Here is a 116,493-nt window from a genome sequence, read left to right on the forward strand (position 1 = left end):
AACCAGACCAGAGGTTAACCGTTCTGTCCGGCTGCTGATGGCCGAGGGGAGGAGAAGCTGCTGCTGGTTTCTCCATGTGTTACACGATGGATGAGCACCCGTGGCTCCCCCTCGCTGGGGCGCGCCAGGGAGCAGCCCTGCTGGGTGTGGGTGACCGTAGCTGCTGGGGTGCTGCTCGCTCGGGAGTCCTGGTGCTGTGCATTTGGTGCTGGCAGAGGCCCGTAGCTGGGCTCGGAGCTGCTGCCTGCAGATGGCAGTGCCGGCACGGTGCAGAGCAGTGCCCAGAGCGGGAGAGACGAAGGGTATCCTCCCGAGGGCCTTGTTGCCATGCCTTGGCCTCCCCAAAGACCCACAGCCTCGCTGAGCCTGGGCTGCCTCTTCTTGAACCCAGGACGTGCCTGCGAGGGCTTCTGGACTGTGCCACACAAGGCCGTGGTGCCTGGCTTCATCCCGTCATGCCACTAGGATTCCATGACTGAGCTGGATGGGTGGTGGTGCTTCCAAGCAAGGCGTTCACTGCAGTCACCTCCTGCCCAACATCTATCTAATTTCTGTTCCTCAGCCTGCTCCTCAGGCTCCAGAGGCTCTTTGTCTACTGGGTTCTCCCACTGTGCTTCCCCTCAGCTCTTGTGCCTGGTCTGTTCAACCTGCAGAGCCCAATGGGTTTGTCCTAGCTTGGGCACATGCAGAGCAGTGGGGAAAGTAAGACCTGGGAGCGGTGCAAAGTCCTGACACCTCTGCCGCACCAGAGCCCCTGCACTGGGGGTTTAGGTGACAGAACTGGGCTCTCCCTGGCCCCATGGCATGCCCTTTGCACCTGGAGACCTCTGGTGTGGGGCACAGGCAGAGAACAGCAAGGTGCAAAAGAAAAGCAGATGGTGCAAGGTGCCCTGGGGCTGCTCTGTCACAAGAGTGATCATACAGAAGAGCTGTCGGTTCGGGCTGTGCTTGCTGCTGCTATGGCGCAGCTCATGTCTGGGCACCCCTGGCTGCTATTGGGGACAGTGCCTGCTGCGTGCGTGGCTGTGCTGGAGCGACCACAGGGCTGTGCTGGGTGGCTGGGTTTTCCCTCAGTGTCTGACAAGCACAGCAGCAAGAGCAGACAGGCAGAGCTGGTTCCCAGGTGCTGCCAAACCTGCCATGGGTGCGGCACGGCACTGCGGAGAGGACAAGCACAGCAGGGTGCTCCAGCCACCATGTCCAATGTAAACCAGGTCTTCGCTGGCACAGGCTGCAACTGTACTCTGCAGCACCACCACTTCTGGGAGCAGCTGTTGGGGCACTGCAGGGTTTTGGTTTCTGTGTTTACTTGGGCATCAGCTGCTTCCCCCACTTTGAACCAGCTCCTTGCGCTTCCAAACCCCTCTTCTGGGCAGGTTTCAAGAAAAACCCACTTTCAGCATCTTTCCCTCTGGGCCCCCAGGGGTGTTTGACTCCAGATGGTTTCTGGCAGCTGCTTTGACATGGGTGAATGTCCCAGCAGTGGAGAGGGCTGTGCCAGTATCCCTGCGGCAGCGCAAGTGCTTTCTGGGGCACCCAATGCCAGATAACTGCCTGGGCAGCAATGGCCAGGACAGCAGGGCTTGGAGTTCAGCCTTCAAGCATCCTAGTCCTTGTCTTTCCTTTCTCAGTGGCCACCGTGGGGCCATGGCAGCTTGTCCCTCTGGGGCGATCTCAGTCACACTGGGACAGGGAGGAAAGCCCCTCAGAGCCAGGCTGGGGTGCTCTGGAAGTTATCTTTCTGCCCTCTCCTCATGGTTTACTCTGCTGCATTGCTGCTGACCTTTTGAAAAGAAGGATGTCAATTTTCTGCTACCCAAAAATTAAGGCTTTTCAGATGAGAGAGTGCTCGGCTTGGTGGCTGGCTGTGGGCAACCAATTGCCAGGACCAGCACTCCCACATGGGCCTCAGTCAAGACCATGTCCTGTCACAGTGCACCCCTGAACCCTCCTGTTTCCTCAGACCTGGGTGATGCAGCTGGGCTGGTCCCCAGCCCCAAGCATTCAGCAAACTGCAAGGCAGGACTTGGGGCACCACTTGGTCCCTGGCAGCCTCCTTATTGTCCCTGTTGGCCTGAGTTTTTGGGGGGTTCCTGGAGTCTGGCTGCTCCTGAGCCCCTGCAGCCAGCACCCAGGAGAGGTGGGGTATGACCTCTCCACTGCAGATGCCTGTGCTTCCTCTGACCAGCTCCCCACAAATGTCCTTGGTTCTGCTTCCCCTCGGGTGGCCATACCACCTCCCCTCCTTCCTTATTCCTTGACTTGCGCAATGTTTGGATCCCCTGCAGGCACAGGGGTCCCTGGGATCTGCCTGGGGCTGTACCCGCAGCACTGAGCCTCACAGCATCTAACATAGCTGCTCCCAGCTGACTACAGTCACGCCTGAGCTCACAAACCTGCTGGGGGGGGGGGATAAAGCAGAAGTTGGGGAGTCCCCGCTCCCTCTGCCTACCCCGGCAGGCTGGCAGACCTCTGCCATGCGGCTTTCTCTGGCTGACAGCTGCATGGAGGTCATTTTGAATCATGGCTCAGAAACCCTCCTGTGGCTGAGGCCTAGCACTCTGCATAGAGATGATAAACCTGCTTTCTCTGCCACTGCTTTTCCTTTTCCTTCCCCCAGCATCGAACCAGCAGCACCACGGCCCTGCGGGTGCTCCCCGGTACGCTCCACTTCTTGGCATGCCGCCTGAGCTCACTGGAAGCGGGACTCCCCAGCCCTGTCGCAACACAGCACCCAGAGTGGAAAGTGCACCCTCCCTATTACCTGCGGCTACAGCCCCTGAAAATGGCAGCAGACACAGGATTTGCATAGAGGAGCATAACTAAATGTGCTTGCTGGAGTCATGGTGACCCCCAAGTTCCCACACCAGGACCTGCGTGGGTCCCCATGGGACTGGAGCCTGCAGGACCTGGTGTGTGTCTCCCCAGGACCTTTACTGGACCTACATGTCCCTCATGCACGGCCCTGACTACAGCTACGATGGCATCTTGACCCCAGCACCCGCTTCAGGAGTGGAGGGGACCATCAAGGTGAAAGGGGACGTGGGTGGCCTCTGACTGAGCATGGGATGGGAGCAGGTTGCACAGAGCAGCATGAGACTCCTGCCCGGTGCCAGAAGGGTTGTAACAGCACTGCCAGGGACTGAGGCTGCACTCTGGGTCCCATAGCAGTAGAAAGAAGCCTCTGTTTGGCTTTCCTGTGCCCCTGCCTGCGTAGGGATCACAGGTGATGGGGGCCATGCCTGGGTGGGCAGCCCATAGCAAGAAGTGCCCGGAGGGGTGGCTTGCATGAGCCATACATGAGCTAGGAGAGGAGTGGGGTGCTTGTCTGCTGCAAATCACCACTATAGCTCTCCCATGTCTGTTGGACAAGAGGGAGAGCTGCACGGTTTCATCTACGCAGCTGATAATGGCTATAGACCCAAAAAAGGCAGCTGAAGAATGGACCCAAGCAGTGCTGAGCAGCTGCCCCTTCCTTGAGTCGTGACCATACCACCATGCCAGCCATCACTACAGAACTGCTGCTACCTGAAAGGTGACCACAGATCCGTGAATTCTTGCTTCATCGCATGCCCAGAGCCAGAAGCATTCGGGAACTTCACAGCCACCCTGTACATCAGACCAACTTTAGTAAAAGCTGCACAGCTCTGTCTGCAATATAAATACTCAAGGGGCTGCTGAGAACTAGGGCAGCGGCAGGGAAGGCAGAGGGTATGAATTCCCCAGGCGATTAAGCAGGGCAACAGAGGCAGCTCAGGGCACCCAGCACATTCCTGCAGATCTTGATGCAGGAATGCCTTTGCACTTCTCTGCTTCTCTTTAAGAGGAGACTAGCTGTCAGGTAAGGTAATCGTGGTGTAAGCCAAGTCATGTGAATGTTAAGAGTTAGCGGATGAGCTACAGGACAAGCTATTTGTACTGCAAGCACAAGGCTGCCAGCCCTGAGGATTTTACTGGATGCCTCTCTCCCTCCTGTTTTTCTTAAGTCTCCTGGCTGCTGACATCCTGTGACTATGAAATACCCTCAGCTTCCATTTTAACAGCGTTCCAGCTCTCCTATTTGCAAAAGAAAAAGCTGGGATATATGACTCAAGTGTTTTCTAAGGGTGCGCAGACCATGGGCAGGTAAAAATGAGGCAACATTTAACTGGGTGTGTAAAATGCTAGGATGAAAGGCAAGCATTTGGGTGTGGGCTGAGCCTGAACCGTCAGCAATGTCACTGAATGGTTATTGCAAGAAAACACAATTTATTCTGAGAGAGCCAATGCAAAGCTCGTGAAAACAGCGGCTCCCCCAAGGTGAGGGACAGACGAGAAGTGCCGCACAGCCTGACCAGGTACAGACACCCAGCAAGCACCTCAGAGTGTTTAAATACATTTTGCTTTCTGTTAGAAGAGATGGGGAGACCACAGCAGAGCCCCGGGGCACGTCTCCGCCTGACAGCATCCTCCCGGTTGCAGAGCAATGAGGCACGTAGGGCGTGGGAAGGTGCCGTCCCTCCCTGAGCGCTGTGCTCGACACCCTCACCCCCTTTCACCACCGTCCGCAGAGATCAGCCACTCCGCATCACTCAGGGGGACCCTGCTGAATGGAGGGACCTGGACCCTGACGTCGCTGGTGACAGCTCAAGGGCTGGTTTTGAAGCAGCAGGGCAGGAAACCTGAAGAGCGCTGGGGCTGGAGAGCAGTCTGCACAGACTGCGATCAAAATGAGCATGCTACTGCTCTGCCGAGCAGGCAACCGAGATCATTGCAAGATGAGACTCCTACCATGAGAGGGCTTGATCTCCCTGCCTTTGTCAGTCAAAGTGCCAGGATTTGGCTAATTGCTGGGGCTGTTGTACTAGCAATGCTGTGGATATGGAGTCTGTTCAGCTTTCCTAATCCCACAACTGGCATCGCTTTCAGTGCCGGATCGCACCCAGCCCTCTGCCAGACATCAGCACCCTGCCCACCTTCCCTAGCCACTCCAGGCAGCCAGGGCTCGCATCCTGCCTCCGGGAAAGACACTCTGTAGGTAAAGTGGGCAAGGCATAGTGGAAACCAGATGGAAGCTACAGAGAACCTTGCCAGAGCCCTCCAGTTCCAGCACTGGCTGCTGGCCATCTCTTGGTGGGAAACTGGGGGTGAGATTGCAAGGTGTAGGGCTGGAGGGTCACTTCTGCTGGCAGGTGGCCAGCGTGTGAACACCTTTGCTTGTTTCTGTACAGTGGTGTTAATGGGACTGTAATGAGATGCATAAGATGAAGCAATGCTGAAGTGCATTTTTAACTCCTCTGCAAACAGCTTATTTCTTAATGACAGACCCATGGGAATGATGGGGAACTAACCGATGAGCCCCTGTCTCATTTCCACTCTGCTCTGCACGTTCTCTCCTTGCGTAGGCAACCTGCCTGGCCAGAGCAAGCTGGCCTGGCCTTCCCAGCTGCAAAATCTGCTTTGCCAGCCCAGGTCCAGCCTCAGCCAGCCTCTGTCACGTAGACGGCCTGCTGGTGTCTGCTCTCACATCTTTTCTCTGACAGAGCCGCTGTGGGATGCATTTCCTTGTGAGCAGCTGAGTCCATGTGTACCCACAAGAGCATGGTCCGAGTGGAGAGGTGGGAGCAATCAGCAGGTTCCCACAGGTTCCTGCAGGAACAAGGTGATACCTTCCCTCATTTGGACTGGATTCCCCTGATGAGCTTCATGTATCAGGTGGAGCTGGTTGGCCTCATCCCAGCTTCCAAGAGCTGCACTGGGGACCTCAGAGACTGTGGCTATGCTGGAAGTCAGTAACTTGTGCTCAGCTAAAGCAAAACACAGACAGTGGAGAACCAGCCACTTCAAGGGCAGGGACAATAAGTAATGTTCAGCACTGAGGAGAGCTGGGAATGGTAGCTTTTGGTGAAACAACAGAATCCCTCCTGAATTAGCTTCACTTAGGAGAGCACCCCCAAGTTCTCCTTGTTCCAGTCACATTCCTGCTTGTCCCTCAACTCCCAGCTTGGCTTCATGATCATTTTAACTCAAGTTTTGGTCACCACTACTCATCATTTTGTATGTGGAAAGCTTCGGGCATGTTGGGGGTCTGGCCTCCACCTCAGCAGGTGAGGATCTGCAGGGAGGGAGATGTGCCAAGAGCAGTGCCATGGGATGGCCATGTGGCTGTGAGGCATCAGCCTGCCCACAAGTGGCTGTAGGAGCAGCAATGGGAAGCTCTGGCAGCTGTGCAGAATGCCAAGGGATTTGTCACTCACGTTGCATTGGCATACCAGTAAAAATCATGGTGGTGGTAGGGCACTGACCATCCAGCTCCCTGCTTGAGAGGAGCTCTGGGATCTGGTGAACTACAGGGGGAAAACAGTGAGGTTTATTCATTGCCTCCTCCCTACCCCAAACCCAGCACAATCCTGCCTTCACGGGCCGGTCTGCCATGTCAGCACCGCACACAAAGGGCTCTTAGTCCGCGGGGAGCTGAAGCCAGGGCAGAAAGATTTTTAACACTTTAAAGGATGGCTGAGGACAAGGAGGGATCTTGAGGTTGAATTCAGCTGCTGCCCTTCCAAGACCTCTTCCGTAGGAACCCGTGTGTGGTCCTGGGCTCCGGCAGCATGGGGCAGAGAGGTGGGGTGTCAAGCTCCCACACCGCTTCCCGCGGGGAGAGACTTCCCCTGCCGATGCTGTTGTGTGGCTTCCCTTTCCACCGGTACCTGCCCTTGGGCAACGCTGAGGCCTGCACCCCAGCCTGAACACAGGGCGGGCAGCGCCCCGGCAGCACCTCAGGCGGAACACTCCGCTGTCCTCCCCGTGAGCACCCGCCGCCGCTATCAGCACCCTACAGGGGCGAGACATACTGCCCTTGCCCACCATCCCCCTCCCCGATACTCCTCGTCCTGGTTCCCTCTTTCCTCCGTCCCAAACCCTCGCCGCCGCATCCCCACACCGGTCCTGGCCCCGCCCCGCGTTCCCCGGGCGGGCGCCCCCTGGCGGCAGTCGGTTGGGGCGGGGCGCGGCGCGGCGGGGCGGAGGAAGCGGGGGACGTGCGCCTGAGACGTGTCCCTCCGCGCGGGCGGCCGTCGGCGCCATCGGTGGCCGGGCAGATCCTTCCGCGCCGTGCCAGTGGCGGCGTGAGCGGCCGTGGCCATGGCCCGTGGAGTGGGGCCAGTGCTCGCCGCTTTCCTTGGCCTGGTGCTGGCTGTGCTCAGCCGCGCCGAACCTGCGTCCGGTGAGTGGCGGGGCTTCGGCGAGGGGCTGTGGGGGCCTGTGGGGGCCTGTGGGGTCTGTGGGGCTAAGGCGGTGCGCGGGAGGCTGAGGGGCTGCCTGGAGCCGCCCGTTGCCCGGCCCGTTGCCTCGGGAAGCACCGGAGCTCCCTGCGGCGCGGGCAGGCCGGCGTTGGTGTCCCCTTCCTCGTGCCGCGAAGGGGGTGCGGGTTGATGCGGGGGGTCGACGGGGCCGCCGCAGGGTGTCATCGCGGGGGGTGGCCCCCCAGGGCCGCCGCAGCTTCCAGAGGAGCGGTGACCCCCGAGCCGCGCCGCGGGCCTGGGCAGGGGTTTGTGCGGGTCTGCCCACGAAGCCGGGGCTCGGGGGGGCTCTGTAGCTCCGTGCGGGGCAGCGGGGGCCGCTCTCCCATGGGAGCTCACGCGTAACGGAACGCTGAGGCGAAGTCAGCCGTCCGTCGCCGCAGTGCGTGGCAGTGATAGATGTGCTTTTGCAAAAATGGCTCGAGTGCTTGAGGGGTTTGGTTTCAAAATAAGAGGGAAATGGTTTACTGCTTTCCATCGCTCTGAATACCCATGCGTCGTGTTAGTTCCAGCCTCTTTGTTGAGGACATACCTGCACACACAGAAGGAATTTCTACATATCCTTCTGCTTTAACTGTTAATCGGTCCAGGCGTGAAGCCGTGTGTGCACCTCTGAGGAAACTGCTGCTTTTTGTCACTGTTCCCTGTTGCATGTTGGCATTCGCAGTGTGTTTTACAGCCAGGCTGGAGAACATGGTCCACAGCCTCAGCTGTTGGGTTCTGGTGGATTTCATGCCTCTCCCAACAGCAGCCCTGCTCCTAAAGCACTCGCGGCATTGCCGCACGTTAAAGCTCTCAAAGGCCAGCAGTTGTTGATTATTGTAGAATGATTTGGGTTGGAAGGGACCTCGAAGCTCATCGAGTTCCAAGCCCCTGCCATGGGCAGGGACGCCTTCCACCCGACCAGGCTGCTCAAAGCCCCATCCAACCTGGATTGCTTGCATGACTTATCATTCTTTCTTCCTTTTTCCTGCCAAGAGGATGGATTGCACTTCAGATGACTTGTGAAGAGTGCAGTAATAGAAGAAAGTGGTAGTGGAAGTTGTTTAGTGTGTGACTGAGCGAGACACTGATAATTTCTGCAATTTTACTCTGTGTTATGGTTAGGAGTAGAAACTGCTGTCTGCAGTTTTGACCACTACTGCTGTTTTGGATATAGCGTGAATCAGTCTATCTGTTTTGGCTTTGAAATGGTCAGTATTTGTCTCCCAAGAGAAGTGCTGTTGCTCTTTTCTTTTTATTTGCTGTAACTTCCTCTGAAATCTGACTGACTTGGTTTTGCTAATATGTTGCAAGAAGATGGTTGAAGTTAAAAAAACCTCAAAACCAAAAAACCAGCTATTGGCTCAGTGTCTTTTGGTCAGGTTTGCTCAAAAGGGACTGAGAGCATAAAAGGTCTTTCAAGGGTAGGTGCCTTAAAAGTTCAGAAATATGTTTTCGTGGTAGGGTAGAGGTGGTGGTGCATAGTAGGACTGTTATTTCTGGAAACAGCTTACACAGTCCGGTAAGACAACAAAATACCATTTTTTGCAAAGACTAAATGTCACGTCCACTTAGTTAACCTGTACTTTCATACCAGCATCTTATCAGCTTAACACTAGCCCTGCCAGTTCCTTCTCTGACAGGGCTGAGAGAAGAAGTAGCTGTGGTATCACTTGTTTGACTGGGTAGGGATACCTACCTGGCTGGTCAGGGTTCTCCCATGCTGCAGAAGGTTTTGGCATTGTGGGTGAAATCTCTTCCCAGTTCTAAACAAAGGGTGGTTGGGTGAAGTTTCTTCCCAGTACTAAACAAAGGCTGGTTGTCAGAGATGACATATCTAGACTGAAAGTGACTGGTTCTTCGTGAGATACTGACCTGCCTCTGGTTCTTGGGAGTGGGAGCTGTGGCTTCAGTTAATGGGAAAGATGAAGTCACCGAAAGGGTATTTTTCAGGTGCATATTCAACTGTCTTGATGCTCTTGTGCAAGAGAGGGCAGGTACCTGATGTCAGCCTTCTTGGTCAATAAATAGGAGGCTCCTGGATGCACTAAGCGCTATGGTTTGGACTACTCAACTCTGCCTCATCATGCAAGCCCAATGGTGTAGCAACTTGCTTTTCCAGTTGAGCCGTTTAGTTTTGCACAAGGCTGCAGTTGAAGGTGTAGTAAGCTGGGGTGGGGCAGCAACACCTGCACTTTTGGTGAGGATACTTCTGATAATTGCTGTGAACGTTTGCTCCTCTTCTCATCAGATAGCAGTGGGGGAAGCAGGAATCCTGGGTAGTAAAGCCCACCCTAATTACCTACTATCATGATTAACACTCTGGTTTCGCTAAGCCCAGCTTTGCCGGGCGGCTGTTGACTATCAGCCTATATTTCTAACGGATTCCAGTACATTTTTAATCTAGAGCAGCACAAAGGTATTGTGCTGATGTGGACTGCAGTGTGAGATCTTTAGTATTCAAAAAGCGAAACTTTTGAGGACTTTGGGTAAAGCTGACAGTGCTGGTCTGCTTGATACAGATTTGCTTAAGGAAGAGCAAGTTTTACTTGATCTTTTGAAGACTTTACTGCCTGTCAAATTTGTTCTTATCAAAGATGCTGATTTAGACTTTCAGAAGAGTGTGATGAGAATCTGGCTAACTTGCATCACTTCCTGCAGGGCATCACTTAGATTAGAAATACGTGAAGATCCTCTTGCTGATGTTCTCAGGACTTGAATCCTTGGGAAAAGAGAACTCGTGCCTCTGGTGGCATTTGGCATTTGAATCTCTTACAGTGGGTGGGTTTGGGTTTTGTCAGCTTCTACAGCTATTTCCCTTCCTCCCTTTTTTTAAGGTGTCTTGCTGCTGTTGCAATAGGTGGGTAATTCTCTTCAGTATGCTCTGGTCCTGTTCATCTTCTCCCATTTTCAGAAGTGGTCTCTGTGCTGTCAGAGGGGTCTGGTGGCTGGGGCTTGAACATGGGACAAGGAGTAGGTGAAAAGCAGCAGCGGGGTTCTGGCAGCCTGTGTCTTCTTAACAGCAAAAGCAGAGTCACAATTTGTAACTCCAGATGTAACATCATTTCCTTTAGGTTTGTACTCTTGGCTAATGGTTGTGAAGTGGAGGAATGATACAGTGATTAAGTCTCACCCCTCTTTTGGAACATATAAAGGGAGATGTCATCCATATTGGGGGAAAAAAAGAGCTTCCCTAAGCATCTGTGCTTAAAAAGTCCTTTTGTGGTTATTTTCTTAGTTTCGATGAATTCTGTCTGAAGTTATCTTGCCATCAGAAGTCAAGGGCTGTCAGTGCCCTTCTAGAAGAAACAGTGCTTATATCATTCTAAACACAGTCATCTGAGAGCTGCAGAAATAATTGTTCGTTCTGTTTAGAAAATAGTCTGTTCCTAGGGCACAAGTCCTTTTTTTAGCCTGCTATGAGGATGAGAAAAGAGCTTTGTATCTCAAAATGGCACAGCGTCTGCTGTTTGTTCCATGCAGCAAGCCTTCATCTCGTTCCTCTGACCTCCCCCTGGATGTCTGTGGAAGCACTGCTCAGCACAAGGAACGAGCTGGCGTTTCTGCACAGCAAATGCTTAGTGCTCAGATTAATAAAGATTTAGTGCTGGAGAATGACGGAAGGCTTGGGAGAAGACGCGAGCATGGCTCCCGTCTGCCAGATTGCCATGGAAACACCAATACCTCTTTGGCTCTTTAATTGCCTTCCCTACATTTTTTTGTGTTGAAAACTTTTTTTTTTTTTTTCTTTAACTAAATACTTTATGTGGCTGTTCTGGATTTCAGGGGTTTTGGCTTTGTTGGGAAAACTGAAAATAGGAGAAGGCGGGGAACAGTAGCTGTGTGAGGAAATGGAGAATATGGTGACTGACACTTTGGAACTCTATTACAAGTTCAGCAGGAATTCAATATGTATTATAACTTGAGCTTTTATCAGTAGTTTTTCAACAGGAACAGTGTCATGTGAACTGTATCTGCATCTGATAGAAATAACTGTCCTCCTGCAGCTTCCTGGGCCTAAGATCCTGAAGACAGAAGGACTTCAACTGTGCCTGTGAATTTGTACAGCAGTTCCCAGCTCTGTTCTTAGGAGGCCAACTAGTAGTTTTTGCTCATTCCTTCTTAGAAACAGATGATTGTGGGGCATGTAGTTTGTGTATCTCAGCTTAATGCAGTCAGATTTGTCGTTACCATTCTCAAATTCAGAAAAACTTGGTGAATTTCTAAAGCAAAGCTTCTCCTTCTTACAGACTTGTTCTTCTGAAATCCACTCTTTTTTATGCTGGTCTAGAGAAATTAGCATAGGAAACCAGTTTAGATATTGGGGTTTTCTTTCCTAAAAGGTACAGGATGTTGGCTGAGTGCCTTTACTCTCCTCTGAGCTCTGCTTAGCTTCTCATTTGGTGAGTTTTGCACTATCCAATTGATTTCAGGCTTTTGTGTGTAAAAACAGTGGAGATGTCTTCATAGTCTGATTAAAGCATTTTTACCTTACGGACTATTTCCATGCCTTGTCTACAAGCTTTGTCCTTAACTACTGCTGTCTGTCTGGTCAAGTTTGTTTAAATTCCCCAAATGTTAATGTTTTCTAAATATGAGCTGAATATAAGGCACTATCATTTTTTCACTGTAAGGATTTATATTAGTTTGCTTCCTCAACCCACTGTATGACTGCCATGGGGTGATCTGTTCTTCAGAAAAAAAGAAAAAGCTATTTTCATATTTTCAGCTAGCATTTATTTACTAGTGGGCTCTTCCCTGCTACATAATCTCACTGGAACCATAATCTGTTGAGGTTAGTGAATAGCGTAATTAGTCCTTTGTGGTTTCCCTCTGAATTTGATTATCTTCTCTCCATATGTGCAGTGCTTCTTATTCTTTACCAGCTTTTTCAGCAGCTATTTGTGTGCTGTGAGGTGCTGCTGCGGAAGGATTTTGTCACTTTCCACATATTGAGGACCTGCTGTTCTTCCTTCAGGATTGCACCACATGTTTTAGCATTTTCTCTTAGCTGTTTTTTTCATGCTCTGTTTTTCCTGAAGGGAATCAGAAGCTGTTTTTCACTCCCTTGGAATTTGAGACCCCTTGATTTGTAGTGTAGCATGGTGTTTCTGACCATGCTGATGATCGTCCTCTTCAGAGCTGATCCACCTTTGGCAAGCAGCCTGAGCTTGTGCAAGGATTCCCCATGCATCCTGTGTTGCTTCTGTTTGAGGGCTTTGAATCCTTTTTCCTCCTTTCTCTTCATGTAGAATGGGTAACACAGTTGAGATGACAGGCTGTTTCTCATTAATGTTAGTCAAGACAGAAAATCCACTGCCTACATAAAGGTTATTGAAACCTATTTTGTCCTTTAGTTTTCTTTCTAGTCTTTAAGGTATCTTGAGCCTGACTTTTCTTCTATGTTCAGGAAGGTTGTTTTCCACCCTCTCCCACAAGAAAGCTTTTGAACCTATGGAGAGGTTTCAGCCAGTGTCATAGAGGTCTGTGGTCTTGAAAGATACTGAGTTTTTATGGACTTAATGGAAAATCCATGGACAGAAAGAGAAGAGAGAGACCCATATAGTGTCCTCCCAAGAAGAAAGCTGCACCAGCAGCTTAGCAATGTTCTCTGCCAGGCTATTACTCTCCCCTTATATAAAGTAAAACTTTTGGTCAGACCCTGTGCCTTCTTAGATGCAGGATAATCAACCACAAAGCAACAGGAAACCAGCTTTGTAACGTCTCTTCCTCACAGCATTAATTGTTTTGGTATTCTGCATTTTTATTTCTGCTTGACTTTTTCTGAACTCGTGAGTGAGGAGTTTATTGCAATTACTTTTTCTTTTAGCATATATAACAAAGCCCTGTCAGATTTTCTCTGATTATGGTTTTGTTTCCCTGTAGCAGCCTTCTCCCCTAAAAGCTGAACTCTCACACATCTTCTAATCTTAATCCTTCACTATTTCTTTTAATTTTCTAACCTAGAAAGTATCTGAATATAGAGTGGGTAGGTGAAGTATAGAAACCAAATCACAACTTCCCCATGATCTTGGCATTCTGAAGAACAGTGGTGCAGAAACACAACTTTTCCTCTTAGATTTGCTTTAACTGTCTCTTTAGCCAAAAAAATAAGTGAAATTGTACTCCAGTTAAGCATGAGCTTTGGATTTGAATGTTGAGAACTGCAGCAGCTCCTATAGCGTTTCTATGAGTAACACTTTCTGCTTGTGCTCATTTTACAGCAGTGGTTACTTGTTTTCCCCTCTGGCTTTGGGAAATAGTCCTGGTAGGCTAGTTAAACGTCAGGTTAGTATTTGTGTCTAAATGAAGGCATGTGCAAGGATTTGTATAGACACTAGGTTAGGTAGTATAGCTAAAAACATTAATCTCACATGCACTTAGAGCCCTCATCCAGGAAGTTTTTCAAACTTGGCTACAACACATGCTAGAAATTGGGGCCACCACCTTCCGTAAGTGGTGGTCTGCCCACTTCATAAGAAGTCAGCCTTTTGATAATTGTGGGGTGTTTCCAAATATTCTCATATTCAGCCTAAAGGGACTGACAAAGATCGTGAGGCAGTTCAGCACATGAAAAAGCTGTGGGATTTCCCCTTGAAGACCTGCTGGCATACTGGAATGAGCCCTCCACTGCGTGAGAGTGCGAGGACTTGAAACATCGCTGTTCATGCTTGACGTGGGCTAACCCAGCTTCTGATAGTCTTGGTAGTTTTGGCAAGCTAGAGCAGGTTCAGAAAACAGCAAATAATTCCTCATTGCTCGTTTTTAAAACACAGAAGAAAACTGTTGAAAGCAGCCTGTTACTCAAAGCCTTGACGGTGTGCTGATGCTATCTATCTATATATGGCTTATAGAAAAGTGGCCTTATCTTTTCAAGACAAGGCTGTGTTCTCTCATGCTGTGCACACCAAAGTGTTTCCAGTTAACATAATGGAGGTAAAGAGACATACTTTTAATGGTGGCTGAGGTAGAAGGTAAAGTTTCTGATACTATTAACTCCTGAGCACAACATGGTAGGATAGCAGAAAAGTAGCTTTTGAAGTAATTCATGTTGAAATGCCTGAGTTTTGTATGCATTATGAAATTGTTAAAGATATCGTGAAATACTGGAAGACAGTGCTTTGTGCACAGAAATGCTAATTTTACTGTGAGAACTGTAGTCTTCAGTCTCCCTTGTGATTTCTTTCTTTGAAGAGAAGTGGTCATGTTACTTTTTAATATAAAATATGGTTACATTTGCATGCACTTCAGCTTTAGTTGCATTTCAATGTATTTCTATTCAGCCTGTTTTAGTCTTAAGCTGAAAAAGTACAAAAGAGTCATTTTGCTTTTGTTTTTTTCAGCTTCTTTCACTTGTAAATTACTATATGCAAAATATGTTTTTAGCTGCCTTCGTTGCCCCATTCACTGTGTGCCTCTGTTAATGAATTCTAAGGACTAGTAGTGGTTTAATGACTTGCTAAACAGCAGTTCAAGGCACGAATAATTTGTCAAAAACCAGGAGAAAATTAATCATTACTTTGCTAAAGCCTCTCTGCTCTCTCTGTGTTTGGCCTGTTGAGCTAAACAGGAATCACTGATTTGGATCCTTACTGTGACCCTGAAAGCCATCATCCTCTTGTTCCCCTCCATGCAGTTGTGCTGCATGTTTTTGGCCAAATGCTAGTTAAGCTTTTACTATGTGGGTTACAAAATCAACTGACTGCTCAGTTCTCACTGGGTACATGAGTACTTGAAGAGTTTACAGAATTGTGTTTGAAAGCATGGGCACAAAAGAAATAATCCTCTGAGTATTTGCTCCACTGGCTTGATTGGTGTGAAAAGAATGAGCATTCAAGGTAGTAAGATGAGAATACAAAATCTGCTTCCCCTCCTGGTTCTCTGAAGTGTGGTAAGGCTTGTTTTAACCTTCCTCCATTTCCCTGGGATAGCACAGGAGGTAAGAGCAGTCTGAATCGTTACAGGTTCTTTTGCAGTTTCTCTTGAACACACTGTAACTGAACCATGCTAACTGGAGTTAATCTCTGTTGTGAAAACAAGCTGCTGTAGTGTTAGACAGAAGCAGATGAAATTTGAAGTCGAAGTCTTGCAGATGTTGCCGTTAAATGGGGTGAAAATTCAGACAGGTGCAAATCAGTGTGTGTTTGACTGCTGTGGAAGGGAATGCCATGCAAAATCTGTGTTAATATTTCTGTCGCTTGGTAACCCTGACCTCAGGGGTTATCTGAAAGGGGCTCAGAGTGGAATTTTGTTCATTTCCTGAGAGCTCTGCAGAAGCAGTGCCATCCAAGTGCCCCCTTTTCAGAAATCGCATTAACAGAAACAGCTGTACTCATATTGTGGGAAATACTGATAATTTTCTTGGGCAACTGTGTTTAGTTTAACTGTATTCTGCGTAGGGATTGCAAGTGTGAAATGCTCCTAGAGTACCTTTATAGTGCACGTGACCTGTTTGCATGCTCCAGGGTTATTGAGAAATAACACTTCAAGCCCTACATAGCAGTAACTGGAGTCTGTTCCAAGTGGTCTAATTGCTGGACTAAATTTGGGCTGGTTTTGGGGAAAGCTTAGTGGAACTGATGAGTTAACTCTTCTGTTTCTGAGCCCTATTCCTTAGTTGCCAGTACATAAACTTTGGTGATGGTTTGGACGATTTTCTTCCCTGATGCCCCTTGCTGAATTTGTATTGAAAATTTAATACCTCTTGAGGAAAGGAAAGCCATCCTTAAAAACCAAAAAGGCTATCTGCCCTTCAGCAGCTGATACACAAGTAGGCAATTTAGGTGGTTGGATGTCATTGATGCCTCTAACTGCCTTTAAGACTGATTACGGATCCTATTTCCATAATGGCATAGAAGTGTGTGTGTTTGAGGGCCCAGAGATAGACCTGGAGACTGGGAAGAGCTTGTGATTTCTCAATACGTGTGTAAGTTTAGGATAGAGCCCAGATCTTCTGGTTCCGAGAGCTTTTATCTACTAGTTTGGTGTTACTCAAATGGCAGGCTGTGGTCTAGGACGGCTGGCTAAATTTTTGTGGTTCTAGAGTGCCTTCTGCTCCTGCAGCTTTTCCATAGTTCTCACCCTTCTGCTCACTTCAGAGATAGCTGTGGTGTGCTCCTTCAGGTCCCCATGAAGAGATGAACCACTTGTCAGAGCTGATCAGAAAGAGATCCCACCAGAGCTTCCAGTAGACTTGGATAAAAATTGACCAGCCTGAACTGTATCATACCTAATGCCTTTTTTAAAATGTAACACCAAAAATGTCAGTTTGAGCTACAGAATATCTCCTCTTCAGAAATAACAAATTCTTTGCTGAAAGTCTTTAACATCTCTGATGTTTTCACTCACTCCTAAATACAATATAGACTGAAATCAGAGTGCTGCAACAGTAATGATGTTGCAGCAAATTCTGGATTGCTAGAAATGTACAGTAGGTGAGATTGTGAGGGACAGATGCCCCTGTTTCAGTGCCAGGTGTCCCTAGAGGTGGTCGAAAAGAAGGGAAGATTTGAGACAAAGTATTTTTAAAGAAGGCTTAGGAGTAGTTGCCCCTTATTTTGGTGAATTTTGGTCTAGAATTTTGATCAGAAGGTAGTAATGGGTGACATTTAAGCCAAAATACACAGGTGCTGACACGAATGTAGAAACTACTGCGTGCTTTGCTTTGAAAATCTACCTGAAAGAAATTCTAAAACCATTTAGTTGCTTGATGAACAAATCTGTATTTGATTCTTCTTTCAGTCTGGCTGTTGTGATGCTGCCAGAGATTAAACTAAACTCTGCGATAATGTCTTTGTTTCTGTTCCAGACATACAAAATTTTCCACTATAAGATTTTAATTCCTCAAAATATGCTAATGAAGCTTTGACTTGACATGTATGGCTACTGATTTGACTGTCATTTCCTTTCAGCTTTGCAGTGTATGGATGATTCCAGGCCATGTGTTAATGAGGGAAAGTGCATTCCGTATCAGAATGGTACAGGATATTGCAAGTAAGTTGGTTTAATTTCTAATTTAATTGACAGTTGTTTCTCACTCAGGTCCTAGCTAGAAAGGAAATGTGAATTGTTAATATTTTCTTATCAGACACATTCAGTGCATTCGGGTTTAGCAGAATTGGTATTTCGTGATAACACATTAGTTTTTATGTGCTAGCTTTTCATAACGTCAGAAATCTGGATTCTTGTTCAGATTTTTGGGTTTGGATCTTGTCAGTTTGATTTATTTGCATTTGGTTAGGAAGAGAGGCCAAAGCCATCATAGAGGTAAACTCTATATGTTGCTTCCAGACCCACAAGTTAAGTTGGAACTTGCTCTCTATTTTATAAATTGCCTTGCTTTATAGAGCTTCAGACCCAATTTGAATAGTTTTATGAAGTTTTTCTTAACTACTCTGTACTCTGAAATGTGCCAGTTCCCTTCTACATGCTGAAGAGCAAGTAATATGTGGGAGTTGCAAAAACAAGCTAACAAAAACCCCCAAATAAACACCCACATTTGTCTTTATTGCGTAATTGATTTTGGTAAATGTTGACACCCTCTTCCGTGGTGCCTTTACTTTGCTGCCACATGGAAAGCTGATCAGCAGGAATTCTGGCGGTGTGTGGTATCTGGAGAATGATATAGCATCTATTTAAATGCAGTTCACCTTTCAAATTGCAGTGCTTAGATTATTTCTTTTTAAATAAAGTGGTATTTTGCGAGAAGATAAACCTTCCTTGTTTGGCAGCATTCATTTACTACATCTACAGTAAATAGATTATCTTCTAAACCTTGTTTAGTTCATCAGTGTAAATTGTGCTATTTTCTAGTGTGCTAAATCCCTCTTAATGCCAACGTTCTTTAAATATTTGTGAATTTTGTCCTCTTGATTTAGCTTGGCTAACACACAGCTTAGCTCTTCACCCTTCACACAGCCATCTTCCCTAGCCACAGCATTTAGATCTTTCTATTAACGTGTTACATAAAACTCAATATACTTGAATTGCACCTGTGGCACACAAAGGGGAAATCATAATCTAATTTGAAGTTCTTCTTAGTTTCAAATTGATACCTGATGTGCAGAAAGGCCATAGAAAGGCAAATATGTAACTTGTTATTCCCTGTTGGGTTTTCTAATTCAAATTTTTAACACTTTCTGCTTCCTAGTCTTTCCCTTCCCCTGTCTTTATACTGCTGTCAACAGAAACAAGCTGCCTTTCTGAAAAGAAAGCTGGAACTTTTCCTGCTTTTCACCTGTATTGTAAGACTGAAACAAGAAATGGTGTGATGTTAGTAGCCTTTCTGGCATATACTTAAGCATGTTAGTCTGGAGCCAAAGAATGTGGGTCACAATGGAGGTAATAAACAAGACTGGTATTGATGTTGCTGCCGCTTGTGCCTTCTTAAGGATGTGTTCTGCAACTTGCATGTTTCTCTTAACCATGTTTTAGATTGTTTAAAAAAAAAAAAAAATAAAAAAAAAATTAGTTGGTTCAGTGTTTGTTGTTCAGTCCAGATCTTGACACATTTCCCTTATCGCAGTCTCACCTTTGAGTGCGCTTATATTTTTTAAGCGCACAGAGTTATTTTTAATTCTAATGTTGCCTTCTTCCTTTTTGTGCAAAGACTTCTTGCAGGTCTTAAGCCAACCCCTCCTTCAAGTAACAGCTCAGCCCCTCTGCAGGTGCCAGAGTAATTGGAAAGGCTAATAGAGGCCTGTATACAGAGATTAGTCTGTGTCTGTTTTCTAGTTCTGGCTCAGGAACACTTTTTTGCAGAAAGGAAGGTAAAAATTGCAAAAAAAATCCCTCAGTTGTGGAGACCCTGCCTTTAGCAGGCTGATTCTTAGCATCCTGTTTTGGTTTTAACTTTTTTTTCCTTTCTTGCACTATGAGGAACTCTGAATAGGGGAACTTTTTATCTAGTGTGGTGACCTAAATGACTTTCTGAATTTTTGATGGCTTTAAGAGTAAAAATGTTTTGTTCAGTAAACTGAGCTTATTACTAAAGGAAGTGCCTTGGCTTCTAGCTTTGGAGGATCACTCACTGATTAGCTAAATCTCCACCCCTTCCACTTTTCTCAAGTTATCTGCAATACTTCCTCTGCTGGGCAATAAGTTGTTATAATAGGTTCTCTTCCTCTTGCTGTACCTCCTCTGGGCCAAGTTGTTTGTTCTAATGTGTGATCAGTCCATCTAGCTGATCTTGCTGTCTGTAAGAAACAGGTAAACAGGTGAGGGAGAGCCTGCATCAGAGATAATAAGATGTGATGCACAAAACATGAGTAACATAAGCACTGATAAGCAAAACATCTAGTCTAGATATTTGGCAAAGCAGCAAGTGACAGCTTAGCATCAAAACAGCTTTCTTTGTCAGAAAATCATGTAGCATCTACTCCAATGGAAGAGAGACCTTTATTATGGCGCATCTGGCCTCTGTTATGGGAACAGTGATTGTGACCCTTGTAAGGAAGTTGGATCTTTATCAGACTGCTCTTGCAAGCACCCTTTAAGTAGCTCCGTTCCTCTGGTGATGCTGGTGGCCCATGGCTGTAATTTTGTGCACTGTTTGATAGAATCACTGGCCTTCCTTGACCTTGATTTTATATTTGGAAAATTTCACATTCATGTGTTTGAGCCTTCCAAGGTCAGAATTTTTGTTTGAGATCTTTGTGCACGCATTCAGTGACTAGCATGGTGAGGACATACAGCCGTATTCCTCGGAATAAGGTCTGTCTGACCCATCTTTCTGGGTCCTGCTTTGACAAAAGGCAGTTTCAATTTGGGGTTAGGCTTTGTGTTGCACTGTGGTGGTGGTTTGTTGTTGTTATGTGTTCCTCCCCAGCATCTCTAGCCAGTATGTTGTGCATTGAGGTGTTAAGCATGGAGGAGTCTTCTTGCATGCTCTCATATCCAGCAGAGAAGCAGGGTAGCAGTTGCTTGTTGCTTAATGCTAACTGTGAGCATCACAGGAAAACCCTGTCTCATCTCCCTGTTGCTGGATGACTGAGAAAGTAGTAGCTTATAGAGTCTGGGGATTAGCACTGCTAACTTAGGGTAATTCTGCAGTCGCAGGCAGGCTAGGAAGGCATGGATAGAATCATAGAATCTATGGGTTAGGGTTGGAAAGGACCTTAAGATCATCTAGTTCCAACCTCCTGCCCTGGACAGGGACACCTCACACTAGACCATGTCACCCAAGGCTCTGTCCAGCCTGGCTTTGAACACTGCCAGGGAAGTAGCATTTACCACTTCTTTGGGCAACCTATTCCAGTGCCTCACCACCCTCGCAGTAAAGAACTTCTTCCTTATATCTAACCTGAACTTCCTGTATTTAAGTGTAAACCCATTACCCCTTGTCCTATCACTACAGTCCCTGATGAAGAGTCCCTCTCCAGCATCCTTGTAGACCCCCTTAACATACTGGAGGGCTGCTATGTTGTTTTAAGAACAGGTAGAGCATAGATTTTAGCAACACTGCTCACTGTTTTCTGAGCGCAAGAGTCTGCTGCAGATGGGTGCAGGATTCTCTCTGTGTTTGATGTGGGGCAGCAGGGCCCTGAAGCAGAGGCTTTCCCTATGTTTGGCAGCTGTGGCGTCTCCCAACTTCCCTCCAGTGCCCCAGTAACAGGGAACAGAAGCAAAACTGTGCCAGGGAGACAAGCAGAAATGAGAAGGGAGGGAGTTTGGGGTAGGGGTGTTCCGAGATTTAGGGAGGAAACTGAGCTTTGCTACTTCTCGTGCTTTGCAGGCTTTAAATATTGGATTTTTGACCTTAGCATTGTTGCTTATTTTTTTTTCCAGAAGGGATATCAGTACTTCTGTATGAACCAAAGTACTACTTTAACACCAGTGTCTTTTGTCTGGTCCTGATGATAAAAATAAAAAGGACAGTGGCAACCATGGCCTGTTTGCAGTTCCTAGTCAGATGAGGAGACTGCTGAAGTAAGCTGATGCCAAAAGGACAGTCTCCTTCAGCACATCCTTTCATGCCCAAAGTTGTCATGGTTTGTGCAGCTGTGTGTGTGCTTCTGTGCCTCTTCAGTCAGCAGCATTTTTATGACCATGTGCAGAAATCTCTGCACAATTTACATTGTATGATACAGTTACTATCTCTTATCTGTAGAATGGCAACATGAGGACCACAAAGCATGCTAAACTCCAAGCAGTAACAGCTTGACAGTAAGGTGTTCAATTTTAACCCCCTGTACCTCCAACCCCTTTGCCAGGTTTTTGACCTACCTTTCTTTCTAGCTGGATCTTTATAAATTAATTGTAATTTGGGTTTAAGAAGACTTCTGTGGCTGAAGGCAAGATCTTAGACTGCAGAACTGCTTCTGAGACTGCAGGCAAGTATCTTCTCAGGATCTCTCCTGGGACTAATCATTCCTAGACCAGTCTATGGGGAATACCCGTAGGAGACCTTATAGCAGGATGAGGCCTGAAGAGTTTTCCAGAAGAAGCTAAATGCAGAAGTTGTCCCTTTCTGAGAATGGGCTGCCCTTTCCTGTTTCCTTCTGTCTCCTTTCAGAAGTTAAAGGAGACCCTTGAGACAAGGCCAGAGGGGAAAGGGGAGAGTACACACACATTTAGCTTCAAATCTGGGAACAAAGTGGTGATCTGAGTTACTCAGTTAAAATTCTATTGTGCAGATCAAAAAGCTCTTCAGAGATCTGATGGTCAGAAAAAGCTGTACTGAACCTTCCCTGTTGAGACTTGGATAAGGGTACTGTGGAGTGGTACGTTGTAGAAGCACTTTCTGTAGACTGGAAACAATAGCTGTGTACTGCTTTAAATGCAGAACAGAGAGGCCGTCCCATCCCATAGTTTGCATTCAAAGTATGACGCATAAATGAGAGCCTTGAGACATGGGAAGGAGCGTTTGTAAAACTAACCAGAGAATCCTGTTCTCCCTCCTGAGAGGAGGTGTAGGTGTGGGAGTCAGAACCCGGGAGCCAGAGGGAAGTCTGGTTAAAATCTGTAGCGAAATAACTGAGACCCTTCTCACGTTAGTCATCAGACTGCATTTTTCCCCCAGCTCCGTTGAAGCATCTTCCAATCAAAGTGAAGGGAGTGTTGGGTTGAGAAGGGGGAGAGGCAAAACTACTAGGAAATTCTTCCCCTTGCTTTTTAAATTAAAACCATCTGCTTCCTTCTGTGCATCTCCAGATGATATCACTGGGCCTGAATAGGAAACTCCCATGAAAATCCAACATCTGGAAGACTGGTTAAAGCAGTCTATAAGGTGTATTTGAAGAGACTGTCCTATGAATGTGCCCAAGAAAATATAGCACAGCAGATGAGGAGGTTTTTCCAACAGACCAGACATTTTCTAGAGGTCTTTTGAAAGCAAGAGAGAACCAAGTATTGGGAGGTAACTTCAGTGTACTTTTGTGGCGGAAGAGCCAAAAGTGCAGCTTTTGTGAGTCTTCTACTTTCACTTTGTAGTGTTAGGTTGTTAGAGTGAATGTAGCTCTATGGATTTGTGGATACTTCAGCTTTGGATAAATACCTTTGTTTTGTTTTTGTCTCTTGTTTAGCTCCATGAGAGCCTGAGCTAAGGCAAATGCAGGCTGGAGACAAGAAGGAGGAGGGAAAAAAAAAAAAAAAGGCTGAGCTCAAAAGTATTTGTGCTGGAAAGTAGCCCAGAGAGAGTAAAGGAGAAGCTTTAATTAGAAGCAGCTGCATAGCTGATGCAGCCCACAGGACATTTTCCCATTTCAAACTCTCTAGCTTTCAGTGATCGTGATTTGAATTAAGTTGCATGTGAAATTTGTTCTTAAAAGATTAAATTCCTGTTGAAGTAGGTTAAGAGACCTCATATGCTTCTAGAAAGTGCCAGAACAAACTTCATCTTCCTGTTGCTGTTTGAGTGTTAGATGGAAAACTGAGGAGAAACAGTGGCTTTTATTTGGAAAAGATTGGATTTCCTGTTCTGAGCATGTCATTTGGAGCTGACACAAGCTGCTACAATTTTAAGCTGCTCTGTAGACAAGTGGCTTTTTTTTTTTTTTTTTTTTTTCCTTTCCCTTCTCCTAAAGAAAACTTGAAAGAGTAGGTTGGGATGAGAGCAGAGCAGGGGTGGTGGGAAGCTGGAGTTGCTGTTGAGGATAATTATATCCTTTAAAGAAGTCTGGACGTAGGCCCTGCTTTTTTCAGTGTTTGCCTCTATTTTTTAGAGACACAATGTGGTACCCAGCATGAATCAGGGGCAAATATTTGCAGTTTTATCTACACCAACATTTAGAACTAAATTACTAGTATTTGTGCCTAGAAATGTTGATGACAGGAGACATGGTTGAAAATTTGGACTGTAGGTTTTTTGTTCTTTAACATTCAGAAAGGATTGCACTGGATTGCTGGAGGGGAAAATGGCATAACTGTCTGACCAAGCACTTCTCCTGGAGGAGAACAAAATGGTGGATACCTGACCTACCATCTTTCCACATACAGTCATGTTCCCTCTGGCATATTCTGTAAGGCTTTGTCCTTCCAAATATAAAGAGCTAAAGCTGAAAGAGATTTTGCTGTTCCCTGTTGGAGTGCTCCCTCATGTTTTTCTGATTAGCCTCTGAAGATACCAGAACAAGCCTGGTCTTGGAGTGCTCTTCAACTTTGTACCAGAACATTTGTGTACAGACTGCTGGACCATGTGGGTGATGGTTGTGAGTTTTGTCTTAGAGCACAGGTCTCATCTTTCAAATCTTACCAGCTATACTCTTAATCAGTGTCTAGGCTCTGTCCTTGCAGTTACCTGGGAGCAAAAGTTAAATGTATCTTCCAATATCCCTGAATGTTGCAGGGGGAGAGGAGTGTATTTGGTGGTTTATTTGCTTGTGGACAGCACATGAGATGTTCCTCTACACTTTCTAGTTTGCTTTACAGCCTTTCAATGAAAAAGCACTTTAAGACTTATCTTTTATGTGTATTTTGGTTTATTTTGTATTTGTTGGAGTGGTGGATGGTGTTGGAAGGCCTCTTGTTTATCTGATGAGGTGCCCTCAGTGGGGTTCTGTGAAGTTCTTATTTGTTGCTCACTGTTTCATGATAGAGAGCTACAAGTGCATGGCCTGTGCCTGCTGCTGTTAGTCTGGGGAGCTTGGTGTACTGCTAACACTGAAGGCAGCTGAGCTGCCCAAAGACCCCCATCACTGGTGGTGGTGAAACTGGAAGAAATACCTATTACAAAGATCTTCAAAGCCTTCTGGGACTGAAGTTCAGTTTGACTCTGCACATTCATCAGCTGCATATAGATGTCCAGAAACATGATTTAATTGTAGTTAGCCAGACGGTCTCTGAGCAGAGCTAGGCAGTGCTCTGTGTGCAGGCTTGAATGCCGTGGGAGTTGAGCAGTTCTCCAGCTTCTGGCACAGCTGTCTTTGCTGGGTGCCAGATTTCTATGTGATTGAGCTCTACAAAGCTATGTAGCCTGCTGGTGTTTGGACCGATTTCTAACCCGTATCAAGGAGGGATTTGGGATGTTAAATGAAGCGTATAGAACTGACATGGTTTAGGCCCAGAATACCCGAAGATTGCCTCTTGTGTGATGTGGCAGCACCTCACACTGACAGCCTTCAGCTGTTACAATGAGGATGGCACAAAAGGTAGAGGACATTCTGAAAACGGTATTGTCTCAGGATTTGTTTTCTGTAACTTTATTAATCCTGCCTTGCCCTGGAAAAACTCTTTCATGTCTGTTCTTGGGTACAAAGTTGAAAGTATTAAGGTATGGTGAAAGGAGCCTAATTTGGGTGTGGAGAAAAGTAAATTATGATTATGCACATCTATTATATGACTTTCCTGCTTTAGACATGTGGCTAAAGCTAGTTAATAAATTTTAACATGAGAAAAAACAGTTGTGGTCATCTAGTAATGACCCCTTGCATAACTCGGATAATAATCTCTCTGAGTAGCTGTGTTTGAACTAGCGTGCATACACTTTCTGAGACAGCCAATCCTGGTGTTCTTTTAAATAAGCATGAGTGATGGAGAAATTCCACTGTGACCTTAAACACGTTGTTCCAGTTGTTTCGTTCTGCTGCTGAGAAACTGTGTATAGGTCTCTGTTTGAAGATAAAAATATTTCCCTATTTCTATTTTGGATTTGTCTAGTTTGAACTTCTTATGCTCAGTTCTGTTATCCCTGTACCTTCTAGATTGGGAATTATGGTTAAATCTGAGTTTTTGTGCATACTTGGAGCTTTTGATTAACTGTCTTCTTCCCTTTTCCCTTTGATGAATAGACTGAAACACCTGAGCTTTTTCATTGTGTCAAGAGTTCTCTATTAATCATTGCTGCTCACTTCTTGAAGTTTAGTAAAGCTCTTCCTTCTTAGAGAGCAGACACCAGAACTGATGTAATGGTTGTGCCAAGTGAAATATCAGATGTAGCATAATCTCGTTTACCTCCTACCTGATATTTGCTGTTTGTACATCTAAAATATTCCTGGCCTAACCATTATGCTAGGAATTCACATTCAGCTGACTGTTAGGAACCCCCAAAGCAAATCTGTCTTTCCCAGATCTTCCTCCTGTTTTGGGGACAATGCTGTGTATGTTTTGTTTCTAGACATATGACTTCACCATGCTAAAGTGCACTTTATGTGCTGACTGCCTTATTAAGCAGTTCATGTTACTACTTTCTGTCAAGAACTTGTCTTCACTCTTACCTACATGTTTGACCAGCATTGATGTTTTCTGTTGTTATTCGTTGATAGAAGTGTTGAATAGCATAGGAACAAAGGGAGATCCCTGTAGTACTCTATTTAAAACACAGCTTCATGATTGTTCTTTAATTTTTAAACTGAATTTTAAGGCCTATCCAGTTAGGTGTGGGAGTTTGTTTGTTTTCCAATCTACCATACATTTTAAAGTGCATAAGTAAAAGGCAGTCTTTTCACTCTTACGTTCTTGTCTGAGGGCTAGCTAGAGACTTGTGTGGTTTTTGCAGTTGGAATCTCTTCCCTTTGGATTTCAGTAACTCTCTGATGGAATAATTACACCTATCCTGTTCTGAAACAAAGTGTATATAATGTTCACCTCTGAATTTTTGCAGTGAAATATATGTTCTCTCAGGCTGTGTATATTTTGGGTTACTTACCGGTTAAAGCATGTAGCTGTGCATAGAAAAAGTACAAGTGGACAGTCCTGTTTTGTATGTTAGGTGTTATTTTTATCTAGCATGTACTGTTGCAGCTTTCTGCTACCTGGAAGAAGAAAATGGAACTGTGGGATGACACAGAGGTGGGGTTTGCAGGCTTGCTTGCCTGGGTCCTGTATTGCTGGAAGTTAAATGGAAAATTTGTAGTACAAAGGCCATTCAAAAGATGGATTACAGCTGACAAGTGTATTCAGGCTGTATTGACATAAGTTTAGGTTAGAGAGAAATAACTGCAATTATTCTGCAGTCGCAGATCTTTGTATAAAATATTGCCCTAGCTGTAGATAGTGTGTGTGTACTCGTTTTTCTGTGGGAGAGAGAGGAACAATGACCTTGTCGTTAGGGTGCTAGCCAGGGGCGTGGGAGACCTGACTGCAGAGCTTGCGTTGCTAGCTGAGTGCAGACTTCTGCATGTCACAGTCCCAGGGGCACTTATCAACATGAGGATAACAGTATATTCCTGTCTCACGGGAGTGTTGCGGAGAAAGATCTGCTACAGATCCTCAGGCCCTTCAGACACTGCATTTGTACAAGGTTTATAAATATTTTGGAAGATGGATAATACCTACGGTTAATAGCTATTATCTAAACTCCTTCTTAAAAAGAATGCTTATTAAAATGGGAGTGGGTGCAAGGAATCATTACTTGGCAGTTCTTTTAATACCTAGGCTTTTACTGAAGTTTTGAAGGGAAGTGCAAGAATAAGGTCCTGCATTTGATGTAACTCTGACTGTATGCAGTATTTCTTCAGTTTGTAATGAGTGATTTCACAATTTAAACTTGTATTTTCAGTGGTTTCATTTGGGACAACCCCAGAGAAAGGCCCTGTTACATTTATGACGTTAGCATTTAGGTCTGCTACTGTTACCATTAGTTAAGACAAATTCCAAGACACTAGGGGTCATGAAACTTCATTCGTGGTATCTTCCCAGGATGGCAAGGCTTCAGGTGAATGTGCTGTGAATAATTTCTTCTCTATTGCAGGTGTCGAGAAGGCTTTCTTGGAGACTACTGTCAGTACAGAAACCCCTGTGAAAGCAATACCTGTAAGAATGGGGGAACTTGTGAAACTACATCTCTGATAGGAAAGGCTACCTGCAAGTGTGCTCCTGGGTTCACGGGAGAGGATTGTCAGTATTCAGAATCGCACCTCTGCTACATGTCCCAGCCCTGCCTGAATGGAGGAACTTGTCATCCCCAGAGCCAGGACACATATGAGTGTGTCTGTCCTCCAGGTTATACAGGTGAGGTTCTGCATTTGTACTTCCAGACTCTCTTCTTTAGAGAATTACTTCATCCTGGAATGTTCTGGGGCAGTCATAATACACTCAAATTTACTAGCTCCAGCACAGGAAATGAGAAAAAGTCTAAATGACTTCATGACCAAAAAAAGCAAAGGGGGAGAGAGGGGTTAGGGAATCAACCTTCCCTACCCTTTACACGTAAGCAGAAAGACATTTAGATCTTGTGGCATTGTCCACATGGGAAAACTGAGCGCAGAAGCTGCTCTGAAGTGGTTTTTAGTCTTTGAATTCAGAGTCTAGCTTCTAGAAAAAGTGAAGTAAATTTGGCAGCAAAATCTTGCTATGGGAAAATTATAATTGGGTGCCTGAGGGGAAGCATGGAAACTCGCGCTTTTCATTCTTGAAAGGGACGTAGAAGAGTGACTGTCAGTGTGTAGTATGATTTCAGGTCATGGGTTATTTTTATAAATCACAACATTCTATATCTTGTTGCTACTTTGCAAATAAAATGACTTTGTACTGTAACCACAAATTGATTTTTTTGTTTCAAATATAACACTGTAAAATGCAGGCATAGTTTTTTTTTTAATAAGTTTAGGATTTAGAACACTAATCACTTTGAGGTAGCATGAAGGAAATACTGTTTTCCATAGAAATAACATTTCATTAATGCAGTGCTCTGTCTCGATCCTACAGGGAAAGATTGTCAGTGGATTGATGCCTGTACATCTCAACCTTGTGCCAATGGAAGTACATGTACTGTATCTGGAAATAAGTTCTCCTGCATCTGTCTGCCTGGCTACACTGGCCAGAAGTGTGAGATAGATGTGAATGAATGTGCCACACCAGGCCTTTGTCAACATGGTGGGACCTGTGTCAATTTGCCTGGCTCATACAGGTGTCAGTGCAAGCCAGGCTATACAGGACATCGCTGTGAAAGTGTGTATGTGCCATGTTCCCCATCACCCTGTATGAATGGAGGAACTTGTCATCAAACAGGTGACTTCGCTTTTGAGTGCAACTGTCTGCCAGGTAAATGATGATACTTCAAAGTGCTTGGTTTTGTGGTTTTGTCACTGCATTCCTGGATGTATTTGTCTGAAGACTTCTCTTGGTTTTTCTGTGTGATGTTAATGTAATATAAGGTTCAAGGGAGAAATCTCAGCAAGCCAAGAGTTAATTTCCAAGTATCAGGATTTAGTAACATGGAAGGGAAGAAATGAAGAAGGCAAGAAATGACAGATTTCTTCAGAACCCTGTTAAAGGCAGAGAATAAGTGTAAGAACTATGAGGTAAATGGAAGAAGATTAGGGTGGTATCTCTAAAGCCCATTTGGAATGCAAATTTCCATGAACCTCTACAAATGCATAGATTTGTGGTCAGTAAAGGCCACAGTTAACTTCAGTGCTTGAATGAAGATGAACACGTCTCCCTCATTCTCAGTCTTTAAGCCTAGAAAAATACTGGGTTCTATTATCTTCCTTTTCTCCTCCAGTTCCTCCAAATTTCGAGATATTATTTCCAACTCACCACACCCTTTCTGTCCTGTAATTATCACCAGATAAATGATGCTTACTTGTTTTCTGATGCTGTTAGCTGCCCTGAGTTCAAATGCTGTGTTCACCCACAGCAGGGGCGATATGCTTACTCAGGGTCATGGGCTATATTGGGTTTGTGTGTCAAGCTGGCCTCCAGTCAAGAAGGGACCTATCTCTATAAATGACCATATGTCATCTGGTTGGGACCCTGGTGGTCTCATCCTATCCTGCTCCTTCCCATCCACTTGGATACGGACCACAGGGCAGTATTAGTTGTCCTTGCATGTTAGGCTGTGGGTTTGTTTTTTTTTTTGGCTGATATTATTTTTTTACTGAGTAATTCAACTCCATGGGAAACTGATTGTTTGAAAATGCTTTTGACTAGACTTCCTACTTAAGTGTATTTCAGTTTGGCACATGAACACTTGGTGTGTGGTAATCTAGAAAAGTAAACTCTGTTCCCTTAAGCATTTCTCTGTTGTTATTTATGTGAAAGATGTAGCTGCCATATACTGTTTAGGATGAATGTAGAGTGACTGCATTGTCATGAGGATCATCTGGAGCAGCAGGTATGTGCAGAAAGAGCATGTAGAACTTGTGAGAAATACTGTTTTTTTGGAGACCTTTGTCTTGAAGTATTTGCTCAAATGACTTTAAATGTACCTTGCCAACTTTAGTTAGTGCCTGCACAACTTTCTGGGTTTTCTGAGCAGGCATGTGACTTTTGAAGAATTTGGGAAAGTCAATCTTAAAATAGAAGGGATGTATCAACTTTATTTTTGTGTGAAAGCAACCATTTCTAGGCGTGCTTAAAGAAACAGTGCTTAACCGTACAGGGTCTTTGAAAATGCTGTATCTTAACTAATGGTTGCTCTTGATGAATTTATTGATCTTGTGCTTTTCATCTTTTTAATATGAAATTGTAAATGAAGTATCTCAGGATTATCAGGCTTGATTAGAAATGCAAAAGTTTTTTAGTCAGATCTGTTTAGCGAGGTCAAGGTCTCGTGCAGAAGCAGTGTGGCTGGGGGAAGAGGAGAAGACAGCGAAGGTTGAGGGACCAGATCCTGTAAAGCTGATAAGAAAGTTAGCTTTCGTGATGCTCTTACAGGAGCGCGAGACTGGGTAGGAGCACATTTTCCCTCAGACAGGCGTGTGGGCTGGCTAAACTATGGTCAGGAAATGAAAATGAGGTTACTATAGTAACAGCTACACACCTACACTGCTCACACACATTTTGGATTATTAGCTGCTTTTTTGGACTTGTTACACAACATTTATAGTGGGGGTGGGTTAATGCTGCTTTGAGAGCCTTCACTTCTGTGTTTCCTGTATTTGTTTAAGTTGGCCATGTTGTTTTGATGGCTTGATTTTTTTTATTTTTTTTTTTTAAACAAGCCATTTGAAAAACAGCAAAGAAAGGGAGAGGTTGGAGAGGCCAAAATGCTTACATTAAACCCTTTGATAAAGGCAAGGCACACAGCCATTTCTTCCCCCTTAGTGCAGCATGCAGAGCAAAATTTCTGAAGTGTTGGAAAAGGTTCTGTCTGGGAAGGAAAGGTCAACAGAAAGAGAGCAAAAATGGTGGTCTGTTGCACCCAGGGAAGATGTGAAGATGGCCTCCTCATCTGGAAGAGAGTTCCAAGATTATGGACTAAAAATTCCTCTTTAGACTCCCTCTCTGAATTGGAGCAATGCCGATGATACTGTGACTATAAATGGAATTGCTCTAACCCTTCTTTCTGGACTGCCTTAAGATGTTGCCATTGCTCAGCATTATGGTCATAGAGGCAGGAGGCAGTTACATCTTGAATTGCTGGAATGGTTTTTGCTATGATTTTTTTATCTTGTGACCTGTGAAACTGCTATAAATAAACTGATCGTGCCCAAGCAGCAATTTAGGCATAATTAGGTTACTCCTGGACTGGTCCTGAAATGGGTTCTTGTTTCTTGTAGGTGTTTTCTTGGCTTTTTGAGTGAATTTCATTTTTTGTAAATACAGATACGTGATAATGAAACCTTGAAAATGTGATACCCCTCCTACTCTGCCCCCCAACCCGGAATTATATGTCAGAGCAGCTTTTTCTACAGTAGGACAAGTGATTATGTAGAGTGTAGTCAAGCTGCTATTTTAAATTCTCAGGTTCCCATTTCACTTGTGGTTTTACACAAGCAAATTTTGCATTAGGTAATTCATGAAGTCATGTGTGTTAGAAGTCAACTTTTGGGGGCAAGTGTAAGTGAAGAGTTACATACTGTAAGTATGACATCTGTATGAAAGGTAACTTCATATTTTCCATTTGTCTAGCATCATTTTTCCTCTGGGCTTTGGTGTTTTAGGTAAAAACAAGGTGGTACACAGGTGAGCCTGTTAGGTCAGTCATAATAGAGAGTTGTAGTAAAAAAAAAAAACAAACCCAAAACAATCTGTGAAAGACTAAACCTGAAGCATTAGCAACTCCCTTAAATATAAGAATGAGCTTGTAGTTACAAATATCTGACAAAACCTGAGTTCATTTGGCAACTAACCTTTTAATGGAATGTTAAACAAGTCAATAGAGGAAGTTCTTAGCTGGGAAAGTGATTATTCATTGTTATCCATCAAAATAATTACCCATTAACTAAGATAAGGACCCTAGGGAATTCCAAGGGCTTGTTCAGGAAACGATCTGTCAGGCTGGAGCAGGCTGTTTATGAGAGCTGGAACACTTCCTGGGAAGAGGAAGTAACCTCACGCCAGTTCGTAGCAGAGCGTTACACGGCACTGTATGGTGAGCATCATGGATGGGGTCTAGCAGACATACTGAAATACTGAAATTCCCATGGTGAGGAAGACTGCTTTCTGAGATTTAGAGATGAGCTGCATCCTGTGCGGTGCGAGGTTCTGCATGGCTGCAGTCTTAGAGTACCAGATGGTGTGTGTGCCTCTCTGCTCTGAGTGAGCTGGGTCTCCTACATGGAGTAGCCACGTAGATTTCAAGAAGATGAATTGTTGGAGTTGCATCCAGGCAACTGCTATTGGGCACCTGGTATGCATAACCTTGCTTCTGTGTTGAAATGATATAGGTCAGTTTTAGTACTCTGAGATCTCTAATACCTTGTCAGTTTGCAAATAAACTTGACATTTTCATTAAGGTATAATTTCCTGACCCCTTAATTTATTGGTCCTGCAGAAAGGTGTAATTTATAGATTGAAATAAGGCTAAGGATTAAGATTTGGAGGGAATTGGATTATTGTGCTCTGTAATGGGGTGGAGTTTTCAGATGACATAGGAGTGAAGATATCTGCTTGTATCAGTCTGTGTACTAGCAGAGGAACAACCTGCTATTAGCAGTGGGAACACTTTTCCCCTTGAGGTTCTCATTCCTTAGTTTGATGTGCTTGGAGACATGGAGTGAAGTCAGGATATGTATTGCAAACTGTTCTTTTGGAAAGAGAAAGCAAAGGACAACATGCGAGTTCCAGCACAGGGGGGAACAGGAAACAGCATCAGGTGTCCAGATACTTCAAAACAGTGAACTCTGGCTTTGTGCAAGAATCAGGTTATGTAACTGCAAAATCATACTGGGACCCAGCTTCAGAAAAGCTCATGTGTCTCAGCAACTTCATGCTTGTTGTGCTCCAGTATAGATGCATTGACTCAAACAACTGTGACTAAAGGACTGATTTTAAGAATGAAACTAAACCTTGCTAGGGCAGTTCAATTTACAAATTAAGCAGATTGCAGTACTGTGGTGTATGTAGAACTTGAAGAGGACACAAAAATCATGCTTTTCCAGCCTTGGATGTTCTGAAGCTAAACCAGAGTTGTTCTTCAGAGTAAGAGAAGTTTAAAGGAAGACTGGGAGTTGAGAAGTTACCAGAAAGGAAATGTGTGTTTTCTTCAGGTGTGCAGTCAAAATAGTGTCATCTTCACCATTTCAACCCTTCCTGATTCCCTTTCCGTTGGAGATGTCTTTTGACTGATCACACTTGTCTGTGGGTCATTTCTCTTCAAGCTTTCACTACATTGCCTTTTTTTTTTTTTCCTTTTTTTTCTGTTCATAGTCTACTGTGACTGATGTTATCCTTTAGCTTTTAGTGTGGGATTAATGGTTTTCTACATCTGCATGAGATGCTTGAGGATCAGCTCTTAGATGATAGTATAGCTGGTTAAAATGTGAAAATGTGTAATGACTCGGTGAGGTTTTAGTATTCAGGTGACTTCCATGCTTTATTACTATTTATTATTATTGGGCTGCTCCAAATTTGTGTACAGTACAGAAAGATAGTTTTAAATAAATCCCTGCTCTTAGGAATTTGTGTACTAGAATGTAGGGTAGGTCTTCATATTGTCTGAGATGAAGGGGTAAGAACATAAACCTTTTACGCCTGTGGTTCTGGGTGTATTTCCATGCTAATCACATTGCTGACTTGAGTACCATCTGCAGTCAGTGGGGTGTCTCTCAAGCTGGAAAGCAAGCTGATAGGACACCCCTGTGTTTTACAGTTGAGCCTTTAGTTGTGCATGGTAGCTTTATACAGTTTTAAATATAGTGATCTGATGCTGATTGTGTTCCTTGGTAGCTGATCCTCAGCAGCTTTTGCCAGGAAGGTGCTGTTGTGACGATTAGGAATCAGGCTAACCATGTTATATTTCTTCTTCATTTTAACCTTCCCTGCTGCCATGATATTTGCAGGATCTTGGGCAAAGGTAAGAGAGGCTTTGAAAGGAGAGGGTGCTGGTGCAAGATGCTAATGCACTTGTTAAAACTTGGCAACAGCACTCTACTTCTGACTCTTACCTGTAGTATTGGAGAACTTTAAGTGGTGGGAATGCATACGAATCATCTCAAGTCTCTTGAGAGTAGTGGTAGTCTGGAGAAGCTGTCAGAGCTTTACAGTCTGCCTCATCTGCCACACAGCACGATCTGCGTTGGACCAGATGTTGCTTGGAAGGGTCTATGTGACTTAACACAGATGTTACGGAAGCATTTGGAACAGGGCATCAAAAGTAGAGGGGTTAAAGCATAATTTTGGATGAGAGGACTGCGTCATATTAATATTACATTCCAAAGCAGTGAAGAGGCAGAGCTGCTGTTTTAAATTAATGTGTGTGTTCTGGAATCATTTATTTCATCCACATTTGCATGCATCCACTTGTGCTTTGATAAACAGCACTCTCATCCAGCAGAAATGGCAAGTTTATTTAATGAAGCATGAAGTAAATCAGCAGAGGAAATTGAGGGGAAGATGGACTATTGATGATTCCCTTCCCTCATGTCCCCACCTCCCCTTATTTGAAAGTAGAGGGAGATCTACAAGGGTATTTTGCCATTGTGGCTACATTCATTAGAAGCCTTGATTTTCATTGAGGAACATATCTGGTTTCTTCTGCTTTTCAGTCAGGGCTTAGTATATAAGTATCACTTGGATGATGGCTGATTTGTTGATTGACAGACTTAGGTCTAGCACTTAAGAGGTCCAGATCAGGAATTTGGAAGCTCATTTTCAAAGCATAGAAGATCTTTCTCCGACATAGCTAAGGTGTGTGAACTATGCTGAGGTATTCATAAAGTGAATGCCAGGCACTTTTTTTGCCATGGGAAAAACTTGTCCTGGTTCTTGCTCTAACTGCTGTGTTTGGACATTGATGAGCTTACATGATAGTAAAATGTATGTCTTGGTCTTTTGACCAAGTTTGCTTTGAATGACAGCGCTCATTAGTCGCTTAAAAAAACCCCAACACTTGTCTTTCTGGTGAAAACCTACTAGGCCATCTATCCATGGCAATAGCACTTTAACTGTGTAATCTGACCTGCATACTGTCAGCAGAGGCATTTAACGAAGTTTGTGGTCAGCATGCTACATTGAGGTTCACCATGATTAGGTTAACAGTGCAAGTGTTCAACAAAAAAAGGGGAGAAGCTATATGAGGGATGAGTTCTCTTCAAAAGAGGCTGGAACTCCTTTTCAGTCTGCTGTGTTTCTGCTTTGTCCAGGTTTCGAGGGAAGAGTCTGCGGGCACAACGTTGATGACTGCCCAAATCACAACTGCCAAAATGGGGGTATATGTGTGGATGGTGTGAACACATACAACTGCCGCTGCCCACCACAATGGACAGGTATGTACTATGGAAAGCAAATGCAGGACTTCTGGCCTTCACCCAGTGTACAACTGGAGTTACATACCCCTGAAGGCAGCTCATATCTGTGCCTTGTTCTGCAGTCTGGGGGCAGATGCCAGTGAAACCCTTTAAAGAAAACTGTGCATCAAAGCCACTGCAATGGAGGGCAATTTCCCATTGCATCAGGCAGTATTACGGGCTTATGTGCGTGTATTTGACAGACAGGTACCATGGTTCATGAGCTGCAGTGTAGTGCCAATATCAGAGCTGTGCTTCTTGTATGGATTGCTTTGTAAGAGGATATGAGTTTTCCAAAAGTACAAAACATGGCTTTGCTATTATGGAGGTGTGCATATAGCTGTGCTTTGTTGATATGTTTTGGGGGTATTTTTAACCTGGGATAATGATCCTTACGTAGGTAATAGTAACACTGCTGAGGAACAGGTCAAATCTGAAAGGAAACATAGGTGGGAGAAAGGGAGGAAAGAGAAGTGTATGTATGGGAAGCTTTGTTTTTGCTACAGTTATTTTCCTGCTGTGACTAATTTTTATCTGGAGTTCTCTGACTAGCACAGCTACTTTTGCTTCATAAATGAGTCTGCTTGAGTCTGTAGGGGGGAAACGTGTGAATTTCAAGAAAGTGTTATGCACAATATAAAGAAGCAGCTTACAGGAAATTCAGTGTCATATTTAGTCACAAAATGTCTCCATACCTCAAAAATAAACAAATACCTCCAGTTTTGGTGTGGGTTTTTTTGAGTCATACTAGGTATTCTTAGCTGGCACACTTTTTCAGTTGCATATAATTTTGCCCATCTTTCAAAATTCGTAGGTAGAAAAAACCCCAAAACCTCAATAACAGCCCTAAAACTGGAAAACTGAGTTATGGACTCAATTTTCATTTTTCCTTTCATAAAGTAGATGGGGATACTTGTGCTGAAGTTCCTTCAAAACCTGAGAAGGCAGTTCAAGCTTAGTTTCGGAACATTTTTCTCTGTTTCTAGGAAATATTATCTTTGAAACCTGAATATCTTGCAGTGAGCGGCACTACGTGTGTAGTTCAGACAAATAGACTGTGAGGAGTTTGACTACTGGAGACAGGGGCTTTATGTTATTCTAGCCTTTCTCCTTGGCAAGCATCATTCTCATTATATACCAGGTGTCAATAACTGCAAAGGAGGCTGCCAGTTAAGAGCCCTCATTAACTCAAAAAAAATTATATGTTCTTAAAGCAAAGTTAAAACCACATAAGAGTGAAATTCACCACTGCTTGCTCTTTGAAACTAGATGTAAATAGGAGAAAATGAGTCCTCTCCTTAATGAGCAAGTACACTTGCTTCTATACTGCTTCTCTGATCTGTATGTCTTTAAAGCCTGCAGAAAGTGAAACCTGCAAAGGAAAGCAGAGAGCTTGGTTGTGGAGCCAACAGCCCTTCAGTGACCCCTAAAATCTTGTTCCATGCCACAGAAATTATAAACTGTCAGTAGTAAATTAATCTCAGGTTTATTTCTGAAGCATAGAGGGTATGATGGATCATGAGCGTGTACCATATATTTAATCTACAAGGGATTATTTTGCTTTGTAGGGGTATCATAAGCTTAGCTTGGCTTACAGGATTTGGGTGGATAGCTGCTGCCAGATAAGGATGACTTCTGCAACTCATCTGGAAGAGACCTTGGTGGTAATAGGCTGTGATTCTGTTGGTTTTGTGGTGGATTGTCTCTTTGATTAACCACTGAAGTTGTTTGCAATGCAGTTGTGGCAGTTCCCTCTCTGAAGCTCTTATGGACTCTGATTAGCTTTGGGAAAAATTGTTAGACCTGTCTTGTGCCATCTTTATTCTGTATGCATAGTCTCTTCAGAAAACCTTATGTGCATGAAGAGTGCTTCTCTTTGGTGAAAACCTGAAAAGACAGCCAAGTCTTGTATTCCCATGGCTTTCTAAAACAATTTAATGGAATGGGCTTTCTGAGAATTTCCTTTGTTTATAGTGAAGTTAAGGTTATCATCACAGCAGTAGTTTTAAGTGGTGGCTTCTCAAGGCCGTTGATTTTTCTAGACTTAGGAATCAGGTCACTTTGGAACTAATCCTTGTTTCACTTCTTAGGAAACAGCAGCTTGGCTGTTTGTACAAAGAGGGTTAGAGCCTTTGGGGGACTGAATTGTCTTGTTTGGAGTGAACGGTGCTGGTTTCAGTGTTCATACTAAAACATGAGTAACTTCAGAAGTAGCTATGCATGTCCGTACTGGCCAGTGTTTGACACACGTAGAGCAGTAGCTCTGTGCATCCACAGGATGTATTGGTTATACGCATTCCAGTGCCTGTGCAGTGAAACAATCTTGATCAGCTGGCCTTTAAGAATTCATTTGTTGTATCTGTAATATTCCACTTGCCCAATAAATGTGCTTGCAATTCACGTCCCATGATGCCCCAAAATCCTGTCCAGCTCAACAGTGAATGCAGCCATGTGGTGTGAGTGGAGTAATGTCATGCAAGTCATTTGAATGCCTCCTGTTCTCATGTCCTGCAGGTCATCCCAACAGTGACTCTGCTCTGTCATCTCAGTAGCATTTTCTTAGGAGAAGCTTGTTTCTCTGAATAGACTTCAATCCCTTTCCTGCATCTTCAATTAAATACCAAGAAAATGCAGGATAACAGTACACATCCAGCTTGGAGACACGAGGGGTGACACTAAGGCAAGGCAAATAATAGTTTGGAGACAGACATGACTTTTTTCAAGGTGAAACTGATGCTGACAGGAGTAAACTACAATAAAAAAAAGAGTTACTCAGCAATAAGGAAATGTTGTGTAAATGCAGACCTGTCCTTTGCACAAACATGGTTGTAACATTATAAATCATCTCTAAGGTAAGTGAGAGGGAAGAGCTGAGCAAACAACTCTTTCCAAGTCTCTCCTGATAAATGCTTATAACCCAACAGTTTGAACTGTGAGAACAGATACTTCAGAAAATCAAAACTTTCCAGTGAGACCTTGAGGTTAGAGGACATTGTGTGCTGCTTGGGGAAAAAAGAAAAGGCCCAAATGCGCATGTTTCTAAGTAAACATCATCCAAAAATGAAAGTATGTTAAATTTTCTAAAAATAGGTAACAGTGTAGATGTGCTGCCTTCATAAGGGTTCCACAGCCTCTTCTTTGAGGTACTTACTTGTCAAATAATCTTGGAGAAGTTTAAATTGGTCTGCTTGCAGTTTCAGTCTTTATTTAATGTTTGCGCTGTGGATGGTGATAGAGTATGTTTGCATAGAGAAATGAGTCCCATTCCATGCTAGAAAAATCAAGACTCTGCTGCATCCGATGAAGAATAGTTTTGTGTAAAGTAATATTGAAGCATCCTTTACTGAAACAGAATCTGTCCCAATTCCTTTTGGTAAGCACTTGCCTCTTGGAATTCCCTGACAGGTGGTGGGCTGGACTACAGAACTATGCATTTTTTATTTTTGTTTTTAACATACTTTTTCTGCTTGCCACTAGAATCCAGCTTTGGAGACACTGTTTGCTTTCAGTCTGATTTCCTGTCCTCAGAGCTCACCACTCCTTTCTTGTTGAAGCACTTGCCTTCTCTTTCTCATTTTGCTGCTTTTTCCGGAAAGATAAAATCTTGCCTTTCAGTAACAATGATGAGAAATTCCTGCTGTCAGTAATGTTATTGCCACCTTCCAAGTTCTCCTATTTCATATGGTTATAGTGATTGTCAACCTCATAAACTTGTAACTGGCAAGATGATCTTGGATGTGTTTTGCTGAAACTGGCCTAGATCTTTCCTGTTGCTGAGTGTTAACTGATTGTTTGTTTGTTTGTTTAGGGATGACTTTATCTTGTCTCAGGCTAAATTCTTTGTCAGAATGAGTGTGCGTTGGGTCCTTTCAAGGCACGATATTGCAGCTTTGTAACAAAGCCCACCTTTTCTTGGAAATAGGTCAGGATGCTTTTGTTGAAAGACTTGAGTCTGTTCTGTGCGTGGCAGGTTAGAGAATTTGGTGTGGTTTAAATGTGATTTGAATCAAAATTAGCTAAAAATCCTTGCTAATGACTGTGCCACTGTGAAGGCTCTCATTTATGCTGATGCTCTGCAGCAGTTAAACCAGCCTGATGGGCTCGCTGCAGTCTGAGGAAGAAGGTATCTTTGCCTTCTCTCACTGCTCCCTGCCACTGTCCGCCTTCCCCTGAGCTGGCTCTGGTATTTGTTGGAGCATGCTGCTTTAACTCACTAATCTAGTAAAAAATCCTGTCCAGCTGCTTTTTGGTTTTGTGTGTATGTGGGATCAGGAATTAAAATTCACGAAGCAGTCTCATGGGTGAGCGGATGCAGAGGAAGCGATGGCAGTCCAGGGCTGCAGAGCCATGTGGAAGTCTAGAGTGTCCTTCCACAGGACACGGTGAAACCAGCTGAGGATTTCAAGGCTGCTCAGGCATTCCAGACTACAATTCATAGAAAGGAACAAGGCTTTGTTTAAAATGTACTTTTTCACTCTGTTGATCTAACCTATGCAGCTTTGTGTCAAGAAAGGTGACGAGAATTTGAGTACTAAAGTGATTCATAATATAAAATTCTGTAAATGCTTTTGTTTTTCTTTACTGAGAAAGACTCCTACTTCACTGTTGAAAGCTTGCAGGGTTTAGAGGATCACTGTCAGTCTGTTTGGCCCAAATCACCTTTCAGGAGTGGTGCATAGCAGAGATTAAGATTTGTATCCTCTGTTGAGTTAAATCCTATGCACAGTTTGTACCTGAATTGCCGCATAAGGAGTTGTGGGATGAGTCTCTGTGTTTAGGGAACACACTGTCCACACAAGTGGGTTTTGGAAGACCTACATTATAGTGCTTCAGTTGCAGGCTTGGCCTACTTGCCCCCTTTCATTATTTTTACCCCTGTGGCTGGGAAGGGAAGACTCCCATGGCACTTGTATTTATTTAGGCTTTGTTTTCCCCTGAAAAGGGGGCTCCAGTGAACTGTATAATTTAAAATCTAGGCGACCTTTGTCTCAAGGGAAGCACGGTGTGCTAACAGCTGACTCCAGCATTGCGAGCTAGCTTAAGAAGCAAATGTTTGTCTTGAGCAGAAAAGCTCTTCAGGCAGCAAGGCCATGCTTTTTAATTAAAATAGCTGTTAGCTTGGTCATATGCTCTTAAACACTAGCACAAGGGTTACTTTTTCTGCAGAACTTTAGGCAGGAATTTTCAAAGGGTGGAGTTAAGGGTTTGATTTGTATTTAATTAGAGTAATATTTGCTCCCTGTCTTGGTTTTCTTTCAAAATCCCAGCCTTAAACTCTGGGCAAATGTGACTTTTCTTTGCTAAGAAGGGAGGATAAACATCAAAAGGCTGTCTTTTAACATTTTAATGCAAGATTGTATGCTCTGGTATTTTGCTTTTTAATGGTTTCTTTGCCAAATTCCACTTTCCTCAGCTTCTATATCACCAAGTATACAGTAATAAGCCATTCTAACTTAGTGTTCAAAAAAATACTGCCTTGCTGAAATACTTCAGAGGCTTGAAATGTAGAGGAACTAACTGACACTAGGTGACATAGACCATAAATGTTGAACATGCCAGTCTCCTAAATGAAGAATATGCATCCTGTTTTTTCTATAGGGTATTGATTATTACCTACCAAAGCGTGCTGTTGAGGTTGCACTCTGGTTCTGATTGGCATGCACATACAAAATGTGCCAGGAGCAGTCTCTACCTTTGTATTAGCACAAGGAGGCTGGGTCGGACTCCCATAAGAAGTGCAGTCATCTTTCTCAGTTGTGTAGCAATGGTAGACTTTCTGGTGCCTTTCCAGACTTTACTAAAAAGCATAGTAACCTCTTTGGTGCTGGCTGAGATCCATCTACACCAAACTTGGCAAATGATTTGCTGGTGATTTCCTGTCACTACATACAGTAGTATCTCCAAGAGAGTTCTCTGAAAGGGGCCAAGAGGGATTACGATTCTTTTTCTTCCTTCATGTTTGAACTGGCAGATACAAAGGGAGCAGGGAGCATGTGGCAGCCTCTGGAGCCGACAGCTCTAAGCTTGAATGTACAAATGATTTGAAGCATTAGACATAAACTTTATCCTGGATGTTGTTTGTTTCTTTTGCGTTGCTTGATTTCAGAGTCATGCAGAGCATCTATTTCAGTGACATTAGAAGTTACACCATTAGTCAGTACCTTTATATCCAGTATAGATTCTGGAACACCTACCACTACCTCCTGCTTGTTTTGTGCTGCTTTCCATTTCCCATCAGCAAGAGGTAGCTGTAACAAACCACCTGAGGTGTTAATAGCTGGACTGATCTGACTACAGAATGACAACATCCAATTTAGACTATGCTCCTGCCTTTTCCCTTGTGCCTTTGGTGATGAAATACTATTTGTGATCTCTTGTGGAGGTGTCTTTAAGTTTTCAGTATATCTTACATGTGTCTGGCACTGAAACAGAATAGGCTAGACCACTCTGGTGAGGCTGGGTTGGTGGATGTGTGCTGTGAGACCAGGCTAATAGGTAATAGTTGTTTTGTCTGCAGCTCACTTGTTTCTGGCAGTTTCTGTCCCTTTTCTTGTACTTTGAATGAGGTGATTTGTCTTTGGATAATTGCTGAAGATATGCTGCTGAGATAGCTTAAGAATATGAAACTTTTATTGTAAGGTTTGGCTCCAGCTATTACATTTTTTTGCCTTGCGGATCTTTTCACTTGTTAGGTATTTCCCTGATTCACTGGATTTTCCAAATGAGGTAAAGAGAAGGGCAAAATGGCAAGTAGCTTGGTGATGTGTATTTCCTTTTGGTTACTTCTCTATTCTCCTGCTGTCCCCAGTCATTTCATGATGATTTTCACCTCCATATCAAAACAGTCTGTCATTAGTGCATCACTAATAATTTTTATGAATTTTGTTCTGTTCACTTGTATTACTGCCTCTGAAAAGCTCTATCAGAACTGCTTGCTGTAGCCAGTAGTCTGTGGGGAGTGATTTAAGGCAGTATTTAGTGGATCAGGGCATGTGTAAGTCTCTTAAAGCCCAGAGTTTTGTATTTGGGGGTTGTAAAATCCCTTGTAAAAGCCCATTAGTTCCACTATATGCTTCCCAGTGCGGTTATGAAATTAAACTCTTCTCCTCCACATTAGCCTAAAATAAACACAGATGTTTACTCTTCTCACTACAACGCAAGCTTCATCTTCAATTGTTCAAATTCCGAATTAAGCTCTTAGATTTTATGATATCTGGGATGGCATTTGACATTGCCCGAGATACAATAGATCTATTAAAGCCAAAAATCCAACACCTGAGGTTTGGGAATGGCTGCTTTGCTGTACTGTAGTCGTGTATTTCAAACAGGAGTAAGATGCTGTGAGGTCCTGGGGAAGGAGCACTTTTTTGAGAGCTGTCGTGGCTCTCACTTCAGTTCAGTTAGAGAACTCCTGCAAAGTAAAAAATACTTGGCTTCAGTCCTGTTTTCAGGGGAAACTACTGTAATACTTAAGCAGGGAAGACCTTTACTAAACACACATGCAACTGGGGTCACTTTTTGGAGATGTAAACAGTGTAGTCCATTGAATTCTATGTATGCCTGAAGCCATTCTTGGAGCTGAAAGCAGTGTTTGTATTCACTGGATTGCTTGCAGGGAGCTGCGGAGATGGTTTTGTTGGAGGGTTTGGAATTTAGATGTGATCTGGACATCATGCTTGATCCCTGTCAGTATTATCTGTTTATTGCTCTGGATTTTCTTGTCTGTATAAAGGTTTTGCCTCTTTCAGAGAAGTTTAAATTTCTTTGCTTTGAGATGCCTTATGTCGATTAAATCAAATTATGTAAATGATCAAATATTTTCTTTTGTATATGTCCTTGTAATATCTGTTTCTTCCTATGTCTTCCCTGCAATAACTGTCGTATTGTACTTTTTATCATCTTTCTCCTTTTGTAGGTACAATTGCTTTGTAAGTCTCTTAGAAAATTCTTCTTTCCATCAGTCTGTAGGACTCTGAACTCTACCCCTTTTCAGTGTCTATTCAAATGTGGTGGCTTCAATACTGCAAAATGTATTCTAGACTGAAGCTATGCCATAGCTATTGCACAACAGCTGTTTGCATTATCCTTCCTTGTAGTCAAATGTCTTGTCAGCAATGTTTATTTTGTTGATTAAAGCTGTGATTGAGCAGAGGTCCCCACTGAACTCTTCCAGGGAAGCTGAAGTGTTTCCTCAAGGAATGCCTAACCTAAAACTTTTGCAACAAGTCTGCTTTTGTATTTTACTTGGCGTTTGTTCATCAAGCCTTGTCTGCTATTGCACTACCCAGCCACCTTGCTTGGTTGCGTGAGTTTGTAATATTCTCGCTTTCCCTTGGATAATATAAGTATTATTTTGTTAAAGATATCACTGCCTAGTGTTCATCTCCTTCCAGGCCATTGATTAAATGCTTCAATGCCTGTATGTATTTGTAAATTGTAACTTTTTTTTTTTGCAGGGCATACGGCTAATTCTGTGAGATAAAGATCAGTTGAATGTTTTTATGTGTACACAATTCAAAACCATGGGAGCTAAAGTAGTTTTTGTAACCACCATTTTACTAGAAGGCCATATAGTTCCATGCAATTTTGCCTTTACTTTTCCATTTGCTGAGGAGACTTATGCAGCAGCTTGAGGAAATAGAGCTTTGACCTGACTGACCAAGATGCATTGGGTTATGCTGTCAATGCAGATGTTTTCCTTATGTTATAAGAAAGAACTGGACAGAGAAATGTCTTTCCCCAGTCAGATGCAGTCTTCTGGCTGGCATCCTGAATATACACATGGGTGGTTAGAGAGGGGAAGAAACTGCATGGCCCCTTGCAGGGTGTCATTGCTGACCTTCTGCCACAAGTAGATTTGTTCATTTGTATAAATACTGTTTGTTATCTCTTAGTCTGTTCCTGAGATTTGATAAGATGTCATTCACCTTCTCACCTAGTAGTCCTTTGAAACTTGGAGGAAGAAATGTAAACAGTTCTAATGAGCCATGCTTTCTTCAGCTATACTGATGGTATTCAAAAACCATACAACAATCTTTGGAATACTTTGTGAAATAAATCTTTCAGAGAGTGTTTGTCTAGATCTGGTTTATAGATTCCCAGATAGCCCTTTCAAGAAAGCTGGTGAGCTCTTCCCTGTGTACCCCTGCCACTAGCATGGGATAAATGACAAACTTCTGGTGAGGTACTGAGAGAACGAAGGCATAAGAACTTCTGGTAACCTGATGTTCCTCTTACAGTGAGTCTTCTAAGACCTTTAGGACCAGTTTGTGATTCTCACTGGAATATCTTTCCTGTCCAGTATCACTAAACTTTTAAGGTATTCTCATGTCCAGTTCAGTCCAAGCCCAGTGATGTTGTGGTTTTGAGAAAAAAGGACATTGCTTTCTCTTCCCAGCTCAGTTTTCAAGGAACCAATTATTTTTCAAGGCACAGGAAGGTATTTGCATCCTTTGTCCTACTAAATGTTCTTAGTGCTTAAACTTAGTGTGAGATCTCTCAGAGACTTTAGCCTCTGGCACTCCAGCTGTGCATCAGCAGTCTTTCCTACTGGAGAGCTGTTAAGAGGCCAAGAAAACTTTCTCCTTTATGGAAAGGCTGCTCTGCTAAAGATGAAGACCTCTGAACTGACTGAAGGTCTTGTGTTAAGCTGCAGGCTCAGTGCAGCTGGAATTGGGGGTTATGCAAAGCTTCTATGGTTCAGCAGGATCAGCTTTTGGAGGTGTATGCTGCTTCCCAGAGTGACTGTTTTGGTTTCTTATTTGCTCAAGCTAATGCTCTACTTTTTCAGTGTAGGATTCTACTAATTTTATGTGCTAACTGCCTTACCTTTATAAATCAGGTTTTATTTTCTTTTTAACATAAAGACGTATAGGAGAAGGGGCTGGCTGTTTCTCATCAATGAAATCAGATACAACTATTTGAGGGGCCTTACAGTCATAGAATCGTAGAATTAACTAGGTGGGAAAAGGCCTCAAAGATCATCAAGTCCAACCATTACCCTAGGACTGCCAAGAGAACCACTAAACTGTATCACTGAGGTACTTATCTATATGGTTTTTGAACACTTCCAGGGTGATTCCACCACTTCCCTTGAACCACTGCATCCTGTGTCTGCCTAAAGAGAAGCTCCTGGAGTTCCTGTCCAGTTCCTGCTGGTCTGAAAATGGGAGCAATCAAAGCAGCAAACATGTCTGTCTTACTCCAAATGGCTTTTTTGAGGGGAAATATGCAGAAGTAACTTAGTTTCATAGTGGGCAAAAAGTGCTAAGAGTTAAAGGCTGTTCCCCTTTTCTACTTCTAGTTTTCAATTTTGAAATACCACATGGACTAGCTGTTTACTTTGTACAAGGTCACTTAGAACCTGAGTCGGCATTTTGCTGATTTCCCAGGCTCTGCAAATATCAAGGTCAGGTTAGGCTTTTATTAGCTTCTTAATCTGTGTTTCCTTTTTTGTTGTCTTTTAGTATGTTTCTACATTTCCATTAAAATACTGTACAGATAATGTATTTGTGCTTGCTTTCACTAGCTGACCCTATATTTACTATATTTCAGCAATTTAATTGAAACTAGCAAGAGCACAAGAAATACCTACAGAATCTTGCAGCTAAATGAATTAACGCTTAGCTGGAGAAGTTGTGATGTTCAAAAGGACTGGGGTTCTGGAGATGTGTATTACACTGTACAATTCATAATGGAGTTTGCATTTGGAAATTGAATTTCAGTTCTGTGAATGAAAGACTTGATTCTTCCTAAAACTCTTTATGAGCAGAAAACAAGCTTACCAAATACATGGCTACAAATAAATATACTTGGTTCAGTTACAATTAAGTAAACCAGCATCCCTTAAGTAAAATGTTTCAGAGATCTTCTGTTTCATTTGATTTATATCTGATATTGCAGAGAAGAGTCTTGTGCAGAATATTCAGTGAGAAGTTTTAAATCCTTGTTTATGTCTGACACTGAAAAGAACTTCTGTCTCTGCTGTGAAAAAATCATTCAGGAAGCTCTCGGGACAGATCCTACCTTGCAGACCTAGGCCACTAACAATGGAAGTGTCAAATCTTCTCTTGGCAGCGTCTGCCCAAAATATTAATCTATTTCTGTCATTTGCACAAGGAGTTGAAGTCTCTACTGAAGCAGATCAGCCCTTTTTAGAGAATGAGAGGTGGCCATCCTGCAATTCCACTAAGAATTAAGTGATGATGATGCTTTGGGGGAGAGCATTCTTTAAAGCCCTTTATAAGTGTGAATGCTGGTTTTGGTGGGGGGAGAGGGTGGGACACAATGGGATGGGGGGGGATGGGTGGACACAAACACTAACAAAGCAAACAACCCTAACCAATCAACAAAAAATCCCAAACAAAAATACCCTTGCAAAACTCTGTGTAGACGAATTACAGTATGGACAGTTAATTCCATATTGTTAGCACCTAAGATTCAAACCCACCACATAACCAATCAGACCACCCCATCTACAAACCTTGATTTCTCTCTTTGGAAGACTTTGGGCTACAGAATGGATTTCCAAGCCACTTGAGCCCTACTTCAGCAATAAGGGCCCAAGCATTTTCAGCCTATTCACCAGCTCTGGTGAAGAAATGCCTTGGACTTTTTACTGGGATTTATAGTATTTTAAAGCATAGTTCCAAAATCCTTCCGAAGCTATTGCACTTACATTGCCTGGTGGTGATGAGACTGAGAACTTGGAGCATATCAGTCTAACTGTTAATGTTTGCCTTATGTTGTTTTTGATTTGTATATTTTTGCCCAGAAGTTGAGTCTGGGTTTCAGTTACAGTTTCAAGAAATAACAAGTTTTTTCATTAAAATATTCAGTAATAAAATACAATAGTTAGTAGTTCATTTATACTCATGTTGATTTGAATTTCCTTTGGGTTTAGAACATACTTCAGTAAGAGGAAGCTCTGTTTGATTCATATTCATAATTAAATATATATATGATTGTGATCTGGTAGCTGCGAAAAGAGTATTAGTAATTGGAGAAGCTAAGTGAAGATGAAATTTGAGGAGCTCACAAGTGGTGTGGTCTTGAAATACAGTTGAATTGCTCAAAGAAGTTTAAGCTCTGCTTTTTTTCTCCTCCTGTGGAGACACTTTTAAAAGTTTGTTTTAGTTTAGGGTGTGGAAATATGGAATAGCCTAGGACGTAGGGTTACTGCAAGGATATCAGTGATGTTATTCAAAATGCCCTTTCTGGCAGGGGAGGATAAGTGCTAGGAAGAAAAAATCCTAGCTGTTGGTGTTACGAGTGACACTTGAAATGGGAAGTTAAAACCAAGCCCAGAGGCTTTGTATGAGGGGTTATTTTTCTTATCTTTGCTTAAAAAAATACAAATAAAACCCACATGAAACACGGGCACGCCCCCCCACCTCCACCAGCCCACCAAAAAAAATTCCACAGAACATTATATTTGCAAAGTCACAGAATGGTTTGGGTTGGAAAGGATCCTAAGATCATCTACTTCCCAATCCCCTGCCATGGGCAGGGGTGCCTCACACTAAACCATATAACCCAAGGCTCTGTCCAGCCTGGCCTTGAACATTGCCAGGGATAGGTCATTTACCACTTCTCAGGGTAACCTGTTCCAGTGCTTCACCAGCCTCACAGTAGAGAACTTCTTCCTTATATCTAAACTGAACTTCCCCTGTGTAAGTTTAAATCCATTGCCCCTTGTCCTATCACTGCAGTCCCTGTCTGTTATTCTTGTAGGCCCCAAATTTCAGGAGTTCTATTTATCCAATCACAAGGCAAGTGTTTTTGAGAGAGAGATAACAATCCGGAGTAATGCGGCAACTTCAGTACTGAAAACTTTCCACACTCTAGTGATAGAATTGAAATTGGCTGCAATCAAAAGGAGGATGTGGATGCTGCAAGAATGCTTCTGCAAAATGATTGTGCATACTCTCTGTTTGTCTGAGTATGTTCTTTGATCTGAGTTGGGCCACCTCCAAGAAATGAAGGAAAATCACTTTTATAATAAGCAAATAACATCTTGGTAATTTTGTTCAAAAGGAAGTCAGTTATGTTGAGTTGAGATATGCAAAATTGCTAGGAACCAGTCTGAGATAACTTTCTTTTTCCAGTTTGGCTACTGATAAGCTAATATCGAAAGCTAATGGAGAAATTACTTCTGACAAATGCATGGGTTTGTTTCATCCTAATGAAGGGTGCTATGTTTTGCAGATAACAATATGAAGTGTTAGATTTCCCCCCCAACTGTTTTACTAAGTAAACTGGGAAGTGAGGGTTAATTCTGAAAACTCTATTGTAGTTATTACTAAAAATATTACTGGTTTTTTGACACAATCCTTGTTTTGAAGTAGTCCTACTGGAGGAAGGGGCACATGCACAGAACAAAGTCAGTTGTGCAACTGTTTTCTTTCTTAATAATTTTATTTCTTTGCCACTAAGGGAGAAGAATCCAGGGCTCTCAGGACTGAAGGCTACAATTTATTTAAGTACTTTGAAAACAAAAGGGATCATGATTTGAGTATGGTAGATGGAGATGGTGAAGACTGAACCTTTTTACATTCTTGCCAAAAATAAATGTTTCAGTTCTGTGAATGGGAGGAGAATGGGTGTGCGCTTTTGCATCGGAATTCCTGGGCCATTAATAAACAAGATGACTCTTAAGCAGTATCTAATAAGTGTTTTTAAATTGGCAAACCTAAATAAACTGGATCTCAGGCACACTGTCAGGGAAGATCTGTGAGCTGTTCTTGAATTTCTTATTCTTGGAATATGGGGGAATTCCAGGCAAATGTAAGTGTGCCTCTGATAGAGTAGCTGGAGGTGACAAATGGGAGGATCTTGGTAGTAGCAGCACAGTGACTTAAGAGTCTTGACCCAAATAATGGAAAGCTGCTGCAAGCTAGTGAGGGATCTAATGGTGTCAGTTAGAGAGGGTGGAAAAACAAATGGTCACATCAAACAAATCTAATCTTATTCTCTGATAAAGATGGTCTTTTGGTGCTATGTGCATCATATCAACATTTTAGGAAGGGTGGTAAAAGTAAGTTATAAGGAAGTGTTAAAAAAAGGCACGCTCTCAAGGTTCAGTGCTAGAGAGTTCTTAATGAAACAGAGAGAAATAGTTTATTGGAAAGAAAATTGTGGACAGCCTGGGAAGAAATTACCCAGTGCTTAGCCATTAGGGGTTTTTTCTGCTCAAGAAACTCAAAATAATGAATTACTTCAAACTTACACTAAAAAAATTCAGCGTTAAAGTAAACCATGTAACTTTCATTGGGAAGATGAATAAGTGTTAAAATAGTGCTGCAAGTGGTAAATTCTCCAGATCTAGATGTCAAAGCAAGATGGATTTGGATAAATACTTAGTAAACATGAATTGCAGAGCTTTGCATTGAAGTGACTGTGAAATTTGCTATCTGATGAAACTGATTGCATACTTAGTGATCCAGTGGTCTTACTTCTTAAAACTCTCTGAAGCACTGTACATTTGTTTTCTTCTCTCCAGTATCTTTAGTTATTAAAGTGTTTATTAGGATATTTATTTTGTCTCTGAAAAAAAAACAGACAACCAAATAAACCCCCAAAACAACAACCAAGAAAACCCAAAATATTTGGCATTGTCTGTGGAAATACCTGGGGGAAGGTAAAGGAGTATTTTAGGTAGAAGAGTCTCAAGAATTCTGTGCTTCCCTATCAAGTAATCTTAATTGCATAATTACAGAGAAAATAATTAAGTTCTCCTGACAAGAGTTACTTTGCTGCTGGCCTGTTGACACTGCTTTGGCCAAGATTTTCTTGTGAGGCCATCTTCTCTTTTCATAATCCCTTGGGCTATGTTGCAGGCAGCCTTTATTCTTTCTTACATCTTCGCAGGTGTATTTTCATATACTACAGGCTACCTGCTGGCTCTCACACTGTGACTTTTTAGAGTTATTTGTAGTTCACCTCCTACTTTGGTGTCCTTTAAGGATGCTTATTGTCTTTGTGTAATTTGATACTGGTGTTGTTGGAAGTTTCAAGCTTGAATGTCCTAGAAATAATGTGTCAATCAAGTTGGATTACAGTGTTTCCTTTGGTTATGTTTTCTGTAAGAGGACATTTTTGTGTCCCAGTGTTTGAACTTCTGTTGAACTTGTTTCTTTCTGTGTATCAGGCCAGTTTTGCACTGAAGATGTTGATGAATGTCAGCTCCAGCCCAATGCTTGTCAGAATGGAGGTACCTGCACCAACCACAATGGAGGCTATGCCTGTGTCTGTGTCAATGGTTGGAGTGGGGATGACTGCAGTAAGAACATTGATGATTGCTTCACTGCTTCCTGTGCTAATGGATCTACTTGCATTGATCGAGTGGCTTCTTTTTCATGCATTTGTCCAGAAGGAAAGGCCGGTAAGGACAGAAAACTTGCATAGGTCTGACACTTAATAGAAGATACTTCCTGAAGTTTATGCATTTGCTTAAGTGGTATGTTTATTTTACACACTTTGTGACCAAACCAGGAAGAACAAAAGGAAACATATGCTATGCATGAGCAAAGACCTTTTAAACCACTGTAGCTTGGGACAAAGAAGTATTTGTATTAGGCTGAAAGACAAACTTCTTACAGTTTAGATTGCAAGGAAAGCAGATCTCTTTGTAGCCCTTAGCAGAACCTGCATTTGTCTGAAAAGTTATGCATGAGGGTGACTTGCTCTCTGCCACTTAGGGTAATTGTAGTTAAAAGTTTAGAAGGCAAATTTATTCTGTGTGAGTGAGGATGCCCTTACTGGTATAGGGGAAAATTTGCTATTGTAGGGTAGGGGAAAATATGAGTGTCTCCTAAGTACAACTGCCTGGAAATACAAGTGATCAGGGTATCTGAATTAAGAACGTGAGCTTCATGTGCAGCCGTGTTTTCAGCTGTCAGAAAAATCATCATGCTGGTTAGAAAAAAGAGATAGTTAACTGCTCCAAGGAGGATATTTTGGTAATGGTAAGCCATTTTACTGCTCCAGAAGTACTGGAGTCACCTCTGAAGGCACAGAATCTACATTTAAGTGTAAGGGGGTTTTAAGTGTGCGGTGAAATCTCTGTGGTAGTCTATAGGTTGAAGCCTGTTAAATACTGCTTAAGATTCTGGCTGTGGGAGTCTCTATTTGATATATCAGGACAGAGGATTTGATTGTGTAGCGTAGTCTGACTGCTGTATCTCACGTTTTTTGATAAACTCTTCGGATGCTTCTCCAGGTCTTCTGTGCCACTTGGATGATGCATGTGTTAGCAATCCATGCCAGAAGGGTGCTCTGTGTGATACCAATCCTGTGAATGGACACTATATCTGCACGTGTCCTCAAGGCCATAAGGGAGCAGACTGCACTGAGGATGTGGACGAATGTGCAATGGGTGAGTTTCTATTTGCTATTAGTGAGTACATTAACAGGGAATTGGATTGTGTTTGCTTTATGAACTAAAAAAAGGGCAAGAATATTAATTTTGTCATAGCTTCTCAGCTTAAGTGTAACTCCTTTTCCTGCTCTCCTCCTTCCATTTCAGTGGTTTTAGATGAGTTTTAAATCTTGTCTGAGACCTGGGGCAAAGGACTGAGACGGGATAGCTGTCCATGTTTAAACTGTCAGCCTCTGGAATATGAAAAACAGCGAGATGCTTAACCATTATTCATTGTGCAAAAGGGCCTTAGCATTGTGCGAGGAGTGCATGAAAACAGATGTGATAACCTGACCCTTAGAACCGCAGTGTACAATGAAATTACCACAATTTGTGTGGGGGTTGTTGCAGCTCCTGCCTCAGTAGAAATATATCAAGGCTGTTTGACAGCCAGAATATGGCTGGATCTTTTGAATGCCTTCCGAGACTGGTGACCATGTGGGCTTTTAAAGCGGTAGTTCTCTGATATCCTGCTGTTGTTCTGTTTTGGGGATTAGCTGGAATCCTACAGACTTGCTTATAGTTTTCTGAGTGTTAGTTCATGCTTCTAGATGCATGAAGGTAATGCCTGACCAGTGTTGGAAAGAAGCACTTTGAATTTGATTCCTCAGTGTGCCTTGGACAGCACAGGAAGAACTAGTTTGGTTGTTTCGTGGCTGTAGTGGCATTTTGTCAGCCTTAGGAGTGAAGTAAATGTAAAAGATGATCTAGATAAGGCCTTGAAAGCATCATTCATTCTCTAATCCCTGCTAGTTGATACTCTCCTCTTCGGAACTGTCATTAGTAATACGGACTGGAGTTGCTTCTTTGGTCCATTGATAATGACAATAATCTTTCTTTTTACCTCTGACAGGCAAGTAACTGCCACATGTTTTCTTCAATCACAATAGCCTTTCTCAAAAAGGATAAACAGACTTTCCCTAGTATTACTTGCCAGAAAGGAATGACAACTGGAAAAGACCATGAATAAAGAATGCTGTGGCTTTCCTGCTTCAAGGAGAGGTTTTGACCCACACATGTATCTGTTTTTCTTGCAGCAAATAGCAATCCATGTGAACATGCTGGGAAATGTGTAAACACAGAAGGCTCTTTCCACTGTGAATGTTTGAAGGGCTACACAGGACCTCGCTGTGAAATGGACATCAATGAATGTCATTCAAATCCATGCCAAAATGATGCCACTTGCCTGGATAAAATCGGGGGATTCACGTGTCTCTGTATGCCAGGTAATGGGAGTTTCTGACAAAGATGGGGTTTGCAGCAGAGGAAGGAATCAGAGGGCTGAGCACAGGGAGGGTTGCCAGCTCTGCTGAGGTGGAACACAAAATTGCAAAGGGGTGAGGCTAAATGAAATGGTGAGAGAGAGCCTGCTATGGCAGCACCAGCCAGGACTTGGCATTTGTGTGTGGGAGGGAGAAAGCAATTAGAGGACTGAGAAAGAAACCAATCTCTACATCAGCAAAGGAAGTTAGCACTCTGAGCTCTGGAGTATATATGAACATATCTGTTACTATACCTGGTAAAGTGCATGTGCAGAAACTTATGTTTGTGAAAGCAAAGCAGGTGCAAACTTTAAAAGAGTGACTGTGTTTTGAGAGATACATACGTGGTGATTCTGGATGATAGTGTTTGGGTTTTTCTCTGCTTAAAATACCCCAAATGGTGCCAGCTGCTATTGACCTGAAGAAATAACTGTGAAGAACATTACTTGATTGAAATCATGCTTGTAAAACCTACACGTCCAGCATACCGATGAGCTATGTAGTCTGCTATTTTGCTTTCTGATAGAAAGTGGTAAAAAAAAGGAAAAGGTGCAAGTCTTACAAAATATAATGAAAGAATTGTGACCCCTGCAGGTGATCAGCTGATATAATGAAAATTAGAATGAGTTTTTATTAGTATCTAATCTATTTTGAAAGGTAGAACTCTAGTCCCAAGTATTTCACCCTTCTTAATGCTTTCATTTTACTCTGTCATTTGCTAAAAAGTTTTAAGCTAAAATTATCTGCTGTGTTTCATTCTTTACCTTTTACCTTATGTTGATGTATACCCAAATATACTGATATCTTCTAAAGTGTTTAAACATAACCCGTTCTCATCAAGTGGAAGAACATATTAGATGTGAATTCAGCACAAACTTCTGTTACTACTGGTTAAGTTAGCATGTTTAGCAACAGTGAAAAATACACATTCAACGTCCCTTTCTAACCTTTGGTGTATATTCTTACCTCATAGGTTCTGTCCATACTGCAAACTTGGAATGAATCTAAGCTTTGACTTTCAGCACTGGTGTAAGAGGCAGTCGTACTTCCAAGGCACTTCTAAGGCCTTCAGTCACCTCTTCTTAACCTTTTTTTTAAAAACAGGTTTTAAGGGTGTTCACTGTGAAGAAGATATTGATGAGTGTCTGAGTAATCCCTGTGTGAACAACGGAGAGTGTCTTGATAAAGTCAATCGCTTCCTCTGTGTCTGTCCTCCTGGTAAGTACTTATTTCTGGAAGCTTTTCCTGCTTCACCTTACCAAGAACTGCATAGATAATCAGTGAAGATTGCAGGTGATGTGTTTCTTGTGAGATTATTTTCTTAGTGCAGCATCTGTTGGAGTGCAACATGTATCGGTTGCAGTAGTATTGTGCCTGTAACTGGGTGGGTGTTGAGAAACATATTCTTGGATGTCTCATCTTGAAGGGTACTCAGCAGCATAAACTTCTGTTATTGTGGGTATTGCAGTGAGATAGAGATGAGTAATTCTAAATACTTTTTAAAAATCAGAACCTCTGTGTGTTTTTTGTCTTTTTTTGAGGTTTTTAGGTAGAACCCATTTTTCTATCGGTGTAATTTGTTGCTTGCATGAGGAGGGAGGTGGATTGGGTCTCCGCTTTAGGAAAGAAGGATAAATGCTGAGCTGAGGGATCAATGTTAGCTGTAGGGTAAATGTCACTTGTTTTCCTGATGGCTTACAAAAAGTCTTGAGTACAGAATATACTTGAGAAAAGCCTGCTCTGCATCCCTTCTTACTGACTACTGATGTTCTGCCTCCTCCTTGTTTCCTTCCTCCAAGAAGCATTCCTAGAGTGTTTTGGTTTTTTTCCTGAAGTGCCTAAGGCTTGGCTTATTATCTGACATAACCTGTTGATAGTTTGTGTTTCAAGAAGTGTATTGAAAGATACAGTGCTGTATTGTTCCACATTCCTCACTGCTGTAATTCTAGTCTGAATGCTCTAGTGATTTATGCATTGTTGTTTAATTTTAAGTTACTTGCTTTGTTTATTTGAAAGTTTTTATTGCTGGCTTCTTGGTTTTATAGACAAGCATACTGTCCAGTGGTGGACATCACTTATGTATGCTCCATCTGCTTTATTTCTGTTTGACTTGGCCATCTCAGTTTTCAAGCTGAGGCTCCTTTGACCTGGAGGATAGAAACTGTGTTTTGGCTGGTGGTTTGACTGAGGAACCAATCCACCCAGGGCGTGGTCTGTGTGCTTAATGATACAGTTTAGGTTTACTGAGCTTGTATTTGGGTGGTTTTAAGAATCTGCTAACAAATAATTCCTGACTGTGCAGCTGTTTAGATTAGCTACACCAATTTACCTCTGGATTTTCATGTTTTATCTGTCTTTCAGGATTCAGTGGTGCTGTGTGTCAGATTGATATAGATGACTGCTCCAGCACGCCATGTCTCAATGGAGCCAAATGTATTGACCATCCCAATGGCTATGAGTGCCAGTGTGCCACAGGTTAGTCTTGTGTTCAGAGCCCCTGTACTGGAGATCACGTGTAACCTAAATACATAAAGAGGCAGTCAAAGAAGCATCAGCATTCTTTCTTTCTCTAAAATACTGCTTGTTTGTTGTGAATCTTTGTCTACTCCTTTGCTGGAGAGGATAGTGTTTTAAGTACAGAAAGCCTTTCACTTGTGACAGCAGTAAGTTCACAATTGATGAGAGTTCTGGCCTCCCTCTTTAATCCCCATCTCTCTTCCCAAAAGGTGACAGCTTCTTTATTGACTGTGGAATCCATGAGTGGAGAAACAGCAGTGTGAAGCTTTTTGGCTGTGGCTTAGCTTGCTTTCTTCCAAGTCAGATTATATAGTTTAAGAGCAAGAGATACCCGGAGCAGTACTACTGTGTATTCTGATTTCTGTTGTGTCATGCTATTTTATGTCAAAAGCGGAAGATTGAAATGCAGTGAAAATTGTGTCCACTGGAAGAAATACCACACAGTACCTGCTTGCCAAAATTCAGTTAGAATGATTTGTCAAGCATCATACAGAAATATGGACAGAGCTGTGCATGGAACTGAGGTGGAATTTTTTTGAATGCACTACATTCCATTACTGCTTGGTTAATTACATATTTAGAAGCATCAGGTATAATTATGGGATTTTCTTATCTTCAGACCTCTGGAGTGATATAGATATATTTTATCTAGGTTTTTACATCTGGTCAAATAAGAGGCTTCAGAGCTGTTACACTCTAATTTTCAGTAAGGAACAACTTTTGTTGCTTTCAATTAATGGTGCCATATGCATTGCTTGTGATGCAGATTGAGAATGCCTTGGCTTTAGCTCTTCCATTATGGAAGAAGCCGAACAATTCCTTTAGCTACCCTTGTCCCAGAAATGTGCTGTTAAGTTGGCTAGCCTTATGTGCAGTTTTTCTCATTTTGAATCATCACACCCTTTCACCCTTCCCCAGAGTGCCTGAAGAAACAGTGAATTTGTTGGAAGTAGAGGAATGCAGTAGTTCTGATCAGGAGAGGAATAATTACTATTGTTAGAATTCTCCTTTTGATTACTGCATGTGACATTCAGTTAAGAGATCGAGAAATATATCTTTTAAGTTAAGCCACAGTTGAGCTACAATAGGAGGCAAGGTAATAATTTTTTGAATGAATGTATGCTAAATATGATTTAATATTGACAACCTTCTATAAGACTGAAATGTGGCATTCATCATTGCGGCAGGTCAGTTATTGGAAAATAATGTTTGAGTATGTTCTTGCTCTATTAATCTCATATTATGAGTGATATGTGTTCCCTGAATGGTAATCACCAGCTGCGAAGTGATTGAAAACTGCAAAATGTTTGGCCAAATGCTGTACAGATACCTCTATTTACTGCTTGCTTTTTGTCTTTTCTTTCCCTTCTGGCATTATTCCACTTCTCTTTCCCAGTGGTAGATCATGGCTTTTCTTTTCTTGAGTTGTCTTAGGCCTTTCCTCTTTTCTTTGCCTCTGTATATTTTTTTCCCCCCACTGTTTGTCCTCTTTATCGGTTTGGTTTTCTTCCTTCCCTAACATCTTTTTATATCCATCTCTCTAACTAGCTTCCCTTCCCTCTCCCCACCTACCTCCACACCCATTCATCCATGCATACGTTCGCAGAACTTGGAAATGTTAGCCGTCACCTGGTATGTTTGACCACAGAAATAACCACAAACCTGTATGAAAAATGGGGAGCCTGTTATCCACTTATAATACTCAGGTGAGAATCACTCTTCAGCTGTTGAAATTCCCTGCAGCTTGGTTTGTATCAGTCTCCAGTTGGTGTCTGAAATTTGAAGTTCTACCTTCCTAATCTTCAGCTGCTGGAAGGCAGCATGAGCAGTTGCTCCAAAACCTCATCTCTGAAAACCACTTACTTTAAATTGTCCCCGTTTCATACAGCTATGCTCCATCATGGAAAATAGGGCTCTTGAGGGAGTTCTTAGCTTCCTAAACCATTGTTTTAGCCCTTCTGGTGAATAGACTGTCCTCCTCTGTTGCTCAGGATGTTTCCCAGCTGAAGCAGCATGAAACAGGCCCAATTGCTGCTTGTTTCATTGCTCCTAACTGAAGAGGTTGCATGCAGTCTTTCAGAAATGTGCAGTTGCTGCTTGATTGGACTTATTAAAAGGTTTCTCAATAAAAGGGGCAAGAAACTTTCTGAGAGCTGCAGAAGCTTTGACTTGAGCCAAGGGAGTTCCCTTGGGAAGGTTTCTACAGCATCCTTGCAGTAACTTCTCATTCTAAAAAAGTCCCCCCTCCTTGTATTGTCTAGAGGAAATAATGGTAGGAGAGTGCCTTCAAATAGTTTATATTGATGGAAGTAAATATTTCTCATGGAGATTTATATGTTTACTCTCATTGCTACTTTTCTGAACAAACTAAAGGTAACCACTTCCAGTACCAGGATTCTCCATGCAAGATGTTGTGTAATGCTGTGAGCAGTGGAAGTGTGTTGTTTTCCAGGACTGGAAAATGGGCAGCAGTTAAGATGCCCAGTTACCCTTTGTGCTGTCTGCCGCTTTGCTGATTCTTAATATGATTCTTTGTATGTTTGCGTTATCTTCACAGCAGCATCATACCAGTTGACTTTTTAATTACTCCTGTTCATCATTTCTTACTAGGTTTTACTGGCCTCCTGTGTGAGGAGAATATCAACAACTGTGATCCTGATCCTTGCCACCATGGAGAGTGTCAAGATGGAATTGATTCATATACATGTATATGCAATCCTGGCTACATGGGTGCCATATGCAGCGAGCAGATAGATGAATGCCACAGCAATCCTTGCCTCCATCAAGGACGCTGCATTGATTTGGTGAATGGCTACCAATGCAACTGTTTGCTGGGCACTTCAGGTACATAAAGCACAAGTGGAAGTACTGAATTCTAACAGAATTCAACCATTTAATTATTTCTTATGTGTGCTCTGGTGTGTGCTAAATTTGCATACAGAGATAAGCTTATGGTATGACAGTATGATTTTCACATTATTTCTCCTTGCTGAATTTTGGTGTGGTTGTGTGGGTTGCCTAACCTCACTGCTACTGCAGCTAGTCTTGGAAGAACTTACTTTCTCTTTACTCCCAAAATTCAGACATGCAGGAAAAAATAGGCATGGTATTCAGAATGCTTTATTCTTTTATTTAAACATTTAGTACAAGTTCAGGGTTATATTCAGTCAGCAAGCAGTGACACAGGTGACATTCGTTGGTGTCGCAATGCTTCTTCATCATGTTTAAGTTGCCCCAATGTATGTGTAACTTTGAAGCAGATGGAATTCTTCATTTGGCTATTTCTGGGAAATAGTTTTGTTGTTGTCCTTGTAAGGATGGGCCTTCTCATTCCTTTTTTTTTTTTTTTTTTTTTCCCAGGAGTGAACTGTGAAAATAACTTTGATGACTGTGCAAGTAACCCATGCATTCACGGGGACTGTATTGATGGCATTAATCGCTACAATTGTGCTTGTAAACCTGGATTTACAGGTAAAGTCAGCGACCCAATAGCTTTGAGTCATTTTGAAGATAGTTATCCAGGTAGCTAAGGAAGCTGTTCTTTGCATACTGACTGCAAGGGACTCATTATCTTGGTAAATCCTTCTAATCCTTGAACCTCAGCATCTCACATTACAGAAAGTTCTACCAAGCAGAAAAATGGTTTAATCTGTGCTGTGAAATGCCATTCTTGTTAGGCAGTTAAATCTAATTCATGGTTCTTGGTTTTAAAACAAATAAACTCATGTGACTTTGGTTTATTATTTACAGTTTCTTTCCACAGGCAGAGAGACTGTGTACAATATAGAGGTGTTTGATTAGACAGTACCTTGGGCTTTGATCATGAACAATTTTTCTGTTTCTGTGAAAGCAAATCATTATTAACTCAGTGTTCTAATGAGCTGCTCTCCACTCTGAAGTCTTCAAATGGATACCCTGCTTTTTTCATTGCTTCTCTTTCATAGTATGTTCTGTTCTGTTTCCTTTTTAAATTATAAAGACTTATCTAATACACTAAAAGTAGGGCTGAAAAAAGCAGCTTTTAGGCACTGGTGTATCCATGCTTAGAACTGTAGATCTACATCAGGACTATTTCTGATGACTAAAGCACATCTCAGCACTGTTTATAATGGACTTAATATGTTTTGAGCCATGTAGGGTAATGTGCTCATAAAATAATTGCTGTAAAGCAGTTGGTACTGTTTATAACAGTTTTCTCATCACGTTTATTACTGTTTATTACTGAATGATTCTAATTAGAATTGATCTGAAATGCATTAGAAATAGCACTAAGAGGTTTCATGTGTCTTTTGCTTTTCTCTTGGCGTCTTTCTAAACTTCTGACGCTCCTTCCTTCTTTGGCTCTGGCATGGTGGTGCTCTTTAGTCCTCAGAACAGGAAGAGGCATGATCCTAATCACTCTTGCCTTTCAGTCTTCATTATTGCTGGCAAAACATATTTGTTATTCTGCTGGACTTCTTACTGTTATGCTGTTAAAACAATTCAGTAATACGATGAATTGGGATATTCCAGTATTTAAAGAGCTGGCTTGCATGGGGTCTTGTTACTTTGTCCTTTCCTTGTGTTAAAAATGCTTTCAACTTACTACAACATTCACTTTGTTTAGCTTTCCAGCCTCACAAGATCTAATGGTCACTACTTCAAGAATCTTGCAGTCGTAATCAGAGGCAGGCAAAACAGGAAACGGTGTTTTTTAGAGTCCCTTTTGCACAATAAACCACAAGAACTATATTTACTGCAGACAGTATGGCAATATTGATTGTTCAAAGGGTAGGTACTTTCAAAGCAGAAGAGCAGGGCTATGACAAGTGGAACTCAAGGTTTGTTTCAAGCATGATACAGTTGAGTGATTTCTGCCTTCCTAATCAATATTAACCAGTGATTTTTAGTGGAATTCTGTTGAGATTCTTGAATGGCTTATAAATACTTGCTGAGTGTAAGTGCTGTTTTCCAGGCACAGAAGAGTGCTACATCTTTAAAAAATGCTTCTCTTGACTTCAGTTAAAAGCACAGAGGCATGCAAGCTCTGTCCTGCTGCAGTGGCTTTACAGAATTGTGTCTGAATGTATGTTTTCACAGACATGCAAAGCAAATGCTCTTATAAGAAATACTCCTTTTAAGTACTGGGTTTTTTTCTAGGCCCTCGTTGTAATGTGGACATTGATGAATGCATATCCAATCCCTGTCATAATGGTGGGACATGTATAAATGAAGTCAATAACTTTCGGTGTGTATGTCCTGAAGGATACCATCATCCTCATTGTCAGTCACAGGCAGATGGCTGTCTTAGTAATCCATGTGTACATGGCAACTGCACACATATTGCTAGTGGGTAAGTACTTATTGTCACGTTAAACTTACCTGCTGCCTTCTATACCTTGTTTTTTTTTCCTTTGCCAAGAGTTCCAGCTTGACTTGAGGTTTCTGATTTTTCTCTAAATATTTCTCAGATCAGGATCCGCACTAATTTGCTGCCCATGAAATCATCACAGTAAGGCGTAGACCTTTAGTCACCAGCTGCAGTCTGTGCTGTTTCAACATAGGTCTTTGTGTCCTGCATTGTATTCTTTGCTGTCTTTGCATGGGCATGTGGTGCAGGGTGGACTGCCACCATCTAAAGGGAGGATTTGGCAATTCAAGTGAGGAGTGAATGCCATTAAAATAAAGAAATAGTTTCAAACTGAATCTTTGTGGAGCAGCAGCTGTCTATTCCATCAAACTCTAAAATGTTAAGACTGGAGACTATTTTGTTGGCTAGTGCTGTTCTTGCTACCCAAATACTCTGTATGAAGGAACAGGCAGACAACTTTAGACAGCGAGAGAGAGAGAGTGGTATTCGACTTAGAACTGTTTGTCCAAGGCTGAGGTTTGGTCAACTTTAGTCATATTGTTGCATGCCTGAGAGAAAGGAAAGCTCTTTCTGGCAATTTTGATGGCAGTAGTTAACTTCTGAATCTTCCCATCTGGGAAGACCAAATGTTGATTTCAGGAGTCCTGAATCAGGCCTCTTTTTGGTAATGGTAAGTCTGGGAGATCAGGACCTGTGGAGTCAACAGGTTGGGGAGGTAGGGCTTATGTTTGTGAAACTTCTCAACTGTATTTGGAATAGCAGTGCCTCCCTCTTGTGTGCTGTGTCCTGGAAAGTATTGTCAGGACTTGGGCAAGGTAGTGATTGATTTACCACTGTAGCTCTGTAGGGCAGGATTCAGCAGTTTCGCTGGAGCTGGCTGGAAGGCTGCCTTTATTGGTAATTCAGCCTCTGTATAAGCTTGGAAAACAAATGTTTTGGTTCATCTTGTCTATCATCTGTCTTCTGCATTCAAGTTTATGCCCATGTACACTTTACACTTGGTGCCAGATAAAATGTCTTACTTGCATGACAGGGAGGGAGGCCAGTGTGTGTGTTGTGTGTCCCTAGTCCAGGGTGACTCACCAAGTCCTTGGTTCTGTGTCGTATGGGTGGAGCACTGCTCAACTTAAGGTTTTTAAACATGATGGAGAAGATTGCTCCTGCTCCCAGACAGCTGTTTTCATTTGTAACCACTGCTTTGTATTAAAGCAGTCTAGTTATCTTTGGAACCTATTGTTCCCTCCACTTTTTTAATTTTTTTTTTTCTGTCTTTGTTTAAATGTGTTGAGATGTTCTTATCAAAGCAGCAACATTGCTGTTTGACTGAGCACTGTGAAAACTGTAACGGAGGGAAGTGTGGCTTTAAGGGAGGGTTTATTTTCAGTGTTTCCAAAACTATACAGCTGGGGTAAGCAATCTAAACATAACTCTCGTAAAGAGAAGTCTTCTACTTTTCTCCCCAAAACTAATCTGCAGGAGAAACTGGAAGAGGAGTTATTTAAGAATGTTCTAAAATTACTGCTGTTTCTGCCTTTAAAGGTACAAGTGTGTCTGCGACCCAGGCTGGATAGGAGATTATTGTTCAACAGAAGGGAACGAATGTAAATCAAACCCATGCCAGAATGGAGGAACCTGTGAGGATCTGCTGAATGGATATAGATGTACCTGTAGGAAAGGATTCAAAGGTGAAAATTCAGAGAGAAGTTTGTGTTCTTTTATCTTTCCGCTTCATTGCACCATTTTAATCTTTTTATTAAACTTTACGGAAATAGGAATCAAGAGGCAAAATGCCAGGGTTGTATAAAATTTGATTACAGTCAGTTCATATAGACATGATACTAGAATACGTAGTATCTTAATATCTAAGCCTTGTTTGAATTCACTAAGAAATGTCCTAGTGGCAGCTCAGCTCAATTTTCTTTGTAAGAAAGTTAGACTGAGATGTGTAAGTGCACTGTGAATTGAGGGGGCATTAAACTTGGAATTACCATGGCTGCTGTCTGCTTGTACCCACTGAGCTCATGATGAGTGCTCCGATCCCCTTTCCTTCTGCTGAGATTTTTCAAATAAGGAAATGCTCTCCGCTGCTGTGTAGGATAATCATGCAAGTTACAACTCTTTATTCATTCTTCCAAGAAGCAGCAAGCTCTTAGCAGCATACTCTTACTGTTTTTTCCCCTGCTGCTCTCCAGGTGTGAACTGCCAGGTAGTGGTTGCTCCTTGTTCGCCTGATCCTTGTGAGAACTCAGGAATTTGCCAAGAATCTCCTGACTCTGAAGGCTACACCTGCCAATGTGCCCCTGGCTGGGAAGGTAATGTGGGTGGGGAACATACTGTACTGTCAGTACCAAGCAGTATTGGCATTGAGCCTTCTGACCATTGCCTTCTGAGGGATCTTACTTCTGCACTCTCCATTTTTTCAGGGGAGAGATGTACAGTGGATATTGATGAATGTCTCTCCAAGCCCTGCAAAAATCATGCTCTGTGCCATAATATTCAGGGCAGTTACCTGTGTGAATGTCGGCCAGGCTTCACTGGAGGAGACTGTGACAGTAACATTGATGACTGCCTTTCAAGTGAGTATCAGCAGATTGTCCTGTGTTTTCCAGTTTTCCCTAGAAATAATTTTTCTGTGCTGTTGATGACCACTATTTGACAATTACTGAAAGTTCTTCAATAACCTCTTACAAAAAATAAAAAACAAAAACAAAAACCCCAAAACTTAGCTTTGTAAGACTTGCATGTTTGAGGCAGTCAAAATCCATCACAGTCAGCTGCTAGAAATGGGCTACAGTGTTCTGACTGACAGCAGTTGTTCCCAAATTCTTAACTTGAAAAGGTCTTTAGAGTTTACATACTTCAATAATAAGGACTGTTAAATGAAGAATTACATTTGCCTGAAATTTTAATACACCAAGTTAAAGTAACACTGCAGGGCTTACCTGTATTTCAACATTAAGCTTGATTGAGGTGTGGTGGGAATCTGGGGTGTATCAGTCTTCCCTGAAAAGCCTCTGACATTAATATTCTGGAACGGGTGGGTCCTGTTGCTCTTGTGGTTATCCATTTGATTTGAAAGCATATTAATCAGTAGGAAGGCCTTCTGTTCCAGAACAGTTATCAGTTGCAGGAGGATAGCCCATACACAGATGAGTACTGAAATGGTTTAAATTATGGGAAAGCAAATGTTAATTTCATGCCCTTGACGATGCTGTTTACAAGGGAAACCAAATACAGAGTAACGTCTTTTTCTTGCTGGGCATGTTCTGTATAATCATCAGATAAAATCAAGAGTCTCCTGAGAAGTGTCATGTGTTTTAAAGTTCATCTCTTACTATTTGAAAAGTACTTTATCAAACCTCAGAGGAGTTCACAATGGTGTAATTTTTAAATTAGCTGGCAAAAAAAAAGCCTAAACCCTCTAATTTTCATTAGAATGCCTCAAAACCAAACCAAAGTCTTAAAGACTTCAGGTATGAATTTAGAGAGTTGTGTTTTGCATTGAAAAAAATCTTAATTTTGTGACTGCTTTTAAAGTAGGATCTAAACAAGTCTTAATATTAGCAAAAGTTACCATGGGAGACCCCAAAGCAGCACTGCTGAAAGAACTTCTGAAACATCTGGGTCAGCCTGAGCTTTTGATTGCCCCTCTTTGTGCAAACAGGTAGAGTACAAAGAATGTCAAAGTGCATTGACCCAGAGCCTTGCTTACTGAAGCCAACAAAATTATTGCTTGTCCTGTTAGTTTTTATGTGGGTGTCTGAAGATAAAAACATTTTTAAAGCATTCATCTTTCCCTCTTGAACAGCTGGGAAATCTCTCTCTGTTCCTAAGCATTCTGAGAGCTGTGAGATTCATCCTGTGTTGTCTGTTAGGCAGCACACCCATGAGGTTGAAGAAGAATTTCAAATTACTGCTACAGCTGATTTCATTTAGCATAACAAAAACCTTCCATGGCTTGAGCCAAATGTCTTTAATCTATGAAGCAAACAAACCCTCCAACAACAAGAACTTATTGAAAAGCTGATACTTGAGTCTCCTTTTTCTGTCAGTAAATGTGTGGTACAGAAAATTAACGTGCAGATTTTGGCTTTGGTCATAAATGGCTGACTGCCATAGACACAACGTTTTATAGCTGCCAGGCGTCTCACTTTGAATGTGCTTTTTCTCTCCAGTAGTCAGATGACCTTTAAATGGATGCAGGTGTGTCTCTTATAACACAAATTTATATCATGTGAACATATTTCTCGGTTAATAAATGAGATTTAATTACCTTTCACATCTGTTTCCTTCATTTACCAGTGAACAGAATGATCTTGTGCTGAGGTGCAAATTTTTGGTGGATTCTATTTGCATTTTCAAGTTTATATTTCAGTATTACTTAAAGATAGTCAAAGATAAAAAAAACTCTACTCTGTAACCCTTTTTTTCATTCCCCTTCCTGTTTCACCTTTTCCTCCCCTTTCCCAGTTTCTCTCCCTGCCTTCACATACATAGGCTTTTAGTCTAGGGAATGCAGAGTAGAAAAAGAATCTGGCTTCAGAGGCAATATCCAGCAGATGAAAGTGGGTCTTAAGTCCAAAAGTGAAAGGGGCAAGGTGGGAAGAAACTACTGTTTGGTAGAGATCTTTCAGGCAGATTGGTACTCGTGGGAGTAGAAGCAATACAGTAGTAGGGGGTGGCTTAGACCAAAAAATGGTGATACACAAATAACAAGGCTATGGTAGGGATAAAAAAAAAAATATGCAAGAAATGCAGAGGTGAGGAGAATCCAAGGTGATATATGAATTTGTGATTGTTTTCTGCCACCCTTTCCCCAATCAAGCTTTGATACTGGGAAAAGTGCTAAGTGTTCAGTAGCGCATAAGTGCTGATGTACATACTAATCACAGAACAGTTAGGGTTGTAAAGGACCTTAAAGATCATCTAGTTCCAACCCCCCTGCCGTGGGCAGGGAAATAACGTACACATTTGATTTGACTGGATTGCTTTCATGCTTAAAATTAAGCACACAAGTTCTGTCATGTGTTGCGCAGTGTCTGGAAAAGAGAGAATGGGCTGAGTTCTCTTTATGAATAAGAATTGGTGAGGAAGAAGAAATAGTTGCTGTGCTGTTTGTATTGTCTATCAGTAGACATTTGTCAAAAAAGCAGAGTTTGAATTTTAAACAACGAGACTGTGGGTGTGGTTTTGTTGGTTTTCATTGAGCAGATCCTGGCAGAGAAACTTTTAGGCCCTGAAGCTTGGCCTTGATCTGTACCACCTCACAAATTCGTCATTGATAATGCTTTGCAATTATCTTTTCCATAAAGTGGCTCAGAAAACCTTGTCAGTAGTCTATCAAGTTCTGTGCTGTGTGATACTCTTTTCTAAAAGCTACTACTCTAGGCCTGGCCCTTGACTGTTGCCCATTTTAATACTTACTGTAATGCTTCTGTCTCAGATCCCTGCCAAAATGGAGCTTCTTGTGTGGATGGGATAAACTCTTTCTCATGCATCTGCCTACCTGGATTTCATGGAGATAAATGTCAAACAGATACCAATGAATGTCTCAGTGAACCATGCAGAAATGGAGGCACATGCACCCACTATGTCAACAGCTACACATGCAAATGTCAGCCTGGGTTTGAGGGGACCAACTGTGAGAACAACATTGATGAATGCACTGAGAGGTGAGATAACTTCACTGTGCTGCTGTACAATGTCAGTTACTCTGAAGCAGTTTTTAATAATGAGGATCTGTTTTCCTGCCTTTCGTCACTTGGACATGCTTGTGATTCCTGCAAGGAAAACTTGCTTGCCTTGTGCAGGATATCAGATGAAAGACAGTTGCCTGCCAGAGTGGGTCTTCAGTTTGCACTAGTTAGAAGCTTAATTCCATTAGAGGAGAAACATGACAGTGTTTTGCAAATGCTGAGACAGTAGCAAATGCTAGCTTATTAAAACATAAATTATTTATAATTTTATAAGATCATTATCATATAGGAGAGGAGAAATAATTGATTGGTTATGAACAGTTGCTCTGTTGAGAACTACAAAAGCTGCAAAAATGGAAGCAATGGCCAACTCTTAGAAAGAAAGGAAAAATAAATTAGCCCTGATTATTGATAACAAATAATACGACGAGGCAACTAGGAAGAAAACTAAATTCACAAATTCTGTACTGGAAGGATTTAATCATCAGAAATATTTTAATGCTCACAAATTGGATGTGGTTTAGCAGTGTTCAGATAAAATCTGAGGTCATTCTAAGAGAAAGGTGTGAACTGAGTTAAAATGCTTAACAGTTGGTCCTTGTAGAAATGGTTGACTTGGTAGTTTTAAAAGCTCTTTGAGAGTTAACCCTGTGTATCCATCATCTGCCTGCATATTTTTTTTAAGCTTTGTTAGGAATGATGTAAGTAACGTCAGATTCTCAAATTGAAACAATTAATAATAAAGCTTGAAATTGTTAAAAAAAAGTTTTAAAACCCAGTCTGTTCTAGTCTAGGTACCAGAAACAAATAAGGTGCCTAATGGGAAGCTCTTGGTAATCTCATGCATTTTCTGCACATGAAAAAAAGATCTTTCTTATCTTTTATAAAATTGCATTTGTGGGGGAGGAAGTATTTTAATATTTTTTGCATAAGAACAGGATTGTGTCACTGATGAGGGTGTGTTTAATTTGCACAACAGTTGTTTAATCAAGTAAAGTATGTTGGGTGTTTAGCCTTGTTTCTTCCTTGCGGTTCATCCTGTTTTTGTTTTTGATATCAGTCAGGATAGAAACCAGTCTTGCAGGTATGAATGAAGGATGTAGCAATTTTCAATGCTCTGCCAAGCTAAGCCAGTCACACCTTCTCAACCAGAATTTACTGAGCTGTACTTAAGAGCTCCATGATGGTTGGCTAATTTAAATTTGGTTCAAATAATTCTTCCATGTCTTGTGTGAGAAACCGCCTGTGGGAGAGTGCCATCTTCTTTTGGAGATGGGTACCTGATTTCAGTGAAACATACCAAGTGACTGACAGTTCCTCTGCCTTCTCTTCCTTGTTTTGCCTTGAATGTAAACAGCAGTTTCTGCTCTGTGTAAAAAAGAATTCAGCCCACAAGACAGAAGAACCTATTTCTGATAAGCAGGTTAACATTGACATCTCTACTGTAATCACAGAATTTAAATACTTTAGAACTTGGACTCTTGCACTGGTAGTTCAAGGAGGTGAGTCAGTGGCTTCTCTTACAGAAGTACCCTTTGAGAGTGCACAAAACAGGTAACAAGCATGAATTTGTTTTGTGTACTTTATCAAACTGATTATCTTGAGTCTGATCTAGGGTTATTTTCAGAGAAACAGGAGTTTCCTGGCAGGCATTTCTTTAGAAAGGAAAAGGAGTCAGTTTTGCATGAGGCATCACTTCTGACTTTCCCAGTCACTTCTCAGTAGGACACCTAATCTGGCAGAATTTATGATCAGAAAGTTAGGGGGAGGGGGACAATTCCTTTGATCTGAATTCTGCCAGGGCATGTATGAGTAGTTTTGCTAATCAAGGACTTAAGGTTCTCATGAGAAGAGGAGACAGGGATTTAGCAATACCAATACTTTCACATAATTTCGGTAAAGAGCATGCTTGTGTTTTGCATGTTATATGAACTGTTTGCTTGAGAAAACGTACCTGTGACTCCTTTGAAGCTTTAAAAAAATGTAAATTGTTTTGTTTCTCATAAATCATAATACAATTGTAATTTGTAATAAAATTTGTATAAAATTAATCAGTTTGAGCAAGCCACACACCTACCTGGTACGGTACTGTTTGTGGTCAGATTGAAGCTGAGAAGATTTCATTAAATAAGTTACCTCCATCACTAATGACTCACTGAAGGCCTGCTTTACTTTTTTCACCTGCCAAGGTAAAAGACAGCGAGCTGGAGGTTGAGCTGGAGTCCCCTGGAACTGCTTTTACCTGATTTATGCTTCTTTATCAGGATGTTACCAGTGGTCAGAAGATCCTGTAATCTGGTTTTCTTTCTTATTTCAGTAATGTTTATGTGCTGGTTTGGCTCTAAGCTAATTGCATTTTGTCTCAGCTTACCCTTGTTCTCACTGTCTTGCAGCTCCTGTTTCAATGGAGGTACTTGTGTGGATGAGATCAATTCCTTTACTTGTCAGTGTCCAGTGGGGTTTACAGGACCCTTCTGCCTCACAGAAATTAACGAGTGTGATTCGCGTCCTTGCTTGAACAAAGGCTCTTGCGTGGACAGCCTGGGCACATACCGATGTATATGTCCTTTGGGTTATACTGGGAAGAACTGTCAGGTGGGTCATGTTTTCTTGCCCATTTTGCACAGGGCACTGTTGTTTGAGCTGTCTTACAGTAGAAGTGACTTGGTTAGATGTGAGGTACCAAACACACAGAGCTCTTGTTCATTCTGTGCTGGTAAGAGATGGTTTGCCTGTTAGCCCTAGGAAAAATAAATCCAGTGACTCTGTCTGACAGAGCAAGTGCCCCCATTCAAAACTCTAGAAATTGAAAGTGTCTGTGTGCAAAGAGGAGAAAAATGCTTGGTTACTTATGAGAACAGGCATCATTGGAACTTTCTAGATTAATTTTCTTGTTAAATCAAAACCAGCTGTTGGCTTTGAAAATGGCTGCATTTCATTTGCAACATAAAATTGTCTGGATTAAAGGCAGAATCCTGTATTTAAAACAAAAGATGTCAAATAAACACAAACCAGAAAGCAGAATATCAATCTGATTAGCAAGACCATGATTTCACTGGTTTATGTTTTTTACAGGGAGGTGTAGTTATTATGGGTTGATTGTAGACTATTTTTCTGTCAGAGGCCAGAAAATGTTTTGAGGCAGTAACTGATGCTCTTGCCCTGCTCACAACCTCAATAAAAAGCTCTAGTCTTACTTGCAGACTTAAGTTCAGGCAATTTACAGTTTTCCACAGTTGAGCATCAGAGCTGCAAACCCATTCTGTAAATGACTGACTAGTACCTATTAAAAACTTTAAACTTGGCATATCACAATGGAAACAGAATGCTGATTTAATTTTTCAAATCAGAGGTTTTTTCTTCTTTTTCTATGCTTATCAAAACAGCAAGAATGATTTTAGACTATTTCTAGCTTTGGAACAATAAGCGCTTTATTGGCTTCCTTCATAAGTAGTCTGAGTGCTGCCATTAGAAAAAAAAAAAAAATCCATGCATTTCTCAAACTACTGGAAAATACTACAGTTCTGTAAGAATTTTGCAACTGTCTTTCATGCCAGTGTGCCTTTGCAAAGCAGTGGTTGTTGGAAGAAGCAATTTAATAGCAGTGGGGGAGATATGTATGAAGTATGTTGCTAGACATTAAATTGTCACGTCTGCTTCTAGGTATTGCTAATGGAGGAAGTGAATGCAAAGTAATGAAGTGATATAAAAAAGCAACCTCTCTGCAACCCTAATTATGCATTCTGGGCACACCACTTAGACCTCATTGGGAGAATTAGCATTGAGAGTGATTGTAAAGTACTGTGAAGTTCAGTAGCTCCTCTTCTGTTACGCTTGCATTGTTTTTACTTGAGAAAAGGATTAATTTTCCTGTCCCCAAATTAAATGTTGTGGATTCTCAGAAAGTTTGCTTTATTTTCAGAGAAGCTTGACCATAATGTATTACTCATTTGATACAAAGAATCTAAACTTTCTAATTTTATAAGTACTATTCAAAGCTCTATTGGCGAGATTTGTAGATTACAGCTACACTCTACTTCTTGTCTTAGTGGTAAACTGGCTTGACCTAATTAGCAAAGCTAAATAAGCAGCACAAAATCAGACAATGATTCATAAGTTATAGAGTTTGCATGTAAAACAGTCAGCTACTCATTACAAATGCAGAGGCAAGAGACTTGCTGGTTTTCTTCTTCACGCTCAACTACATGTGATAAAACTTAATTCCAATGGGTTTTTTTGGTTGCCTGTGAAAGCACAGATTTTTCTACTTTAATCTGTGTAAGGAGACAGTTTGCATCTGAAAAGCAGAACTTTCTGCAATTGAAATTGCATTTTACAGCCAAAATCCAATACTACTTTAAAAACCTTATCCTTCCCTCAAGTCAGCTTGAAATCAGATAGCTGTATTACCTTGAAGACTAAGTGCTCAAAAAGGAAATGATAGTTAGTGGCTGGTTTATATTACATCAGACAGAGTTATTTTGGGTCCTCACTCCATTTTCATATGATGATTTGCTGAATTTTAGTCTATTTGTTTGGAAACTGTTGGTTTGGGTTTTGGTTTTTTTTTCAATATAGGAATCAAGAAAAGCAGTGTACTTTGCCCCATCTTCAGTTATGAAACAGTTTTGGGGTTTCAATTGGATCTCAGGAGATAGGGAAACTCAGAGAAACCATACTAGGGCAAATGGAGTGAAAAGCAGGTATGGTAAGCTAATGACAAAAAGGAAAAACAAAGCTCAAAATGTGGAACACATTTGTCATCCTCAATAAGCAGTGAGGACAGGAGGGTTTGGGAGAAGAAAGGGCCCTTGTTACTGTTGATAGCTGGAAGCTTCCTACTTACATGAAACTAGAAGCCTAATCCAAGATAAAACTGAATTTTCTCAAATCCAGCCAAAGATCCCTCTGCAGAGGATCAGCTTTTCCTCTTCAAATGATGCTGCCATCTGGGATTTACTTCTCTGTACATTTGTGCTTTCCTAGGCATATGAACTCTTGAGACTGCCAGTGAAGCACCTGGCTTAGACTTGGGAAGTAGTGCCCCTTTCTTTCCATCACCACATGGAGCCAGTTATGCAGAACTTCCTTTCTTTGCTTCTTGAGTTTGTACTCTTGAGTTGTGTTCCTTACTGCAGTTGCCATATATCATGTTGGTTTTTTTTTCTTCAGGCACTTATGGACCTGTGCAGCAAATCTCCCTGTAAGAATAAAGGCACGTGTGTCCAGCATGGAGCCCACACTCGATGTGTCTGTCCGTCTGGCTGGACTGGTGCTTACTGTGATGTGCCAAATGTCTCCTGTCAAGTAGCAGCTTCACAAAGGGGTAAATAAGCATTATCTGTGCTTTAACTGAAAACATTTCCCCATGCATCATTAATCTCCACCTCCTTTCCCCATGCATCGTTAATCTCCACCTCCTTTCCCCATACACCTGTGAAGACAGCATGCATTGGAAGTCCTAGAGAGCTTTGTCTCTAGGTGGTCAATCATGATCGCTTCTAAGCTAAAAGGCTCTCTGCACAGTTATATTTGGGCATCGAGTCTTTCCTGATTGTTCCTGATGTAAGAATTCTACCATAAAAATATTAGAAAAGGAGAATTAAAAATTTTATGAAGTCTCAGAGTTTCAGTAATACTGTTTTACATAGACTGCCTTTTTGGATAATACATCAGCTGTTTATACCTTTCTGCTAAATCCCAGGCAAGGCAGGTTTAAGACATGTTGTCCTTGTACAAGAAGGACATCTCAAAACTCATGATCCGTGTTAAAATAACACAGCAATACAAATACTTCATGCCAGGGTTGATGCTGATGATCCAAAGGGGTCAGAGCAGTGACTTCATTTGGAAGTCAGTTGTGGTTCTGACCCACTGTAATTTAAAGAGTAGCCCTCCAATTTTTGAGTTTCAACTTTTCAATTTTTTGGGTCTAACCATATTAATTCCTGGCTGAGCTACCAACACTGGCAGCAAGTGTTTTTTACATGGCTGCTCACTTTATTTACCTTTGTTTCAGGAGTCTCAGTGGACCAGTTGTGCCAGCACTCTGGTCACTGCCTCAATGTGGGAAACACACACCACTGTCAGTGCCAGGTGGGTTACACTGGCAGTTACTGCGAGGTGCAGCTGAATGAATGTGACTCCAGCCCCTGCCAGAATGGTGCTACCTGCCGGGATCACCTGGGTGGATACCAGTGCGAGGTAATGCATGGTGTTTTAGTAGGAAGAGGTCTAAATATTTAAGAACATTGTAATGCAAAGGAATCAAAAGAAATCAGAAACACATGCAAGTGGTAGAATAGCTTCAAAGAGGGGATAAAAGCAACCTGCACCTGGAAAGAATTTTTAATTTAGCTGTGGTGAAAGCAGTGCTCCTGAGAGGCTTTTAAAATGGAATTAGAGGTGTGATCATAAGCAGGTGTGGTTGATGGACATTTGAACTCTTGGCCTGTTTGGAGATGGAGTTCTTATCTTGAAAGATTTTTTTTGCCTGAGGTGTGATTTATATTAAAATATATGTAGAATGCAGTAAAGGAATGTTGTGTTCTCCTTACCGGGTGGGCAAAGTATCCCTTATCTCTCAGGACAGGAGATGCCTTCCACTGCTGTTTCCTACAGCTGATGCAGAGAGCAGTGTAGACCATGAGATCATGGTATATCAACATTCCTAAGCTTTTCAGAATGGTAGAACACCTTGGAAGCTCATGCCCAGAAGTAAAGGATGAGTTTTATGTAAACCTTAAGTCAAAATGACTAAGCTAGTCTCAGTGCTAGAGTGTGTCAGGGTTTGATCACTATATTTTGCAGGAATAAAGTCACTCAAATTCAATCATGCAGTGGTTGATTAGTCACATGGTCAAGTTGTGTGCTTAAGCTGGCTGGCTTTGCAGCCCTTGAAATCACTTGCAGTTGTATAGCTACAAAGGCAGTCATAATCTGTCCCATTGAGGGCTTGTTTTGTCTGTGTTAGCCTTTCAAAGATGTCTACCAGTGTATCTGTTAGAAGAAGATTATTCACACTTATTTTTATACTGGCAGTGTGTGCCTGGATACCAGGGTGTCAACTGTGAATATGAAGTGGATGAGTGCCAGTTTCAGCCCTGCCAGAATGGAGGAACATGTATAGACCTCATCAATCACTTCAAGTGCTCCTGTCCGCCAGGAACTCGGGGTATGAAGCTCAGCAATTAAGTGAATGTTATAAAAGTGAATTTTCCTTTCTGACTACTGGTTTCATAACGCAGAGACTAAAGGGAATGCATTATTTTCTTTGAAGAATGTTCCCAAAATGCACTGAATCCCTTGAGATCTATATTTTCCCTTTAAAAATAAATGCAGCGGGGTTTTTTTGTCCTCTCTCTTTTTTTTTTTTTTTTTTTTTTTAAGGAATAGGTCATGACAGCATCCTTTGGGAACGTATGACCCATCTTTGGCAACGGGGATGGATGAGATTGCCATTAAGGTTTCTCCCAAGCCTGTCTGTTTTGATGTAGTGAATTCAAGGTTTCTTTTTGGCTGAGATGCTATGAAATACACAGAAAACTTGCTTAGTTCTTACGTAAAGTTCACTGCGTTTCTTGTTTAAATTTTAAAGTTCACTGCATTACTTGTTTAAATTTTCATCCTTTATTGCACTCTGTCCTGGAGCCTTTTGTACAAAGACTGCCCCCCATGGCAGGGGTTGGAACTAGATGATCTTTAAGGTCTCTTCCAACCCAAACCATTATATGATTCTATCAAAGTTCAGTGCCTGTAAGCTAGCTTAAACTATTTTGGCAAATTCAAGCTTATATTAAAAGCTTTTTTAAAAAAAAAAAACACCACAAACTAAACCAACAAAACCCCAGCACAGTTACATGATGGTGGTTTTCAGTAACTATGATTCTGCAGCCTGTTTGATGTCTTGTCTCCTGAAACCTAACCTTTCATTCCCTGTTCTCATCTGACGGCCCTGACTTCTCCCTTTTGAAATATTCAGGATTGTGCATTTTTAACCCCTCAGTGAATGCTTTCTCACTTTTTCTCTTAAGCTTATTTCTCAAGTCAGCTAAAAATTTTACATTTCTCTGAACTTATATTTTCTTTCTGAAGTGTGTCATCTCAGCATAGGCAAAATCTCCAGATGTGTGTCAGATAGAACTAAATTCTTTGTTCATAAAGTAAATTTAAGTAAAATTATAAAATGATCTAATATATCTGCCTCCTGTCCGTGCATATTACCAGTTCATTCACTTCAGTATGGCTGTCAGCACATCTCCTCAGTCTGGATAAGTGTTTATTTCATTATAAATCATTGCATTAGCAATTCTTCATGTATTGTTCTTAGCTGTATTGTACTGCTTTTAATTCTTAAGTTTTTATTTGTTGAGGTGGATTACTGTTTGGATGTGACATTTTATTTTTAATTATTTTTTAGTAAATGAAAGGAATTAAAGGAGACTGATACAATAACTTATGATAACTCACGACTTAGCTTTTATCCCTGGCCCAGTTTGAAATGAGTGCTTTACTGCTGCCAACATAAGTGTATAACTATGTTTAGGTGAATGACTTTACTTGTTCCAGATAAATCAACTCTATTAACAGACAAAACTACTTCTCAGCTTACCCTCTCTGTCCCCTTTCATCTGTTAGGCTTGTGGTGAAGGCAGAACCAGTACAAGACATTGCCTCTTTACAGGGAACCTTGTAGGGAGAGGAAGGAACTGCCATTTCTTCTCATGGTGTTGGGAGTTTACTGTAGATCCCCAGAAGTCCAACTGCAGGAATGGCATGCTGGCCAGCAATCTGTGTTTTATCGCAGTCGTTTTTCTGTTGGTTTGCTGTTGCTTGTTTTAATGCTGTTGCTACAAATGCTCTTTGCCAAGTTACAGGGTTACCGCCACATTAAATGAGCGGTGGGAAGCTCACAGCCTTGCAAGGACAGCACAGGGCTTTTTGCCTATGTTCAGTCGCAGAGCTAAACTGAGTGCATCTTTTTTGGTTTTGTTCTGTTTTCTCCTTTTTAATTATGTCCTTAAATTAAGTTAAGCATGAAAGCTGGTAAGTACCAGTATAACCTACCATTGAGAACAGCCTGGATCTAGAACATACGCTCTATGAACATATGCTCTATCAGAACGTAGGTCTGATCTGAGGCTGTCTGCATGGGGTATGGATTGCATTAAGTTGGGATCTTTACCTGTGTGTATCAGGGACTGTGTGTGACATAGTCTTAAAACTTGATGAGCAGCTTAGGAAATGAAGCCATGACACTTTTTGCTGTCTTGACAGGCCGTTTCTGTGAGGAGAACATCGATGACTGTGTTTCAGACTCAGGAGTACCTCGCTGCTTTAATGGAGGGCAGTGCATTGACCAGATTGGGGGCTACAGCTGCATTTGTCTCCCAGGCTTTGCAGGCGAGCGATGTGAGGGAGATATCAATGAATGCCTCTCTAATCCTTGTAACCCTCGTGGAAGTCTGGACTGTGTTCAGCTGATAAATGATTATACGTGCATCTGTCGTAGTGCTTTTACTGGTGAGTAGTCGTAAACATGCTTTCAGTTTCAGAGTAATATCTTGAAGAATGGTCATTCTTTCCCTTTCTGGCAATCATGTTATCTAGTCACTTCCCCTTACAGTATCTGATGATTTCCTTACACCATGTCTCAGTTTTTAAAGCAGTCTTTTAAACCTTCTAAGAAACTTGGTTTCCAGAGCTGTCTCAAAAGAATCTCCTGAAACACCTGGCTGCCAGGATTTTTTTCTGTGGTGCTTTTCTCTTCTTCATAATTTCACATTTCTAATATTGGAAGTGTAACTGTTCATGTGTCAGCTTTTCCATGGATTTTCCTTTTGCAAGGAAGCATATGAATTTTCTGTATAAATCATGGTACCTACAATTAGCTTTTGGCCTCTTTTCTACCCCTTGCTCCCTTTCCTCCTTATACTGCTATGTGGCCAGTATGGAATATTCTGTGTATAGATAGACTGTACATTCTTAGCTTAGTGATGTGATCCTTCCACAGTCCAACTTTGAATCACAACTTTGCAAGAATTTCGCACTGAGAAAACTGATGCCTCCCACTGGGCATAAGTTTTGGCTAATAGTCTCCAGATGTATCTAACTTTCAGCTTTCCAGTTTCTATGTCAGTTTAACTTTTTGTGTATTCAGTTTTCCTCTGTTTAAACCTTTCGCTTTCCCTGCTTACCAGTAACCTTTTCTTCATGCTTTACCAGTAGTTTTTACTCTTCTTTTCTTTTTTTTTTAAATGTAAAGCAGCTATGATTTTCCAGTAAATTTGTGATTGTCAGATGCAAAGAAATCACAAAGATGTACTTTTGAAGAATTAATGTAGTGGGTTTGAATGCATTACCTAGACTGACAAAAAAGAGTTCTTAAAAGAGCGACTTGTGAGGGAAGTGGAACTAGGCTAGCTAGTGGGACACCAGTGCAGGTTATCAGACAGGTTTGTATTTAAGTCTGTCTGTTAAGGTTGCTTTTATGAAGTATGCCTCATATTGCTTCTGGCTGTCGTGGAAGGGTTGCTGGAACTTGCAGTGTGGAGTATGCAGCAGCCTAGGAGGAGCAGGGAGAGCTGCTGTGTCTCAGACATGAAATGGAAATGTTAGGCACAGAGGGGGAGCATGCTTCTTCCACTAGCTGTTCGTCTTCAGTGCATTCCACATTGACCTTTCTGCCTGGGAGGGGATGGGGTAGCTTTGCTGTGGCTTGTGACTGATAGGATGCCAGAACTCCATGGGCCATCCTGCCCTGTCTGCAAACAATCTGTCTTGGCTGCACATGTGTAGAGACTTCTATTAATGTTTTCCTAGGGGATCCAAGTCATACTGAAGTCATTCTCATCTCTTTAAAGTCTCATGTCAGAGTTTGAGTCTGGGAGCTGCTGCAAATGCTAGTCAGTGCAGTTAAGACCTCTGTCTAGCTGATCAGTTCTGAGGAGAGTCCACTTGCTTGTCTTATTTACACATCTGGTAAATGTCTTATTTGCATCTGGTCCTGAGGGTTGTGCATTCGTGGTTAGAGTGTGATGTCCCTTTGGACTCATTGAGCATCTCCAAAAAGTAAGGAAATCCTAGGAACCCCCAAACTGATGTGGGACAGCACCTTCAGCCTCTCTGCCTGGCTGACCTGGGGGTGACAGCAGCAAGTTCTGTCTTTGTGACGGGTTGCACACATTTTTGAGGAGGCAGACAAGGTGGGCTTCTCCAGATGCACCTTGTGGATTCTGGGGTTGTATCTTCCTGTACCACTACTTAGACAGCTACTAAAAGAGCATATGTTATCTTAAGAGATGTTCTGTACCTGTTTTGCTTTGTGATGGCTTTTTGACATGCACACATGCTCTCTTCTCCCTGTGTGCCCACGTTTCAGGTCGTCACTGTGAGAGTGTCATAGATGTGTGTCCCCGGAAGCCTTGTCAGAATGGAGGTACCTGTGCTGTTGCCAGCAATATGCCGGATGGGTTCATCTGCCAGTGTCCTCCGGTAAGCACCTGAAACTGTATTACCTGCCTCAGCTGTAGTTCTCTGGCTACAGTCTCATTAGTTTCACTGGTCCACTGTAGGTGAATGTTATCTTTTCTGTACTACTTGCAAAGCTGTCTCATTGGACACACTTTACTTACATCCTTTATCTGCTTAGCTGGGAAACCCAGGGCTTCCAGGTGCCCTAGGAGAGCGATGCTGCCTGTTGTTGCCCCCAGCTATCCTGCTGTTGAGGCATGACATCTGGCTTTTCTGTCTTAAACCGAGCATTGCACTGTGACAATTTATTTTGCTATCTTGTATTCTGTGTGCTTGCTTCAAGATGCCCATTGTTCATGGCTCTTGTAAGCCCATTTCAAAATGTATCGGAGCCTGGTAAGTTCTTGGTATAACCCTGAGGCTAGATCAGAAAATCATGGCTCCTTCAATGAGGCTAGAGGTTTTATGGAGGAGAAAGGGTTTGCCCTTTTCTTCTTGCCTCCAGCCCTCAGAGCGTTGAAGAATAAGTTGTGAGCTTGATTGTTTTGCCTTTTTTCCCCCTCCATAGGGTTATTCTGGAGCAAAATGTGAGTTCAGCAGCCACAGTACTTGTGGACAAGTGAAGTGCAAGAAGGGGGAGCAGTGCATCCAGACGTCTTCTGGTCCACGGTGCTATTGCCCCAAGCTATCTGTGGGAGAGGAGTGCCAGACAAACACGGGTTGTGCCAGTGCCCCCTGCCTGAATGGTGGAAGCTGCCACCCTCATTCTCAGCCTCCTTACTATTATTGTCAGTGCCCTGTTCACACCCAAGGCAGCCAGTGTGAACAGCCTGTAACTTTCAGCCCAGAGCCCCGAGAATGTTTGGATTCCCAGTGTGCGGAAAAAGCAAAAGATGGCTATTGTGATGAAGACTGCAACACTCATGCCTGCCAGTGGGATGGAGGCGACTGCTCGCTGACAATGGAAGATCCTTGGGCCAACTGCTCCTCTTCATTGCGCTGCTGGATGCTTTTCAATGGACAGTGTGATGAGTTCTGCAACACACCGGAGTGCCTGTTTGACAACTTTGAGTGTCAGCAAAATAGCAAAACATGCAAGTAAGGCTTCATCCTGAGAGCAGGTCCTCTGTGTCACTAACATATCTCCTGCTTGTGCTTTCAATAATTGGTACACTTTGTGCCTGCTGCTCCCATCTCTTCCATTGTTTCTGTTGGTGGTCCTTGCTCTTGGCTGAAAGTTTGGCATCAGGGAGTTTCTGTTGCTTCATGTACTTTTTGTCTATTTTTGGAAAGAAGTTCTGGAATTTGTATGCAATGAACTAAGTTGGTATCCTGAGCATTGGTGGTGCTTGATGGAAATGCTCTTCTTGCTTTGGAAATGTAAATAGGAGGCATTTTACCTTGTACTGGATTTTAATAGTACTGCCTCCTATCCTGAATTTCACTCCCTACCAGCAATACCTCTGGTTTTATCCCAGCTATATTTGCTACCTCTGAATGTGCTTTCTAGCTTATTTGTTGTGGCACTTCTTTCTCTTCAGCTGTGATAAATGTTACAGCTTTGCTGTGGTGATTCTCCCTTGGTGAGGCAAGAAGTGTTATAGCTTTATCTTAGTGAACAGAATAAGCAGTTCTCTTGCACTGATACCAGAATTGAACCACCTGTTTTTGAGGTGTCCTGTGCTTCCTAATTCCACCCTGCCAAATTGCAGGCTTATCCTGGGGTTGTATTTCTTATCCATCTATCCTGAATGTTATTTTACCTCAAATGGTTATGAAGAATGTAACGCTTTGTCCCCTAGACTGCAGGTACACTGTACAGAATGTGTATGTCCTATATGCTGCCTGTAACCATTTCACTGTTCTAGGTATGACAAGTATTGTGCAGATCACTATGCAGATGGCCGCTGTGACCAGGGCTGTAATAGTGAAGAGTGTGGCTGGGACGGTCTGGACTGTGCTGGTGACAAAGCTGAGAAGCTGGCTGAAGGGACTCTGATTATTGTGGTCTTGATGCCTCCTGACGAGCTGCTGGGTGATGTTCGCAGTTTCTTGCGCACTTTGGGAACTCTCCTGCACACCAATCTGAGAATCAAGCTGGATTCCCAGGGAAATCCCATGGTATTCCCATACTATGGGGAGAAATCTGCAGCACGGAGTCGGCGATCACTTGTGATCATTCGTAGGCACAGAGAACTAGAGCAAGAGGTCATTGGGTGAGTGGATGCCTTTGTGTTCCTCTAGCCTTGTTATGCTGGTAGCTCTTGCTTTTAGGCGTCTGGGCCATTCTGGACCTTCTGGGGCTGTGGTCTGTTTTTGTTGTTTTGTTTTTTGTTTTTTTAATGGAGACAAATTCAGTTCTGGGGTGGAAAGATTAACTTAAAAGCCTGCAGTTTAACCTAAGGCATTTGCAAAGGCGTTGCTGACTTCTGTGACCTCTTACTGTGTCTCTGCAGCACCAGGGTGTTTCTGGAGATTGATAACCGTCAGTGTGCAGAGGATTCAGAGCAATGCTTTCAGAACACAGAAGCTGCTGCAGCTCTCTTAGCTGCTCAGGCTATCAAGGGCATGTTGCCATATCCTTTTGTGTCTGTCCAAAGTAAGTAATTGCAGAGGGAAAATTGCTTGTGGAGGAAGGAAGTCGTCAAACCTGGGCTTGCAGAATTCATGCTCAGGTTATTGGTCATAATCTTAGTATGTCTCACTGTTCAGTAAGGTTTCTGGAAGCTAACTTGTTTTCCTTAGTTATAGAAATGTACGTGTGCAATATGTTTATTCTGCTCTGAGTGGACATCTGGTTAGTAAGGCAAGGCATTTAAGTTTGGAGCCTAGTCATAGTTCACCTGTAGAAACATTAATCTCTTTATGTGCTGTGGCAGTGTGCACACACTTCACTGATCTTGTCTCCACTAAAACCCATTCATGTGCTGTTAAGTCTTGCATGTATATTTATGTAGATCAGCTCTCTGTACACTGATTGAGGGTGGCCTGTCTTCAGCCAGCAAGACTCTTGTGGAAGCAGAAAGATCTTCAGTTCAGCAGTCATGTACTCTAAAAAATATTTTGAGAAGACAGTGTATATTCTTACAAGAGTTGCAGCAAAGCCTAAAATTCCTCAAGCCTTTGCTCTAAATGCATCACAGTATAGAGACATTATACTCTCTGTGGGGAAGAGATAGTGAGTGAGATAAATAAGTATGTAGATTGTTGTCTCCACCTTGTTAATCTCATTGTGTTTTAACTGGAATTTTTAGGTGAACCCTTGTTACCACCGAAGACCCAGTTGCTTTATCTACTTGCTGTGGCAGCTTTGATCATCCTCTTAATCCTTCTCTTGGGTGTGATGATGGCAAAGCGTAAGCGCAAACATGGTTCACTGTGGCTCCCAGAGGGCTTTATTCTGCGCAGAGATCCTAGTAATCATAAGCGCAGAGAGCCAGTTGGGGAAGATGCTGTTGGACTCAAGTAAGTTTGTATTTAGGCCACTGATAGTTTGTTTATTAGTGTATTAGAGGATTTTGAATGTGGTGTATACATCTTCCATTAAAAGCACTTACCTCCTTTTAAGGTAGAATTTCTTAGGTTTTTTCCCTAAATTTTAATACATCTGTTTTGGACAGAAGAACTTTAATCTATAAAATGCTAGTAAGAAATCTGATCTCCTGGTAATGTTTGGGGTTCTGACACTGTTTACTTCAGCAGTTGGGTACTGTTTGCCTATTTCCTCCTGGAATAGGTGAGACATTCTTAGGCTGATAGGTGACAATGAACTTTTACTATGTGTAGCCCATTAAAGACATGATTCAGAAATAATTGAAAGCTTCAAAAGAAGGAATATATGCACTTTTGGTTTTCCACTGAATTAACCCAAGTTTGCAGTTCTAAATGCATTTAATGCCATTGTTATCTGCCTGAGATTCCTGATTTCTTAGCACCTCTGTTTGCAAGCTACCAAACTTGCAAGCATCCCATCCTTGGTCTCTGCAGGCCAGTGTAAGTATCAGTAGTAGCATCTGCTCTGTCTACAAAGTGATGTGTTCTCCTTGTTTGTTAGAAATCTGTCAGTCCAGATACCAGAGGGTAACCTGGCAGATTCTGGACCAACTGAACACTGGGCAGGTGATGGTGGACCTCAGCCAAAGAGAGCAAAGGTAAGGAGCTCAACGACTTGAATATTGCCTGAAACTGCTGGTGAGGAAAACAGCTGCATTAAGTTGCAGAATATGCTCCTTGCTCAAAACCTTTCTTTGCTCAAGGAATTGTAATGTGTAACTAATGATATCTGAGGAGCAAATCCTCAGGTTAACACTGCCAGCACAGGCCAGTAAAGAAAGCAGGTAACTTCTGTTCCAGTGTCCTCTCCCTGTCCAGCCCCTCCTGCATTGAAAGGGAACATTAACAGTGGTGTAATGCCTTGCAGTTCAGGCCTCATAATGTATGGTGGGAGTGTAAAAGTTGGGAATGCCAAGCAGAGGAAAATGGAAACCATCATTAGCTTAAAACAACAAGAATCACAAAAAAAAAAAAACAAAACACCAAAACAAAAAAAAAACCAAAAACCCAACAAACCAACAAACAAACAAAACCCCAAAGAAACCCAAAACAAAACCACCAAAAAAAATCCCAACTGAACTAAGAAAACCCTAAGAACGTGCAGTGTCTTTGGCCTCCTAATGAGCGTTCTGAAGTAACTTTATTTCCTGTGTTCAGGCTGAGGATCAAGCCTTGCTCCCAGAAGGTGATGAGCAGATAGATCAGCGCCAGTGGACACAGCAGCACTTGGAGGCAGCAGATGTCTGTGGGAGCACATCACTAGCCCTTACACCACCTCAAGCAGATCAAGAAGTGGATGTTCTGGATGTCAATGTCAGAGGACCAGGTCAGTACTCTGAATGCCCATGTGTTCTGCCAGCTTGCCCCTGACCTTCCCTGTCTCCAGCGGCTGGGACTGCTAACATTTAAAAAGTATGTGAAGTATACAGGAACATCAGCAGAAATTCTATGGCACTTAAGGAAAGCTCATGTGTGTTCCAAAAAAGAAAGCTGGAGAGATTGGGTCATGGTCTGTACCACATGGAATATCATGTAACCAGGAAAAAAAGAGTTCACTTAGGAAGCACCTGCAGGAAGTACCGCTATAGGATCTCCTTTATAACAATGCGTGCCTAAAACATATTGTCAGAATGCTATTGTGGCAGAAATTTGGAATGCATAGTTGTGCCAGAAATAACACCCAGCTTCTCCAACTGGATCACTGCAAAGATTTGTGCCAGTCTGCTAAGGACCAGGTTAGCAGGGTTTATACCCGAGGTGTCTGGTTTTTGTGGTGGAAGCAAGATGGCCTTTTCCTGAATAAGATGACTTATGGCAGACAGTATACCCTGATTTGAAGTGCATGAGACATCTGTGCTGGAACAGAGCAGCAATACAGCAAGATTGTTAATGACTTTTTAAATTCACTCACTTATATCTTCAGCTTACAGTGATCAGCTTATTGAATTCGTAGCACAACTGTGAACTTTGAAGGAGATTTCTTTAACATGCACACATGCACACAGTCTCATCAGTCTCAAATGACTAGATGCAGTAAGAATGCTCTGCTGCTTTTTGTAAGTGTAGCACTAAGGCTGTATAACCTGATAGGGGACTGGGTCATCTGGTAATAAACAATTCGTGTGTTCTAGAAGAGAGAGGGTTGACCAACAACGTTACCCTGGTCAGACCAGCTGCAAGCATGGGTCTTACGGGGAGAGGTGATTCTGATTATATTGCTGTAATGGCTTTTTATTGGATTCTGTGGGAATATTTCCATGCAATTTAATGATGACTGGACCCGTTCTCTCAGTTCCCTTCCATTGTCTTTTCTGCTCATTGACCCATTAGGTCTCCTAAATGCAAAGCACAGGGAAGGAGGGAATTCTGTGTAACAAGTGTGAGAACATAAACCACTGGTTTCTGCCCAATTTAATCTTTCCTTTATTTCCTCCATTGGAGCTTCTAGTTGTGTGGTGAGGTGAAAGCTTTCCAAGTGCAGGCAATGACGTTCTTAAGACTTCAGACTGCTTATTTTCACATTCACCCAAAGCTTTGTCCAACAGTAGCAATGGAATAATACTGATCTGTGAATTGCTTTCCTGCCATTCAGATGCAACTGTGGAGCTTGCAGCAAGCTGCTGTAAGTGATCCCCCTCTGTAGCATCAGAAGCAAGCAGCTGAGTTACTGTCAGGGGAAGAAATCATTCAAAAAGTCTGAGAAGTGCTGGAGTAATGTGTTAGTAAGGAAGGCTAGGATTCCTCACAGTTAATGTAGCTATTCATCTGCCCTGGCCGCCTGCCTCTTCCTTTGTAGGCAGAGATAATAAGTAGGTGCTTCTGAGAGGCAGTTCATCTGTGTCTGGAGCAGAAGTCTCCTGAAGACTAAATGGCTCACACTCCAGTAATGCTTTGCTGCCTTTAATTACAAAGGGTGCTGAGGGTGACTGATTTGGGTGCAGGTGTCTGGGCTGGAGCCATCTGAAGCTGGTGAGCTAGATCCTGTCCACAGGTGCAGGTGGCAGGTAGAACAGTAGAGGTATTTTCTAGAGAGAGGAGGGGCAAGTTGAAATGCCTCAGTGTACCAAGGGATTGTTCCCTCTCTTAATCCATCACCTTCTGCAGTCGCTTGAATTTCAAGGAATCCAAGATGTCCTGTCTCCTATGGAAGTATTGCCTAGAGACTTTGTCAGTGGGTTCTTTGCATCCCAGCTTTCAGTATATTGTATGCTTGTATGAGTCCTTCACTTATATCTATATGGTGAACAACTGGCTTTACCATATGGCTCTGCATTTTACATGTACTTGGGGACTGTCGTCTTGAAAGATAGCAAACAGAAGAGTCTTTATAAAATGCTCCTGTCACCTTTGTCTCCCCATGCTGTTCTTTCTCTATGTTGCCCAGAGTGGTGAGGACATTCTTTTCACTGGAGTTATTGTATGTGTGTAACCAGGGTAATGCAATTATGGGCATAACTGGTAACACCACCTATAATTAAAACTGATGAACTGTCCCTATTATATGCCCCTCTTTTCAGTTACTAAAACTTCAGTTCAGACTGTAATTTTCCATGCTGTGTGTCTGCCTCTAGCTGGATCCGTTTGGGTTCTTTTCCAGCTATTTCAGAGAACAAGCTGGAAGGAGGAAAAAAGACATTGTATCCATAGTTTTGTTTCCTAGTAGTCCATCAAGCACTTAATTGTGGCGGTCTAGCTGAATGTGCTTTCTGCTAGATTCATAAAGCTACCCATGTGTGGCCAGCTTACAAAGCTCTGAAAAGAGCCGCATGCACCTGAGAGACTTTTTTGGAGGGTTACAGCTAATTTTTCCAAGATTTAATGCATACTATAGCTGTGTCCCTATAGAGCAGCTGAGCATGATCATCGAGGACAACTGCAGTGATTGAGCAAGCAAGACCTTTCCTGTGAGTGGTTTTTCCAGGACTATAGTGCTGGGGAAAAGGAAAGTTCTTTTCTGTGCTCCATCTCTCTGCTCTTTGTGTAAGGGCAGTATGGAGGAGACCACAACCTGACTTGAATACTGAGAAGTATTCATCTGGGACAAGGAAGCAGAGCCAGCAGTGGGAGGGAGAAGCACAAAAGGAAGTATAGCCTTGGACAACAGGCAAGAGGGTCTATAGACACGACTGGATCTTGGAACTGAACCCAGGCCCATACGTCAACACTTCACTGCCGTCCAACAAACTCTGAGAAAGCAGCTCGGTGAAAGCCTGTGTGTCCTGGGATTTTAAGCCACTAGGAGGAGCGGGCATTCTGCGGCTGACAGCCTGGCTGCCAGTAGATCTGGAGGCCACAGCCCTGCGCTCTGCCGCTGCTCGACACTGTTCCCTGTGGCAGAACGGTAGATTGCTAGAAAGTTTTGGTACTGCTATAAAGGAGAGATCAAGGAACGCTAGATGGTCAGAAGTTGGGAAATGGAAGCAGGGCTCATGCACTTCATGCAGTGCAAATAGTGCACGGTAGACTGAGAGGTGTGCAGGCAGGGAAGCTGTTGTCTGTAGGGTCTAGAGAGGTCCCCTGCTTGTCCATGGAATAAATCAGGCAGTTGCTGAAAGATTGTCTTCAGTTTCTGTTAGCAGGCCACACTGGAGAAGCAAAATTTGTGTTCACCTTTGCAGAGCTCCAGTGGGGCACTTAGCACAGAGTGATTCACTCTTGCTGCCGTCTTAGTCCGTCTTATTTTCTATGTGGCTGTAATGTGTGTGGAGTAAAGCAGTAAAATCGGTAAATAAGCATTCGCATCTACAGTTGAAGTCTTTGGTTTTGAGTAGTGAATATCTTGTAACGTTTAAAGTCTGCTGAAACTGAAGCACCTCAATGCTTGTGTATGTGTAGGATGCTACTTCATCTTCAGGGTCCTTCTTGTGAAGACCTTGGTGTGTAATAGGTATGAAGGCTTTTGTCTGCATTTAACTTCAGATTAATACCTGCAAAATGCCACCAGTAATCAGTGGCTAGTTGTCCAATAATTTTTTTATGTCAGTTGTTTGTTTTCCTTAGGTATGTGATTAGAATATCTGTGTGAATAGTTATACTTAATAATCTGAACTCTCTGAATGTTTATAGCCCTTGCTTCTCTCTAGGAATTTAGGTAGCCTCTATGTTTTGAGGAAGTTTTCCACCTGAGCAGCAAATTTTTTTTGTTTTATAGCTATCTTACTTATTTGAGAAGTATCTGAGTTCTCTTTGGGTGAGGTAGGTATTAAAGTCCTGCTTGGAAAGAAAACAACTCACTAACTCTGTTGGGCTTTACAATAAGAGAAAAGGTCTGGGTTAAAGTGACTGGAGAGATTGTCTGTAGCTGTAGGTGCTCAAGGGGAGGGGAATGTGAGAGGGTTTCCTTTCCTTTGCTGTCACCAGTTTACTATGATATCTCTTCTGTTGCAGATGGATGTACTCCACTTATGTTGGCATCTCTGCGTGTGGGCAGCTCCGATATCAGTGAGGAAGATGAGGATGCAGAAGATTCCTCAGCGAATATAATAACAGATTTGATCTACCAGGGTGCCAACCTGCAGGCCCAGACAGACCGCACTGGGGAGATGGCGCTGCACTTAGCAGCCCGTTACTCAAGAGCAGATGCTGCAAAACGTTTGCTGGATGCTGGTGCGGATGCTAATGCCCGGGACAACATGGGACGGACTCCCCTGCATGCAGCTGTAGCTGCTGATGCCCAGGGTGTCTTCCAGGTACAGCAACTAAAGAACTCACTTAGGAGTAGCTGTGCTCTGTAATTATATGGACCAGCTCAAGCTGCACTCTGTTCACTCACAGCCTTGCTTCATGCCTTCCACAGTGTGATGGCAAGGTGAAACTATTTTGCATCCAGTTTCTTCAGGTATTCATAGCTTGAAGAGCTCAGCATGTGTGAATCATCTGGCGTGTATTTGTTTGGTCTGTTTGCCTCTGTAATCTGTTATCTGTGTCCTTACATTTCAGTGCTCAGGCTGCTTTCTCATTATAAAGTTTCTCTTGAGTTTCTGCTAAATCCTTAGTTTTGGTCTGTAGTGGTATTGAAAAAACTCTGTCTTCCCTGTTGTCCAGATACTGATCCGTAACAGAGTGACGGACTTGGATGCTCGAATGAATGATGGAACGACCCCGTTAATTCTGGCTGCACGTCTGGCTGTGGAAGGAATGGTGGCTGAGCTAATTAATTGCCAGGCAGATGTGAATGCCGTAGATGACCACGGTAATGTGAACACGACATACTGGGCTGGGCAAATATTTGTTATGGTGTGAGTAAGGAGGGATGGGCTTCCGCTCTCCCACGGTGTGGGCTGCTCATAAATTCCATGGCTAAATCATATACTGGGCTCTCTGGTGGAAGTTTTCCCAGCAATAATAGACTGCAGGCTGCTGCACGGGAGCTTGTTTATGCAGTCCTGGAAAAGAAGCAGAAATATGGGGTTGGATATGGTGGGATTTTCTGGACTGCAGACATGACTCTCTGGACAGGTTATTTTAAAAATAAAAATAAAACAAAAATCCCAAAGCAAGTGCTGGAAGTCCCATTGCATCTTGGTAACATAGGGGTATGTCACAGCATGGTGCTTTCCAAAGTGGAAACATAACTCCAGGACATGTTCATGTGTTGTGAGCTGCACTGCAGTTGCTTTCTTCCCTCAGCATGCTCTGTCCATCTTGGTGCTTTAGAAGATAGCTCCTTAGTTTGTTACTGAAGTTGTTGGATTTCCCTGCAGGTAAATCTGCTCTTCACTGGGCTGCTGCTGTCAACAATGTGGAAGCAACACTAGTACTGCTGAAAAATGGAGCCAACAGAGACATGCAGGATAACAAGGTACAATTTGGGTGTGCTCAGCAGAGCTGTGCTTCCTGACTCAAAGCATGCTTTTGCTCTTGGTAGTGAACTTTCTAGTGGAATAGTTTAGCCTCTGTGCTCCACTGCCATGTACAAAATCTTCTGCTGTAATACACCTTTTTTAATGGGCATCTCTCAGGGTAGGTTGGTGGTTCTAGGAGACAATTAATGTGACACTGCATTAAACAGTGCTTCCAGGTGTTGCTGCACCATTGAGGGGTTGTTAGTTGTAAGACAGTTACCCCACAATGAAGCCGCTAAAATACCTATTCTCTGTGTTTCCAGGAGGAGACACCGCTCTTCCTTGCTGCACGGGAAGGCAGTTTTGAAGCAGCAAAAATCTTGCTGGACCATTTTGCCAATCGAGATATCACGGACCACATGGACCGCCTGCCTCGAGACGTGGCCCAGGACCGGATGCACCACGACATCGTGCAGCTTCTCAATGAGTACAATGTGGCGCACAGCCCCACTGGGCACCCAGGTGCCATGCTGAACTCTGCTCTCTCCCCAGTCATCTGTGGCCCAAATAGGTCCTTCCTCAACCTGAAGCACACTTCATTAAGCAAGAAGTCACGAAAACTGAATGCCAAAGGCATCATGCCCACAAACCTCACCAAAGATGCAAAGAGGAGAAGGAAGAAGTCCCTCAGTGAGGGCAAAGGGCAGTTTTCTGAGAGCTCAGTGACCCTGTCGCCAGTTGATTCCCTAGAATCACCCCATGCTTTTGCATCTGAACCAACATCGTCGCCTGTGATGCCGTCGCCAGGGGTGTTACACTCATCACCCAGCTCACTGCTGACCGCTCCATCTGTGCAGGCTGCACACACAATGTCCTTCTCCAACCTCCATGAGATGCAGCCCTTAGGTCGTGGATCCAGCACAGTGCTCCCGTCTGTCAGCCAGCTGCTTTCACAGCACAGAACCACCCCTCCTAACAGTGGGCTCGGCAGGCTCCGGCCAGCCAACGTTTCTGCCGAGTGGATGAACCGAATGGAGGTAAATGAGTCCCAGTACAACGAGATGTTTGGCATGGTGCCGCAGGTGATGCATTCACACCCCACTGTTTCTCAGCAGAGCGGTTTAGTGCAAGCAGATACAAAGCACATGGGAGTGTCCAGGGAGTCTCTGCCCCCTATCATGACTTTCCAGCTGGTTCCCAAGGGTGGCATAAACCAGCAAGCACTGCCACAGCAGTCCCAGTCAAACTGCGCTCAGAACATGGCTGGTCCTCTTAGCTCCATGTACCAGATACCAGATTTAGCTCAGCTGCCCAGTGCCTCATTCTCCATGGCTGCCATCCCTCAGCAGGACGGGCAGGTGGCTCAGACAGTCCTCCCAGCCTACCACCAGTTCCAGAGCTCGATGGGGAAGTACCCCACACCGCCCTCACAGCACAGCTGCTACTCCTCGGCCACAGAACGGACTCCTAGCCACAACCGGCACTTACAAGGGGAACACCCGTACCTGACTCCGTCACCTGAATCTCCAGACCAGTGGTCCAGCTCCTCCCCACACTCTGCCTCTGACTGGTCTGATGTGGCAACCAGTCCCAGTAACAACCAGCGCGGGCCGGCCGCCACTCACATGACAGAGCAGCAGCGGAACAACATGCAGGTGTATGCCTGAAGGCTGGCCAAGGTGAAGCCCGATCAAAAAGTGGACTCCAGAACTCATGAAGGTCTTCCAGGATGAAAATGAAGAACCATTTTAGTATCCAAGAGTCTTAATGAGCCTAGGCTGTTCTTTCCTTGGAGGGACTGTGGTCACTGTAGGCGTTGTATGCTTTTATGCTAAACAGAGAACTGTAGAAGCTGGTAATGGAGAAGACCAACTGGGTCACTTCTAACCAACTCCCATGCACCTTGGATGTGATTGCTGTCTGCACTGGATTCTCCAGCCTGCTTTTAAATATGTTCCACCGTGTCTCTGGGGAGACAGCTCTTCAGCTTAATGCATCTCGTGGTCACTTCTCCAGAAATTTAGCCAAAACCAGCTGCGTATCCTTATTTTGTTATTACTTCTGTTACCCAAGTAACCTCTCTCTGAAGCACCTTCTACTAGTTCTCCTCGAGTTCAAGTTGCCTTGTCTTGACACAGCTCAGAGCTGCACCCACATTCCTAGACTCCTCCTTCCCTCGGCTGCCCTTGCTCAGCAAGCGAGCCGAACTTCCCAAGACACCTGCAGGTCAAGTGACACTTTCTGTCACACAGCTTCACCCTGCCCTCTTCCAGAGTCTTTGCCTTATACAGACCCACTAACACCCCTTAGTGTTCTCACTGCCTTGCCCCCCAGGTATTATGAGATTATATATACATTTAGTCTTCTCTTAGGTCTTTTTGTTGGTTGTATTTTTTTTACCCTGCTCCCCAGAACGCTGGTCTGACCTGGTCTTCCCCCCGTGGTGGCCTGTAGGCGCATCTCTCCTGTGTTGTATGTCTTCCCTGAGACACACCTGACCGTTTTGGCACACTACCCTCCCTGCATCCCTGTCCTTCCAGGTGTGTCCACGACTGCATTCACGGGCTCCCATGCTGGAAGAGACGCCCTGCAATCCATACAAGCCTTTTGGGAAACTCTTGATACGAGCATGAGCGTTTCAAAATCTTGTAACACAAGCTCCCAGCATTCTTGCACAGTACTCCCCGCCCCTTCATCCAAGGGTGGCTGTGTCCTGTCCTCCAGGTGCCATATGCTGCCTTGTCACGGTATTATCAAGAAATGTCAAGGATGTTGTTACATGTTTGCAGTGTGTCTCCTCCTGCATCAGGAACCGTGTCCAGCCCTTTGAAAAGTGTCTCTTCCACTCCAGCCTTGGGACGGGGCTGCTTTTTCTTCCCCTCTCATCAAGGAAGCTGCAGCACTGACTCCAGAGCAGGCTTCCAGCAGGAGCAGCATGCCATAAGCCAGGAGCTGACCTTAAGCAGCAGGCAAAATAGCTCAGAAACCGTTGCCTGATGCAATTCAGTTAACAGGTTTGGGGCTGTCCTCTGCTCTCAGCTTCAGCCCATATCAAGGTTTCCCAACCGAGATGCCCCATGTGCTCTGTGGGGCGGTAGTGCCATTTGTACTGCAGCTTCCCTGAGATTTTTGGAGTTACGGAAGCCAGCTGTCGCTGACCTTAGAAAAACAGCCGCTCCTTCTGCTTTGTCTGCAAGAGTAATGTTTCCCTGAAGGGCTCTGAACTAGTCAGCAGCTGAAGTGAACGTTTCTGGGGTTGGTTTGCTCCTACCTCTTCAGGGGAACCCTGCAGACACATGTTCCAAAGAGATCGGGGCTGTCGGCTGCCGCCAAAGGACAGAGAAGGCCGCTCCCCACCGAGCAGCGGCCCTTCAGCATCCTACCGTGTACAGTATTTCCTTAGATGCTTCTTTCCACTCTAATCAAGGGCAAAAGCTTTCTCTTTTGATTCAACTCAATGGTACATGAAGGCAGGGCCTCAGGAGGAGCTGGTTCCCGGGGCCGTCATTTTGGGCTGAAGTTTTTAACTCTGAAGTTACTGCTTTTTACAATGCACACAGCATTCCCTGGCACGCTTGCTGCAGTGCATCCTGTGAAGTTTAGCTGCAACTGACTCAGATCTCCAGGCAGGAGCCTGCGAGCTCCCGGAGTTCTGTCCAGGTACATGTTTCACTGCGAATAATGAAGTGTTGCTACACCGATGCTAAAGAAACAAAGGGCTTTTCCTTGTTAGCCCCAAATAACCAAGTGCCTTTTTAAATATGTGGCTACCTTTTACCAGATGAGTGCTTTCTGTGGAATGAAGCCGGCTTCATGCCTGGCGTGTTAATATGATGGCCCTCTGCCTTTCTTTTTTTTTAACTACTTGTAAAGATAATATCTCCTTAAGGTGGTATTTTATCTCATAAGTTGTAGAGTAACCATTCACACAGCAGCATTTTCCTATATTAATAATGGAAAATATTTGCTTATTTTTACATTTTTTATAAAAGTCTTTTATGAAAATAGTTGCTGCAAAATGTATAAGCAATTTTTATCCCCAGAATAAAGAGTATGTGCCCAGTGTCTGTGTGCTGCTGTTTTCATTTGTCTTCCCAGCTCTTGTGGCACAGCCGCTGGATTATGAGTGAATCTTCAGTGTCTGATGGCTGTTCAGACCCCTGACAAGCGAAGGCTTATGTGGGCCTGTGCAGTTCATGTCAGGAGAGAGCTTTTTGGCCTCAGGGGTGCTCTGTGCTGTGGCTCTGCACCATATGAGCCCCAACACTTAGCTCCATCCAAGGGAGCTGTGCCTGGGAGCTGAAAACAGCCTAGCTGGGCTGTAGCTGGAGGATGCTGGGACTTGGTTAGCTGAGAAGGGGCAGCAACCAGCAGCCAAGCTGCTGGGCTTACTGGGAAGGATGGCGAAGGACTGGACTGGGGCATTTTTGGGATGCTTTGAGTAAGAGCTCTCACTTGGCTGGGAGTCTGGGAGCTGGAGAAGGGCTGGGGCTTTTGTGTGGCTTTTAGAAAGGTGGTGAGCAAGCGTGGGTCAGGTGGTGATTAGTGGAGCCATGGGTTTGCTCCTTTCAGGTCCTGCTTGCTTCCTGGAACTGTTCAGTGTTCTTCTAGCTGGTAGCAGGACCAAGGCTGCCTCCCTGGCTTTGGCTTGAAAGCTGGTGTATGAAGATGTGCAATTCCCAGCCTCTGAAATGGGGAATCACGGCTCCTGCGTGCCATTTTCAGAACTGAAGTTTGACTTCAACAGTAGGGGAGCAAGCTGACAATGGCTGCCGCCTTGTATTTTGAGCAGGGAGGTGCCACTGAAGCCCTGGGCTCCACTAGTGCTCACCTGGCCAGTTTCCAGCTCTCGCTGTGGACTGGGATGGAGCCAGTAGCTGCATTACGATGCCTAGCAGGCATAAAGCTGCTGGGGGCATTTTAAGGGTTTAATATTCAAACAATGCTGCTCCTTTATCTTCCAGCAGAGCCAGCCTGGCAAGTACAAACCTCTGGGAGGCTTTCATCCAGGTTTTTGCACAGGTTGCGCATTTGTGCCAAAGTTTAGTGAGCTCTGCTGTGTCTCTGGCACAGCTACAGTGAGTTTGATGATGCTCAGGTTGAGACTTGTAGCTGTGTCTCCTCATGGATGGTGCATGCCTCTTCCCCCACCCAGGATAACAAGGGGCTTGTGAAAACTTGTGTGTTGCATCCAAATAAGCCTAGTTGAACCAGCCAAACAGGGAGCTGGGGCATCCCTTACCTAACTGAGGAGTGATGGAGTAGCTTCAGGCTCCTTTGGGGAACATTTTCATGGTTTTCCACAAAACAAGGGTGAATCCTGTCTTCTGGGGGTTGCTGTGTTTGAAGGGTTTCCCCATTAGAGCAGCTGGTCTCCTCTCTAAGGAGAAAATGTAGCAGGCAGCAGCTGTGTTTGGACACAAGAAGGCTTTTACCCCTTTGATGCTGGAGGGTGCCTAGCAAGCTGGCTGAGCCTTGAGTGGCCTTGGGAAGCAGCAGCAGCTGTAGCCTGGCTGTGTGGGTGAAGGCGATGGGTCTGATACTCCTCCCACCGCAGGGCAAAACCCAAACCTGCCACTGCACGCTGGTGTGGAGCTGCTCCCTGTGGGTGTAGCAGTACTTGCTGCCTTTGTGTTTCAGTAAATACTGCCACAAAGGAGCCATGTGAGATCCGCGGGGGACATGGCTTGAGCCAGGCAGGCAGCAGAAACAGCTTCAGCCTGCTGCAAGCCCTCCATATTGGGGAAAGGTGGGCTCAGCTCTGGGGATGGATCCTCTGTGGGTAGCTGCCTCCTGGGTGGCTCCCAGTGGCCTTCTCTAAGGGTCTTGGGGAAGGGCTGAAGGAAGGAGAGACAGGCACTGGCCATAGCTGGCAGCAGCAGGGCACTGGGCAGCTTTGCACCCTCTGGACAGGCAGCGTGAGGAGCTCTCGAAGTTGCTTTGCTATATTAGCCAGCAAAGCAGTGCTGCAGAGCAGCATGGTCAAAGCAGCAGGGTAGATGAGCTTCAGTCTCCTCCCACCAGTGCAAGAGGACAGCCTGGGGTGAGGAGCAGGGACAGTGACAGAGAAGGCTGTGCCTGACCTTGCTGAAGAGCTCTGCCTGCTGGGGCCAGGGCAGCCCCTCTGTGCTGTTCTGCGCCAGCAGCAGCCTCCACAGGGCCAGGCTGCAGGTACCTGTGGGGCGGGGGTGGTGGGGGGGCTCTTGCTACAGGACCTCCCCCTTCCTCTCACAGGATGCAGGCTGATGAAGCCCTGCGTCAATGCAGGGCGTGAGGGCTGGGCACCCCCACTGCTATCTGATGGCACCCACCAGCCCCCGGCCACAGTCTGTTCCCACATCCCTGCATCCTGCATCCTCCTGACAAACATTCCCAGGCAGTTCAAACAAGAGCTGTGTGTGGGTGACGCATGGCAGGGTGTGTGGCCCGGCCACGTGCCATCCCTTGGCTGGGGACATGGGCAGTGCCAGCAGGTGGTACCCATGGCCCGGCCGCTTGCTGCAGGGATGCTCTGGCCAGGATCAGTGCAGGCTGCCCTAGGGCTCATCCCTGCCAGCCCCCAGTCCAGCCGGAGCTGGGCCAATGGGCATCCCTGCCCAGTCCTAGGCTGCTCTCTGCTGCAAGGTTCACCCTGTGTTTACGTTGGTAATTTAGGCTAATTGCAGGGGGTTTATTGACCAACTAGGAGAGGTTCTTCCTGCCTCTTCTGGAGAAAAGTTGAATGCAAACAGAGCAGAGATCTGGGCATCTTTCCAGCGAAGTAGGGGGGATGGAGGGGAGTCAGCATTGAGATTTTTATGGTGGGAACCACCTGATCTGGGCAAACACCAATGCTGGTGAGCACTGGGCTATAAAGGGCAGCTCTTCTCTCTCGGCGGCCCAAAAGAAGCCATTATTCCCTCTGATCTTCAGAGAGCAGGTGAGGACAGGGACCCTCACAGGGTGGCTGGGGCTTTGGGGTGCTCCACGGTGGCTTGTGGGTGAGCAGGAGCCTGTGGCAGCCCTGGCAGCTCCCAGGGGAGCTGAACGCTGCCCTTGCTGCTTAGAGCAGGCTGCAACAGTGCAATTTTCAGCCCCACATGGGCTTTTGTCACTGCTTCTTTGAGGGGAAAACAAGCTGAGTCTGCAAATCAGCCCCCATGCCCAGAGATTAGCCCAAATAAAGGCGATGATGTGGTTGATTTGCCTTCCTGGCCTGGTCAGTGCTATGAACTCAGGGGGTGACAGTGATGCTGTGTGCATAGTCCCTTGCAGCCGTACCAGCTGTGTTTCTGCCTGTGCCACTGCTGCTGCTGCCCGATGCCAGGGCAGGGTTGGATTTCCCTTACCTATGCCTGTGGCAGCATGTTCCCATGTCCCCACAGAGCAGCTTGGCTCACCCAGCCAAGGCTGGGACTGGTGGGGCCAGGACACAGAGCTGCAGTAGGGACCTTGAGCCATGCCTGGGGATGGATGGGGTGCTGGCACAGGGTGGTGAGCTGTGCCAGGGGAGAGAGAAGCACAGCCCCAGGGCTGCCATCTGCTCCAGCTGGCTGAAAGGAGCCAGATTCAGGCCACCGAAGGGCAGGGCTGCACCCTCTGGGCATGAGCAGCATCCCCCATCCCTGAGGGGCCTGCTGAGACCCCCTGCACTCTTATAGGGGACGCTTTCAGGAGCAAGGAGCATGGTGGCAGCAGCCAGACTTTCCCTCCTGCTGCTGGGCTGCGTGGGGCTCCTGTGGCCGACTGGTAAGTTCTGTCACTTGGGTGGCAGCCAGTTCTACAGTGTGGCCGGGCATGAGCCATGGTCCCCTCTGGCTGGTGAGGCCGGCTCCCCCATCCCTCCCCATGGCTCTCCCTCTGCAGGAGCCCGGTACATAGACTACTGCCCCAAGGGCTGGTACTATTACAAACTCAGCTGCTTCAAGTATTTCAGTCAGCTCCAGAGCTGGGATGAGGCCGAGGTAAGGCTGCTGGGATACAGGGGTGGCTGGGGCACCCCATCTGCTGGGAATGCCCTGGCACTCATGGCTCTCCCTGTAGAGGCAGTGCCAGGCCAGCTATGCCGGTGCCCACCTGGCCTGGGTGGAGGAGCCCCAGGAAGCAGCCACCCTGCGGAAGGTCATCTCCTACTACCAGCGTGTGCAGCCCGTCTGGCTCGGCCTCCGCTATGGGCAGCAGGTGAGGCTGGAGGCAGCAGGGTGGTGGGGGCCACGGGGCAGCAGATCCATAGCTCTAATCCGCTCTCCCTGCACAGAGCCAGGCCTGGCAGTGGGCGAGTGGGGACAAGTACAGCATCACCAGTGGGCTGTCTGGGAATGATGCCCCTGGGGGGACCTGTGGCATGCTGACCCACCTCAGCGGTGAGTGCCCAGACCCTGCATCCACCTCCAGTGCTCTGTCTCAACCAGCATCCCTCCTTCTCCCTCCTCCGGGTCCCATTACCCTGTGGGCTATGGCAGGCAGAGCTGCTGCCCCTGTCCTCAACATGGCCTCACCAATCCGCATCTCTCTGACAGGCTTCACCCTATGGTCCAGCACCGACTGTGCCCAGCAGCATCACTACATCTGCAAATTCACACCCTTGCACTGAGGACAGCGCCTGGGCCCATAGTGGGCCCCACTTCAGCTCCTCCTCTCACCTCTGATCCTCTCCCCCAACTCCTAAAAATACACCTATAAAAAAAGGAGCATGCAAGTGCCGTGTGAGCTTGGTGCTGGTGCAAAACCCTGGGAGAGGCAGGTGGTGCTGCGGATCCCTGAGCTTCCCAGCTTCCCGGGACTTTGGCACTGCCAGCGCTGGCGGAGCCTTTTGGGAGTGAGTCCCAGGAGCCGCAGGGCTGCTGGCTCTCCCAGCTGGGCTCTCGTGTTTGGTCATTCCCAGCCGTTCTGTGCCAAATGGGACAGGTGTCCCTGGGGAGCAGGGGAGGGGATAGGAGTGTCCTCAGGGTGCAGGACATGGCTGTGGGTGAGGATCAGAGCTGTTGTGGGTGTGCACATGTGAGGACGGGTGCCTCCCTGTGTGCAAGTGGCTTTGCAAGGGTCTGGGGGCTGCGATACTGCCCCATGGCCATGTTGACAGCAGCACCAGGAACAAAGGTCCCTTCTTGTGTCACACCATGTTGCCACAGGCGTCACGTGACTGCTGTTTTGAAGACGGCTCTGCCCCTACGCAGCTCATGGGCTTCTTACCCCTCAGAGCTGCGGCACGTGACGGAAGCGGACTGCATCCCAGGCAGCAGGGACGGTGCTGGCACCACATCCCCAGCCGCCCTCTGCTCCCGCCCTGGGAGTCCAGGGCAGTCGGGGCGGGCACCCAGCAGCTCGCACACCATACAGTGACTGGAGCTGTGCGGGTGAGCTGCAATCACCGGAACTGCCACCGCCCCACAGCATGGGAGGCTGGGGCTGCAGGAGAGCCCTTTCCACTGCCCAGCCCTTCCTCCAGCCGAGCTCATCCTCAGGTTTTGGGGTGCAAGATAGAGACACCTTGCAAGTTCCCTTCTCCGAAGCCAGCGCTTGCTCGGCTGTCCCTGTCGTGTTGGCTGCTGCTTGGTGACCTTTGAGCACCAAGGTCCGGTGTGCTGATAAGGGCCAGGAGGGCTGTGCCGTGCAGCCTGTGCAGTTTATAAAAGCACGACACAAGGCCTATCCCTGCGGCCATCCTGTCCCACCGTCTGTGCAGCAGCAGGGTGAAGATGTTGCGCTTGGTTGGCCGCGCGGCGCGCTGCTGGGGGGCAAGGTGGACGTCGCCGGGGCCGGAATGGGCACTGTGGGGACCCCAGCATGCCACGGTTGTGCAGAGGGCATGGTGAGCACCCACATGGACTGGCTGGGCTGGGGGCATATCCAGGGACAGGTCGGGAAGCTGGCAGTGCTCTTAAACCTTGCTGGGGAAGGGGATGCTTTCCTGCCTCCCCACAGGGCTGCCAGGGAACCAGCAGGGATTTGGGGTGCTCATAGCCTGAGATGCTCATTGGTGGCACTTCCCTGGGACCACCGCATGTCCCCAAGCCTCAGGGCTGCTGTGGGACCATCACTGCTTCCTCTGCTCCACAGTTTCTCCAGCACTGCTGGGACGGGCACCTGGCCCAAGGACGTGGGTATCCTGGCACTGGAGGTGTACTTCCCTGCCCAGTACGTGGAGCAGGAGGAGCTGGAGCAGTATGATGGCGTGGAGGCTGGCAAGTACACACGGGGTTTGGGCCAGCAGCAGATGGGCTTCTGCGCTGCCCACGAGGACATCAACTCCCTGTGCCTGACGGTGGTGCAGCGGCTGGTGGAGCGCGGGCAGCTCTCCTGGGATGCCATCGGCCGCCTGGAGGTGGGCACCGAGACTGTCATTGACAAGTCCAAGGCCGTCAAGACTGTCCTCATGCAGCTTTTCCATGACTCGGGCAACACTGATGTGGAGGGCATCGACACCACCAATGCCTGCTATGGGGGCACGGCTTCGCTCTTCAATGCAGCCGCCTGGGTGGAGTCCAGTGCCTGGGATGGTGCGTGCAGCAAGGGACTGTGCCATGGGGATGCGGGGGTTGCGTGTTGAGTGGGTGCCATGGGATGGGGGAAGGAGGCAGGAGGTGTCCCAAAACCGAAAGAGGAGCTGTTGCCCCTCCCAGCTCTCCATCACTCCTGTTGTTTGCCCATCTTGGCCATGACACCCAGCAGCAAGGGGGTAGGAAGGAGTACATGAGGGCCATGGGATGGAGGCTTCCACCCACTAATGGCCCCACCGGCTCCCCTGTCCTCCCTCAGGTCGCTACGCTGTGGTGGTGTGTGGGGACATCGCTGTCTATGCCACAGGGAATGCGCGGCCCACAGGAGGTGCCGGTGCCATTGCCATGCTGGTGGGACCCAATGCCCCGCTGGTGCTGGAGAGAGGTTGGTGTCTTGGGGCCCTGGGGATGTTGAGCTGCTGGGTGCTGTCCCTGGGGGCCATACATCCATGTCCCAACCCTAACAGAGCTGCTCAGTTCCAGCAGTGCGAGTTCTGCCAGCCCTGGTGGCTGCCTGGTGCTCGGTATCCCAGGATTCCAACTGACACGTTCCTGTGGGTATCATGGAGCAGCCAGGGAGGTTGGCAGATACCAGGGCTGGCACAGCATGGCAGGCAGCACCTATGGGTGCAACCATCTGGCCGGGATGCCCCAGTGTCCCCTGACAGCCAGCTCTCCCTGTGCACCCAGGCCTGCGGGGAACCCACATGGAGCACGCTTATGATTTCTACAAGCCAGACCTATCCTCTGAGTACCCAGTGGTGGACGGGCAGCTTTCCATCCAGTGCTACCTGCGGGCACTGGACCGCTGCTATGCCGTTTACCGCCGCAAGGCAGAGAGCCAGTGGAAGCAGGGTAAGCAGCAGCACCCCTGGGATGCCCACACCATCCCACTGGATGCTGATGGCTACAAATTGCCTTCCAGCTGGCATTCAGCGGCCCTTCACCCTCGATGACTTCAAGTTCATCATCTTCCACACGCCCTTCTGCAAGCTGGTGCAGAAGTCAGTGGGGCGGCTGCTGCTGAATGACTTCTTGGCCACCCCCAACCCCGACACAGCCGCCGGCCTCTACAAGGGGCTGCAGCCCTTTCGGTGGGTCCCCATACCATGTCCCACGTCGTCCAGCCCAGCTGCGGACATGCCTATGTGGGGTTCAAGACAGCCTCTCTTTGAGCAGTGATGTGAAGCTGGAGGACACCTACACCAGCAAGGATGTGGAGAAGGCATTCCAGGCGGCCAGCCAGGAGATCTTCAACCAGAAAACCAAGCCCTCCCTGCTCCTCTCCTCCCGCAATGGCAACATGTACACGCCATCTATGTATGGCTGCCTGGCCTCCCTCCTGGCACAGTGAGTCACCCAAAAAGCTGGCTCAGGGTTGGGGGTGGGTCATTTTGGGGAAAGCAGTTTCTGGCCTGGCTGGCTGGGGGTGCAGGTGCCAGCACGCATTCCGCTTCCCAGAGACTACACTTTCATTGCACATAACCCCTGGTGTGGAGGTGTCCCACTCTGTGCCAACTCCCTGCCAGTCCTTTCATCCCAGCTCACACAAAGTCTTTCTTCTGGCGCTGGGAGGATGAAAACCCCATTGTCATGCCTGGCGGAATGGCTGACCCAGCAGCAGAGGAGCCATGGGAACAGCCAGGCACTCAGCAGGAAGAAAGCCTCGTGCTGGGGCTCCCCAGCACCACTGCAGTCCAGGGCCATGCACCCTCTGCAATGCAGCCCTGAGTACCAGGGCCCCCTGTCCGGCAAACAGGGCAGGAGGCAGCCCGCTCCTACACCACCCCCAGCCCTGCATCCCCCCAGCTCCAAACCCATTCTCACCCCCCCAACCCCTCACTGCAGGTCCTCAGGGCAGGACCTGGCCGGCTCCCGGATCGGTGCCTTCTCCTATGGCTCAGGGCTGGCTTCCAGCATGTTCTCCTTCCGTGTCTCACAGGATGCAGCCCCGGGTGAGCCCTGTGGGACAGGGGGCCTGGGAAGGGGGGGAAGCGTGGGGCTGCAGGGCTGGGGCTGCCGGCTGTACTGTCTGACCCAGGGGGTGCCCACTGGTAGGCTCGCCCCTGGACAAGCTGGTCTCCAGCCTGGCTGATCTCCCGGCTCGCCTGGATGCACGCAAGCGTGTGGCCCCGCAGAACTTCGCTGAGATCATGAAGCAGCGGGAGGAAACCCATCACTTGGGTGAGCAGGGCTGGGGGGATGCAGCACCCCCCTGACAGGACCCCACGGTCCCACTGAGCATCACCATCTTCTCCCTGCAGCTGACCACACTCCCCACGGCTCCCAGGCAGATCTCTTCCCTGGCACCTGGTACCTGACACGAGTGGATGCCAAGTACCGCCGGCAGTACGCCAGGAAGCCCATCTAAGAGGGGCTGGAATGGTGAGCCCTGAGGAGGGGTGTGCTCTCTTCCCTGTTGGCATCCCCTCTTCCCTATCGCATCCTTCCTCATCCCCAGATCTGGGGCTGGCCTCTGCGGAAAACCTCACCTTGGATGGCTGGGAAGCACGTCAAACCCTGGAGCTAGTGGAGATGGCAGCACTTTCTGCAAGCACCTAGGCAGCACGAGGGAATAAAAGCACAGACGAGAGGGGGCAGCAGCCTGGCTCCGGCTTCTGGTCATGAGTGGTCCCCTCCCACCCAGAGGCCCTTCCCTCAACCGCCTTGAGACTGGATCACAGCCTCTTACAGAATTTATCCCATTGACACCCAACATGGCCACTTGCCTCATTGGACACGTGTCTCAATGCCTGCTACTTCCCCAGGATGGAGGCATGCCCTGATATTTTGGGGAGCCAAGTAAAGCCCAGCCCCCTAGTTTCCAGTTTGAGGGTGGTAAGATGCCATCTTCCTCATGATGTAGGTAAATGGGAACATCCCCACAGGAAAACTCAGGGGGCTGGAGGAGGCAGGTGATGTGGGGGCTCATGGGAGGGCTCAGCCCCCTTGGAGCACTGCCTGCTGTCTCAGCCATGTCCCAGCACAGGACTGTGGCCAGACAGGACCTCAGTGGGGCTGCAGCAGCCACAGAGACCTTTGCACCCTTGAGTAAACAGCAGAGTGGGGCACTGGGGTCTGGAGGGAGTGAAGTCTGGGGCCGTGGTCAAGGGACTGCACAGACAAGGCATCACATACTCTTTCCTTCTGGACCCTTTATTGAGCATGGGGCCACCCCAAGCCCAACATGGGGGCCAGGAGTGGCTGGGTGTGATGCTCCCCCAGCTGCAGGGGGTGGTCCAGGTATTGTGGCCGGGAGGAGAGTCCTTTCCGGGGGTCAGGGCCTACAGGTGGAGCTGGAACACCTCCGTGACACGTGACTTCAGCTCACCAAGTTCAGACAGCGGAGCTGAGAGGCCCATGACATTCCACTGCTCCCCCGCCACCGTGCTGGAGCTGTGGTAGGACTGGAGCTGGACCCCCACCTTCCCCAGCAGCCCTGCAGAGGAGGAGAGGGGTTAGGGACTGCATGCTGCCCCGCTGCCCCACCACCCAGTGGTTAGCCGAGCTCTGCTCACCCCAACACCCACAATGCCATTTCTTCCCCTCCCCACCCCTAAGTCCTTTGCCCCACAGCCCCCAACCCCCTGCCCCCATCCAGTCTCTCCATGCAACATCTGCCCCCCCCTGCTGCTGCAGGGGCTCAGCTTCAAGACAGATGTGGGTTCCCCTCCAGGTTGCCCCTCCCAGCTCAGAGACAATGTGGGGGCTCACCAGCAAGCGTGGACAAAGCACTGAGCTCAGAGGCTTTGGCTCTGTAGATGAGGATGGGGCCAGCCAGTGGGGCTGGCTGCTTGAAGGTGGCCCCATTGAGCTCCCGCAGCACCGGGGTGCTGCCCTGCACTGTCCCTGCTACCTGGTGTGGGGTGCCCTGCAGGGACACCTGCAGTAATCCAGCACTGCTCTCAGGCTCGGGGGCCACATCGCTGTGTGTGGTTGTGACCTGCTGAAGACATGTGGCTGCTCAGTGCCCAGCTCCTGGGCATGGTAGGGCACAGGAGGCATCCCAAGGGATGCACCCCAGCCTGAGAGCTTCCTTAGCAGCCCCAAGGGGCGACCTCAGGTTCATGCCATTTGGAAGGAAAGGGTCTGGGTGCGCCAGGCTGATGTGCGGAGCCCGGGGTGTCTACGCACCTTTAGCCCAGCCTCCTGGGCCAGCAGCAGGGCATTCACCAGGGTCACCTCCTTCTGCACACCTCCAGCCAGCATGCCTGCAGTCACGGCAGGCATCAGGTAGCTCCCGGCCTCCCGCAGAGGTGTTCCTGGGGCGCAGCGAGGAAGCAGGGTGTGAATGGGCGAGCAACAGAGAGGTCAGCCCCATGCCGAAGCAGCGAGCCTGGGGCTGGTCCTTCCACCCATCCCTCCTCTCATCCATGCACCAATCCATGCACCCGTTCATCCATGCACCCGTCCATACCACTATGTTCCCATCTTCCCACCACACTCCCATCTCATCATCAACCACCATTTCTCCTGGCTGCTCTTCCATCCTTCTTCCCGTTCACCCAGCCCAGTACACCCCGCTGCACTGCCCACCCATCAGTGTCCCTGCACTCAGACATGGGTCACAGCCTCACCTAGGGTGCAGACCTGCACGCTGCCCTGTGCTTGCTTGCCCACTGTGAGCAGCACTGTGCCCAGAGCCCTGGCCAGGGCAATCCAGGGCTTGGTCTGGGGTGCAAAAGCCTTGCTGAGAGCCTGGCCATTGACCTGCGAGGAAGAGCAGGGAGAGCCATGAGAACCCACCAGTGAGTACATGTGGTTGCTCCCAGTGCATCCATGTTTTACAGATGGGGAAACTGAGGCACGAAGGTCAGGTGCCTGGCAGGGGACTCACTATGCCAGCCAGCCCCTTCCCTGTGGCCATGTCCACAATCTGCATGGCGATCTCCTTGCCGCAGCGGCTCTGTGCCTCCCGCGTGCTGGCCCCCAGGTGCGGGCAGCAGATGACATTGGGATGGTTCACCAGGTCACGATCCTTCGGAGGCTCCTGCCAACACAGTCCCATCACACCGTGAGCTCCCAGCACCCACCTGGGATCTGGCAGGGGGCACTCGGCTCTCCTCTCTTGACAAGAGGGAAGCTGTGCCTGCAGGGTTTGCTGAGCTGCCCCGGCCTGGCTTGGGCAGAGTTAAGGCGATGCTGAGACAAAGCCAAACTCGGGGGGTCCTCGTAGCGCTGCTCACCTGCGTGAAGACATCGAGGGCGGCTCCACCGCACTGCCCCGACCGCAGCGCCCGCAGCAGCGCCCCCTCGTCCACAATTCCACCGCGGGCGCAGTTCACCACCTGCACACCGCGGCGGCACTTGGCGAAGGTGCTGTCGTTCAGGAGCCCTGCAGAGGCAGTGCTGTGAGCAGTGGGGCTGCCGGCTCTCCCCAACCCCCCTGTGCTGGCAGCTGCCCAGTACCTGTGGTGGAGGGCAGCAGCGGCGTGTGCACCGTGATGAAGTCGCAGCGGGGCCAGATCTGCTCCAGTGGCAGTTGTTCCACGCCGAAGGTGGCCGAGGTTTCAGGGGTGATGATGGGGTCATAGCCTATGGTCTAAGGCAGAGTGGGTGCTTGCTCCCGCAGCCTAGCACAGTGGGAGGCCATGCTCACCATTGCTCCTCCCTGCCTCAGCTCCTTACCTTCATGCCAAAGGCCTGCATGCGGGTGGCCACCTCCCTGCCGATGCGCCCCAGCCCCAGCACACCCAGCGTCTTCCCGTTCAGCTCCATGCCCATGTACTGAGGTGCAAAATAGAGAGTGAGAGAGCACACCCCACACAGGCACCCGTCACCCAGTCCTGCCTGGGCTGCTGTGCTTGCCTCCTACCTTCTTACGGTCCCACTTGCCCTCCTTCATGGAGGCAGCTGCCTGCGGGATCTGCCTAAAAGGAAGGCTGCAGTCAGTGCAGGGGCAAGGGGCCATGGGGCCTGCATCTGTCCCCCCATCCTGCCCTGAACTCACCTGGCCAAGGACAAGATCATCCCGCAGGTGAGCTCAGCGGCACTGAGGCTATTCCCAGTGGGTGTGCTGGGGATGGAGAGCAGTGTCACTGGTGTGTCACCCCCGGGCTGAGGGCTCTCTGCACCCCATGAGGATGGAAATCCCCAAGGTGGTGCCAGGGGGTGCTGTGGGTGGGGAGGGCACCCTGATGAAGCCTCCCCTGTTTCCCCAGGAGCACAGTCAGGGATGCTCCCGTGCTCCTGCTCTTACTTCATGACCAGGACCCCCTTCCTGGTGGCCGCCTCCACATCGACATTGTCCACGCCGGTACCTGCTCTGCCCACCACCTGTAGCCTCTCTGCCGCTTCCAGCACGTCGGCCGTGACTTTGGTGGCTGAGCGGACGATGAGCCCATCGCAGTCCTGGGGGGACAGACACTGCGGGTGGGACCAGCACCGCGGCTGGTGGTACCGGGGTGGTCTCAGGCTGCGGACAGCCTCTGCAGGGGGCTGCGATCCGCCGTGCGAAACCGGCCTGGCTCTTGCATCAGACGGGAGGCGGGGACCAGCCCCGCCGACCGAGGGGGGTCTGCTGCCACCCTGGGCAGCCGGGCCCCCTGCGCCCCCCACAACACTCATCCCCCCGTGGGTGCAGCCCGGTCGAGCTCACCCGGATCTCCCGCAGCAGCTCCTCCTTGCTCAGACCGGGCTTCTCCTGTACCCGGAGGCCGCCCGCCTGCAGGATCTCCCGGCAGCAGGGGTCCAGGCTGTCGCTGATCAGCACCTTCTGCAACTTTCCCAGCGCCATGATGGGGACCGGGACCGGCCGGGGTAGTTGGGGACCGGCCGGGATGGGGCGGGCAGGGGGCGCCGACTCTCTCCGCACGCTGCCGGGAGGCTGCTGTTGTCCGTCCGCCGCGCTAAAAGGGCTGCAAGCGGGGCACGTTTTTCGGGCTCATTGGGTCCTGTCTCCATGATCCCACCTCCTTCCTTTCCCCTCCCCGCCCCAGTCCGCCCGGGGCCCCCCCACTCCCCGGAGGGAGGAGAGAGGGAGGAGGAGCGGGGGGGGAGCGGGGCAGGGCTGTGCCGGGCCCCCCAGAGCGAGGGGAGGGGGATGTCCCGGCAGGACCCCGCTGCTTCCAGGCCGGGGAGACACGAAGTCGAGGGGGGGGGGGGGGGGGCAGGGGGCAGCCTGTCCCCACCGCGGCCCTGTCTCATTTTCCCTGCCATGCACATCACAGCACTGCAAAGCAGGAGGGGAACGGTGGTGGCAGTCACTGCGGATGACCCCCCCAAAGCTAGGGGTGTCACTGGCAGGGGAGAAGCCTGATCCAACCCGATGGTGAGCTTGGCCATGGCCCCCCAGCTCGCCCAGGAATAGGGGTTCCCTGGACCCCACATCACATGGCTGAGGCAGTGCCATGGCTCCTGCCCGCTCCCAACATCGTGCCCACTGTTGAGCAATGACCCCAATAATGGGCAAGGGGCACGGGGTCAGCCCTGGCCACTGGCTCCCAATGACGTGGGGTGCATGGGAGCCACCCAGCAAACGCCCTCCATGGGGCAAGACCCATGTGGCTGCGTCCAGTGACCTTGCGGGGGAAAGTACTGGCCTTCTAGGTGGGACAGCATGGGGACCCCATGGCAATGGGCACAGCCCAGCATGGTGCATGGCAAGGGATGGAGAGCATCCCCTTGCTCATGGGGCCAAACCCTCACCACACAGCTGGACCAGACAGACCCCAGGTCCTGCTCATGGCAGGGCTAGGATCTGGCCTGTTCTTGCCCACTGCTTTCCATGTTCTGGGGATGGGCAGCAGGAACCCAGCGTTCCCAAGCATGATCCAGATGGGGCTAAGCTCTTCCCCAATCTGTGCTTGCCCCAAGCAGCAGGACTGGACCAAACTGCCCTGTGTGAGACCTGGGGTGGCCCCGGAGGCTGTTAACCCAGCCAAGAGGTGGCTGGGATGGCTGTCCTTGCCACAGACCGTGTGGCCAAGGTGGGACAGCCCAGTGTTACATACACCCTCGCAATGCACGGTGCAATGTATACACTGGCATTGTCTCTACCCCAGGGTTACGCACACTGCAGCCACAGCCAGGGAACAACCGTGACGCCAGAGTGGGGAAAGTCCAGGGGCAGCTGACACAGGGTGAGAGACGCAGCCAAGGGCAGCGGCTGGTGAAATCTGCAGCGGGGTCCCAAGACAGTCCCTCGGCGGGATCCTCCTCCACAGCTTCACGAGTGGCGTGGGCTGGGGGCACCCACACTGCTGGATGTGCTGTGGCTGGGACATGGTCTCGCAGTGTAGCTCTGCCGCTGGTCCTGGCCTCTGTTAACCATTAAGACCTTGCTCAGGGCCCCCGCAGACCCTGCATCCCCGCGCCCTGCTCCCCGTGCCGGCACAGCCTGGATTTGCCCAACGCCTCCGTCCGCCCGTGTCCGTGTCTCCTTTCCCACGCGTGCCCGAGCCAGCGCCGCCGCTGTGCCGTACTTGCCGGCTTTTCCCGGCCGGCTGGTGCCCTCTCCTGGGGAGCGGCGGCAGAGCCCCACGGCACCCCGGCCCTCATTTGGGGTCCTGCGGGGACCCTGCGTGCGCTGGCGGGGTAGTGGTGCCGGCAGTCATGTGCCCGCACTGCTGGCCCTCCGTTGGACGCAGCCGGAGAGATTTGGGTCTGGTGCCCCAAGGAAACGGGCTAATGGAGTTGGGATGGGGAGTGGCAAAGGAGAGACAAAGATGGGGAAAACTGGGGGAGTTAGATTGTTATGGTGTGTGTCCAAGGGAGGATTAGGGTGATGGTGGTGTTTAGGGGGATCGACGTCCCAGTGAAAGACTGGGAAGTGATGGAATATTAGAGAGAAAGTGACAGTGCTGTGGGGCTGAAGGGTACCCGAGGATCCTTATGGGGCTCTGGGGGTGAAGAAAGGGATTGGGGGTGTCAGACTTGGATGGAGGCATTCATTTGGGTTGCAGGGGACCCCGAAGCTGGCAGGACAAGTGGAATGTGTGCCCAGGGGACGTGGGCTGCGGTGGCTGATAAGCCATGACCACGATGGAGAGAGGGGGGGTTACAGGCACATGGCACCCCTCTGCTGGCCCCATTACCACCAGGGTTACGGAATGTGGTCTGTTTACTGGTATGTGTGGGAGCCTTGGGGACCAGCTGGCCAAGGGGCTGTGGGTGCAGGATGGAGGAGAGTGCAGCCAGGCAATGGGGGAGCAGTGGGGGGAGAGTGGATGGGGCTGAGGGACAAGGCAGGGGAAGCACTGGGACTGGAGGGGTATCAAGCAGGGAAAGAAATTAGGAGGGGTCAAATGGGACTGGAGTTAATGGGACTGGGATGTGGAGTGTCAAAGGAGAGGCAAAGATGGAAGAAATTGGTGGTGTAAGGTTGGGATGGTGTGTGTTCAAGGGGCAGTTAGGGTTATGGTGGTGTCAAGGGAGATAGTTGTGGGGATGTCCCAGTGGAGGATTAGGAAGTGATGGAACGTTAGAGAGAAAGTGAGGGTGTTGTGGGGCTGGAAGAGTACCCGGGGGAGCTAATGGGGCTCTGGGGGTGAAAAAGGGGATTAGGGGTGTCAGGCTAGCATGGAGGCAATCAAAGAAGACCAGGGTGGTAAGGAATGACAAGAAGGGCTTGGTAACTGTTACAGGGGATAACTGTGTCATCAGGATGGATGGTTGGGGATGCCATGGGCAAACTTGGTTAATTAGGAGTCTTGTGGGTGACTGAGAGGTTGAAAGAAGAATTGGGGGGAGGGTGGAAACAGGGAGGGATCAGGGATGGCTCCTGGGCGACTGAAGGGTGTGGAAGGATTTGGGCTTACCCAGAGGGACTGGGGGGAGTGGAGGGCTGGGGCAGGGGATTGGTTGTATCAGCCGGCCAGGGAGCTGGAGAAGGGAAAGGGCGGAAGGAGGGAGCGGGAAGGGGATAGAGAACGAAGAGAGAATGAAGGGTTGGAGGGAGGGATGAAGCAAGGGAAGGGTGGAGGAAGGGAGGCAGGGATGGATGAGGGATGGAGGCAGAGAGGAGGAGGGGACGAAGCGGCGGGCGGAGCCGGCCGGTGCCGCAGAGCCGCCTCCCCGGCGCACAGTGAGGAGGCTCAACAGAGCCTGCGGAGACCCACCGGCTCGGCCCGGTGCCGCCCGGTGCTCGGCCCGGTGCTGCCCGGCCCTGTGCGTCGGTGCCCGGCGGGGCAGGATGCGAGCTCCGCTGCGGAGGTCAGGAGCGAGTTCGTGCGTGCGTGTCATCCGTGGATGCTTGTGTCCGTGAGTGATGCGGGTCGGTCGGGATGTCCGTGTATCGGGACACCCATGGGGGCTGCGTGTGTCCATGCTTGGCTGCTGCGATTCCTCAGCAGGTCGAGGCCTAGTTACCAACCGGCATCGGTGTGGCCGGGATGCGGCTGAGATGTGGATGAGCTCCCTCGGGGCTGTGTGGAGCCAGACACTGCCCATCCCAAGCCTCAACCCCCTTGGGCCGTGGGTGTCCTCCACCTGCTGCTGGAGTCCTGCGCATTGGGGTTGTGGGACATCCTGCTCCCAGTCAGGCTGTCAGCTGGCTGGGTCTCGCACTGGGCAGGGAAAGGAGCTGGGATCCCTCATTCAGCACCGTGGGTATATAGGTGTTCGCTGCCCTGTGCTGTGAGGACCTGGGGCACCAGAGCAGTGTGCGCTGTGCCCAGCAGGAGCTGTAGGGTCCTGTAGGGCCAGGCCGGCACCAACACCACCACTGGGCACTCCTCAGGGTGTCAGACAGGTCGGGTTTCCTGAAAGGTGCTGGGCCAAGAGAGGCCCTGAGGAAAGGGCTGTGATTCGAGGTGGTGGCACAGGGAGCTTGGTTTGCCCCATCTCCCAGCCCTTCTTGCATCCTCCTTGCTCTTCCTCTGGCTCTGCCCATCCCAAATTCCACCCTGAGCTGACAGCCAGACCGTTTGTCCCGGCACCTGGCCAGGGCTGCTGGGTCCCAGAGCCCTGCTGGCTGCCACGCGTGCGGTGCAGTGCCGGGAGCCGTCCGCGCCAGGAGTGTGGGTAATGCCGGCCTCCCCCCGTCCTGCCGTGCTCAATGGGGACCTTGTTGACGTGCCCCGTGTGCAGGCAGTCACTGGGCGGCCGTGCTGTATGCTGTGTGCTGTGTGCCATGTGCTGTGCACACACGCCAGGCACAGAGGCATCCGTCACAGTCTCAGTCAGCTGTCCCCTGCTCCACCTCCCCTCTGGGGGATCCAGCCCCTGCTGAAACATTTTTGCCACCGAGTCAGCAGGGAGCTGAGATGTGCCACGCTCGGCAGCCCAGCCCTGGCAGAGCAGCCACACTCGCCTTGGGCTTGCCTAGCCCTCACCATGGTCCCTCTGCCAGCTCGGAGACAACCGCGGGTGCCTGGAGTGGCTGTGGCTGAGCACGGAGTTGAGGGCTGACGTCCATCCCTCCATCCATCCCTCTGTCCATCTGTCTGTCTGTAGGAGATGAACCAGCAGAGCAGGAGGTGAGTTGCTGTTGGTGTGCGGAGCGGCACCAGGAGCTTTGTGGATGCTCTGCCGTGGGGCAGCAATCAACCCCACACAGCACCATTGCATTCTTCTCTCTCCTCAGTGGCACCCTGGGGTGCTGGTGGTGGCCCTGGTGCAATGGCATGAGGATGCTGTGAGTCAGTGGTTGCTCTGAGTCAGAGCTGCGTGCCAGGGCTTCAAGGCACATGGGGGTGGGAAGTGCTGCCTGGCGGGGGGGCCCAGGGGCTCTGTCCCCCTCCAGCTCCGTGCTGTTCTGTTGGCTCTGCTCTGCACTCCAGGGCAGCATGGCTGGCATGAAAGGGCTCTTGTCCTCCTGCAGCACCACAGCGGCCTCCCATTCGCAGCAAACAAATTCCCAGTATTGGTCACACAGACGGGGAGGGGGGAGCCCCCATCCAGCACAGCCAGCATGGGGCATCCAGTGCTGCTGTTGGGGATGCTGACTGGGTGGCTGGGCTGCAGGAAAGTGGGTGCCCTGCTAGTTCACCCCAGAGCCTGCAGCCAGCCATGGCAGAGAGCTGGGCCTGCTTCAGAGTGGCCCCAAGGAGCCCCCATGGCAGTGGAGCAGCAGGAGTTGGTCTCTCTTTTGTCTGAGTATCACCTTTTCAGGTGTTGTATCTCCTCAGGTGTTGTACCTCCTTCAGTAATGCACTCCCTCAGGTGTTGCACCCTCAGGTATTCACCTCCTTGGTATTGTACTGTGTCTTATGGGTATTGTGCTTCTGGGTATTGCATCTCCTCGGGTGTCAGGCATTTGGCTGTCATGCCTCCTTGATTGTTGTGTCTCCAGGTATTATGCTTCTGGGTGTCATGCCTCCTTGGATGTAATGTCACTCAATATTGTGCTGCTTTGGGTATTTTGCCTCCTGGGATATCATGCCTTGCGATGTTGTGTCACTGGGTACTGTGCTTCCTTGAGTAATGTGCATCTTTGTGCATCTTAAGTCTGGGTATCATGGCTCTAGACATCATGCCTTCTTGGATATGGTGTGTCTGGGTATTAGGTCTTCTCAAGCATCAAGCTTCTGGTTATTATATCTCTGGGTGCCTTTGGGTATTATGCTTCTGTGTACTGCACCTCTGAATACTGTGCCTGTGGGTATTCCCTTGTCAGTTACCATGCTCCTGGGCACTGTGCTTCTGGGCATCATGCTGGTTATGGTGCCTGCAGGGCCATGCCTGTCCAGCGCTGGTGTGTTTAAATTACGCCTCAGTTTCCCCTTGTGATGGGTTGTTGCTGCAGTGGCCGTGACACCTTGTAGCTGCCTCCTCTTGCCCTCTCCCAGGCCGAGAGTGCTGTGTCCCTTGCCTGCAGAGTGCTAGTGTGGCATGCCTGGCTGTGGGGACATGGGCCTAGGACCCCTATTATGGGATATATGCATGAATGTGCTGGCTCAAACTATCCAGTGGGGCTCAGCCTCATGCATATGGGCAGGGCACTGTACTCACCATAGTGCTGGAGGCCCTGTGGCTCATGAGACCCCACCAAAAAGCTGTCATACTGAGATTAGAAAAAACATACTCCAATTTTTTTTATTTTCTTTTTTTTTTTTTTTTAAGGACTTTATTTTTCTTTTAAATTATTATTTGTGGTTTGTTTGTTTGGGTTTTTTTTCTTCTGTTTCTTTAAAGTCATGAAATGACTCATGTGTCTCAGTTGAAATTAAACCTGATTGCGGCTGCGGTGGGGAGCTGGTGAGCTGTGATAGCATGGAGGCATGAGGCCTCTTGGAGAGCAGCCAGGCAGCCTTAGATAGCTTTAAGCAGCCCTTGCTTGCTGCCAGCACCCGAATCCCCTCCCTTGGCTCTTGGGAGGGTGCTGCGGAGGCTCAGGTGGCCCTGCCAGAGCTGCTAATGGGGCTAAAGTGCTCCTAGGGGAGCACCGCCATCTGCATGGCCGTCAGGGCCTTGTGCATTTACACTTAGGGAGGATGCCTTGCAGCTGCGGGGAGCACACACGTGCATTCCCACGTGTGTAGGGACACCCGTGTGCCCCTGTGCACACATGCACAGGCACGCACCCCTGTCCCCCCCATGCACCCTCATGGATGCACAAGGGTGCATCCCTTGCCTGGAGTTCACCCCGCACCCCAGAAATGCTTTTGCATTACTGTGACCATTTGATGTCAGGAGCTCACCTCCGTTGACACCCCAGTGCCCATCACCTGCTTGCAAAGCCCCTAGGGTGGGGGAGATGCAGCAGCCTCCTTTCCCTACAGAGCCTTGGTAAAATCCCCTCCTTCCAACCCTCCTTGTCCTCTCTGGCACAACAGCTGAGTGGCGCATGGGGGGTCCTGGGGGCTGGACTTCTGATGATGTGCGTGACATGGCCCTGTGCTCGTCTTTGCAGGAACCCCTGCAGCAGTGACAGGCCAGCCATGTTCCCAGGAGCCAGCCGCATGGCGGGTAAGACACTCTGAGAGTCCCCACTGTACCCCACTCTCCCATGCCCTGCTGAGGGGGATGCTCCAGCACCCCGGCAGTATGCATCACCCCAGGGGACAGCCGGCAGCTCGCTGGGCCCTGAGACGTCCCCTCGTCCCTCATGGTGGCATCTCAGAGGCAAGTGGTGTGTGGAGCAGCCGCTTTGCTGGTCTAATTGCTGCTCGCCCTCGCTCCCCCCCAGCTTCCCAAGACGGGCCGTGGGGTGAGGGCGACGACGACGCTGCGCCAGCTGAGCCGGGGGGCTTCCATGGCCCCCCGGGTGCTCAGCCGCAGCCTGGCTCTTTGGTGCAAACGTGTCTCCTTCGGGACCTGAAAATGAGTCCCCTCACCCAGACGCAGACCCTGCGGGACTTTGAGCAGGTGAGACCGCGAGGTGCCGGGACCCACCAGCGTTGCCAGGTGCTTGCGGGATACATGATGGGCGCAACGGTGGGGTGCGGAGGGAGGGAGGTGGCCGGGAGAGCGATCATTGCCACCGGCCGCCGCGTCCCCCCACGGCCGCCCCCCGGCCGAGGAGCGCGGGGGCCGCCGGGGCTCGGATTTCACCGCCCGTCCCCGTCGCGACCCGTCCCGCTCCGGCGATTCCTCAAATAGCTCCGGGAGGCGAAAAAAAACCCATGAGCGGGCGGGAGTCGGGGCCGGCGGTGGGAGCTACGGGCGGGCACGGTCCCGGGCTGCGTTCCCGCGGCGCCATGTGAGGGGTGCCGGAATGCCCCCTCCATGGAGCGGCCATGGCTAACGGGTACCGCACGCTCTCCCAGCACCTCAACGACCTCAAGAAGGAGAATTTCAGCCTCAAGCTGCGCATTTACTTTCTGGAGGAGCGCGTCCAACAGAAGGGCGAGGAAAGCCGGGACGATGTCTACCGGCGGGTGAGCGCCCGAGGGGGACGCTCGGCGGGGGGTTCCCTCCCAGTGCTCTTGCTTTGCCGAGAGGGAGTGGGGCCAGGAGATTGCAGCTTTCCCGGCAGTGGGAATGCCGGGGGAACATTGGGGATAGTACTGGGTGAGGGAGCTGCTGTGTGGGAGTTTGCCCCTTGCCTTTGACAGGAGCACAGAGAGGGTACGGAAGGGTCCCCCCAGCCCGGTGGGGTGCCCAGGGTAGGTGGTGGTGCCAGTTTGGGTGCAGACATACAGAACAGGTACACCCCATGGTAGCACAGGTGAGCTAAAATACTACACGTTCCACTCAGTGCCAGGAGCACCTGAAGCTTTGCCATGGGGTGAGGGAGCTCCTTGCCACCTCTGAAGCATTAGCATCAGCATGGGCATGTGGGGTTGTCCAGGCAAGCATGGGGGCATCCTACCCACCTCCCTCCCACCTTGCAGAACATTGAGCTGAAGGTGGAGGTGGAAAGCCTGAAGCGAGAGCTGCAGGAGAAACAACAAGCCTTCAACAACACATGGTGAGTGTGGCCAGCCAAGCCCCTTCCCCTGGGGTGGACATAGCACCCACCCGCTGTCAGCAGTGCTTGTATGGATATGGGGTACAGGGGTTGTCTGCCTGCACCCTGCCTGCAGTGGATGGTGGAGGGGTTTGCAGTGGGACTGGAGGGGGTTGCAATGGGACCAGGCACCTGCAGAGCTCTTCTTACAGCCCTAGCACCAGCCAAAAATAAATGGCAGCACCTGTTTGGTGTGGGAGAGCAGTGCTATACCCAGGGGCCATGGCATGGGTGTCCCACAGCAGGGCACCGCTGGAAAGGGGGGCCAGGGGCATGGCATCTGGGAAGCCCCTGGTTTTGGGAGTGTGGGGAACTGCTTTGGCGGTTCTGAGCCTGAGCGTGATCTTATGCCACTGGAGGAGCAGTGTCCCCAGGGCAGCACTGGGAGGTTATAGTATGCCCTGCCCAGGGATCCTGCAGAAACAGCACCCACAGCAAGGGGGAAGCCAGGCTGCCGGCAATCAGGGTGGCATGGTTCATCATGTGCCATCCCATGTCATAGTGTGCTGTGCCATACCATGAAGTGCTGTGCCGCATCATGTGAGATGCCATGTCATACCATGCTGTGCCACATTGTTCTGTGCCATGCCATGCCAAGCTGTTCTGTGCCTGGCAGTGTGGCTGCAGAGAATCAGACGACCCGCAGCCAGGCAGCACTCCAGCAGCAGTATGAGGAGCAGCAGCGGGAGTCGGAACATGTCTATGAGCTCCTGGAGAATAAGATCCAGCTTCTGCAAGAGGTGAGCCCAGGGACTGTAGGGGCTGGGGGGAGGCCAGGGGCCAGTGGCCAGTGCCTGTGAGCTCACTCCACTGCCATGCAGGAGGCCAGATTGGCACGGAGTGAGGCCGAGCAGGCCACGGCACTGGCCAGAGCCGAGGCAGAGCGATGCCAGGAGCTAGCAGGGAAGCTGAAGGAAGCTGCGAGGATAAAGGAGGAGGACAAAAGCAATGACGGCTGCGACGCCATTGCCCAGAGGTGGGTGTCCAGGACCCATCCCCTCTATGCCGGCAGCCTGTGCTCTGTGCCCGGCCTTGGAAACTACCAAGAGATTGCTGTTGTGTGGGGCTGGAGAGCTGTGGGCATTTTGGGGGTTGAGTGGTCAGCCCAAGGAGAGAGAGGGCTGTGGGAAAGAGGGAGCAGCCCCAAGGCTGCTCTGCTTTGCCCAAGAGATTGCAACGCCCCAGCTGTCTCCAGTGTCATCCTGGGGCCATCCCAGTCTCTGAGCATCCCCTGCCCTTCCATCACTTTCAGGAGGATGGAAGAGCTGACCCAAGAGCTGGCTGCCACCAACCAGCTTGTGGAAATGCTGTCAGCTGAGAAGCAGGACCTGCAGCAGCGCCTGGAGGAGGCCCTGGCCAGTATGGGGAAGGTCAGTGGCTGAAGCATGGGGGGACCCCAGCTCAGCATCCTTGGGGGGGAGCACACCTGCCCAGGACTCGGCTGGCAGTTGTCATCCCTGTCCCTTTCTGGGGCTGTGGCCAGGGCTGTGCCACGTCCAGCCCGACAGCATCAGGTGTCTGTACAGCTGTGCCGTGGTGCTGGGGCAGGGGGCCAGGAGGACCTGGTGTGCGATGTCAGAGGAGGGACCATCCCCTGGAGTCCTTCGGCAGGTGTTGGTGCTGCCTGCGCCTGTCTGCCATTTAAATCCCAGGTCTTAAAATACCCTCAGCAGCTCGGCACGGTGCCAGGCAGGATCTGGGGGCTGTGAGAGATCAGAGCAGCATGTTCTTGGCAGTCGCACAGCTCTGGCTGTGCTCTGTCTTGGTGGCACAGCGCTGTCCTCAGCAGCCATGGGACATCAGTGCGTGAGCTGCCTGCACAGTGGTCCTACCAGAGGACCCTGGTGTGTACCCACTGCGTGGCACGGGGCGCCGTGCAGGTACTGGTGCATGGGTGCAACACGTCCCCCGGCGCTGCCTGTTGGGGCTGGGCATTGGCACTGGGACTGGAACCCGGCACTGACACTCAGGTGGGGACTTGGCGGTAGCACTGGGGCTGGGTCCCGGCAGTGGCCCTGCACTGTTGCTGTCACTGTCGCCGTTCCCGGCAGCGGCAACCTCACGTGTGTCTGGGGCCGGCCGAGGGCAGACACTGCACATGTGTAACATCCGGGCCTGCCGCCTACAAATCCCGGCAGGCGGAGCGGCTGCTGCGCACGCGTGGTGTTGTCATTCGCCGCCATCTTGAAATCTGAGCCAGAAGCTGGGCGCCGCCGTGTCAGCAGCATCGGCGGCTGCGGCGGGAGGAGCGGCGGGGCCTGTGGGGCAGGGGCAGCGGGGCAGCCCGGGGTGAGGGGCAGCCCCGGGAAAGGGGGCCGTGAG

General features: G+C 46.6%; 4 protein-coding genes across 4 annotated transcripts; 3 read left to right on the forward strand and 1 right to left on the reverse strand.

The window, feature by feature from the left end:
* Positions 1-7,122: 7,122 nt before the first annotated feature.
* On the forward strand, positions 7,123-90,687 carry NOTCH2 (notch receptor 2; the record flags this gene model as incomplete). Its single annotated transcript, XM_080624167.1, has 33 exons — positions 7,123-7,204; positions 17,174-17,255; positions 27,388-27,647; positions 28,344-28,679; positions 35,168-35,290; positions 50,460-50,693; positions 51,531-51,686; positions 52,766-52,954; positions 54,095-54,208; positions 55,352-55,465; positions 58,118-58,351; positions 58,868-58,978; positions 60,647-60,839; positions 62,397-62,542; positions 63,050-63,169; positions 63,281-63,433; positions 66,301-66,529; positions 68,947-69,148; positions 71,726-71,879; positions 72,573-72,757; positions 73,595-73,727; positions 75,830-76,075; positions 77,934-78,046; positions 78,594-79,123; positions 79,894-80,241; positions 80,482-80,624; positions 81,280-81,490; positions 82,080-82,176; positions 82,736-82,904; positions 86,966-87,267; positions 87,623-87,770; positions 88,282-88,379; positions 88,686-90,687. 33 exons carry the CDS (start codon positions 7,123-7,125, stop codon positions 90,027-90,029), a joined length of 7,299 nt encoding a protein of 2,432 aa, XP_080480293.1. The 3' UTR covers positions 90,030-90,687.
* Positions 90,688-96,026: 5,339 nt separating this feature from the next.
* Positions 96,027-96,934, forward strand: REG4 (regenerating family member 4; the record flags this gene model as incomplete). The annotated part of the gene is made up of 5 exons (XM_080623470.1): positions 96,027-96,090; positions 96,208-96,305; positions 96,385-96,522; positions 96,599-96,704; positions 96,861-96,934. 5 exons carry the CDS (start codon positions 96,027-96,029, stop codon positions 96,932-96,934), a joined length of 480 nt encoding a protein of 159 aa, XP_080479596.1.
* A 1,105-nt stretch (positions 96,935-98,039) lies between these two features.
* On the forward strand, positions 98,040-101,211 carry HMGCS2 (3-hydroxy-3-methylglutaryl-CoA synthase 2; the record flags this gene model as incomplete). The annotated part of the gene is made up of 9 exons (XM_080623602.1): positions 98,040-98,152; positions 98,401-98,840; positions 99,100-99,225; positions 99,531-99,695; positions 99,766-99,934; positions 100,020-100,190; positions 100,689-100,795; positions 100,899-101,024; positions 101,105-101,211. The coding sequence occupies 9 exons, from the start codon at positions 98,040-98,042 to the stop codon at positions 101,209-101,211; spliced, it is 1,524 nt and encodes a 507-aa protein (XP_080479728.1).
* Positions 101,212-102,124: 913 nt separating this feature from the next.
* Positions 102,125-105,576, reverse strand: PHGDH (phosphoglycerate dehydrogenase; the record flags this gene model as incomplete). The annotated part of the gene is made up of 12 exons (XM_080623673.1): positions 102,125-102,279; positions 102,555-102,783; positions 102,975-103,102; positions 103,418-103,550; positions 103,678-103,830; positions 104,027-104,175; positions 104,250-104,382; positions 104,469-104,567; positions 104,656-104,710; positions 104,791-104,856; positions 105,040-105,191; positions 105,439-105,576. 12 exons carry the CDS (start codon positions 105,574-105,576, stop codon positions 102,125-102,127), a joined length of 1,590 nt encoding a protein of 529 aa, XP_080479799.1.
* Between the last annotated feature and the right edge of the window lie 10,917 nt (positions 105,577-116,493).

Source organism: Psittacula echo (assembly GCF_963264785.1).
Source record: "Psittacula echo genome assembly, chromosome: 7".
In the NCBI taxonomy this organism is placed as follows: domain Eukaryota; kingdom Metazoa; phylum Chordata; class Aves; order Psittaciformes; family Psittacidae; genus Psittacula; species Psittacula echo.